The following is a 113,984-nucleotide window of genomic DNA, read 5'->3' as shown; positions in this document are numbered from 1 at the left end:
GGGTTGGAAATGTGAGACTTAGGGTTTTTGTTTTGTCCTGCTGGGGCAGAGAGACCCCAGCCAGGCTGTCCCGGTGGGAGCAGCACCCCTTGGGTGTGTTAGGAATCCCTTCTGTTGCAGCTGGGGGAGGGAGGACTTGCTTTGGTTCTCTCGTTCTCTTTTTGTTGTTTTTTTACTCCCCCCTCCCCTGTTTTATGTTCCTGAGGGCAGCTGTAGCTTGCTCTCCCTCCCAGACCCTGGGGGAGAGCTTTCCCTCTTGGAATGTGTCATGAGCCAGCAGCTCTCAGGTGCTCTGGGAGCAGTGATGTCCTCAGCTAGGCCTTACTTGCTTGTACCCCCTGTTGGCTGCTTGTTGGTTGGCTTGGAGGGTGCAGCAGGCTCTGTGGGTGCCAGGTGGCTTTGGGGGAAGAACTTTGCCAGAGGAGTCTTGGGTTAGGTTAGGTTAGGTTTGGTTTGGTTCTTTCTGGCACAGTGAGTGGCTAAGGGAAAGCAGTGGTGAAGCAGGGCAGCATCACTTTGGTGTGTGGTGTGTATGGGGCAGGTGATGTTTGGGTGAGGTTCCCCCCAGTGCTTCCACTGTCCCTCCTCCCCTCAGTGCAGTTTGGGAAGCAGCTTCTGCATCTGCTCATTCCCTTTGGGCTTGAAGCCTGCATGGAGGGTGGGCCTGAGTGTGTGCATCCCTGTGCTTGAGACCCAGCTTGGGGAAGGCCTGGAGCCCTCAGCTCCCCCAGTCCTGTTTACAGGCAGGAGGGGGCAGGGTGAAGGAGTGCAGCAGGAAGGTCTCAGCTGAACTACCATGGGGGGTGGATCTAGCCCAGGTTGCTCTGCCAGCTGCTGCTGAACTGTGCTCACCTCAGCAAGTGGTGGGTTGGGTGATCTCCTGCCCCCTGAAGCTTTGGTGCCCTGCCTAGAGCAGGGACAGGCCCAGAAGCCATCAGCTGGCCAGCTTCAGGAGGCCATGGTGCTGGCCCTGAGCTCCCTGGAGGCTCTGTGCCTGGTAGGAGACCTGGAGGAGTGCTGAGTGCAGGAGGTGCCACAAGGCCAAGCTGTTCCCTCAGGGATGCAGAATTCCAAGCAGGGGCCCTGTTCTCACCAAGCAGCTCCCAGTGCTGCTGTGAGTGAGCACTGCTTGGAGCTCTGCTCTTCTTCTGGTACCTTACCTGGCCCCAGAGCTCTGACAGCTCACAGAGACCCTGTTCTGGCAGCTGGGAGAGCTTCAGAGGGGACCTTTTCTCCAGGGCAGCTGGATCCCCTCAGGCTGCAGGGCAGGGATGTGTGCCAATGGTCACCTACTGCTGTAGCTGCTCTGCTAAGCAGGGAGAGCCCCACCCTGGCCAAGCTGTGCCCCACTGGTGCTCCTAGAAGGGAGGAGGTAGGGATCAGGTGCTTGGCTTTCGCTGCCTCTGCTTAGACAAGGGCCAAACGGTGTCCAAGGAGGAGGGAAGAGACTTCCCTGCTTGAAAATGGAGTGGTTCCTCCTGCCTGCAAGTGTGGGGTGATGGGGAAGGCACAGAGCTGCCCCAGGCCTCTTCCTGGACCAAACCGCCTGCACCTTGGCCTATCTACCTCAGCAGGACGGAGGGGGCTGGAGCCCTGGCTCCCCCCCTGAGCTTCTCCCCCGCCCTGAGGGGCCTGGACCTGCAGCTGCTGGCTTAGGCTGAGTGGTTTTAGAGGAGGCAGTGCTGTGCCAGGGGCCTTCCAACCCTCCTCCTCCTCCCCTTGTAAGGGCACAGCCATGGCAGCTACTCCTCAGGGAAGCCAGGGCTCAGGTGGAGCTGTGGTGGCTCCGGTTCCCCCTCAGCCACGCTGGGGCCGGTTAAGCCACAAAACAGGAGGCTTCCCTCTGCCCTCTTCTTGGGTTTTTCTTTCAGCCTCATCCTCTATTGAGCCAGGCAGAGGAGTTGACAAGGTGGAGAGCCATGGCCTGGTGGTTGCTGCAGCACAGCTCTGGCTTTAGCCCCCTTCCCCTTTTGCACTCCCCTTGCTCGCCACATGCAATAAGAGACCTCAGCTGGCTCCACTGCTGCTTTCCTTGTGCCAGGCTGCAGCTTTGCCTCCAGCAGCAGGGTAGAAATAATCGAGGCTTCTTCACAGGCTCCTTCTCCCCCTCCCCACAGGCTGCCCCGAAGGGCACTGAACCAGCTCAGGTTGGTTTGGGGTGTTTTGGTGTGGGTGTGTGCAGGGATGGCAACAGACTCAGCTCTGTCCCCACGGCCAGGTGGCTCCAGCAAGCCCTGAGGCCCCATGCAGCAATAGGCTCCCCCTCCCTCCCCTTCCCTCCCCCTCTAACCCAGACAAGGTATTGCACAGCAGGAGGGTGCAAGCCCTCCCCTGAGGAGAAGGAGTGCCAGGCCTCAGGGAACTGCAGTGTTTCTGGCCCAGCAGGCAGCTTTGGGCTGTGCTTGGCACAGCTAAACTTCACTCTCTGGAGCGCTTTAGGCACTCGGCTGTGCTTTCCCTCAGCTACAAAGGTTTTTCCTTCAGGAGGTGCTGGCCTCACCCCCATGAACCACCTCTCACCTGCAGCTGGGAGCTCCTCTGGAGCTCTGGGAGACCCACAAGGAGGTCAGGGTGGGGTTTTATCCTCTCCCCTCCCCCCGCCCCCCATCCCTCAGCAACTGGAACACCGTGGGGGTGGTTTGGGTTTTGTTTTCAGCTGTGTTTGAGCCTAGTTTCTGCCCTTCACCACCAGCACAGGAACTGCCTGTGAGTGCTGCTCTGGTCACCGAGAGGTGAAGCTCACTGCACTATGTCACTGCTTGATGACTCCATTTGTGACCTGATGTTTGTAACGATTCCTGCCGCTGCTGGGGAGGGTGGGGGTGGGGTGGGGAAGAGGGGGCATGCCCTGAAATAAAGTGCAACTCTTCACAGTCTTCTCCTGGCCCTCCAGCTGTTTATTTGGTCCTGCTCTCCTTGCTGCAGCTGGAAGAGGCCCCGGGAGAGACTCGGGGTGGGGGCAGGGGGGCAGCACTCGCCCTCCAAAGCCTCCTGGCTGCTTCTTTTCCCAGTGAAAGTTTGTCTCCATCTTCCCCTCCAGCAAAGAAAGGCAGAGGTGGGAGGCAAAAGAACCCTAGAGCTGCCTACAAGGAAAGTATCAAACAATAAGAAACACTTTTATTTTAACTTTACAACATATAAATAGACAAATCTGTGCTTTCCAAGGGAGCTTTTCTTGGCTTTTTGTTTCTCCTTCCCTTTTCCACCCCCTCCTCCCCAGCCCCTCTGCCCTCTCCAGCAGGGGCAGAGGCTGGAGCCTGTGTCGCCCCCCGGCTATGTACACGCCCTCCCCGGCCGGCCCCCCCGCGCCCTCCCCGGCCGTCATCTGCTGAGGTCCCTGCTGGCTCCTCGCCCGCACAGCAGCCGCTCCTCGGCAGACAGCCCCGCGAAGAAGGGGTGCAGCAGGGCTTCAGAGAAGGTGATCCTGCGGCAGGGGTCGAACTCCAGCATCCTCCTCATCAGGTCAAAGAGCTGGGCGTGCTCCAGCGAGTCGTGCAGCATGTAGGTCTGAAAGGGAAGGAGGCCGGGGGGGGAGGGGGCGCTGCGGCAGGCTGCCACACTGCCTGCAAGGGCCGGGAGCAGCCTGGGCCCTCCGCTCCCAGCTGGGCAGGGAGGGGCTGCAGGCAGAGAAGGGCAAAAAAGCTGGGGAAGGGGCTGGAGAGTTGGGGAGGAGCAGCTGAGGGAACTGGGGGTGTTTAGCCTGGGGGAAAGGAGGGTGAGGGAAGACCTCCTTGCTCTCTACAGCATAGGGAATAGGTTGCCTGAGGAGCAGCTGAGGGGCTGGGGAGGAGGACACTGAGGGGAGACCTGCTGGCTCTCCACAGCTCCCCGAGGAGGCTGGAGCCAGGTGGGGGTGGGTCTCTTCTCCCAAGGAACAAGGGACAGGATGAGAGGAATTGGCCTCAAGTGGCACCAGGGGTGGCTTAAGTTGCACTTTAGAAGAAACTTCTCCCTGAAAGGGTTCTCAAGCTCTGGCACAGGCTGCCCAGGCTGCTCCACCCCTGGAGATCTTTCAGAGCCACAGAGATGTGGTGCTGAGGGCCATGGTTTAGCAGCAGCCTTGGTAGAGTTAGAGACTGGTTGGACTCTATGACCTTAAAGGTCTTCTCCAGCTGCAAGGAATCTATGACAGGGACCCAAGCCCCAGCAAGGCACTGGCTGTCTCCCAGCCTGGGCACAGAGTCCCTCCAACTCCCCAGTGCCTGTTCTGCTTCAGTTCAACCTCTGTTACTGCAGGTGAGAGTTGGGGGGTGGTAAAAGCAGAACTCCCTGCCCCAAGCCCCATACCACAGGTCTGGAGAAGGGGACAGCACCGTGGTTCAGCCTCCCCAGGCAGCCAAGGCCTCCAGCAGCCACCCAGCAGCACCTACCCGCAGGGGCTTGCAGTTCTCTTGGACGTATCTCCCATCAGAGGTGTTCTCATCCCACACCAGATTCCCATTGTGGAAGTACTTCTGCTTCCTGCAAAGGAGAGGGGGTGCTGAGGGGAGCTGCTCAGGGGACGTACCTCCAGCACATCTGCCACTGAGGTGAGAGCCAGTGTGAGGACACAGCCTCGCTGGCCCGAGGTGAGCAGGCTGAGCTGAGGAGGAGGCTCTCACCGAGTTTTGTGGATCATGTGAGATGGAATGGGCCCAAGGATCTTCTCCATCATCACAAGGTGCTCCCGATTCTCATGGGTCTGCAAAGCAGAAGGGGGAGGGTGCAGGAAGTCAGGGCTGGGGAGAGCTGGCAGCCAGAGCTCTGTCCCTGCGTGGCACAGGAGAAGCAGAGCCAAGCTGACGCAGCTCCTGGCCACCTCTGCTTCCCCTCTTCACGTTTCTACTCTTCACAGGCAGGGGGAAGAAACCAGAAGTGATCTGAGTTTTGTCAGGAGAGCAAGGCACAAATCCTCAAACCATGAGTTCTCCTGGGCTTGTTTTCAGAGAAATACAGAATCCCAGAATTCCAACCCAGAATTGTCAGGGCTGGAAGGGACCCCAAGGCTCAGCCAGCTCCAAGCCCCTGCCATGGGCAGGGACAGCTCACACCACAGCCACATCCAGCCTGGCTGCAAACACTTCCAGGGATGAGGCTTCCATCACCTCCCTGGGCAACCTCAGTGCCCCAGTTTCAAACTTGCCAGTGCCTGCTCTGCATTTCCCTTCCCCTGGGTGCTGTGGGGCAGGCAGGGAGGGTTGGGGAGGAGCCCCTGGGGGGCTGTACCTGGAAGAGGGTGAAGCCGCGGTAGTACTCGAAGAGGATGCAGCCAGTGCTCCACACGTCGCAGGGCTGCGCCCAGCCCAGCTCTGCAAAGACAAACAGCTTCACCTGGAGCTCTCCACACACCACAACAGCTTCTTCAATCCTTGGCAGCAGCAAGAGACACTGAGGAGATGCCTGTGCACGCTGCCAAGGACTTGGCAAGTCTCCCTCCAGTGATTTGGGTTGGAAGGGACCTCCAAAGGGCATCCAGGCCAAGCCCCCCTGCACTCAGCAGGGGCAGCCTCAACTAGATCAGGCTACCCCACAGCCCTCTCCAGCCTCACCTTGAATATCTCCAGGGATGGAGCCTCAACCACCTCCCTGCACAACCTGCTGCAGTGTTCCACCACTCTCCTGCTGCAGAACTTATTCCTCACATCCAATCTCAATCTGCTCTGCTCTAGTTTGAAGCCATTGCCCCTGGTCCTGTCCCTGCAGGCCACTGCAAAGAGTCTCTCTCCAGCCTTCTTGTAGCCCCCTTCAAGTACTGGCAGGTTGTTATTAGGTCTCCCTGGAGCCTCCTCTCCTCCAGGCTGAACACCCCCAACTCCCCCAGCCTGTCCTCGTAGCTGAGGTGCTCCAACCCCTTGACCACTTCAATGGCCTCCTCTGGACCTGCTACACCATTTGGAACAGACTGGCTTCTGTTTCAGCTTATGCTGACTCCTTGTTCCCCTGGAGCTAACCTGAGCACCTCCCAAGTCTCACAGCCTTTCCCCAGCTCCATGTCAAACCTCTGCACCACCCCTGGGCACCTTCCATCCAGTCAGGACCTTCAGGCCACTGAGGCAGGGATGCAGCAATGCACCCAACAGCTCGTCCCCAGGAACTGGGAGCCCTCTTGAGCTGCTTTTCTTCCAGCCAGCACCATCCTACAGCCTCCCTGGGCCTCCTCCAGCTATGGCAGGCCCCCAGGGGCCAGCAGCACTCACCCAGGATGACTTCTGGGGGCCGGTAGTGCCGGGTGGCCACGATGGTGGTGTGGTGCTCGTGGTCGAAGGTGGCGCTGCCGAAGTCCGCCACGCGGATGCTCGTGTTCCGGATGGACTTCTCCTCGCAGCTCTGCAAGCAAACAAGGAGCCCTTGGGGCTTCCAGCAGCTGCTCTGGGATTAAGCTGGGCTTTGAGAGGAGCCCTCTGACCACCCCCACCCAGAGCTGCCAGGTCCACGCTGCTAAGAGGAGGAACGATGAGGGCAAAGCTCTGAGCTCTCTGCGTCTCAGAGCAGCGCTAAGGGAAGGCACCCCACACTCCACTGGAGGCAGTCATGGGATGAAGAAGAGGCTGAGCTTCCAGGTTCTTCCCACCAACCAGACTTGCTCTCTACAACTACCTGAAAGGAGGCTGTGGAGAGGCTGGTGCTGGTCTCTTCTCCCAGGTCATTAGTGACAGAGCAAGAGGGAATGGCCTCAAGCTACGACTGGGGAGGTTCAGGCTGAAAGAATCTTTAGGTTTGGTATTAGGAAGAAGTTTTTCCCAGCAGGAGTGGTCAGGGTGCTGCCCAGGGAGGTGGTGGAGTCACCAAGCCTGGAGGTGTTTGAAGGGCATTTGGATGTGGTGCTTGGGGCTATGGTTTAGGGGTGAGCCTTGTACAGAAGGGTTCTGGGCTGGCCTTGGGTTTGAGTTGGAAGAGACATCCAGAGGTCATCCAGTGCAAGCCCCTCTGCAGCCATCAGGGGCAGCCTCAACTAGGTCAGGATGCCCAGAGCCCTGTCTGTTCCAAGCTGGATGTTTCTGTGACTGGCAAGGCCCTGTGAGGGGCAGGTGGCATTTGTGCAGGCAGGGGAAAGGCTGTGGGGCACTGACTCACCTTCTTCTCGTTGTAGAGAGTGTCAAAGTCTGAGTTCACAAAGAGGATGTTCTCTGGCTTCAGGTCGGTGTGGGTCAGTTGGTTGTCGTGGAGAACTGCATGGAGAGGGGCAAGGAGAGTCACAGAACTGCCAGGCTTGGAAGGGACCCCAAGGCTCAGCCAGCTCCAACCCCCCTGCCATGGGCAGGGACACCTCACACCACAGCAGGCTGCTCACAGCCACATCCAGCCTGGCTGCAAACACCTCCAGGGACGAGGCTTCCACCACCTCCCTGGGCAACCAAGTTGGAGAAAGGGGTGTGGGGGGTGTGGTGTGTGGTAGTTTCAGGCTATGCCTTTAAAATGTCTCAGATCTTGAGCAGAAAAGCAGCAGAAATGTGAATCAATCACTACTGGGGGTAAAAACAAAGGGAAATAAAGAGACTCCTAAACAATCCCCCTGGAGGGATAAGGAACTTAAAAGTGGTTGTACCAAACCAATTCTCTCTTCTCTTCTGGCTTCTCAGCTCTGGAGGGAGACTAACTGGCTTTTGGCTTGACCTTGGCTGCATTGGTTTGGTATTGGTGTAGAATTGGATTAACCAGGTTGGAGATGACCTTTGAGATCATCAAGTCCAACCTCTCACCCAACACCATCTGAGCAACTAAACCATGGCAGCAAGTGCCTCACCCAGGCTCCTCCTAAACACCTCCAGGGATGGTGACTCCACCACCTCCCTCAGCTCCTTCTCTCCCTTCTTTTGGGCAGGGGGGCAGGCAGAAAAGGAGGGGCTAGTAGCTCCAGGGGGTCCTTGTTAGTTGTAAATACCTCTCAGTATTGGAACTCCTGTGTATTTTGTACACATTCATTGCATTCCACTCTAGCAAATACAGCTTCCATTTCCTTCCAGCTGGGCTGGGCTGGCAAAAGTTAATGCTGGGGGGGGCAAACTTGCAGCCCCCTAATGCTTGGGGGGGAAGAGGGGAAACACCTAAGGACCACAGAGTGAAGCACCCAGACAGCTCTGCCCATGCAAGCAGCAAGCTCCCTCCCCAGCAGGCAGGCAGGCAGGCAGGCAGCAGGGCTGACTTACACCTCAAGGCATGGCAGAGCTGGTAGGCCATGTGCCTGATCTGGGGCAGAGGGTAGGGCTGGAAGTTGTTCTCCTTCAGGAACTCAAAGGTGTTCTTGCCCAGGAGCTCGAAGGCGATGCACATGTGGCCGTGGAAGTTGAACCAGTCTGACATCAGGACACACAAGCTGGGCAGAGAGGAAGACACCAGGATGAACCTGCATGCAGTCACTCTGCCTGGGCCTGGCTACCTCAGAAGGGGTTGGTGAGCCAAAGCTCCCCAGCAGGGGACTCAGAGGCAGAAGAATCCCTCGGTGTACACCACGGACACAGCTCCTCCCCAGCTCTGTCCAACCCCTTTGGGGCACAGCTCCAGTTCAAGTGGGACAGGGCAGCAAGAGGCTGTTAGAGAACTTCTGGCTGACCTTGCCTTGCTGTGACCTGGCAGGGCAGTTGATCTGTTCATATCACCACTGGAATCCTTTGGGCTGGAGCAGACCTTTAAGGTCCTGGAGTCCAACCATTCTCTAACTGCCAAGGCTGCTGCTGAAGCTCAGCACCACAGCTCTGCCCCCTGGAAACACCTCCAGGGCTGGGGCTTCAACCACCTCCCTGGGCAGCCTGTGCCAGTGCTTGAGAACCCTTCCAGGGAAAAGGTTTCTTCTCATGTCCAACCTAACCCTCCCCTGGTGCAACTTGAGGCTGTTTCCTCTTGTCCTGTCACTTGCTCCTAGGGCGAAGAGACCAACCCCTACCTGGCCCCAACCTTTCAGGGAGCTGTGGAGAGCAATGAGGTCTCCTCTCAGCCTCTTTTCCTCCAGACTGCACACCCCCAGTTCCCTCAGCTGCTCCTCCCCAGCCCTGTTTTCCAGCCCCTTCCCCAGCTTTGTTACCCTTCTCTGGACCCACCCCAGCACCTTAATGTCCTCCCTGGAGCGAGAGGCCCAAAGCAGAGCTACTTCTCTGCCTCTCTTCCAAAAACCAGAGGAAGGAGACAGCAAGGAGCAGGTATTCCAGTACCCAGCCCCACATTTCTCTGGCTGTCACCCAAGCCCAGACCACTGTCTGCCCACCCTGGAGTCACTTACAATTTGTTGTCCTTGTCCTTCTCTTTGATTTTTTTCAGGACATTGATTTCCAGCCTGGCTGCTTCTCTGTACTTCCCAACATTCTTTATGATTTTCAGAGCCACCTGAGATTTGCCCCTGGGAGGGAGGAGAGCAGAAAAGGCTGGGGTCACAAGCAGCCCCCTCCCAGCCATCCTCAGCCCACAGGGAGAGGGCACATCCCAGTCACTCCAGTCACATTTTCATCTCTACAAAGGCTTTGTCCTTCCCTGGCTTCCCTTCTGCCAGAGATTTCTGATGCTTGACCAGTAGCTAACTGGGAGGGGAAGGCTCCTGCCAGTTCAGACTGCAGACAGCAGCAGGCAGCTCTGCCAGCACTGCAGTCTCCCAGGGCTCTGTGCCTCCAGCAGCCACCTCCAGAGGTTTCTGAGGAGGCAGGAGACACCAGCCACTCCTCAAGCAAGCTGACCTCAGGGCTCAGAGCCAGACAAAAGGTCAGAAAGAGGCAGGGGTCAAATGTAATCCCTGGAGAGGTTAAACAGAGAACTGAGAAGGACCCAGGCAGATCATGAGGTCACTTCCCCAGCTGGAGCTTGCTGCAGGAGCCCTCAGCCATGGGACTCCAAACCCTTCCCGCTTCCCCTAACAGGACAGCCTGAGAAGGCTGAGGTGTGAAGCAGGCCCCTTCCCACCTGCTGTGCAAGTGGAACTTCTCCACAGCTTTTACAGAATGGTTTGGGTTGGAAGGGACCTTAAAGTTCAGCCAGTTCCAACCCCTCTGCCACGGGCAGGGACACCTCCCAGCAGCCCAGGTTGCTCAAGGCCTCATCCGGCCTGGCTCTGAACACCTCCAAGAAGAGGACAGGCACAGCCTCCCTGGGCAGCCTGTGCCAGTGTCTCATCACCCTCCCTGGAAAGAAATTCTTCCTCATCTCCAGTCTCAACCTGCCCTCCTCAGTGACAAGTGGAAGGTGCTGATGGTTTGCTCCAGGCAAGACTGGTACCATTAGTCCTGTGCACTTGTGAGGGCCTGGGCTGGCTGCAGCAGGGGAGGGCAGCGCGCAGGGGCGCGAGCTGGAGAGCTGCCAAACAGAGAGGGAGCTGGGGGTGCTGACTGACAGCCCCCTGAACATGAGCCAGCAGTGTGCCCAGGGGGCCAAGGAGGCCAAGGGCATCCTGGCCTGCATCAGGAAGAGTGTGGCCAGCAGGAGCAGGGAAGTCATTGTGCCCTGTGCTCAGCACTGCTGAGGCCACACCTTGAGCCCTGTGTCCAGTTCTGGGCCCCTCAGTTCAGGAAGGACATTGAGACACTTGAAGGTGTCCAGAGAAGGGCAACAAGGCTGGGGAGAGGCCTTGAGCACAGCCCTGTGAGGAGAGGCTGGGGGAGCTGGGGTTGCTTAGCCTGGAGAAGAGGAGGCTCAGGGGAGATCTCATTGCTCTCTACAACTCCCTGCAGGGAGGTTGTAGCCAGGAGGGGGTTGGTCTCTTCTGTCTAGCAACCACCACCAGAACAAGAGGACACAGTCTCAGGCTGTGCCAGGGGAAGTTTAGGCTGGAGGTGAGGAGAAAGTTCTTCACTGAGAGAGCTGTTAGCCATTGGGATGTGCTGCCCAGGGAGGTGGTGGAGTCCCCATCCCTGGAGGTGTTCAAGAGGGGACTGGATGTGGCACTTGGTGCCATGGTTTAGTCATGAGGTCTGCGGTGACAGGTTGGACTCGGTGATCTTTGAGGTCTCTTCCAACCTTAGTGATACTGCACTGCAGGGCAGTGTGCAGGGGAGGGCAGAGCAGAGAGCTGGAAGGAGCAGGCAGGGGCTGTGGGCAGGGGCAGCTACTCACCTGGCATGGTCCACGCACTCCACCACTTTGCCAAACGTGCCTTCTCCGAGGCTGCCGACGATCTCGTCTAGGAGAGAAAACAGGAGCAGGCTGTGAGGTCCAGGGGCTCAGGCAGAGCTGAGCAGGGGCCTGCAACTTCACAGCAAGAAAACCATCAAAGCCAAAAAAAACAACCAAACCCCAACAAAACAAACCAAAAACCAACCAACAAACAAAAAAAAAACCAAACACCCCCAAAAGCAAAGCCCCAAAATGAAACCAAACAAACACTGAGTCGCCTCTGCCTGCTACTCTCGTTACAGCTCAAAGCATCTACCGTCTGCCTCAGGCAGTTCTACTGCTCAGTCCCTTTCTTGTTAAGCAGTAAAACACCAGCAGAGACCTCTCCAGGGCAAGAGGAGAGAGCTCTGGGCTAGGAGAGAGTGGGGAAACAGAAAGGAGAGAAGGAGGAAGAGATGGAGAGAAGAGGAGAGCAGGAGAGAGAGGAGAGAGGAAAAGGTTTACGAAAGGTGGCTGTACATCGCTCTTGGAGCCAATCGCCGATCCTGCACACCAGGTGACCTTCTTTGTCATCTTCCACGCTCCTGCTGCGCTTACTGCTCTGCTGGCTCCGCTGCACGGCGCCCCCCCCGGGCCACAGACACCACCCAGGCCACCGGCAACGCAGCGCCGGGCGGCCAGCCGCGGCGGGAGGTGCGCGGGTCGATGGGCGGGTGGGAGTCGGTTGGTTGGTGGTAGGTTGTTGGTTCATTGGTGGTTGGTGGTTAGTTGGTAGGTTGGTAGTTGATTGGTTGTTGATGGGAGGTTGGTAGTTGATTGGTTGTTGGTTCATTGGTGGTGGTAGGTTGGTAGTTGATTGGTTGTTGATGGGAGGTTGGTAGTTGATTGGTTGTTGGTTCATTGGTAGTAGGTTGGTAGTTGATTGGTTGGTGGTTCATTGGTGGTTGGTTGGTAGTTGATAGGTAGTTGGTAGTTGATTGGTTGGTAGTTGATGGTTCATTGGTGGTTGGTTGGTAGTTGATAGGTAGTTGGTAGTGGATTGGTTGGTGGTTCATTGGTGGTTGGTAGTTGATAGGTGGTTGGTAGTTGATTGGTTGGTAGTTGATGGTTGGTGGTCCATTGGTGGTTGGTTGGTAGTTGATAGGTCGTTGGTGGTCCATTGGTGGTTGGTTGGTGGTTGATAGGTCGTTGGTGGTCCATTGGTGGTTGGTTGGTGGTTGATAGGTCGTTGGTGGTCCATTGGTGGTTGGTTGGTGGTTGGTAGGTAGTTGATTGGTTGGTGGTTGATTGGGTTTTCCAGATCCCAGCATTTCATAAGGCACACAGCATATATAACGATAGGGATATTGCAAGGGACACGTCAAAGACACAAACTAACTTCAAAACAGAAAAGTAATCAACAGCTACAGGTGTGTAAAGGAAAAAAAAAACAACCAAACAAACCAAGCAAAAAAACCCCAACAAAAGCCAAAACAAAAGAAAACAGAACCCAAACAAACAACCTCCTTGGCTGATGCCTCTCAGCTAGGAAGGTGTCCCCTGCCTTCTCCAGGGGGGAAGCTCGAGGGCTCGGGGGGGCTTTGGCACCGCCGCTCCCCACAGAGGAGCGGCACCGGGGGACAGGGTCACAGAATGCTTTCAGGTGTGGAAGGGACCTCTAAAGGTCATCAAGTCCGAGCCCCTCACAGCCAGCAGGGAGATCTGCAGCTGGAGCAGGCTGCACAGAGCCCCAGACAACCTGACCTGCAATGCTTAAAGGGCTGGAGCATCTACCACCTCCCTGGGCAGCCTGGGCCAGGGGCTCACCACCCTCAGTGTAAAAAAGTCTTCCTTAATGTAGGCTGAATCTCCCTCCTTTAGTTCAAAGCATCAGCCCTTGTCCTCTCACAGCAGGCCCTGAGAAAAAGTCTATCCCCATCCTCTTTCAGGCCCCCTTCAAGTTCTGAAAGGCCACCAGAAGGTCCTCCCACAGCCTTCTGCCAGAGGAGGGCTTTGCCAGAACTTTTCTCCACTGGCCAAGCTGATGAAGGCTACACAAAGCTGGCAGTTAGGACATGCTCTCCAGCAGGAGCCAGAGGAGCACCTGGGCTCCTGGTCATGCCTCAGCTAACAGACCTCCAGCTACCCAGAGCCATGTCCTGCCCTGGCTGCCAACCAGCCCATCCCTTCCTGACAGCCCCACTGACCACCCTGGCCCCTAGATCCATCCACACAGACCTGGTGTTGCACATTGGCCTCAGGATGCAGTTTTCAGCCCGGGAGAACTTTAGGACAGTTCAGTTAATTCCCCCCAGGGGCCATTTCACTCCACTGAAGGTGTGAGGCCACATTCACCTCCCCTTCTGCTAGCTTCCACTGGAAAACCAGCCCAGCATTCCTGACAGGACCCCAGGGTCCACCAAACAAGCTCAACAGCCAAAGAAAATCATGCAAAGCTTCTACCTCTCCATGCCTGAGCTTCTAACAAGCTTCACCCCCACTCCCAGCTAGTCCAAAATCATCAGCTACAACTAAAACCCCAAAAGGCCAGTGGAGGAGGAGGCAGAGAGAGCTAGGAGAGCTGTGAGGCTTCCAAAAGGAGTTGAGGTGACACCAGCCCAAAGCTGCAGGTTGCTGCCATCACTCACACACACAAACCCCACCACAACCCCTGGCTCTGGCTAGAAGTCACACTCCAGCTGGAAAGCAATTGAAGGAGGAAAGCAGCAGCCCCTCAGAAACTCCTGGGCCATGCAGGTGTCTGCTCCAGCTGCAGAGAGCAGAGCCTGCTCACTTAGCTGTAGTGGCATTGAAAAACAACAAAGGTGTGAAGGATGGAAAGGTTCCTGCCAGGAGAGGAGCAGGGAGGCACAGGGCTGATACCTCACCATGCTCCCAGGGTATTCCCAAGTCTCAGGCCCAGCCTCCTCACCCAGTGCTCAATACTCCCTGGAAGGAATGCTGTGTGCTTCAGGGGGGGAAGAACACCAGGGGGATGTCTTCAGAGAAGCTGAAGTCTAGGGATGCTTGTGTGGAAGGAGGCAGAGAGCACAAGTGCACATCCCCAGGAGGTGAAAGCCTCTAACTAGGGTGGGGCAGGGGTTTACAAGCCCAGTGGAGAGCCAGGCTGGGAACAGAACCCACTGGAGGTGCCTCTGCAGGAGCACTGCACACCAAGCCCTGCCAAGAAGCAGCTCTCTGCAGAAGCCAAGCCCTGGCCACGTTCAAACCCCACCAGGACACAATCCCCAGCAGCCAGGCTGGCCTGTGGCCAAAGCTGGCTCTCCTCAGCCTGTCACATGGGTGCCATTTGAAGCTCTCCCTGATCCCCAGCTTAGTTCCCTCACGTATTAAAGCTAGAAGGGGTTGAACCAGGCAAAACCCAGTAACTCCAAACACTTTCCACTTCACAAGAGACAAGCTTTTGAGACCATTCATGGAATCACAGAACTGGTAGCCTTGGAAGGGACCTCAGGGATCAGCCACTTCCAACCCCCCTGCCATGGGCAGGGACACCTCACACTACAGCAGGTTGCTTACAGCCACATCCAGCCTGGCCTTAAGACCTCCAGGGATGAGGCTTCCACCACCTCCTTCTAGAGTATAGCTGCACCTCCAGCAACAATGAGGGCTGCAAGTGTGTGAGGGGAGTGGCTTTCAAAATCTCTGCCTTTGAATGTCTCCAGAGAGGGAGACTCCACAAGCTCTCTGGGCAGCCTGCTCAAAGTCTCTGGCTTTCAAAACCGCCAGGGGTGAGGCTTGCACCACCTCCCTGAGCAACCTGTGCCAGTCTCTCACCACCCTCCTGGGGAACAACTTCTTCCTAACATCCAATCTGAACCTCCCCACTTCTAGTTTTGTTCCATTGCCCCTACTCCTATCACTCCCTGACAGCCCTTCCCCAGCTTTTCCTGTAGCCCCCTCCAGATCCTGGAAGGCAGTGGAGACACAAACACACACACACCGGCTCGAAGGCAGAACGAAAGCAAACCAACGACACGAGAAGGGATCAGAGGTTACTCACCCAGCGCCCTCAGAGCTGGAAGGAAGGCAAGAAGAGTTAGTAACCTGAACCCTCCTGAGCTCGTGCTGGCTGCTACTCACCGAGGAGGCACTGCTACAAGACCTGCTCCTGCGTTTCCTGCAGTAGTGCTGGTGCTTCCTGGGCCGGTGCTGCTCCCTGCCCCGGGAGCGGCGCCAGTGGCGCGGGCGGCTGGGGTAAAAGTCCTCGGCGAAGGAGGGGCTGTGCTCCTCGCAGCGGTAGGCCTCGCTGTCCCGCCGGTACCTCCGGTGGTAAGGCATCCTCTCGTGGCTGCAGCACAAACGACAGCGCCCTTCAGCAGGCCTGGCAGCCAGGGGGAAGCTTGGGAACAGGCCTGGAAGGTGGAGGAGCCCAAGCGTCCGAGCCGAGCGCCGCCGGAGCGCGGCTCTGCCCGGGACGGGCGCTCACAGAGCCATGCGGAAACAGGCAGGTGGGAAAAGACCCTCAGGGGCACCCAAGGCCAGCCCAGAAGCCTACTCTGCAAGGTTAGAATAGAACAGAATAGAATTAACCAGGTTGGAAGAGACCTCTGAGATCATCCAGTCCAACCTAGCACCCAACACCAGCTAATCAACTCAGCCATGGCACCAAGCACCCCAGCCAGGCTCTTCCCAAACACCTCCAGGGATGGAGACTCCACCACCTCCCTGGGCAGCACAGCCCAATGGGCAATCTCTCTCTCTGTGAAGAATCTCCTCCTAAGATCCAGCCTGAACCTCCCCTGGCACAGCTTGAGACTGTGTCCTCTTGTTCTGGTGCTGGTTGCCTGGGAGAAGAGCCCAACCCCCACCTGGCTACAGCCCCCCAAGCACCACAGCCACACCACCTTCAAACACACCCAAGGCTGGTGACTCTGCCACCTCCCAGGGCAGCACGTGCCAAAGCCTGACCACTCTGGCAGCAGAGTCATAGAATCATAGAAGAGGACTTGGCAAGTCTCCCCCCTCAGAGATGTCATAGAACCACAGAATGGGTTGGGGTGGGTTGGAAGGGACCTCCAAAGGGCATCCAGTCCAACCCCCCTGCAGTCAGCCTCAACTAGATCAGGCTGCCCACAGCCCTGTCCAGCCTCACCTTGAATATCTCCAGGGATGGGGCCTCAGCCAGCTCCCTGGGCAACCTGTGCCAGTGTTCCACCACCCTCCTGGTGCACAACTTGTTCCTCCCATCCCATCTCAATCTGCTCTGGTTTGAAGCCATTGCTCCGGGTTCTGTCCCTGCAGGCTTTGCTAGCAGTCTCTCTCCATCCTTCTTGTAGCCCCCTTCAGGTACTGGCAGTCTGTTATTAGGTCTCCCTGGAGCTTCCTCTTCTCCAGGCTGAACACCCCCAGCTCCCTCAGCCTGTCTTCATAGCAGAAGTGCTCCAACCCCTTGATCATTTTCATGACCCTCCTCTGAGAAAGCAGGGAGCTGCTCAAAGAGTCCAGTGCAGAGCCACAAAGGTGATGAAGGGAGTGGAACATCTCCCTGTTGAAGAAAGGCTGAGGCAGGTGGGTCTCTAGCTGAGCCTGGAGAAGAGAAGACTGAGGGAAGATCCTATTGCTCCCCACAGCCACTTGAAAGGAGGCTGGAGTGAGGCTGGTGCTGGTCTCTTCTCCCAGGTAACTAACCAATAGGACAAGAGGAAATGGCCTCAAGCTGCACCAGGGCAGGTTTAGGTTGGAGATTAGGAAAAATGTCTTGGCTGCAAGAGTGGTCAGGGATTGGAACAGGCTGCTCAGGGAGGTGGTGGAGTCCCCATCCCTGGAGGTGTTCAAGAAGTGTGTGGCCATGGCACTTCAGGATATAGCTTAGTAGTCCTGGCAGGTTGGTTAGGGTTGGGCTTGATCATAAAGGTCTTTTCCAGCCTTAACTGCTCTGTGGTTCCTTAGCCTGGAGCAGAGGAGCCTGAGGGGTGCCCTCAATGCTATTGATAAAGATGTGCAGGCCAGTGCTGGGAGGATGGAGCCAGGCTCTGCCCAGAGATGTCCAACAACAGGACAAGGGGCAGTGGGTGCCAGCTGGAGCAGAGGAGGTGCCATGGGAACAGAAGGGAAAGCTCTGTCAGTGTGAGGCTGACAGAGGCCTGGAGCAGGCTGCCCAGAGAGCTTGTGGAGTCTCCCTCTCTGGAGACATTCAAACCCCACTTGGATGTGCTCCTGTGTGACCTGCCCTAGGTGACCTTGCTCTGGCAGGGGGGTTGGACTGAATGATCCCTCAAGGTCACTTCCAACCCCTAATGTTCTGTGAGTCTGTAAGGGAATTTTTCCTAGCATCCAACCTAGACCTCCCCTGGCACTACTTGAGATCATTTCTTCTCACCCTGTCACTTGTTACTTCAGAGAGGAGACCAGCCCCCAGCCTAGCTCCTTTCAGGGAGCTGTAGAGAGCAGTAAGATCTCCCCTCAGCCTCCTCTTCTCCAGGCTAAACCACCCCAGCTCCCTCAGCTGCTTCTCCTATGACACCCTCCAAACTCCTCACCAGCCCCACTGCCCTCCTCTGGGTGCACTCCAGCACCTCAATGTCTTTTTTTGGGCAGCTTGGAAAAGCACAGAAGGGCAAGAGTCCTGCTGAAACCAAGTGCTCCTGCTCTCTGGCAGCAGGGCAACACCCTAGCTTCCAACCACCCCTCTGCTGTGGCTCAAACACTGACCACCTCTCACAGAAGGTTTGCAAGAGAGAACAGTGTGGCCCTCCCACCTTTCCTGATGCCAGCAGGAAACAACCCACTTGGAGCTCCACCTGGGATGCCCACCTCACCTGAGCCACCTCCACCACCACACAGAATCACAGGGGCTGAAAGGGACCTCTGAAGATCACTGAGTCCAACCCCCCCTGCCAGAGCAGGATCACCTAGGGCAGGTCACACAGGAACAGACCCAGGCAGGCCTTGGAAGCCTCCTGCCATGGAGGCTCCACACCAGTGTTTGTCTGCCACCCTTCCTCCTCCCCCTGGAATCACTGCATCATTTAGGTTGGAAAAGACCTTCAAGATCACCCAGTCCAACCATTCTCTACCAAACCTGGTGCTAAGCCATGTCCCTCAGCACCACATCTCTGCCTCTGTGAAACACTTCCAGGGATGGGGACTGAATCCTCTCCCTGTGGAGCCTGTTTCAGTGTTTGTAACCTTTCCAGTGAAGATGTTTCTTCTAATATCCAACCTAGAGCACCTGGGGAGATGGCTCATTAGGTCTTCAGCAAATGAGACTTGAAGCCAGCAGCAGACATCATCCCAGGGGAGAACTGGGGGCCCCTGGAGGCCAGGCCTTTGGTGCACACCTGCCCAGCAGATCATTAGCTGAAGCCAGAAGCAAAAGGTGGCCTCCACAGTGTAGAATCATAGAATTGTCAGGGTTGGAAGGGACCTCAGGGATCAGCCAGTTCCAACCCCCCTGCCAGGGGCAGGCACACCTCACACTACAGCAGGTTGCTCACAGCCACATCCAGCCTGGTCTTAAGACCTCCAGGCAGGAGGCTTCCACCACCTCCTTCTCCAGTACAGCTGCACCTCCAGCAGCAATGAGGGCTGCAAGTGTGTGAGGGAAGTGTTCAAGCAAGCTCATCTCTGGCCTCAAACATCTCCAGGGATGAGGCTTCCACCACCTCCCTGGGCAACCTGTGCCAGTGTCTCACCACCCTCATGGAGAAGAGCTTCTTCCTAACATCCAATCTGATGCCAGGCTGCTGTGTGACCACTTCCACCTTCCCTTTCACACACAGAATGCTCTGGGTTGGAAGGGACCTCCAAAAGTCATCCAGTCCAAACCCCCTGCAGCCAGCAGGGACATCCTCCACTAGATCAGGCTGCCCAGAGCCCTGTCCAGCCTCACCTTGAGTATCTCCAGGGTCCCAATCACATCTCTGGGCAACCTGTTCCACCACCCTCATGGTAAAGAGCTTGTTCTTAACATCCTCAGAGCTTGTTCCTCACACAGAATCATAGAACTGTTAGGATTGGAAGGGACCTCAAGGCTCAGCCAGTTCCAACCCCCCTGCCAGGGGCAGGCACACCTCACACTACAGCAGGTTGCTCACAGCCACAGACAGCCTGGCTGCAAACACCTCCAGGCAGGAGGCTTCCACCACCTCCCTTGAGAGTACAGCTGCAGCTCCAGCAGCAATGAGGGCTGCAAGTGTGTGAGGGAAATGCTCAAGCAAGCTCATCTCTGCACTGGGAAGGGCCATAAGGCCTCACACAAAGCTCCTGGCTGTATTTACTGCACACAAGAGTTTCAGGCACCCTGACCTGCTCTGCAGGTCCCTGTGCTTCCCTAGCACCACTGCTGTGGTGCCTCTCTTACAGAAGACAGCAAAAATGGTGCCACTGAGCAGTGCCCTGATTCTGCCCCCAAAGCACCACTGCCATTGCCAGCCCAGCTGTGGTGCAGCTGCTCTGATTAAGCATCTTCCACTGCCTTGCTTCACAGGTCAGCAAGTGAGAAGCTGTGGTTTAGGTAGAAGATCCAAGCACTCAGCAGGGAGATTTGCTGCTGGCTTTCCAGATATCTTTGATCTCATTTTAGACCAAGAAGGCAATTTCAAGCTGCCTGCCAAGAAAGCAGCAGCTCCAGGTCGCTGCTGAACTAGCCAAAGCACACAAAAAACCCAACCCACAGTCCTGTTCTGACACCCAGCCTCAGCTCCAGCCACACCTCTGGGGCACCTCTGCCTACCTGTAAGGTGTGGAGGATTCAGAAATGAACATCTAAAACACAGAGGAGGCCAGCAGACCTCTGAGAGGCCCAGAGGCTGAGAACCAAGGGGCAAGAAGACTTCCACCTGGGAAATCACAGAATGGTTTGGGTTGGAAGGGACCTTAAAGATCACCCAGCTCCAACCCCCCTGCCAGGGGCAGGGGCAGCTTGCACTAGACCAGACTGATCAAGGCCTCATCCAGCCTGGCCCTGAACTCTTCCTTGGAGGGCGCATCCATAACCTCCCTGGGCAGCCTGTTCCAGTGTCTCCCCACCCTCACAGCAAAGGGCTTCTTCCTAATCTCTCTTCTTCCAGCTTCAATCTAGTCCCTCTCATCCTGATGGAGAGGGTCCAGAGGAGAGCCATGAAAATGATCAGGGGGTTGGAGCACCTCTGCTAGGAAGACAGGCTGAGGGAGCTGGAGATGCTCAGCCTGGAGAAGAGGAGGCTCCAGGGAGACCTAATAGCAGCCTGCCAGTACCTGGGGGCTACAGGAAGGATGGTGAGAGACTGTTTGCAAAGGCCTCCAGGGACAGGACTCGGAGCAATGGCTTCAAACTAGAGCAGAGCAGATTTAGATTGGATGTGAGGAACAAGCTCTGCACCAGGAGGCTGCTGGAACACTGGAACAGGTTGCCCAGGGAGGTGGTTGAGGCATCATCCCTGGAGATATTCAAGGTGAGGCTGGAGAGGGCTCTGAGCAGCCTGATCGAGTTGGGGATGTCCCTGCTGACTGCAGGGGGGGTTGGACTGGATGCCCTTTGGAGGTCCCTTCCAACCCAACCCATTCTGTGATTCTGTGGTCCTATCACTACAAGCCCTTGTAAAAAGTCCCTCCCCAGCCTTCTTGTAGGCTCCCCTTCAGCCAGCTCCATCCTAGGTGCTCCACCAGGCGAAGGAAGGGGAAGGCCTACTGCGTGCGTCAGCTGTTATTTCACAATGCTCCAAGTAAACAACAGCCAGGCTGGGAAGAGAAATTCATCTGCAGAACACTTCAGGAATGATGACCTCAGCTCCCTTCTGGCTGCACCTGCCCTGCTCAACCTGCTCAACTGCACCAGCCTTGGTCCTGGGGAGCAGCAAGGACCAAAGCAGTCTATTTCGGCCGCACACACGGCGGCGATGTGTCAGCAGGTGCCCACTGCCTCTGTTCCAGAACCCTCACTGCCACTCCTCTCACCAAAGGGCCTCATCCACCCTGCTTCCAGCACCTCATTGTCCCTGTGGGAACGCTGAACAAAGAGAGGATCAAAGGTAAAATCCAGTGCTGAAGCAGGAAAGATCAGCGAGCGCCGCTGGGACCCTCGCTGGCGGCGCAGGTGAGGGCAAAGCGCCGCTCGCTCAAAATCTGCTCTGGGATACTCTCAGAGAGGCTCACAGAACAGAACCACTGAGGCTGGAAAAGACCTCTAAGGTCACCCAGTCCAACCATCAGCCCAACATCACCATGGCCATTACACCACGTCCCAAAGTGCCACGGCCACAAGCCTGAACACCTCCGGGGACGGCGACTCCGCCGCCCTCTCGGGCAGCCTGTTCCAGTCCCTGGCCGCTCTTGCAGTGAAGGAATTGTTCCTCATCTCCAACCTAAACCTCCCCTCAAGCACCTTGAGGCTGCTGCCTCTTGTCCTGCTGTCAGGAAGGGAAAGGCTTGGAAGCCCTTCACAGCATCAGAACTGGGAAAGATGATTCCAGGGCAGGCTGTTACCCCTCTCTGATAGCCAAGACATGGCTTTGGGGAGAACATGTGGCCAGATGCAGCAACATGTAAGGGAAAGCACACACACCCCCCCCCCCCCCCCGAGCCCTTTCCTTCCATCCCTGGGATTTACAGGTTTACAGCTGATCCTCAGCCAGCACATGAAAGCTGCCACCGTGCAGCGCTGGCTCTGGAAGGTGCCCAGCAGAGAGGAGGAGGAGGAGGAGGGTCTGTGAGCTGCCTGTCCCCTCTGCCCCTGCCCAACCCCTGCCCAAAACCTGCTCTCACCTTCTGGATCGTGACCTCCTGGCCAGATCCCTGCGGGGCGGGTATCGCAGCCTCCCCTCATAGTAGTCTCTGCTTCGAGACCTCTTCCTCTTCCACCTGTGCCCCAGGTAGTTCTCCTGCTCCGGGGACCGGTACCTCTTACAGTGATGCATCTGGGGGGACAGGAGGCTTGCAGCCAGCTCTAACCACGCCTGGCTCTTCACACACTCACCCCTTGGCCTGGCACCAGCCCACCGAGGGCACCGGGGCCCGACCTGGTGTCCCCGAGGCTGCGGGCTCGGGGCGGAGCGCAGGCCGGGAGGCGCCGTGCGGAGCCCCGGGGCTTTGCCGGGACCTTACCGCTCACGTCCCCGCTGCCCCCTGCTACCCACCCGGCCGCAAGCCAACCGGCACAGGGCCCGCGGCGCCCCGTTTGGCTGGGGGGCACCCGGGCTGCGGAGCGCTGCAGGCCGCGGGCACCGCACCGAGGGCGCCGCCAACAGCCCCGGGGCGCCGCGGGCCCGGGCCCGGCCTGACCCCCGCCCCCGCCCCGCGAACCCCTCCGCAGGCCCCGCAGGGCCGCGCTGCGCGGCCGCGCTGCCTACTCACCTCCCCTCCGCTCCCCTCCGGCCGCGCTCGGCGGCTGCGGCCCGGCCCGGCCCCACCGGCCCAGCAGCGCCGCCGCAACGGCTCCGGCTGCCCTTCCGCTTCCGGCCCCGCCCGCCCCGGCCCGCCGCGCCGCCCGGGCCCGCCGCTGCCCCCTGCAGGCCGCTCTTACCTCCCGCCGCCCGGGCCCGCCGCTGCCCCCTGCGGGCCGCTCTTACCTCCCGCCGCGCCGGGGCCGCCGCTGCCCCCTGCAGGCCGCTCTTACCTCCCGCCGCCCGGGCCCGCCGCTGCCCCCTGCAGGCCGCTCTTACCTCCCGCCGCGCCGGGGCCGCCGCTGCCCCCTGCAGGCCGCTCTTACCTCCCGCCGCCCGGACCCGCCGCCCGGACCCGCCGCTGCCCCCTGCAGGCCGCTCTTACCTCCCGCCGCGCCGCCCGGGCCCGCCGCTGCCCCCTGCGGGCCGCTCTTACCTCCCGCCGCCCGGGCCCGCCGCTGCCCCCTGCAGGCCGCTCTTACCTCCCGCCGCGCCGGGGCCGCCGCCACAGCCACAGCCACAGCCACAGCCACAGCCACAGTCACAGCCACAGCCCGCATCGGGGCGCCGCGGGGCGGGCACGGCGGCTGCGGCACGGCCTCGCAGCCCCGGGGCGGCCTCCCCCCCCCGCGGCCTTTCTCACTCACCCTCACCATCCTCACCCTCGCCATGCCCTTCTGCTCCCTGACCTTCATTGCTGTAGCCACCCTCATCCTCACTGTGACCTTCCTCACTCACCTTCACCATCCTCACCCTTGCCATGCCCTTCTGCTCCTTGACCTTCATCACCATGGCCACCCTCATCCTCACCCTGACCTTCCTCACTCACCAGGGCCATCCTCACCCTCGCCATGCCCTTCTGCTCCTTGACCTTCATCACCATGGCCACCCTCATCCTCACCCTGACCTTCCTCACTCACCAGGGCCATCCTCACCCTTGCCTTGCCCTTCTTGACCTTCCTCACTGTGTCCATCCTCACCCTCAGCTCCACCTTCCTCACTGTGGCCATCTTCTCATCCTCAGCATGATCTTCCTCCCTATAGCCTGCCTCCCTGTGGCCTTCCTCACCATGACCCTACCTCACTCTTCTCCTTCACCCTCACCCTGGCTCCCCTCACCCTGTTCTGCCTCACTCTTCTCCTTCACCCTCACCCTGGCTCCCCTCACCCTGTTCTGCCTCACTCTGCTCCTTCACCCTCACCCTGGCTCCCCTCACCCTGTTCTGCCTCACTCTGCTCCTTCACCCTCACCCTGGCTCTCCTCACCATGGCCTTTGTCTCCATGGTCTTCCCCACCACAGCTTACCCCACCGCTGCCATCCTCACCCTCATCATGGCCTTCCTCCCCATGTCTGCCTTGCAATGACCTTCCTCAGCAAGGTCACCCTTGCCACAGCCATCCTCACCTTTGCTTTCCTCCCTGCTGGACCACCCTCAGCCCAGCCTGCTTCACCCTGATGCCCCTCACCATGACGCCCCTCACAATGGTCTGCATCGCTGTGGCCCTGTGCACCTTCTCTCCCCGTGGCTTCTGCAGGCACTGTCCTGACACCAAACGGGGCTGAGAGCTGCTCTTGTCCCCACCTGGGACCCGGCCTTGGGACTGGAGATAGGTCTGGGACAGCAGGGTGAGGAGCTGGTGGAAGAGGCTCAGTGATGAGTTAATCTCCATGGAGAGAGGACCTCGTTGCCATTGATTTGGCGTCCCTCAGGGGTCTCTACTGGGACCTGTGCTGTTTCCTATTGTTATCAGTGCTGTAGACAGTGAGATTGAGGCACCATAAATAAGGGTGCAGATGACACCAAGGCTGCTGTCTATACACCAGAGGGACAGGATGGCACCCAGAGGGACCTGGACAAGCTGGAGAGAGAGGTGGTGCCCAGGGGAACCTCATGAGGTTCAACAAGAGCAAGTGCAGGGTCCTGCTCCTGGGCTGGAACAATCCTCACTGTCAGTACAGACCTGGGGAGGAGGTGATGGAATGCAGCCTTGAGGAAAAGGACTTGGGGGTGCTGGTGGGGGAGAAGCTGGATGGGAGCAGGCAGTGTGAGCTTGCAGCACAGAAGGCAAAGCACAGCCTGGGCTGCATCCAAAGCAGCATTGCCAGCAGAGCCAGAGAGGTGATTCTGCCTGCCTGGGAGAAGAGACCAACCCCTCCTGGCTGCAACCTCCCTGCAGGGAGTTGGAGAGAGCAAGAAGGTCTCCCCTGAGCCTCCTCTTCTCCAGGCTAAGCAACCCCAGCTCCCTCAGCCTCTCCTCACAGGACTGTGCTCCAGACCCCTCCCCAGCCTTATTGCCCTTCTCTGGACACCTTCAAGTGTTTCGATGTCCTTCCTAAACTGAGGGGCCCAGAACTGGACACAGGACTCAAGGTGTGGCCTAACCAGTGCAGTGTACAGGGGCACAATGACTTCCCTGATCCTGCTGGCCACACTCTTCCTGATACAGGCCAGGATGCCCTTGGCCTTCTTGGCCCCCTGGGCACACTGCTGGCTCATGTTCAGCCAGCTGTCAATCAGAACCTGCAGGACCTTTCTGCCTGGCTGCTCTCCATTTACTCTGATCCCAGCCTGTAGCACTGCATGGGGTTGCTGTGGCCAAAGTACAGCACCTGGCACTTGGATGTGTTCAATCTCATGCCCTCAGACTCTGCCCATCTCTCCAGCATGGAAAGGTCCCTCTGCAGAGCTCTGCGACCCTCTAACAGATCAACTCCTGCCCCCAGCTTGGTGTCATCTGCACATTTGCTGATGATGGACTCAGTCCCTTCATCCAGATCATCAATGAAGATATTAAAGAGGATGGGGCCCAGCACTGATCCCTGGGGCACACCACTAGTGCCTGGCTACCAGCTGGCTGTGGCACCATTCACCACCACTCTCTGGGCTCAGCCTCCAGCCAGTTCCTAACCCAGCTCAGAGTGCTGCTGTCCAAGCCAGGGGCTGACAGCTTGGCCAGGAGTTTGCTGTGGGGGACGGTGTCAAAGGCCTTGCTGCAGTCCAGGCAGACTACATCCACAGCCTGCTCCACATCCACCAGGCAGTCAGCTGGGCATAGAAGGAGATCAGGTTGGAGAGGCAGGATCTGCCCTTCCTAAATCCATGCTGGCTGTCACTCCAGTGAGGGCTGGAACACAGCTCCTCTCCCAGTGCCAAACTGGTTCAGCAACTGGAAAAAGCAGCGTCAGGTGCTGCGTCAACAGCAAACCTCTGGAAAGCATCAAATGTCCTCTGTGTGCAGAGGAGGTGGCAACACAGGAGAGATCTGGGAGAGGAGCTCCTGCCCCAGCCTGGCCTGCACAGAGCTGGGGCTGAGTGAGGGACATGGGGCAGATACAGCCCCTCCAGTAACACCTGGGGAAGGAAATCCAGCAAACTCCATCCTATAAACCCACATTCATGGGACCTGAGACCCAGTCCCAACGCCATCAACCCAAACACCATCATGGCCATCAAACCGTGGCCCCAGGTTTCTCAAACCCCTCCAGGGATGGGGACTCCACCATCTCCTTGGGTAGCCTGGGCCAACCCCTGACCACTCTTGCAGCAGACATTTTCCCTCATCTCTATCCTAAACCTCCCCTGCCACAATTTTAGGCCATTTCCTCTTGTTCTATCACCTGATACTAGGGAGAAGAGGCCAATCCCCACCTCACTCCAACCTCCTTTCAAGGAGCTGAGGTCTCCCCTCAGTCTCCTTTTCTCCCCACTAAGCAACCAGCAACCACAGTGCCCTCAGCTGCTCCTCACCAGCTCATCTCTGGACCTCCTCCGGCACCTCAATGTCTTTCTTGGAGTGAGGGCCTCAAAACTGAACCTAGTACTTCACCAGTGCCAAGTACAGAGGCACTGTACTGCCCATTGAGGACAAAACCACATCCTACCAGATCAGGTCTGCAACCCAGTTCTCCCACAAAGGCCTGCAAGGACACAGACCTCATCCAGGATGAGCCAGCATCCAGGAACAGTGTGACCAGCAGGACAGGGGAGGTGATTCTCCTCCTCTGCTCTGCTGAGACCTCACCTGCAGCACTGCATCCAGTTCTGGTGCCCCCAACATAGGAAGGGCATGGAACTGTTGGGGTGGGCCAGAGAAGACCACAAAGGTGATCAAAGGACTGGAGAACCTCCCCTGTGGAGACAGGCTGGGAGAGCTGGGGCTGTCCAGCCTGGAGAAGAGAAGGCTCCAGGCAGACCTCAGAGCAGCCTTCCAGTACCTGAAGGGTGCAATAGGAGAGCTGGGGAGGGACTTTTGAAAAGGGCTGGGAGTGACAGAATGAGAGGGAAGGGGTTGAGGGTAGAAGAGGGGAGTTTGAGACTGGAGATGAGGAAGAAACTCTTCCCAGTGAGGGTGGGGAGACACTGGAACAGGTTGCCCAGGGAGGAGCAGGGAAGCCATTGTGCCCTGTACTCTGCTTTGGTTAGGCTGCACCTTGAGTACTGTGTCCAGTTCTGGGCCCCTCAGTTTAAGAAGGACATCGAAACACTTGAAGGTGTCCAGAGAAGGGCAACAAGGCTGGGGAGAGGCCTTGAGCACAGCCCTGTGAGGAGAGGCTGAGGGAGCTGGGGTTGTTTAGCCAGGAGGAGGCTCAGGGGTGACCTCATTGCCCTCTACAACTCCCTGAAAGGTGGTTGCAGCTGGGAAGGGGTTGGTCTCTTCTCCCAGGCAAGCAGCACCAGAACAAGAGGACACAGTCTCAAGCTGTGCCAGGGGAGGTTTAGACTCGAGGTGAGGAGGAAGTTCTTCACCGAGCGAGTCGTTCGTCATTGGGATGTGCTGCCCAGGGAGGTGGTGGAGTCCCCATGCCTGGAGGTGTTCAAGAGGGGATTGGATGTGGCACTTGGTGCCATGGTCTAGTCATGAGGTCTGTGTTGATAGGTTGGACTCGATGATCCTCGAGGTCATTTCCAACCTTAGTTATACTGTGATACTGTGATGTGGATGTCCCCTCCCTGGAGGTGTTGAAGGCCAGGTTGGACGAGGCCTTGAGCAACCTGGGCTGGTGGAAGGTGTCCCTGCCCATGGCAGGGGATTTGAGACCAGCTGCTCTTTAAGGTCCCTCCCAACCCACCCCCATTCTCCAACTCTCTGCTCGCAGTATCCCAGGATGAAGATAGGGGCTGGGGGAATCTTGGAAGCCAAGGTTCCTGGGGGGCAAGAAAGGAGGCTTTGGGGTGTGAAGAGGTAGAAGTTTATTGGAATATAAACATTCAGATAACATGTAAGATAGAAAAAAACCCAACAACAACATATACAGACACTTGTTGGAAGGAGACCTTGAGGTATTTATCCACCGCCTAGGCTAGCACATTTCTTTTTTTAATTATTTTTTTTTCCCTAGTCTTTTGTTTGTTTATTTTTTTTTAACTTTTATTTTTTTTTTAACTCTTTAAATAGGTAAGAAAACAAATAAGCAAGGCTGCTGCAGCTGGGTGGTGACCACATCACCTGAGCCGAATGGGGTGTGACGCCTTCGACAGTCAGCTGTGGGAGCCCAGCAGGCAGGCAGCAGCCTTCCCCCGCCCCCTCACCCCTTCCCCAGCTCACAAGCTCTGTGCCTTCCCAGCATCAACTGGGAGCTGCTGGGGAAAAATAAAAAGAGGATGAGAGCAGGTTTGGGTTTATTTTTATGGATTTTAAAATGACTTCTTGCTTTGTTTTTCCCCCCAGCTGGCAAATCTTCCCCCCCCCCCCACCCCGGGATGAGGAGCCTCGAGGGCTGCACAGAAGCAAGCTGGGGGGAGGGCTTGGAAAAGTTTTTTTATTTCTTGCTGCTCAACTGTAAATAGAAAAAAAAAAGGAAAAAAAGGGGGGGGGGGGGGGGAAGGAAAAAAGAAAAAAAGAATAAAGAAAAAATATGAAAAGGAGAAAAAAGAAGATAAAAAAATGAAAAAGAAAAAAGGAAAAATTTGAAAAAATAAAAGGAAAAATAAGAAAAAATAAAAAAGAAGAAAAATTTAAAAAAGGAAAAAAAGAAGAAAAAAAGAAGAAAAAAAGAAGAAAAAAAGAAGAAAAAAAGAAGAAAAAAAGAAGAAAAAAAGAAGAAAAAAAGAAGAAAAAAAGAAGAAAAAAAGAAGAAAAAAAGAAGAAAAAAAGAAGAAAAAAAGAAGAAAAAAAGAAGAAAAAAAGAAGAAAAAAAGAAGAAAAAAAGAAGAAAAAAAGAAGAAAAAATAACAAAAATAAAAAAGGAAGAAAAAATAAAAGAAGAAAGAAAAAGAACAAAAAATAAAAGAAAAAAGGAAAAATAGAAGAAAAAAGAATAAAGGAAAAAATAAAAAGAAGAAAAAAGAAAAAAGAAATAAAAAGAAAAAAGAAAAAATAAAAGAAAAAAGAAGAAAAAAAAAGAAAAAATAAAAGAAAAGAAAAAAGAAAAAATAGAGAAAAAAATAAAAAAGAGAAAAGAAGAAAAATAAAAGAAAAAAGAAGAAAAAATAAAATAAAAAGAGAAAAAAGAAAAAGAAAAAAGAAAAAAAGAAAAAATAAAAGCAAAAGGAAAAAAGAAAAAAATAAAAGCAAAAAGAAAAAGAAGAAAAAATAAAAGCAAAAAGAAAAAGAAGAAAAAATAAAAGAAAGAAGAAAAAAAAAAGAACAAAAAGTTAAAAAAAAATGAAGAAAAAATAAAAAAGGAGAAAAAAAAGAAAAAAAAAATAAAAGACCCCCCCCCACCACAATAAAACCAAACCAAAACCACCAACAAGGGTAAAACCAAAACACCAAACAACCACCTTGGCTGGTCTGGAGTTGAAGGAGAATTTAAGCCACACTGCAAAGCAGAGCACTTCACACCGGGAACAGTCCTACCCGCAGTATCAAAACCCCTGAGTACTATACAATCGAACACGGTCGAGTGAAATGAAGCAGAGCTGGGGAGAGGCCAGAGGAGGAGCCGCCACCCCCCCCTCAAGTCCCTCCCTCCCCTCCTCCTCAGCCCTCTCCCCCAGCTCCTCTTGCCCTGCGCCTCTGCTGCTGGTTTCCCTAACACCCTGTTCCCCAAAGCCTGGCAGCTCAGTAGGAGATCTGGAGCTCAGCAGCAAAACAAAACCCCAAACCAACCCCAAACCCCCCCGCCCACGAAACGACAAAACGACCTGCGTGAAGCCGACTTGCCACAGTCTCAAAGGCAGGCTTCAAGGCCAGGGTTTAACTCTTCACAGTCTGAAGGGCTGGGCCTCCTCAGCAGGCTGCTGAGCAAGGCTCAGGTTTATTGTTGCAGCTTATTTTCATCTCTTTTTTTTCTTTTTTTTTTCTCTTTTTTTTTTTCTTTTATATTTTTCTTAACTGAGGTATCTGTTAAGCATCCCAAACTTGAGTCTTTTTCCCTGAATTGGATACAATCTGTTAGTCCCTGTCTAGTTCCAGTCTAGCTGTGTCAAAGCTTATCAACGTTAATACTCTAGAAGTAGTGTCAGAGCTGTTCTCATGTTTTGTTTTTTTGAAGCAGCTCAGTGATCTGAGTGCCTCTTTCTGTGCAAGAAAACACCAAATGTTAGCCATGGGAGACAGAAGCAAAGAAACAAAACACAACCACCACCCACCCCCTTACTAACCTCTGCTCCCCAGGACCAGAGAAGAAAAGCAGAAGGGAAAGCCAACAACGACAACAAAGCAACCCCCAGTGCCCCAGTCCCACTCGTTAGGAAACAGCATCACCCCAAGCACCCACGCCCATCCCAGGTTAAAAACCAAACCAAACCAAAGAAAACAGTAAAAGAGGGGAAGAAACCCTCAAAAAACCCAGTCTGGATGAGGCTTTGAGTCCGGGAAATCCTCTTGGAGCCTGCAAGGGTGAAATGCCATGGAGGCCTGCAGGACCTGGCATTTCAGCCTTGCAGGGGTTGGGCCTGCAGCCCAAGAGCAGCTCCAGGGCATCTCACCCCTGCAGCCCTAAAGCAGCTCCATGGAATTTCACCTTTGCAGGGGTCTGGCCTGCAGCCCAAGAGCAGTTCCCTGGCATTTCACCCCTGCAGCCCAAGAGCAGTTCCCTGGCATTTCACCCCTGCAGCCCAAGAGCAGCTCCCTGGAATTTTGCCCCTGCAGGAGTTTGCCCTGCAGCCCAAGAGCAGCTCAGCATCCCCAGGCCCAGCAGTGGAAGCAGCCAGAGCTGGGACATGTTGGAGCAGCATCCATCTCAGGACATGTGCATCCTCACCTCCTTCTCCTTTTCCTTCCACATGGTTGGGCAGAGGTCAAGCTACAGTGCAGGAACTAACACATGGAGAGCACAGAGCTTCTGGCAAGCAGAAGGTCCTGCCTGGGGGTCACACAAGCTCTCAGGCACACAGCAGCAGCCCAGCTGAGCAGTGCTGGGAGGTTATAAAGGACAACCTGAGCATCTGAGGAAGGCTGCTGGTGGGGCCTCTCCCCATGTATATTTTTAAAGCCACACTTTTCAGCAGTAGAAAACCATCAGCTTCTGGGAGTAGGACATCCAGGGAGCACAGAGCCCATGCTGTGGCTAAGCAGGGGTATCAGAGGGCATCTCCCCCGGATCTGTGAAGGCTCTCAGAGCACCAGGCCAGGCTCAAGCTGCAGGTGACTGTGCAGGAAAGGCTTGCAGGCTGAACTTGGGCTCAGTGGTGAAGGCAGACAGGCACCAGTGCCTGGAGCCTCCTGCAGGGCTGAACACTCCCACAGCTCTGCTCATTTCTGGACCAGGGAGAAGGTGACCATCTCATATTCCTGTGACAGACTGCAACTCACCCTCCATGCTCCAAGGAAGCTAAACCTCTGGAGTTAGAACATGGCTTTTACTTACACCATAACACATCTAATAGCTCAGGTGGTCATTACACAGAGGTGAAAAAACAGAGTAACTTCTACTTTTGGCCTCTCTCAGGGGCTACTCAACATGCCTTGGACTCACAGTGTAGACAGGATTAGCTGTGGCAGGGATACCAAATTCCCAGCACAGCTGAGGAGGTGGTTGGGTGCAGCACCACAAGCCCAAGCTGTGCATTCAGGCCACCAGAGACCACCTTGCTGGCCAGAGGCTTGGCCAAGCTGTAGTGTAAGGAGTGCTGGCCTCTGCCAGAAGCACCCTCAAGCAGCTTTGCTGAAGGGAAGCTGGGAGAAAAAAGGAATGGGGCCTTTGGAGTCACCCCGGGTGTCCAACATGAAGGACAGGTCTTCTAAGCAAGCAGTCACTCTTGCTCCTCTTTTCCCACCTCTACCTGTGCCATGCACATGTCCTGGGACAGTGCTGCTCCACTTTAGCTCCTGCTTGGCCCAAGGGCTGGGTGGAAGCCACTGCTCCTTTGGCTTCAGCCTTTTCTTTTTGCTTGCTGTCTTTGGTGATAGGATTAAAATCACAGAAAAAGAACCCAACCAAAACCCCCAACCCTGACCCCCAAACACAAGGCCTGCAGAAACCACATATAAAAAGAAAACCCCAAACAAGTAACAAACCAAACCAAACAACCCCAACCCCCAAGCAATAAAGATATGCCAAGGCTTCCTGAAGAGGTTGAAACCCAACCAACCAACCCCACCCCAACAAGAAGAATATATCTGAGGTATTTCATCTGCTCAAAACAACAAACCAACCAACCTGACTGGGGCCTGGAGGATGGCAAGGACGTCACCAGGGCAGGGGGGATGATAGATGGGGCTTGCACCCTGTTCTCCAGGGCTGGGCAAAAGGCCAGAAGAAGAAAGGGGGATGAAAAAAATAAATGAGGGCCATCCTGAGCAGCTGCTGAGGTTATGGAGTCACTAAGTCAGCTTGGTTGGCTTCAGACACAGGAGAGCTAGGGCCAGCTTCTGCTTGCTGGAGGGCTGAGGAAGAAGGGCAAGGAAGGGCTTGGTCTCCATTTCTCTGCTTCCAAAAGGCCTCACTCAACTGAGAGTCACTTTCCTTCTGCTTGTGGACAATTTAAGGGGTCTGGGCTTCTGCAGGCTTGTCCAGATACCAGCCTGTGTAACATTGACCACAATGCCAACAAACCCACTACAACTCTGTTGAGAGTTCCACTATCACCACCACCTGCTTCCTCAGCTCACAGATGTGGGAAGCTTAAGACACCTCATGAGGAGGAATGGGCTCCAGAAAGCCCAAATCCACCTAACTGCCAGTGTCCTGGGGGGCAGGGACAGAAACACCAAGCCAGCAACAAGTTCAGGCTGTCAGGGTAAATGTCAGTGGGATGAGTTCCTCAAGGGGAGAGAAAGAGAGAGAGATGAGGTCAAGGGCAGTTAAAACATGGCTGAAAGCCTGAAGGCAACAGAAGGAAGAGGCAAGCACCAGCCAGGAGAAGAAAGCAGCTGATGGAGAGGTTTGCCATGGGTCTGTGGGTTGAAGGTAGTGGTGAGGAAGCCCTTCAAGCCCTCTTGCCAAGACCTCAGAGAGGAGGAAGGAGGCTCCCAAGCCACGAGCATGTGTTCTACAGCAGGACAGAGCAAGGGTGGCCCCCAGCAGAGCCTGGAGACGAGGGAGGCAGCTCACCAGCCACGGGAGGCCGGGGACAAGGGCACCCCCGCTGCTGCCTCTTCGGATTGTCAACACATGGAGTTGCTTTGGGGGAAGGGTCCTTGTGGCCACTGGTTCAGATGAGAACCAAGTTTCCCTGCCCCAACTCCAGCTCTTTCCACCTGCCTTGGTGACGTCTCGGCCATCTCTCAACCTGCGGCTCCAAGAGATGATCCCTGATTGAAAAACGCCAGGGGTGTCCCCCCCGCCCCCACCTCCCCCCCTCCCCTCCATGTCCCACCCCCTAACAGGAACACAGCAAACCCTGGGAGGAGGAGGAGGAACACCACCAGAAACAAATGAAAGCAAAAGGGAGGAAGAAAGGGGAGAACAAAAATCAAAGGCTGGGCAAACAGACGATGAAGACAAACTCGCTGGCATGGAAAGGTTTCTGCATCATCAGCATCAGCATCATCATCATCTTGCTGTTGGCCAAGCCCAAAAGCAGGTTCCTTGAGATGAGGTAATCTGTGCGACTCCTTCCTGCCCAGAGCAGAGAGGATGAGCTGCTGGAGGCCAGTGTGGGAGACAGAAGGGCTGGGCCCATCCATCAGAGAGACCAGCTGGTGGAGGGCTCCGCGCTGGGGGTTCCCCGCGATGAGGTAGGGCTGGGAGAGCAGTGGGAGCTGCTGCTGCTGCTGCAGGAGCTTTGGGTGCTGGAGCCTGCAATGAGGTGGACCACTGGCTTCTGGGCAAAGAGAACTCCTGCAAGGCAGAGGCAAGTGGTGAAGAGGAGACTTACTGGCTGAAGGGCAGAGCAAAGGGCAGTCTATCCAACCCCAAGGATCTCAGCCCAACAGAAAGAGGCTCTGAGAGACAAGGAGGCTTGGAGCCAGATCACAGAATCACCAAGGGTGGAAGAGACCTCAAAGATCATCAAGTCCAACCTGTCCACAGACCTCATGACTAAACCACAGCACCAAGTGCCATGTCCAGTCTCCTCTTGAACACCTCCAGGGATGGGGACTCCACCACCTCCCTGGGCATCACATCCCAATGGCTAACAACTCTCTCAGGGAAGAACTTTCTCCTCACCTCCAGCCTAAACTTCCCCTGGCACAGCTTGAGACTGTGTCCTCTTGTTCTGCTGCTGGTTGCCTGGGAGAAGAGACCAACCCTCTCCTGGCTACAACCTCCCTTCAGGTAGTTGTAGAGGGCAATGAGGTCACCCCTGAGCCTCCTCTTCTCCAGGCTAAGCAACCCCAGCTCCCTCAGCCTCTCCTCACAGGGCTGTGCTCAAGGCCTCTCCCCAGCCTTGTTGCCCTTCTCTGGACACCTTCAAGTCTCTCAATGTCCTTCTTAAACTGAGGGGCTCAGAACTGGACACAGGACTCAAGGTGTGGCCTAACCAGTGCTGAGGCCAGGGCACAATGACCTCCCTGCTCCTGCTGGCCACACTGTTCCTGATGCAGGTCAGGATGCCATTGGCCTCCTTGGCCCCCTGGGCATACTGCTGGCTCATGTTCATCTGCTGTCCACCACTACCCCAGGTCCCTTTCTGCCTGGCTGCTCTCCAGCCACTCTGACCCCAGCCTGTAGCACTGCATGGGGTTGTTGTGGCCAAACCTGACACTTGGACTTGTTCAATCTCATGGCCTTGGACTCTGCCCATCTGTCCAGCCTGGCAAGGTCCCTCTGCAGAGCTCTGTGACCCTCTAACAGATCAACCCCTGCTCCCAGCTTGCTGTCATCTGCAAATCTGCAATCCCCATCAGATCCTGGCCATCAGTGGTGACAAGGATCTGAGAAGGGATCCCACAAGCCTTGTTCTGGCAGGGGGACAATGTGCTGACAGAAGGCAAATACCCCAAATGGCTTCAGCACTGCTGGAGGAGAAGCCAGCTGGCACTGCACTGGGTGGGTGCCCTGCAGGAGTGAGATGGCCTGGGCAGGGTGCAGGGGAGGACAGTTCCTGCTTCCTGGAGATGTGTTGAGGAATGGCAGAGCAAAGCCACTTCTCAGCTGGAGAAGAGGGATAATGCTCCTTCTTGCTGGCCCTTCCCTTAGGCTTCACCACCAGCAGAAGGCAAGGCTGTTCATCTTGGAATCTCTGAATTGTTTGGCTTGGAAAAGACCTTTAAGGTCACAGAGGCCAACCACTCTCTAACTCTGCCAAGCCTGGTGCTAAACCATGGCCCTCAGCACCATATCTCTGCCTCTTGGAAACACCTCCAGGCATGGGGATTCAACCACCTCCCTGGGGAACCTGTTCCAGTGCTTGAGAACCCTTTTGGGGAAGCAGTTTCTTCTAATCTCCAACCTAAGCCTCTCCTGATGTAACTTGAGGCCATTTCCTCTCATCCTATCACTTTTTACTAGGGAGAAGAGACCAACCCCCACCTGTCTTCAGCCTCCTTTCAGGGGCTGCAGAGAACAATGATGTCTTTCCTTAGCCTCCTTTTCTCCAGAGTAAACACCCCCCAGTTTCCTCAGCTGCTCCTCTCCAGCCCTGTTCTCCAGCCCCTTCCCCAGCTTCATTGCCCTTCTTTGGACACACTCCAGCCCCTCAATGCCCTTGTTGGAGTGAGGGGCCCAAAACTGAACCCAGTGCTCAAGTTATGGCCTCACCAGTGCCCAGCCCAGTACAGGGACACAATCACTTCCCTGCTCCTGCTGGCCATGCCGCTCCTGATCCAGGTCAGGGTGCTGGTGGCCTTCTTGGCCACCTGAGCACACAGGTGGCTCATCTTCATCTGGCTGTGACCAGCACCCCAGGTCCTATTCTGCTGGGCAGTTTCCAGACAATCTGCCCCAAGCCTGGAGCTTTCGTGGGGTTGTTGTGACTCAAGTGCAGGGCCCAGCACTTGCCCTTGTTGAACCTCACCCCACTGGCTTCTTCCCATCCAGCCAGCCTGTTCAGGTCCCTCTGTAGAGCCTCCCTACCCTCCAGCAGACCAGCACTCCCTCCCAGCTTGCTGTCATCATCTGCAAACTCACTGAGGGTACCTCCAATCCCCTTGTCCAGATCATTGACAAAGAGATTAAAGAGAACTGGTCCCAGCACTGAGCTCTGCTGACCACCAACCAGAAGAGAAACAGAAACCAGCTGGTACCCAGCTCACACACTGGGCAGGTTATGTCTGTTGTGCATTGGCAAAGCCCTGGGAGGAGTGCCTCACCCTCTCCCCACCCTCTCCCCACCAGCCCCATTCTCTGGGGGCAGTTTTCTCACCAGCATAAATGGTGCCATTGATCTCCACCGACATGTTGATGCTCCCGATGCCGTTGGGGGAGACGTTCAGCGCCGCTGCCGCCGCCGACTCTGCTTTGTCTTCTTCCAGGAAAGAAGAGATGCAGAGTTAGAGAGGAGCTCCCCTGTTCTCTTGCCTGGGCTGCCCAGAGGTGACCCAAGATGTACAACAGCACTCTTTGCCCAGCAAATCCCCACACCATGGCCCCTTCCAGTCTCACTATAACCTAGCGCTGGCCCCAGGCTGCACAGCTGCTCCCAGCCTCGGCCCCAGGCTGCACAGCTGCCCCCAGCCCCGGCCCCAGGCTGCACAGCTGCCCCCAGCCCCGACCCCAGGCTGCACAGCTGCCCCTAGCCCCAGGCTGCACAGCTGCTCCCAGCCTCGGCCCCAGGCTGCACAGCTGCCCCCAGCCCCGGCCCCAGGCTGCACAGCTGCCCCCAGCCCCGACCCCAGGCTGCACAGCTGCCCCTAGCCCCAGGCTGCACAGCTGCTCCCAGCCTCGGCCCCAGGCTGCACAGCTGCCCCCAGCCCCGGCCCCAGGCTGCACAGCTGCCCCCCAGCCCCGACCCCAGGCTGCACAGCTGCTCCCAGCCTCGGCCCCAGGCTGCACAGCTGCTCCCAGCCCCGACCCCAGGCTGCACAGCTGCTCCCAGCCCCGACCCCAGGCTGCACAGCTGCCCCCAGCCCCGACCCCAGGCTGCACAGCTGCCCCCAGCCCCAGGCTGCACAGCTGCCCCAGCCCCAGGCTGCACAGATGCCCCCAGGCTGCACAGATGCCCCAGCCCCAGGCTGCACAGCTGCCCCTAGCCCCAGGCTGCACAGATGCCCCCAGCCCCAGGCTGCACAGCTGCCCCTAGCCCCAGGCTGCACAGATGCCCCCAGCCCCAGGCTGCACAGCTGCCCCTAGCCCCAGGCTGCACAGATGCCCCAGCCCCAGGCTGCACAGCTGCCCCCAGCCCCAGGCTGCACAGATGCCCCCAGCCCCAGGCTGCACAGATGCCCCCAGCCCCGGTCCCGGGCTGCACAGCTGCCCCCAGCCCCGGCCCCAGGCTGCACAGCTGCCCCCGGCCCCGGTCCCAGGCTGCACAGATGCCCCCAGCCCCGGTCCCAGGCTGCGCAGCTGCCCCCAGCCCCGGCCCCGGGCTGCACAGCTGCCCCCAGCCCCGGCCCCAGGCTGCACAGCTGCCCCCGGCCCCGGTCCCGGGCTGCACAGCTGCCCCCAGCCCCGGCCCCAGGCTGCACAGCTGCCCCCAGCCCCGGTCCCAGGCTGCACAGCTGCCCCTAGCCCCAGGCTGCACAGATGCCCCCAGCCCCAGGCTGCACAGATGCCCCCAGCCCCGGTCCCGGGCTGCACAGCTGCCCCCAGCCCCGGCCCCAGGCTGCACAGCTGCCCCCGGCCCCGGTCCCAGACTGCACAGCTGCCCCTGGCCCCAGCCCCAGGCTGCGCAGCTGCCCCCAGCCCCGGTCCCAGGCTGCACAGCTGCCCCCAGCCCCGGTCCCAGGCTGCACAGCTGCCCCTGGCCCCAGACCCAGGCTGCACAGCTGCCCCCAGCCCCCGGTCCCAGGCTGCACAGCTGCCCCCCGGCCCCGGCCCCAGACTGCACAGCTGCCCCTGGCCCCAGCTCCAGGCTGCACAGCTGCCCCCCAGCCTCAGGCTGCACAGCTGCCCCCAGCCGCGGCCCCAGACTGCACAGCTGCCCCTGGCCCCAGTCCCAGGCTGCACAGCTGCCCCCAGCCCCAGGCTGCACAGCTGCCCCCAGCCCCAGGCTGCACAGCTGCCCCCGGCCCCAGGCTGCACAGCTGCCCCCGGCCCCAGTCCCAGGCTGCAGAGATGCCCCCAGCTCCTGAGGTGTTTCAGTGCCTCAGTGTGGAGATGCCAGGCTAGGAGCCTCCTAGCTTTGCAGTTCCCTGCCCAGCTCACAGACTGGGGCCAGGTGAAGTCCCCTCCAAAGGAAACACTGCCAGCACCCAAGCTGTGCTTGCAGCAGCCAGTGACCACCCCCAGCCCTCAGCTGAGGCGTCGCAGGTTCTCCAGGAGCAAGGCTCAGCCTGCAGCAGCTCTAGTGGCCACTGGAGGGAGGGGACCAACCACAGAGCTGAGGATCCAACCCAACAGCACTCTGCTTGTGTGCTATCTGCTGTTTGTGCTGTGCCCTCAGCTACCAGAGACTTCTCTAAGCCATGATGGGCAGCTCTGGTGGCTTCAGGGCTCAGCAGGGCTTCAGTTCTCCTGGCTAATTGAAATCTCCAACCTGAGCAACCCCTAAAAAATTCTTGCCATTGAGGGTGGTGAAACACTGGGACAGGTTGCCCAGGGGGGCTGTGGATGCCCCCTGCTTGGAGGTGTTCAAGGCCAGGTTGGATGAGGCCTTGAGCAACATGGGCTAGTGGGAGGTGTCCCTGCCCACGGCAGGGGGGTTGGAACTGGATGATCTTTAAGGTCCCTTCCAACCCAAACCATTCTATGAGTGGAAGTGAGAACCTGGGCTGCAGAACAACCTCACTTTCCTCAGCTGCTCCTCCCCAGCCCTGTTCTCCAGACCCTTCACCAGCTTGCATGCCCTCCTCTGGACATGGTCCAGCACTTCAATGTCCTTGGAGTGAGTGGCCCAAAACTGAACCCAGTTCTCAAGATGTGGCCTCACCAGTGCTGAGTACAGGGGCAATCTCTGCCCTGGTTCTGTTTGACACACTTGCTGGTGGCCTTCTTGGCCACCTGGGCCACCCCGCTGGCTCATCTTCAGCCAGCTGTCAAGCAGCACCCCCAGGTCCTTCTACTGAGCAGCTTTCCTGCCTCTTCTTTTCAAGGCTGTGCATGAAGGTGTTTGAAATCCTAGAGGGGGAGCAGTCCCCTCCCTGCTGCACCTGCAAAGGCCTCCTGTGCAGCTCGAGGTGCTGCTGCTTACCCTTGCCATTGATTTTGATCTTCATGGGGATCTGCCGCGCCATGCTGAAGAGGTTGCGCTGCAGAGCCTGCTGGACCAGCCGCTGCTCCTCCTCCGTCATCCGGGAGACCTTCTTCTCTGGAGGCTCTCCAGACTCCAGTCTCTCCCTCAGCTGCTCCAGGGTGGCTGTTCTTGCTGCCACAGATGCCTGCTGGCTAGCCAAGGTCACTGGCACGGCAATACGGTTTGGCATAGACACGGTCAAGGGCACACCGTCACCTGGGACAGGGAAGAGCCTCTCAGTACCTCCCACAGAACCTCCCAAGCCCAGTCCCACTCCTCCCTGCTCCACCCCACCAAGGTGGCCAAACAAGGACAAGAACCACAGAATCACAGAGTCAAGCAGGCTGGAAAAGACCTCAGAGATCATCAAGTCCAACCTGTCACCTAATACCTAACACCTCCTGACAACTAAACCATGGCACCAAGTGCCACATCCAATCCCCTCTTGAACACCTCCAGGGATGGGGACTCCACCACCTCCCTGGGCAGCACATCCCAATGGTCAACAACTCTCTCTGGGAAGAACTTTCTCCTCACCTCCAGCCTAAACCTCCCCTGGCACAGCTTGAGACTGTGTCCTCTTGTTCTGGTGCTGATTACCTGGGAGAAGAGCCCAACCCCCACCTGGCTACAACCTCCCTTCAGGTAGTTGTAGACAGCAATGAGGTCTCCCCTGAGCCTCCTCTTCTCCAGGCTAAGCAACCCCAGCTCCCTCAGCCTCTCCTCACAGGGCTGTGCTCCAGACCTCTCCCCAGCCTTGGTGCCCTTCTGCAGGCTGGGGAGAGGTGTGGAGCACAAGCCCCATGTTTGAGTGCCTGCAGCCTCTCATAGAATCAGAGAATTGGTTTGGCTGGAAGAGACCTCCGAGGCCAGTGTTGGTCTCTTCTGCCTAGCATCAGGTGATGGAATGAGAGGAAATGGCCTGAAATTGTGCCAGGGGAGGTTTAGCTTGGATGTTAGGAAAAAGTTTCTTTGCTGTAATAGTGATCAGGGATTGGAACAGGCTGCCCAGGGAGGTGGTGGAGTCACCATCCATGCCTGGAGATGTTCATGAAACCTGTGGCCATGGCACTTTGGGCCATGGTTTGATGGCCATGATGGTGTTAGGTCAAGTGTTTGGACTTGATGATCATAGAGGTCTTTTTCAAACAAAACAGTTCCCTGCTTCTACTGTGTCGAGTTCTGGGCCCCACAGGTTAGGAAGGATGTTGAGATGCTGGAAGGTGTCCAGAGAAGGGCAACAAAGCTGGGGAGGGGTCTGGAGCACAGCCCTGTGAGGAGAGGCTGAGGGAGCTGGGGTTGCTTAGCCTGGAGAAGAGGAGGCTCCGGGGAAACCTTCTTGCTCTCTACAACTACCTGAAGGGAGGTTGTAGCCAGGTGGGGGTTGGGCTCTTCTCCCAGGCAAGCAGCCCCAGAACAAGAAGACACAGTCTCAAGCTGTGCCAGGGGAGGTTTAGGCTGGATGTTAGGAAGAAATTCTTCATAGAGAGAGTGATTGCTCATTGGAATGTGCTGCCTGGGGAGGTGGTGGAGTCACCATCACTGGAGGTGTTTAGGAAGAGACTGGATGGGGTGCTTGGTGCCATGGGTTAGTTGATTAGATGGTGTGGGGACTCGATGATCTCAAAGGTCTCTTCCAACCTGGTCTATCCTATCCTATCCTATCCTATCCTATCCTATCCTATCCTATCCTATCCTATCCTATCCTATCCCATGCCATTCTATCCCATCCTACTCTATTCTATTCTATCCTATCCCATCCTACCCCATCCTATCCTACCAGATCAGAGCCCAACCATCAACCCAACACCGCCAGGACCACTAAACCCTGACCTGCAGCACCACGGCCACAAGCTTCTTGCACACCTCCAGGGAGGGATGGTGACTCCACCACCTCCCTGGGCCAGCCCTGGTGAGGCTCTTCCCCCAGCCAAGGCGTTCTGCTGCCCGGTGCAGCGGCTGCTGACCTTTCCTGACGGCCGCTGCCGCTGGAGACACCCGAGGGTTGCTGGTGCCGCTGCCTGGCGCCACGCCGATGATGGGGAAGCGGATCTTTGGGGGGGAGAGGAGGGAAGGAGGCCCCGTGGCGGTGGTGGGGGAGTAGCTGAAGAGAGAGGAGCTGTAGCTGGGCCTCCTGCCTTCCCGCCGGTTGCCGTCGATCGCAGCCTGCAGCTCGGCTGGGGAGCTGAGGGACTTCTTCTCGCACTCGTAGGCGTACAAGTACTTCATGTACCTGGAGGGGGAGCACAGCACAGGGCGGCTCGAGCAGCTTCCACACACCCACAGAAGGGAGGTTCCCTCCCAGCCTCTAACAGATACCATCCAGTCCAACCCATCCCCGCCCCCAAGCGGGATTGCCCCAGGGTAGTCTGCACAGGAACGCATCCAGGTGGGTTTGGAAAGTCTGCAGAGGAGGAGACTCCACAACCTCTCTGGGCAGCCTGCTCCAGGCCCACTTCTTATCTGCACCCCATTGAAAGCCCATCAGTTTCTGCTTCCCTCCTCAAGGAGCTGGGCTGACAGCAGCCCCTTATCAGATTTCGGCTGCTGAACCGGAGGCGGCCGACCTGGCACCCGGTGCCCTGCTCCCATCCAGCCACACTGACCTCCCCCACCCCCAGAGCATCAAGGCTTTCCCTCTTGCACCCAGTTCAGCCACAGCCCACCTCTTCTGTTGGGCCCAGTGGCTTACAAAGGTCTATCCCGAGGTGCTCGAGCTGCCCTGCAGCTGGCGGTGGCTTCCCATACACAGAACCACAGAGTCACAGAACACTCGAGGATGGAAGGGACCTCCACAGATCATTCAGTCCAACCCCCCTGCCACAGCAGCATCAGCTAGGGTGGTCCACACAGGAATGCTTCCAGGTGGGGTTTGGAGGTCTCCAGAGAAGGAGACTCCACAACCTCTCTGGGCAGCCTGCTCCAGGGCTCTGTCACCCTCCCTGTAAAGATGTTTCTCCTCCTGTTGAGGTGAAACCTTCTATGTTCAAGTTCCTCAACAGAGCATGAAATTAGAGGCTACAGCAGCAAGCACTGCACTCAGGAAGACTTTCAGGCTGAGGTCCTCTGCAGATCTGGAAGAGTTTCAAGGCTGAGGACCTCTGCAAGATGATCAATTAACATCAGTGCATTCCAGGAACATCTTAGATTGGTGGTGCCCTGCTGTGTTGTCCTTCCAACAGGTATCAGGGTGGTTGAAACCTCCCTTGAGGACCAGGGTTTGTGAATGTGAAGCTGCTCCTAGAGGGCCTCATCCACCTGGTCTTCCTGGTCAGGTGGTCTGTAACAGACTCCCACTGTCATCATAGAATGGGTTAGGTTGGAAGAGACCTTAAAGATCATGCAGTTCCAAGCCCCTTACCATGGGCGGAGACACCTTCCACCAGCCCAGGTTGCTCAAGGCCTCATCCAACCTGGCCCTGAACACCTCCAGGCAGGGGGTATCCCCAGCCTCCCTGGGCAACCTATGCCAGTGTCTCACCACCCTCACTAGAAAGAATTTCTTCCTAATCTCCAGTTTCAGTCTCCCCTCCTCAAGCTTCAATCCACTGCCCCTCATCCTGTCACTCCAAACCCTTCTCCGAAGTCCCTCCCCAGCTCTCCTGTAGCCCCATTCAGGTACTGGAAAGCTGCTCTAAGGTCTCCCTGAAGCCTTCCCTTCTCCAGGCTGAACAGCCCCAACTCTGGCAGCTTGTCCCCATAGAGAATAGAATAGAATAGAATAGAATAGAATAGACCAGACCTTGGAGATCATCCAGTCCAACCTATCACCCAACACCAGCTAATCAACTAACCCATGGCACCAAGCACCCCATCAAGTCACTTCCTAAACACTTCCAGGGATGGTGACTCCACCACCTCCCTGGGCAGCACATTCCAATGGCCAATCTCTCTTTCTATGAAGAACTTCTTCCTAACATCCAGCCTGAACCTCCCCTGGCACATCTTGAGACTGTGTCCTCTTGTTCTGGTGCTGCTTGCCTGCCTCAGAGAAGAGACCAACCCCCACCTGGCTACAGCCTTCCTTCAGGGAGTTGCAGAGAGCAAGAAGGTCTCCCCTGAGCCTCCTCTTCTCCAGGCTAAGCAACCCCAGCTCCCTCAGCCTCTCCTCACAGGGCTGTGCTCCAGACCCCTCCCCAGCTTTGTTGCCCTTCTCTGGCCATCTTCCAGCAGCTCAACATCTTTCCTAAACTGATGAGGTGCTCCAGCCCCTCTGATCATCTTGATGACACTCTCTGGACCCCATTCTAGCAGTTTGATGTCTCTCTTACACTGGAGGCACCAGAATGATGTCCCCTTGACTTTGCCTTCCCTTTAATCCTCACCCATAGGCTCTTTGTCACCTCTTCATCTATCCCCATGTGCAGCTCCACGGACTCCTTGAAGTAGGGGGCAACACCACTTCCCCTTCTCCCCTGCCTGTCATTCCTGTATCCATCCAATCCTCACCCATCCCACCACATCTCAGTGATGCCAATGACATCACAGCACCTCAGATCTGGAGTCTTTGTGTATCCTGACAGCTGCTGGGCTGGGTTTGATAAGCATTGAGCAGTCTGAGTGTGAAGCAGCTCCCAGAGAAACTCTGAGGTTACTCCACGTGTCTAGGGAAGCACACAGTCACACACTGCTACACCCAACAAGGGCAGGAAAGAACCATCCAGAATTCCTTTACAACTGAGATACCATCAAAAATGGTAAGAATGAAGGTCTTGGGACACTGAATGCCAGGAAGGAAGTTGGAGGAATTCCCCTTGTCCAGGGCAGCTTCAGCGCTTCAGCTGAGCTGTGGCACACAGCTTTCCAGGAAACAGCCTGTTTGCACCAACAGCTGTAGGAACAGGGAGGAACTTCCCTCCCTGGGACTCCACAGCTTCAGTAACTTCCAAGAAAGCAAGGACTGCAGGAGAGCTGGCTTCCAGAGCCCAGCTTTCCATGCTGCTGTCCCTCAAACACAGCTCTTTATAGGAGGTTATACTTTCACTGTTCTTTCTCCTCTGCTTATTCTGCCTTTTCTTTCTGGTTGCTTTTTCACAAGGTACTGCTGGTAAGCCAAACAATCCTCACAGTAAGGAGGTCCTACATGTCACAGAATCACAGAACATTAGGGGTTTCAAGGGACCTTGAAAAATAGAATCATAGAAGGGTCCAGGCTGGAAGGGACCTCCAAAGGTCATCCAGTCCGACTTGCCTGCAGTCTGCAGGGACATCCTCAACTAGAGCAGGTTGCCCAGAGCCCTATCAACCCTCACCTTAAAGATCTCCAGGGAAGAGGCCTCAACCACCTCCCTGGGCAACCTGTTCCAGTGTTCCAACCCCCCTGCCAAGGCAGGATCACCTAGAGGTGACTTTCTGCACCTTAGGAGTGATCACAGGCAGTCAATGATCAAATTCATACTTGATGCCTACACATCAGGAAGCCTCACTCCCTCCTCACTCTGCCAAGAGAGGCAGAGCAAGATCCTCCTTGGCACAAGGAGTTGAAGCTCTGCAGAAAGGTGCAGAGCAGAGTGAGAGCTGCAGTGGTGGTGCTGGGATTGTTCCCCCCCCAGCTGGGCTTACTGGGTTCGAAGGGTGAAGGCGGCACTGGTGATGGAGGTGGGCAGGTTAAGGCCTTTGGTGATCTCTCGCCAGATCTTCTTGTTGATGATTTCCACCAGCCCTCCTTTCTCTGTCACCAGCTTGTAGAGCATGTAGAGGTCCAGGATCTGCTTTGCCATGATGGGGATCCGATTGATGGGAGTTCCTGCAGGGAAACAGCAGGGAAGGAAACTTGGGAGTCAGGGAGAAAAGGAGGCCGAGAAAACCAGCAGGTGGAGGCCAACCATCTCCTTCCTAAGAGGAAACTCAGGCAACTCTGTTTGTAGGCTGTCTGCCTGGAGGCCTCTCAACAGGCAAGTAAGTGAGCCAGAGGAGTGGAGCTACTTGGCATCCCTTCCCCAGGAGAAATCCTTTCCTGTAGGCAAAAGCAATTAGCAGACCTCGAGTACTGCCTCCAGGTCTGGAGCCCCTATTCCAAGAGGGATATGCAGGTGCTGGAAGGTGTCCAGAGAAGGGCCAGGAGGATGAGCAGAGGGCTGGAGCTGCTCTGCTGTGAGGACAGACTGAAGGAGTTGGGGCTGTTCAGTCTGGAGAAGAGAAGGCTCCCAGGTGACCTCATTGTGGCCTTCCAGTATCTGAAGGGGGCTACAGGAAGGCTGGGGAGGGACTGCTCAGGATCTCAGGTAGTGATAGGACTAGGGGGAATGGAATGAAGCTGGAGGTGGGGAGATTCAGGCTGGATGTGAGAAGGAAGTTCTTCCCCATGAGAGTGGTGAAGCCCTGGAATGGGTTGTCCAGGGAGGTGGTTGAGGCCCCAGCCCTGGAGGTGTTTAAGGCCAGGCTGGCTGAGGCTCTGGCCAGGCTGATCTAGTGTGGGGTGTCCCTGCCCATGGCAGGGGGGTTGGAACTAGATGATCCTTGTGGTCCCTTCCAACCCTGACTGATACTATGATACAAACAGGAGCCTGCAGCAAAGAGCAGCTGCTGAAATAAGGAGTAGTTGGGACTGAGGAACTCAGCAGCACTGAGGAATCATTATTTTATGAGTTCTCAGGGTAGTCTCAGATGAAAATCTGCCCTGCCTGTGCTGAGGAAGGGCTGAGCAGCCAGGCATCTCCAGCTATGGCTGTGTGGGGATTTGACTCCCTCACTCCTCAAGGCTTGCTTGGGAACTTTGCTGTCCCCATACTGCAGCAGAAAAGGTAGGTGACATCTGCAGGCATCTCCCTCCCCCAACCTCCAACCTCCCTCACAAGCACATCTGTGAAGCTCTGCTCTCACAAAGTGCTTTCATCCTCCCACTCCTTAGCTTTCAACATGCTCCCCAAACACCAAGGGCGAGGCCACACCTGTGGGGACCTTGGTGGCAACCACAACCCAGGTGCCAGAGCAAGTAACATGCTGGGAGAGCAACATGGAGCCCAAACCCCTTGGAGCCCCAGCCAAGAATCACAGCATGGTTTGGGTTGGAAGGGACCTACAAAGCTCATCCAGGCCAACCCCCCTGGCAGTCAGCAGGGACATCCCCAACCAGATCAGGTTGCTCAGAGCCCTGTCCAGCCTCACCTCGAATATCTCCAGGGATAGGGCCTGAAGCACCACCCTGGGCAACCTGTTCCAGCACCCTCATGGTGCAGAACTTGTTCCTAAAGGTCCTGCTCTGTCCTCACAAGGACAGAGGGAGAATCCATCCTTCCTCTTTTGTCATTCTGTGACTTAAGAGAGGAGAAAGTTCTTCACTGAGAGAGTCGTTGGCCATTGGGATGTGCTGCCCAGGGAGGTGGTGGAGTCCCCATCCCTGGAGGTGTTCAAGAGGGGATTGGATGTGGCACTTGGTGCCATGGTTTAGTCATGAGGTCTGTGGTGACAGGTTGGACTGGATGATCTTTAAGGTCTCTTCCAAGCTTGGTGATTCTGTGAGACTGTAAGAAACAAAATCTGATTTTTAACCTGCCTGTGCCCTTTTAGCAGCACCTCGAAGTGACAAAGCAGGGAAGGGTTGAAAAAGGTCAAACTAATGAGGTTTAGGCAAGGAGAAGAAGAGGGGCAGGAGAATGCTGATGTGGCCAACCTATGATTCTGCAGGGGAAACACTGTCCTGGATCAAAGAGCCATCCACCCGAGGTCAGTATCCTGCCTCCCGCAACGGTCAGCTCCAGCCTTTCCAGGAAAGCCTTCCAAGTGCTGTAATGGACAATTATGGAATTCCCAACCCACAGGGGAGGCTTCTGCCACTGCTCATCAGCCAACCACTCAGCTAATCCCCCGAAGCAGAGCAGTTTATGGCCCTTATAAATGGGGTTCATTCTGCTGACTGAAAAGGAGTTGGGCTTGGCTCCGCAGATGTCCTCATTATACATCTAAGTGCAATTTTCCCTCCCCAGGTCTCTTCTCTCTGTTTTTTGTAGCCTGTTATGCATTAGCTCGTGGTAGCAATCCCCTCCAAGATTCATGAGATGCTGGATAGGGGAAAAAAAAGTCAAACTTTTTGACCAAGCTCCCAACTCTTAAACTGGTAGAAAACAAAAGCGCAACCTGAGCAGGCTCGGGCTGCCTGCTTCAGCATTTAACATCTACCATATCCTTTTCTCTCCTTGTCTAAACAACCCCTTCCCTGCCCACAACAGCAAAGTCCACAAAGTAATCATTTCCCAAACTGCAGCAGATCCTCTTCCTGCATTTCACAGACAACAGCTCCCTCAGGGAGCAGGGAGAGAGAAAGAGACCTGCCCAAAACGTTTCAGCGTGGCACACGGCTCCGGCCATCCCCAGCCAGCCACCCCGAGCCTGGAGGTGGTGATCCCTCCCCTGTGCAAAAAGGGCAATGCTCACTTTGCTCCTTAGCTTCTCCTCAGCCACCATTTTGTCTGGCTGTGTGGTTGCACAGATGAAGAGGAGCACACCAAGGGCGTCATTGCAGGCAGGCAGAGGGCTGGTGGCGATCATGTTACCGGCCTGAAGTTATCATTCATCAGCTGAGCCACAGCAACCAGAGTCCCACCCTGCCCACTCCAACTGAAAGCAGACAAATAGTTCTCTCTGAGCTTTCTAGGAAGAGCCAGGGATAGGCTTTTCTTCCCCCCTCCCCAGCCCAAAATGCCCCTTCAGGAACAGTCAGAATTTCAGCAGCTAAGCAAGCTGAGGTCCCCCCAGCAGCGCCACGTCACCAACAAAGCCTTTGCTCCCCTGGGGCAGGATCAAGATCCCCTCTCCCCTCCCCCTCCCCCCCAACTCCTCCAGCACCCTCTTTACCCCAATCCAATTTAGGGGAATAGTATTAACTTGTCCAGAAGAGACTTTCATCCAGCACTCCTTGGGCACTGACCAGATGGGAGAGTGAAAGGGAAGGGTGATGGGTAAGGCTCCTTCAGGCTGCTAAGGACAGGAGGGCAAGGAAATACCTATTTTTTAAGCACTATTTATTTATCCCAATCATGGTTTTAATCTTCCTTAGGACCCTCCCATCTCAGAGTTTGTAGAAGGTGAAGTCTATTCACCCAAGCCCTCCTTTGGAAAGGGCACCAGTGGGAAATAAAGGCTTAAACGTATTTCCAGAGTGCCTGCTCCGAGCTGGAGCAGAAACAGCCATCAGCTCTGACCTCCCCTCCTCATGTTACCACCCCTTTGACACCTTCCCTTCCTCCAGTTTGCTTTTAAACAAGACCCACAGACCAGAGTGCCCTGAAATTTAATTAGCAGCTTTATAAACCAAGCTAAAGAAAAGGAAAAAAGGCTGAAGGGAGTTTGTGTTTTGTGGTTTGGGTTTTTTTCCCCCCCTCCCATAAACTGTCTTTATGCAGGTTGAGAAACTTTATAGCAGGGCCAAAAGACTTCCATCCTTCTCTCCCAGCTGAGCATGGAGATGCCCAGTTTTCCTCTCCATGCCTTCTCAGAGCACCACTCCAGAGCCATAAAAACCAAACCATGATTCGGAGTTTGGGGGCTGGTAAATCAACTGGACAATGGAAGTACAGTAAGGCAGGGCTCTGTTTGGTAGGATCTGAGCTGGGAAGCAGGGGGAAAGGCAGCTCAGGAGCCCTCTCCTCCCCCCCCAGCCCCTGGCTTGGAGAAAGAAGAAGGTGATAAAGCCTTTATTGGACCCCCCCCCACTCCAGCCCTGCAACAGGAAAGGCTGCAAAACGAGTACCATGGGACGGGTGGCTGCCGAAGCCCAGCAGATCCTTTCACAGGCTGCTGCGAGGCTTGTCAGGGGCCATGATGGATTACTGTCATCTGGCAGCATCAGGATTAATGATCTGGAGGTCAGAGGGGAGAATTCCAGAGGGAAAGGTCAGCAGCCAGGGGCACAGCAGAAGACTTGTTGCCTTTTGATGGCAAACTCGTTTTACTGTACTCTCCAGCCTCTCTCAGCAACGCTGCAAGGACCGTGGCGTGCGAAGAGCCGGAAGCCTTGCCCAACTTGAGAGCCCAGCTCCTTTCCTCTCCTCCTCCTCCTCCTGGCTCTACAGCTCTTCCTCCTTTTAGCACAACCCCAGCTATCTACCTATGGGCTGCTCCTGCGAGGACCCAGCCAAAGAGGAGGACACCAAGAGCCTGCTGCCACTGCCCACAGGTGATGAGCGCGGGAGACCTCAGCAAGGCAAACTCGAGGGCAGGCCAAAGAGGAACCATCCCACAGCTTGTTTTTCTGAAGGCAAAGACAGCTGTAGCTACAATTCAGATTGCTGGAATAAAGAGTTTCCCTGGAGGAAGCCTGACTGTAGCTATAAACATCTCTGTCCTTCAAGGGAAACAAGCAGCAGCCCCCCAGCCCCTCCTCTGCCAAGCTGCTGCACCCCCTTCAAAAGCCTCTTGTGTTTCAGGCAGACGTAACAGAAGCCCAAAGGGCTTACATGGGCTTGAATGTCCCCTATGTGCCCTGTGCAGAAGGAGCAACTGTTTCATTTTTCCTCCTTCAAGAGCTATTTAAGAAGGGGTTGAGGAAGCTGTGAACCCAGCTCATTTCTGAAGGGCTTTTTCACATCTGCTGGCAAGGAATCAGTACCTGGGGAAGGGGCACTTGGCTAAGCCACCACCACTCACTGAGGGCTGGGACTCAGCCTTGCCATTCTGAAGAGAGAAACTAAGCTTTGGATCAACACCTTCCTCATCCCTCCAAGGAGGATCTGCTTCCTGCTCATCAGAGTCAGAGCTCAACCTGAGGATGCAGACTGATGTTTGACAAAGAAACCAAATGGCTCTGTGGGCTCTCCACGGTGGAGATTCCCCTCCCAAAGGCCACTCTCCTCTCCCCCTGCTGAGCCATGCCCACTGCAGGGAGTTCCCCAGCAGCAAGCAGCCTAAGCCATGACTTGCCCTGCGTGCAGGAGGCAGAGCAGTTAATTATCCCCAGCCTGGAGCACTGCTTTTTGCAGTCCCCTCCCATTTTTCTCCCTACCCAATTTACTTTCAGCAGTGTCCATATTGCTTTCTTCAGTACGAAACAAAGGAGGTGAAAATCCCAAACGTTTCTTCTGCAGAGCAACATTCAAAGTGCAATCAAAACATGCTCTGGAGGGAAAAATAGGTGTAGAGGGGGCATTTTCAAGCCACCACCTGTACAGGGAAGCAAAGAGCTGCTCTTTCCACCTTCCACTCTCCCTTCAGAAAGGAAGCAGCTATGACAGGAGCAGGTCTTCGGCAGGAGACTGAGGAAAGCCACAGGGATTTGAAATCAGTTTGAAGCAAATCTTGCTGAGATCTTCATGTTTTGTTGAAAGGAGAGGGAGTGATTGGCACACAAAAAAAGTATCTCCCCACCCTCCCAAGCTAAACAGAGGGAAAAATTCAGTTTGACAGCAAACCAGCAGCAGAGAATGGGAGCAAATCAACTCCAATCCTGTACTGCCCCAGTCCCCAGTTGGCTTTAATTCCTCTCCAAGTACAAACCCTGGCTGGCTTCATGTGAAACTGCCTGTTCAGCTCCCTTCACCTGAGTCTGATTTGTTGATTTGAGCCTGTCCTGAGCACTCATTTAGTGTTAAAAACAAAAGCAAGAGGCAGACAGAAGGGAAACCACCCCTCCTCCCTTTCCTCCCTGCCACCCCTGATCTAATCTCTCCCTCTGCCTGGCATTTCCACAGCGGGCATCCTCACCTCCCAACAGGGCTGTCACCACCTGATCCTCAGGCCTGCAGCCCATTAGACCCTGCTAGCAAAGCAGGAGCCAGGAGAGAGGCTCATTAATCATGCTCCATTTGACAGGAGGCCCACTTCTTATCTGCACCCCTTTGAAAGCCCATCAGTTTCTGCTTCCCTCCTCAAGGAGCTGGGCTGACAGCAGCCCCTTATCAGATTTCGGCTGCTGAACCGGAGGCGGCCGACCTGGCACCCGGTGCCCTGCTCCCATCCAGCCACACTGACCTTCCCCACCCCCAGAGCATCAAGGCTTTCCCTCTTGCACCCAGTTCAGTCACAGCCCACCTCTTCTGTTGGGCCCAGTGGCTTACAAAGGTCTATCCCGAGGTGCTCGAGCTGCCCTGCAGCTGGCGGTGGCTTCTCATACACAGAACCACAGAGTCACAGAACACTCGAGGATGGAAGGGACCTCCACAGGTCATTCAGTCCACCCCCCTGTCACAGCAGCATCAGCTAGGGTGGTCCACACAGGAATGCTTCCAGGTGGGGTTTGGAGGTCTCCAGAGAAAGAGACTCCACAACCTCTCTGGGCAGCCTGCTCCAGGGCTTTGCCACCCTCCCTGTAAAGATGTTTCTCCTCCTGTTGAGGTGGAACCTTCTGTGTTCCAGTTTGCATTCATTGTTCCTTCTCTTATTACTGCACATCACCAAGCAGAGCTTGGCCCCCTCCACTTGACACCCACCCCTCAGCTATTGATAGACATTGATCAGATCCCCTCTCAGCCTTCTCTTCTCCAGACTAAACAGCCCCAGGGCTCTCAGTCTCTCTTCATGGGGGAGATGCTCAAGTCCCCTAAGCACCCTCCTGGCTCTCCCTTGGACTCTCTCCAGCAGGTCTGTCTCTGTCTCTCAAACTGGGGAGCCCCAAACTGGACACAGCATTCCAGGTGTGGTCTCCCTAGGGGAGAGTGGAGGTTCCTCAGAACCTTCTCCACTAGGCAAAGAAGCAGGAATACAGGAGACAGTGCAGGGGACGGAGGGGAGCTGGGGGAAAGAAAGTTGGTCAGAGAGGACGACACATCCCCAACTCACCACAGGGAGTATCTCCATGCCAAACAGTTCCCTCCTCCTTCCATCCACCTCCAATGCTGTCTCTCACTGAAAGCCAAGAGCATCCTGGCCTGAATCAGCAATAGTGTGACCAGCAGGGCTGGGCACCCCCTGTTCTCAGCACCAGTGAGGCCACACCTTGAGTACTGGGTTCAGTTTTAGGCCCCTCACTCCAAGAAGGACATTGAGATGCTGGAGCAAGTCCAGAAGGGCAGCAAAGCTGGTGGAGGGTGTGGAGAACAGGGCTGGGGAGAAGCAGCTGAGAGAACTGGGGTTGTTGAGCCTGGAGGAGGCTAAGGGGAGACCTCATTGCCCTCTAGAGCTCCCTGAAAGGAGGTTGGAGTGAAGCAGGGGTTGGTCTCTTCTCCCTAGCAACAAGAGGAAACAGCTTCAAGTTGCTCTAAGGGAGGTTTAGGTTGGACATGAGAAGAAACTTCTTCCCTGAAAGGGTTCTCAAACCCTGGAACAGGCTGCCCAGGGTAGTGACAAAGTCACCATCCCTGGAGGTGTTTACAAGACACAGAGATGTGGTACTGAGGGATGTGGTTAAAAGCAGTGGACTTGGGAGTGTTGGGTTGATGATTGGACCTGAAGATTTTAAAGGTCTTTTCCAGCCTAAACAATTTTCCATTTCAGTGCTGAGCCTCAAGCAGCAGCTCATTACTCATGGGAAAAATTATGAGGAGGTAGAAGAAAAGGAAGGCCAAGAGCACTCCTAGCAGAGGAAGCACCTACAGAAGAGCTTGAGGAGATCAGGCTTTGTATGCAAGATACTGAAGGAACATCTGACAGCATCTCAATCTTCAGGGGAAATCCCCTTGGAGGCCATCACCAAGAAGCAGCCTCTGGGGTTCCAAGCTGGGATTCAGCTGGCAACCAGCTGAGCAGGCTGGGGTGAGATGAATCAGCTCCAGCAAGGCTGGTGCAAAGCAGCTGCTGCCAATCAATCCCCAATCAGTCTGTTTCCACCTTCTCCAGTACCAGCTCAGTTCATAACAAGACATTTCAGCTCCTCAAACGTCCTTCATGCTGCCTGAATCTCCAACAAATCTCCTCTGAGCCATAGCCAAGTAAACTCCCAATACTATTTTCCCTGCAGCTTCCAATAGAATAGAATAAACCAGGTTGGAAGAGACCTTGGAGATCATTGCATCCAACCTATCACCCAACACCACCTAATCAACTAAACCATGCAACCAAGCACCCTATCCAGTCTCCTCCTGAACACCTCCAGTGATGGTGACTCCACCACCTCCCTGGGCAGCACATTCCAATGGCCAATCTCTTTTTCTATGAAGAGCTTCTACCTAACATCCAGACTAAACTTCCCCTGGCACAGCTTGAGACTGTGCCCTCTTATTCTGGGGCTGCTTGCCTGCCTCAGAGAAGAGACCAATCCCCTCCTGGCTACAACCTCCCTTCAGGGAGTGGAGAGAGCTGGCAGCCAGGCACCAGTGGTGTGCCCCAGGGATCAGTGCTGGGCCCCATCCTGTTCAATATCTTCATTGATGATCTGGATGAGGGGATTGAGTCCATCATCAGTAAATTTGCAGCTGACACCAAGCTGGGGGCAGGAGTTGATCTGTTAGAGGGTAGAGAGGCTCTGCAGAGGGACCTTGACAGACTGGAGAGATGGGCAGAGTCCAAGGGCAGGAGATTGAACACATACAAGTGCCAGGTTCTGCACATTGGCCACAACAACCCCAGGCAGAGCTACAGGCTGGGGTCAGAGTGGCTGAGAGCAGCCAGGCAGAGAGGGACCTGGGGGCAGCAGTTGACAGCTGGCTGAACATGAGCCAGCAGTATGACCAGGCAGCCAAGAAGGCCAAGGGCATCCTGGCCTGCATCAGGAACAGTGTGGCCAGCAGGAGCAGGGAGGTCATTCTGCCCCTGTACACTGCACTGGTTAGGCCACACCTTGAGTCCTGTGTCCAGTTCTGGGCCCCTCAGTTTAGGAAGGACATTGAGAGACTTGAAGGTGTCCAGAGAAGGGCAACAAAGCTGGGGAGGGGTCTGGAGCACAGCCCTGGGAGGAGACGCTGAGAGAGCTGGGGTTGCTTAGCCTGGAGAAGAGGAGGCTCAGGGGAGACTTTCTTGCTCTCTGCAACTACCTGAAGGGAGGTTGTAGCCAGGCAGAGGTTGGTCTCTTCTCCCAGGCAACCAGCAGCAGAACAAGAGGACACAGTCTCAAGCTGTGCCAGGGGAGGTTTAGGCTGGAGGTGAGGAGAAAGCTCTTCACAGAAAGAGAGATTTGCCATTGGGCTGTGCTGCCCAGGGAGGTGGTGGAGTCCCCATGCCTGGAGGTGTTTAGGAAGAGCCTGGATGGGGTGCTTGGTGCCATGGTTGATTAGATGGTGTTGGGTGCTAGGTTGGACTCGATCTCCAAGGTCTCTTCCAACCTGGTTAATTCTATTCTATTCCAAATCCCCTCCCCACTCCTCTCCCAAATTTCCTGTCTCTCTATCTGCAGTGACTGTTTTGATGCCTACAAGATGTTTCATAGGAAGCACTTGCTGGTAACTCCTCCCAGCTCCCAGCTCTTCACTAGCTTTGCAGGCTGGCCCAGGCAAGCACCCCCCAACACATCAACTTCTGTCTCTGCTGGAAGCTTTCACTCACCTGGCACCTAAGGTTGATGAGCAAGATGTCTCTTCAAGACTCTTCTGGATGTTACAGAGAAGCCTACCTTAGGTCCAGGACTCTGCATTCCCAGAGGAGCTGGATTCAAGCTGTTCAGTGCTCCCAAGCACTTGGTTTCAGCCAAGCATCACTTAACAAGAGTTTAAGGAGATGGAGCAGCTCTGAAAGGCTCAAACCTCTTCACAAATACAGGAGAGGTGAGATGCTGACCTGCTGGGAAGCAGCTCCATGGGGAAGGACCTAGAAGTGCTGGTGGACAACAAGGTCACCATGAGCCAGCAATGTGCCCTTGTGGCCAAGAAGGCAAAGGGTCTCCTGAGGTGTGTGACGAAGAGTGTGACCAGCAGGTTGAGGGAAGTTCTCCTGCCCCTCTGCTCAGCCCTGGTGAGGCCACATGTGGAGTCCTGCACCCAGTTTTGAGCTCCCCAGTTCAAGAGAGACAGGGAACTAGTAGAGAGTTCAGAGGAGGCTACAAAGATGCTGAGGGGGCCAGGAGCACCTCTGTGAGGAGGAAAGGCTGAGAGCCCTGGGGCCAGACTCTTCTCAGAGGTGCCTGGTGAGTGGACAAGGAGCAATGGGCACAAACTGGAATCCTGGAGGTTCCATCTGAATAGGAGGAGAAATTTGTTTGGTGTGAGGGTGCTGGAAGCCTGGAGCAGGCTGCCCAGAGGCTGTGGAGTCTCCTTCCTTGGAGAGCTTCTAATCCCACCTGGCCATTGTGATCCTGGGCAAGCTGCTGTGGGTGACCCTGCTTTAGCAGAGGGGTTGGGCTGGATAATCTCCAGAGGTCCCCTTCCAACCCCTACCATGCTGGGATTCTGTGATACAGAAGGCTGTCAAGCAGAATGCCAGGTCCCCCCACAACTCCAGAGTCATCCTTTCCACTCTTACTATTTCCATTTAGTAACAACCTAAACCACTGCGCCCCATCTCCTCCCCACTGCTCCCCACCTCCTCCCCACTGCTCCCCACCTGCAGAAGACACATCTTTCCTGAGTCTAAGACCAGCTGACCAAAGAAGAGGCTCCTCAAAGGAGAGAGGGAAGTCAGAGATGAAGCTGTGTACAAACCCAAAGGCCTAGCAGGGCAGAGAAGGCTTTGCCTGCTTGATTTGGACCCTCCAGAACCGACCTCAAAGGAGATTTTTCCAGTGCAGACCACCACCTGCTCCTCAGGGAGTCTTTAAGCAGGTAGCAGGAGCCAAGGATGCTGAGGACTGATGGCTCCTGATGCCCCATTTAAAGCACTGCCTTGCTTAATGCTGATTCCAAAGGGTCTCCAAGAGGACCTTTTGATCCTCTCTGCTGTGAGGCCAGGCTGAGAGAGTTGGGGTTGCTCAGCCTAGAGAAGAGAAGGCTCCAGGGAGACCTTCTGGTGGCCTTTCAGTGCTTCAAGGGGCCCAGAAGAAAGCTGGGGACAGACTTTTAACGGGGCCTGTTGTGAGAGGGCAAGGGATGATGGAGCCTGCACCCCTGAATCAAAGAATGAAGCTTGTTTCCTGAGCAAACATCTCAGCAGCACCACTTGGCCTGCAGATGAAAGGTTCCATCAGCAAATGCTTTTTGCCAGTGCCCTGGATGTGCTGCATTTCCACCTCTCAGAGGTGCAAGGCAGGGCAGACAACAGCAGGAAAACATTAAAGCCCCAGAGTTCAGGGCTCACAAAGGCCCTTCTATGGATACATACATTAGAAAGAAAGAAAGAAAGGGAGGAAAAAAAAAAACCCACCAGCCCCAAACCCCCAAACAGAATGGGCAAACCATCTGGGAAAAGCAAGGTCAGGCAGGAAAAAAGGCACCCCCATAAAAACCACCTTGGAACAAAATTAGAGCTGGACAATTGGAGGCATTTTATGAGGCCCTTCACAAAGGGCAGCGCTTCAAATGAACAAAACAGCTTCCCTTTGCAAGGCAGCCTCTCCTAAGGCACCACAGCTCGCAGCAGACCTTTCCTCCAAGGCTGCTGAGCCTGCCAGGCAGGTCCCAACTGCTCCAACTTCCCTCCTAACACCACCAGCACCAGTGGAATCCAAGCAGCTCAACTCCTGGTGGCTGCTTTAGCCACAGGGGAAAAAAGAAACCCAGGCATGGCACTAAAAGCCTTTCATTATCTGGGGACAAAAAAGCAGCTTGGCTGTGCCACAGGCCTAAGAGTTTCGCTGCTCCGGATCTACCTCTGCCCCACACACAAAGGCTGGGGAGGAAATGTAGCTGCAGGGGATGCTCAGCACGGTGTGAAAGACCTAGAAAGTGGCAGATCAGAGAATGGGGACATATAAAGGGTCACCTAGTCCAATCCCCCTGCAGCAATCAAGCAGATCAAGTTGCTCAGAGGCCCAAACAACCTGCTTCCAGGGATGGGGCATCTCCCACTGCTTTGGGCAGCCTGGGCCAGGCTCTCACAACCTTTGGTTCCTTTATCTTGTCTGAATCTCCCTCTTTCAGTTCAAGCCATCATCACTTGCCCTCTCACAACAGGCCCTGTTAAAAGTCTGTCCCCAGCTTTCTTCTGGGCCCCTTGAAGCACTGAAAGGCCACCAGGAGGTCTCCCTGGAGCCTTCTCTTCACCAGGCTGAGCGACCCCAACTCCCTCAGCCTGGCCTCACAGCAGAGAGCTTCCAGCCCTCCCATCACTGCTGTGACCTTCTCTGCACACACTCCAAGAGGTTCATATCCTGAAATGTTTCCAGGGATGGGGCATGTGCCAGCTTCTCTGGGCAACCTAAGCCACTGTCTCACCACCCTCAGGGCAAAAAAGAATCCTTCCTTGCATCTGGTCTGAACCTCCCTTCTTAAAGCCATCAGCCCACCATCATCTCCAGCACCCCCACCGTCATCTCCAGCACCCCCACCGTCATCACCAGCACCCCCACCATCATCACCAGCACCCCCACCATCATCTCCAGCACTGAAGCTTGCCCACCTGCCTGCATGTTCCTGGATGAAAATCCTTTTCAGCAACATTAGATGCAAGATGTCCCCAAATCCTTGGCACAGATGCAGCTCTAGCCTGGGCACTCAGCAAACTTCTCCTGCCTGCAGCACCCTCAGTGGCAGGCAGAGCAAATCCAACCTCCCTGCATCCACCGGGGCCCCACTCCACCGTGCACCAGCAGAGGAGCCTCAGCCTGTGCCCCCAAAAATGCCCTGAGCCACAGCTGGGCCCACAGGGCAGCTCCTCCTGCAGCAAGAGGTTAAGGATGCACCTGTGGACAAACCAGAGCTCAGCACCTCAAGGCTCAACCTGTCACAAGACAGTCACCAAGTCAGCAGTGGAGATATAGGGAAGCCACTGCTGAAGCTGCTTGTCCCTGCTCAGCCCATGGGAAGTCAACCTTCAGCTTGAGACTGAAGAGTTGCTGAGGATGTGAAGAAAGAGCCCTGGAGGGGCTAGGGACAAGCCCTGGGGAGGCTAGGGACAAGCCCAGTGGGTGTGGAGAAGAGAAGCCTCCAAAGAGACCTTCTTGTGGCCTTCCAGGATCTGCAGGGGGCTCCAAGAAAGCTGGGGAGGGACTTTAGAGGGTGTCAGGGAGGGATAGGACTGGGGGGGATGGAGCAAAACTAGAAATGAGTAGATTCAGACTGGATGTGAGGAAGAAGTTGTTCCCCAGGAGGGTGGTGAGAGCCTGGCACAGGTTGCCCAGGGAGGTGGTGGAAGCCTCCTGCCTGGAGGTGTTTGCAGCCAGGCTGGAGGTGGCTGTGAGCAACCTGCTGTGGTGTGATGTGTCCCTGCCCATGGCAGGGGTTTGGAGCTGGCTGAGCCTTGAGTTTCCTTCCAACCCTGACAATTCTGTGATTCTGTGTGAGGAACAAGCTCTATGGATGCTAGGAACAAGCTCTTTACCATGAGGGTGGTGGAACACTGCAATAGGTTGCCCAGGGAGATGGTTGGGACCCTGAAGCTATTCAAAGTGAGGCTTAACCTGCTCTGGGCAACCTGCTGTGGTATGAGGTGTCCCTGCCCATGGCAGGGGGGTTGGAACTGGCTGAGCCTTGAGGTCCCTTCCAGCCCTGACAATTCTGTGATTCTGTGTGAGGAACAAGCTCTGAGGATGCTAAGAACAAGCTCTTTACCATGAGGGTGGTGGAACAGGTTGCCCAGAGAAGTGGCTAGGACCCTGGAGATACTCAAGGTGAGGCTGGACAGGGCTTTGGGCAGCCTGATCTAGTGGAGGCTGTCCCTGCTGGCTGCAGGGGGTTTGGACTGGATGACCTTTGGAGGTCCCTTCCAACCCAGAGCACTGTGTATGTGAAAGGGAAGGTGGATGCTGGCACACAGCACACTGGCATCAGGCAAGTCCTCTTGCAGGCCTGCTTGCAAGCCAGCCCTGCCCTCCTGGCTCGGTCTCTCCTCCTCTCCCCATCTGCCCCTTCAATCAGAGCCCTGGTGGGACTCATTCACCTCAGCAGAGGCAAGGAATAAAACATCCAACAAAGGAAGAGTTACAGCTTCCCTCTCATCTCCCCCTCCCAGCATTATTGCCACTGAAGGGCCATTTTATCACTTGCAGCTGTGGTCATTGAGGGACAACCTGCTGTGCTCAGAGGCAGATGAGACCTGCACATTTGATCTGCATTAAGCCTTTTTTCATGGCTTCACATTGCTAGGTGCATTCCTACCAGCAGCACCACCAAGCAAAGCTTTTCATCCCCCTCCAACGACTCAGCAGCTCCTGGGAAAAGCTCTCATTGATCTTCCACATCAGAGCTGCTGATTTCAGGGGTTGGGGTTGGTTTTGTTTTGAGCTTCAGCAGCTCTCTGTGCCCCAAACCCATCAGCCCACAGAGCTTCTCCAGCTCCTCCTGGACACCAGCAAGATCTCCTCTCCTCCCCTCCCCCTTTAATCCAGCAATGGTTTCTCAGCAGAGCTGCCTCCCAGCCCCTTCAGACAGGAGGTGCAAATGAAGCAGCTCTTCACACATAGCAGCTAAGAACCAGCACTTTGCTCTCAGGTGCCACCAGGGTGCTTGGAGCCACCTCTGGGGGACTCTTTCCTGTCCAGCCCTGTTTGGTTTCAGGTGCTTGGCTGGCACAGAGAGCAAGAAGAAAGGAAAGCCTGAGTGGTTTCCTAGCAGAGCTTTGCTGGAGAAGCTCCCTGATCTCTGAAGGTCCTGAAACAGGACACAGTGGGAGAAAGGCCATCTGCTGGACCAGAAAACCAGAGAGAAGCTGCTGGGGATAGCAGGGAGGAGGAAGGGGACAGGACAGCTGCTGGAAAACCCTGTCCAGGCACAAGATCCTCTGCAGTGAGAGACAGCAGCTGGCAGAAAGGAGCTCAACCACTTCTGCTTTCCACCACCTTCCAACCACCCTGCCCCTCTCCCCTCACCAGAAAGAAAGGGGTCCCCCTGCCCCTCTCCTTCCCCCCCACCAGAAAGGGGTCCCCCAGCCCCTCTCCTTCCCCCCCACCAGAAAGGGGTCCCCCTGCCCCTTTCCTTCCCCTTCACCAGAAAGGGGTCCCCCAGCCCCTCTCCTTCCCCCCCACCAGAAAGGGGTACCCCTGCCCCTTTCCTTCCCCTTCACCAGAAAGGGGTCACCCTGCCCCTCTCCTTCCCCTTCACCAGAAAGGGGTCACCCTGCCCCTCTCCCTCCCTCCACCAGAAAGGGGTCCCCCTGCCCCTCTCCTTCCCCTTCACCAGAAAGGGGCCCCCCTGCCCCTCTCCTTCCCCTCCACCAGAAAGGGGTCCCCCTGCCCCTCTCCTTCCCCTCCACCAGAAAGGGGTCCCCCTGCCCCTCTCCTTCCCCTTCACCAGAAAGGGGCCCCCCTGCCCCTCTCCTTCCCCTTCACCAGAAAGGGGTCTCCCTGCCCCTCTCCTTCCCCTTCACCAGAAAGGGGTCCCCCTGCCTCTCTCCCTCCCTCCACCAGAAAGGGGTTCCCCTGCCCCTACCCCCCGTCCAGAAAGGGGTCCCCCCCAGGCACTTCTATACATTCTGGCACCCCCAAAAAGCAGGCCCCCAACTGCCTTGCCCCCTGCAGCCTGTGGCCAGTCGCCCAGAGCAGGGCTCCAACGTTTTCAGCCTCAGCCTGGATGCCAGCTCAGGGCACCTCTCCCTCAAGGGGTGCTGCTGGGCTCTTAGATTTCATTCCCAGCCTTCCAGCCAGGAAGACAAGAAGGGAGTCTCCAGTAAACAAATAGACTTGGAAATAGCCAGCTGATTAAAAGCTAAACTCCTCCAGCCAGCAGCTGGTGACCAGCTCAGCCCCTGCCCTGGGAGCATGTCAATTATGAATAATTAAAAGGTAATAGGAAAGAGCCACTGAAGTATTAAGCAGATTTCTCTCTGGGTAGCTGGAGGTTTCTATTGCTGCCAATCACTCTTCCCCCCAGCACCTCTCCCTCCCCCTTCAGATTATTGTCTTGTCTGTCAGCAGGCCAACCCTTGCATGAACACTGTGAGCTCAGGTTAACATTGGCCAGTGAACCAATGAAAGCTTGGTTATGCCTCTGCACAATGGAAGCCAAAAACACCAGCACAAAAAACCCACCAAAGCAGATCTCACTTGGAGCTGGGCTTGGAAGAATAAACCTCCAACTGCTGCAGAGGGAAGGAGTCACACAGGGCAGCTCGCAGCTCCAGCCACAGCAGGGAAAAGGTGGACATGGGAGATGAAGAGCAACTGAAAGGGCACTTTGGGGAGCTGACTTCCCCAGGAGGGTGGTGAGAGACTGGCACAGGCTGCCCAGGGAGGTAGTGGAAGCCTCATCCCTGGAGGTTTTGAAGGCCAGGCTGGATGTGGCTGTGGGCAACCTGCTGTAGTGTGAGGTGTCCCTGCCCATGGCAGGGGGTTGGGACTGGAGGATCCCTGAGGTCACAGAATCACCAAGGGTGGAAAAGACCTCAAAGATCATCAAGGCCAACCTGTCACCACAGACCCCATGACTAGACCATGGCACCAAGTGCCACATCCAATCCCCTCCTAAACACCTCCAGGGACGGGGACTCCACCACCTCCCTGGGCAGCACATCCCAATGGCTAACAACTCTCTCTGGGAAGAACTTTCTCCTCACCTCCAGCCTAAACCTCCCCTGGCACAGCTTGAGACTGTGTCCTCTTGTTGTGGGGCTGCTTGCCTGCCTCAGAGAAGAGACCAACCCCCTCCTGGCTACAACCTCCCTTCAGGTAGTTGTAGAGAGCAATGAGGTCTCCCCTGAGCCTCCTCTTCTCCAGGCTAAGCAACCCCAGCTCCCTCAGCCTCTCCTCACAGGGCTGTGCTCAAGGCCTCTCCCCAGCCTCCTTGCCCTTCTCTGGACACCTTCAAGTCTCTCAGTGTCCTTCTTAAACTGAGGGGCCCAGAACTGGACACAGGACTCAAGCTGTGGCCTAACCAGTGTTGAGCACAGGTCCTTTCCAACCCCAACAATTCTGATTCTGAGGATGTAAGCTTCAAAAGACAACTGGAAACGAGACCCTAGCTCCAACTCAGAGGACTTCCAAACAGGTGAGACTGAGATGCTGCATCTTCATGCTTAGAGCTCCCAATATGTGCAGGAGAGCTGGAGAGGGACTTTGTACAAAGGCATGGAGGGCTGATGACTTCAGTGTGCAAGATGCCCAGTTTAGATCAGACACTGGGTGGTGAAGCACTGGACCAGGTTGCTCAGAGCAGCTGTGGAGGCTCCAAGCCTGGAAGCGTTCTGAGCCAAGCTGGATGGGGCCTTGAGCAAACTGCTCTAGGAGGAGGTGTCCCTGCCCATGGCAGGATGATCTTTAGGGTCCCTTCCACCCCAAACCATGATTCATGATTTTATGACTCTCCAGGCACAACTTTGCCAGCCACAGCCCTTCCAGCCTGGCTTGTTTGGTCCTGCCCCCTCAGAGAGCACCGTGCTAGGTGGGAGGGAAGGGTCCTTTTCAGGTCTGCTCTTCACACCTACCTTCAGCAGACATTTTGGAACCAATGAAAAGGTCTAGAGCACAATTTGACACTTTGTCAGAGGTATCTTAGCTGGAAGAGTCCACCTGGCATACTTGGAGGGGTAAAGGAAGAGAGCACCACAAAGGATTTACAGATCACAGACACTGTGCTTCATACACCAACCACATTCTCATCATCAACAGCTTGCAATGAGGGAACTGAACTTTGCTAATTAGGGGACAGTAAGACCTGTGTGGACATCCCCTCACTCAAGCACCAGCTCAGGAGAGATGCAAGTTGCTGACAGCAGAGAGAGGAATGTGAGAAACTCTGTGATTTGGCACACAGCTGTGCATAAAACCACTGAAAAGAGAGAGCTGCCAGGCTGTGGATCTCCAGGGAAATGTGGCTTGGGGCTCTCTTCTCCCAGTGCCCAGACTGCAGGCCACTGCTCTGAAGTCACTGACACTCAGCTTCCACATGCCATCAAAGCCAAACACCAGACAGAGATGGATGAGGGGCAATGGCTTTGGGCTGGAAAAGGGAGACTGAGATTGGAGGTTAGGAAGAAATTCTTCCCAGTGAGCCACTGGCACAGGTTGCCCAGGGAGGCTGTGGATGCCTCATCCCTGGTGGTGTTCAAGGCCAGGGTGGATGAGGCCTTGAGCAACCTGGGCTGGTGGAAGGTGTCCCTGCTCATGGCAGGGAGATTGTAACCAGATGATCTTTAAGGTCCCTTCCAGCTCAAACCATTCTATGAAGCTGTGAAGAGGAAAGCCAGAGAAGTCCCAGTGGTACTCAGCTTTGGTTCAAGTATTTTTAGGGCAATCAGGTTCCTTGGGCACTTCAGTGCATGGACAAGGAGTATCAGGTAGGAAAAGTAAACAAAGAGTGTGTGTGATATGAAGTTAGAGGGCAGAGTCCTTTCCTGCTGCCCTCCTTATCTCCCAAGGCAAACATCTCCAGCCTTACCGCTGCTCTTCCAGCTGATCTGCAAGTTCAAGGGCTGGAGCTGTTCTTTCAACCTCCAAAAGGATGAATTCAAGTGGCAGCAGCATCCCTCCAGCCCATGTTGCCCCTGTTGAGGTCAAAGCCATGCTCACTCACCCCTCTTCTGCATGAAGATGAAGAGGTCGTCCAGGAACTCCTTCCGCTCAGGGTCGCTGTCCAGTTCGTAGAGCTGGGGGAGGGAAGGAAAAGCACAGCCCACAGTGAGACAGAAAAGCAACGCACAACATCTGCCAGGGGCTGCAGGGATGAAAGGCAGCCACAGGCCTAGAGGCAAAGCAGGGAAGGATCCTTGAGGGCTTTGATGGACAAGGCTGCAGGGGGAGTTTGAGGATCTTGGCGCTGGTTTGCCTTGCTCACCCCCACCCAGCAGCTCCTCCAGGCACAGCAGAGACCTGGCAGCCTGAAGAGGATTCAGCTCAGTTGCTACAGAGCTACACAGCAGGCTTTGAAAGCAAAGGGGAGAGGAACTACTGAGCTGGATAGAAAGAGGAGACAACCAAAGGGAAGGTGCCAGCAGTCCAGCAGCCTTGAGGCAGCAGGGAAGGGAAATTCTCTGCAGCTTCACTCAGTCTCACGATTCCCTCCTTCGGCACAGAAGCGACAAACTCCAAGTGCCTTGAAGGAAGAGGTGAAAGGGCTCAGCTTTCTTGGAGCTACTAATGCCTGGCAGGTAGGAGCACCTTTCAAAGAAGCCAAAAAAGCCTTCCAAAATCACCCCAACCAAGCAAAAAATCAAAATCCAGGCTGGAACCAATTTGCTGCACAAATCGCTTTACCAAAACCCCCAAGGACTGAAACTGAAGTCCCACTGGCAGCTGACTGCAGAGCAGAGGCACTGTGTGCCAGCTTCACCCACTGCTTTTTCCAGTGAGTGTCTTACAACTGCCCCTGGAAGAGGGGAAAAAAAAACAACCCCCAAACCAAACTCATTGTCACCTACCAAGAGGCCACAGAGTGAGAGGTGAAAAGGGCTGAAGTCAGTCTCTCACTGGGGACACAGCACAAGGCAGAAGACAAGAGGGAGAATTCAAAGAATCAAGAAGGTTGGAAAAGACCTCAAAGATCATCAAGTCCAACCTGTCACCCAACACCTCCTGACTACTAAACCATGGCTCCAAGTGCCACATCCAATCCCCTCTTGAACACCTCCAGGGATGGGGACTCCACCACCTCCCTGGGCAGCACATCCCAGTGGTCAATTCCTCTCTCTGGGAAGAACTTTCCCCTCCCCTCCAGCCTAAACCTCCCCTGGCACAGCTTGAGACTGTGTCCTCTTGTTCTGGTGCTGCTTGCCTGCCTCAGAGAAGAGACCAACCCCCACCTAGCTATAACCTCCCTTCAGGGAGTTGGAGAGAGCAAGAAGGTCTCCCCTGAGCCTCCTCTTCTCCAGGCTAAGCAACCCCAGCTCCCTCAGTCTCTCCTCACAGGGCTGTGCTCAAGGCCTCTCCCCAGCCTTGTTGCCCTTCTCTGGACACCTTCAAGTCTCTCAATGTCCTTCCTAAACTGAGGGGCCCAGAACTGGACACAGGACTCAAGGTGTGGCCTAACCAGTGCTGAGCACAGGGCACAATGACTTCCCTGCTCCTGCTGGCCACACTCTTCCTGATGCAGGCCAGGATGCCCTTGGCCTTCTTGGCCCCCTGGGCACACTGTTGGCTCATGTTCATCTGCTGTCCACCACTACCCCCAGGTCCCTCTCTGCCTGGCTGCTCTCAGCCACTCTGACCCCAGCCTGTAGCTCTGCCTGGGGTTGTGGCCAAAGTGCAGCCCCTGGCACTTGGACTTGTTCAGTGCCATCCTGTTGGACTCCACCCATGTGTCCAGCCTGGCAAGGTCCCTCTGCAGAGCTCCTTCTCTCTGGAACTCAGGAAGAATCTCTGCAGGGAGTTTTGTGTTGGTTGGAGCTGCTCTTGTGGGGCAGCTGGGCAAAAGAAAAAAGCAAAGCTCCATTAGGAAATAGGTGCTGCTAAGGAGTCCGAAAGAAGAGGGGCTTTGGGGGGCTCCTTGCCTGAGAAGCTCTGTACTTTCTCACCCCCACCCCCCCAAGCTCTGGGAAGAAAGGGCAGCAGTGTCTCTGAAGAGCAACCAGCTGCCCCCTCGCCCAAAGAGGCAGCTTGGGTTAAAAATGAATCCCTCTGCCTGCCGGTGAGAGGCAGCTGCCACATTCAAACCCAGGAGCAGAGCTCTTCTAATCAGGATCAAGATATGAAATACTCTTCCCTCAGCTGCAGAAGGTATTGACTGAGGCTCTCAATGTCAGAAGTCTGCTTATTGAGGCTTAGCTCCAACTATTTTGAGTGAACAAAAGCAATAACCCATCAAAGCAGCAGGTCTGGAGGCAGAGGGCTGCAGGATAAAGCAGTTTCCTTACTGAGTCACTGTGAGGACACCACAGGCACCTGCTGGCAATGAGCAGGGGGAAGAATTCCCTCCCCCCCAAGTTGCCCCTTCCCCCAAAATCAACCCTCACCAACCTTGGCAAAGTCTCTTGAGATCTCTCTTCCTCTGCATCCATCCCCTTCGTCGCTCCAGGTCACGCTGCCGTTCTAGGGAAGAGAAGCACAAGGCTGAGAGGCTAGGCCAAGAATGTGGGAAATGATTCCAGAAAGCTTGGAAATGGGCATTTTGGGGGGGCAAAACCCAAAGAGCAGCTACTGCCTTGGACCAAGAGGACAGAAGCATTTGTGCATTTGCTCCAGCACACTCGCCTGGGACCGTGGAATGGATTCACAGCACACCGAGGCTGGAAGGGACCTCAAGGGGCTCTGATGCTCAGCCCATCAAAAAGAAGAGAGCTGGGATTTCACCTCCCAGCTGACCACTAAGGGTAGGGGGAAGTTTTCCAGAGCTAAGATTTTTGCTTGCAGATGTGGATCTCCAAAAAGCTACCTGCTGCCAGGGAGAGCCACTCCAGTGGGAAGTCCTCCAACACCTCCACCAGCTGCCTTCCCTCACCTGCTCATGGCTCCCCCCCTGCAGCAGGGGCTTTGATGCAATCACAGAATTGTTTAGGCTGGAAAACACCTTTAAGATCAGAGTCCAACCATGGCCCCAACACTGCCAAGGCCACCACTAAACCATGTCCCTCAGCACCACGTCCACATGGCTTTTAAACGCCCCCAGGGATGGAGACTCCACCACTTCCCTAGGCAGCCTGTGGCAGGCCTTGACAGCCCTTTAGAGGGTGTTCAACCTAAACCTCCTCTGGTACAACTTGAGGCCATTTCCTCCTGTCCTGTAACCTGTCAGGGAGAAGAGACCAATCCCCACCTCACTCCAACATCCTTTCAGGGAGCTCTAGAGAGCAGCGAGGTCTCCCCTCAGCCTCCCCTTTTCCACACTAAACACCCCCAGTTCCCTCAGCTGCTCCTCCCCAGCCCTGTTCTCCAGACCCTTCCCCAGCTTCACTGCCCTTTTCTGGACCATCTCCAGCCCCTCAATGTCCTTCTTGGAGTGAAGGCCCCAAAACTGATCCCAGGATTTGAGATGTGGCCTCATCAGTGCTGAGCAGAGGGGGACAATCCCTGCCCTGCTCCTGCTGGCCACACCATTGCTGATCCAGACCAGGATGCTGTTGGCCTTCTGGGCCACCTAGGCACACACTGGCTCATTTTCAGCTTTATCTAATGATGAGCAACCAGAAGTGCTGCTTTTGCTCTGCACATCATCCCAGAATCCCTAGTGAAAGGTGCTGGTGGTACCCAAGCAACTACCTTTCTGTTTGCTAGATGACACCAACCACACCTGGAAATACAAACCCAGAGCCTGCTGAAGAAAGAGGGAAATGATCCCACTGGAATGCTTCTGGCCAAGCCAGGACCCTTCCTCCTGGAAGCTCCTGGCTGTGGATTTTCTCCACAGAAATGGAAAGCTCAGCTTTGCTAGATTAAGCTTCATTCTTCTTAAGCACTAAAAGGATTACACCAGTCAGGCCCATTGTGAAGTGATCACTGGGGCTAGAAACCAGCTTCTGGCTGTACAGCTGGACCAAGGCCATAAGGGATGCTCCTGAAACCTGCCTGAGCACCTTTAAACTTCACAAAGCTCCAGAACCACTCAAGAGAGCAACCAAACCCCAAGGTAGTTTGGACTGAGAGACCTGGGGCTGGTCAGTCTTAAGAGAAGGCTGGGGGGGGGCAGAAATCTTATCAATGCCTTTCAATGAGGAGTGGATGTCAAGGTGAAGGTGCCAGGCTCTTCTTGGTGGTGCCCAGTGGTAGGACAAGGAACAAGTGGGACAGGCTGGAACCCAGGAGGTTCCACCTCAACAGGAGGAGAAATTTCTTTGCTGGGAGGGTGAAAGAGCCCTGGAGCAGGCTGCCCAGAGAGGCTGGGGAGTCTGCTTCTCTGCAGACTTTCCAAACCCACCCTGGATGCATTCCTGTGTGACCTACCCTAGGTGATCCTGCTCTGGCAGAGGGGTTGGACTGGAGGTTCCCTTCCAACCCCTACCAGCCTGCCCTGACAAACACAGCACCCTAAGCAGATAGAGAAACACTGAAGGCAGCAAGAGCTTTCAGCACAGACCCTCCTCCCCCTACCAAAAAAGGGGGAGGTGAATTAGAGAGGTGAGTCCAATATCTGAAGCCTCAGAGGCATCTGGTTGTGACACACACATTGAATTAGAAAGATGAATAGCTCCTGTCAAGGCCAGGCAAAGCTACAGTTCCCCCCTTCCAAAGCCACAGCCCTGAGCTGCTCTAATGCCTGCTGATTTAGTTTGAGCCAGTAATTCCTGCTGGAAAGTCAATTATCCAGTGAGTGCCATCAGCTGAAAGATATTTAATGGGGGATTATTGCCACTTCTGTTATGTCAGCTGTTTATTACAGCAGATCAATTCCCAGCCCTGGCTAGGGAGAGAGCTGAAGAGTGGGGTCTGGTCATGGGAGGGTTCCTGGGGGTGTCCTTTGCTAGCAGAGATTCAAACCAAGTTGGGGGCTGTGCCTCTTGCTAATTACAGTGCCAAGCAGCTGCTCCTAAAACCTCTACACTATCAACAGACCTGTGTGGACACTCAGGATCCTTCAGAAGTCTCTTCAGAAGCAGAAATTCATAGAATCTAGGATGGTTTGGGTTGGAAGGGACCTCCCAAAGCTCACCCAGTCCAACCCCCCACTGCAGGCAGCAGGGACATTCTCCATGACATCAGGTTGCCCAGAGCCCTGTGAAGCCTGACCTTGAATATCTCCAAGGATGGGGCCTCAGCTACCTCCCTGAGCACCCTGTTCCACGGTCCCATTACATGCCCACCATTTCCCATCCCACAGAATCACCAAGGTTGGAAGAGACCTCAAAGATCACCAAGTCCAACCTGTCACCAAGTGCCACGTCCAGTCCCCTCTGGAACACCTCCAGGGATGGGGATTCCACCACCTCCCTGGGCAGCACATCTCAATGGCTAACAACTCTCTCTGGGAAGAACTTACTCCTCACCTCCAGCCTAAACGTCCCCTAGGGCAGCTTGAGACTGCGTCCTCTTGCTCTGGTAGTGGTTGCCTGGCTACAACCTCCCTTCAGGGAGTTGTAGACAGCAATGAGGTCTCCCCTGAGCCTCCTCTTCTCCAGGCCTAAACAATCCCAGCACCCTCAGCCCACTATTTCCCATCCTCAGCTCCACACACTCCAAGGCAAAATGATTTCACAGCATGGTAGGGGTTTGAAGGAACCTCGGGAGATCAGAGTCCAACACCAAAGCAGGTTCACCCTGAGAAGGTCACAGAGAAACCTGCCCAGGTGGGTTTTGAATGCCTCCAGAGATGGATGCTCTACCACTTCCCTGGGCAGCCTGCTCCAGTGCTCCATCACCCTTGAAGAAGTTGCTCCTCATGTTTGGATGGAGCCCATTAGCCCTTGTCCTCTTGCTGGACATCACTGAAAAAGCAACCAGGTCCCATCCCCCTGACACCCACCCTTGAAGTATTTACAGGCATTTATCAGATTCCCCCCCTCAGTCTTCTCTTTTCCAGACTGAAGAACCCCAATGTCCTCAGTCTGGAATGGTCCAGCCCCCTCCTCGCCTCTGCTGCCCCTCCCGGCCCCCTCCTCACCTCCACCGTCCCTCCCGGCCCCCTCCTCACCTCCGCCGCCCTTCCCAGCCAGCCCCCTCCTCACCTCCGCCGCCCTTCCCAGCCAGCCCCCTCCTCACCTCCGCCGCCCCTCCCGGCCAGCCCCCTCCTCACCTCCGCCACCCTTCCTGGCCCCTCCTCACCTCCGCCGCCCCTCCCGGCCAGCCCCCTCCTCACCTCTGCTGCCCCTCCCGGCCAGCCCCCTCCTCACCTCCGCTGCCCTTCCCGGCCCCCTCCTCACCTCCGCTGCCCTTCCCGGCCCCCTCCTCACCTCCGCTGCCCTTCCCGGCCCCCTCCTCACCTCCGCTGCCCCTCCCGGCCCCCTCCTCACCTCCGCTGCCCCTCCCGGCCCCCTCCTCACCTCCGCTGCCCCTCCCGGCCCCCTCCTCACCTCCGCTGCCCCTCCCGGCCCCCTCCTCACCTCCGCTGCCCTTCCCAGCCAGCCCCCTCCTCACCTCCGCCGCCCCTTCCCGGCCCGCCCCCTCCTCACCTCCGCCGCCCCTCCTGGCCCCCTCCTCACCTCCGCTGCCCCTCCCGGCCCCCTCCCCACCTCTGCAGCCCAGCCGTAGAGGGCTGAGCTGCCCCCTCCCCAAGTCTGTGCTTGGGTTACAGCTCCAGAGGGCACAACTGTTTGTGGGGCTAACCTGGGTGGCTCCAAGCAGCAAACCACCTCCCTCACAGGCAGCTTTGGGTCATGCTGAGAGCTTATTCCGGTACATTTGCAAACAGGAAAGAGAAGAGGGCTTAAGGGAGACAAATCTCTGCTGCCAGTGGGTTTGAACTTGGTAACGTTTCCAAGAACAAAACCTTGCATGGGCTTAAAGCCTCTTCAGGAGGTTTGACTTCTTCTGTTGGAAGCAGAAAGGGTAATTAGAAAGGAAGGAAGGTAGGAGAGAGAACAAGCAGAATGCCGGCAGCCTACTTCCTGGCCCTCCACCCCCAAACACTCGAGGGCAGAGCAGTAATGCTCCCCCACCCTACAAGATGTTAGTGAAAAGGAGCTTACAGCTCCATTGAAGCCATCAGGGGCTGGCCATATGTCCAGAAAATTGGCAGAGATGGACATCACCTGGCGTGACACGGAGTGAGCCGAGGTGAGAGACAGGGGGCCCAGCCTTAACATTTCCTCCTGCAGAGGTTGGAAAGGTTTTGAGCCACTTACCACTCCCCACGAGAAGCAGCTCTCAGAAGAGATAAGGAGAAGGCTGCTCCTCCAGCCCCTTGTAAATCAGCTGAGGGGGGCCACTGGAACGTGGGCTGCGGGGACACCAGGCCAGGGCACAGGTTTGTTTTGGGTAGCAAAGTCTCTGGCCAGCACGAAATGTCAGCTCAGCAGCCAGGGGAATCAGGCTTTATTTATTCAGAGAACAGACTCCAAGCACCACAAGGCACTTTTCCCAGGCCTCAGCTTTGATCTTGAGGCACTGCGCTGCTCTGCTCCCAGAGGGGCTGCGCTGCTCTGCACCCAGAGGGGCTGCCCTGCTCTGCTCCCAGAGGGGCTGCCCTGCTCTGCTCCCAGAGGGGCTGCCCTGCTCTGCTCCCAGAGGGGCTGCCCTGCTCTGCTCCCAGAGGGGCTGCCCTGCTCTGCTCCCAGAGGGGCTGCCCTGCTCTGCTCCCAGAGGGGCTGCCCTGCTCTGCTCCCAGAGGGGCTGCCCTGCTCTGCTCCCAGAGGGGCTGCCCTGCTCTGATCTTTGGACCCAAAGGTCCACGCCGGGGCTGCAACCAGAGGCATGAGCAGCAGTCGGAGCACAGCTGGAACAGGTACCTCAGCAAAGAGCCCCACGTGAAGCTGCTGAGCCAAAAGGTGCTCCAGATGTAAAATAAACTACATTTTGCACAGCAAGAGAGCTCAGCAGGAGCTTTGGTCTCCAGCTTCCTTGCTGCTGCTGCTCAGAAAACAAAGTCCCCCTCTGCTGAGAAGCCTTCCTCCGTATAAACAGCAGGAACCTGAGAAATCAATATAGCCTCACAAGTCATTAAAAGACCTTTGTAGAAGTCAGGCAATAGCAGCAGGAAGGAAAAGAGGGGGGGAAAGAAAAAACCAAACCACAACAAAACAACACTGTTGAGAGAGGCAGGGGACTTCTGCCTCTCCCTCCACCAATTTGTATCGAGGGAATTTGCTGAGGCTTGACAAACAGCCCCTGAGCTACCCCCCGCAAGAGCTCATCTGCTTTCTGCTAGTTACAGGTGGTAGGAGGGGGACAGGCTGTGCTTGAGCCTCTGGTACAACCCCAAGAGGTACTGGGAAGGGCTGGCCACCTTCAGGGGCTGCTGGCAGAGCCAGGGAGCCTTCCCCATGCTGCAAACACCTTGGAAGCCATCAGAGCCCCCCCACCCCCTGGGACCACCCTCCTCCCCGAGAGGCTGCAGGCCTGGCTTCAGAAGCAATTATATCTGGAGCTATTTTAGGATTACTCCCTAACCACCTGGAATATCTTATTAGAGGGAAGGCTCAGATGTCCAGAGCAATTTTGGTTTCCAATCCCACATTCAAAAGCCAGAGTTTAACCCTGAGTTGCCAAGCAAGGCAGAAAAGGGGAGCTGACAAACTGCTTTCCTGCTCTGCCCAGCCCCATCCTCCTCAGGGCAAAACCCTCACAAACAAGCAGCCTAAAATCCCTCCCTGCAGGACACCTACCCCTCAGATGTCACCTCCCAGACACTGAAGAATCAACACCCTCTCCCCCCAACCCCGTGTTCAACTGAAAAGGTGAAGTATTAAGGCAAACACAACAGCAAGCAGCTCCTCCTCCAGTTGTCTACACAAATTGCTGTGCAAACAGGAACAGGGAGGAAGAATGCAAAATGCTCCTTTCCCAGATCCTTTCTCCCTCACACCCCAGTTCCATGGAGGTGTTTGAGAGGAGCTCCCAGGGAGGTGTTTGAGGGGGGCTCAGCTAAAACCCCCAACTGCAAAGCTGCATTCAACTGGCAAACTCTGGAGAGAATCCACTAAAGCTTTAGTATGGAGAAAAGAAGGGGGGGGGGGGGGGGTGGGGGGGGGGGTAAAAAACACCCTCCTGGCATGAAACTCAAAATGATTCTGCAGCTCCCCACTGCAGGCAGTGGTTCTGCCAGAGGTTTTTAGGCCAGAAATCTCCTGGAATAGCCACTTAGAGGCTAAGCTAAACCTTGCAGTAGCAAAGCAAGCCCCTCCCCTCCCCCCATGGGTTAACTGAAAGCCCCCGAGTCAATGAAAAGGTACAGGGGCAGCAATTTCAGGATTATCAGAGAATCCCCAGAAATTCCTTTTGTGGGCAGAGTTAAGCCTTAGGAAGTGAAACAGATGCTATTAGAAAGAAAACTGTTGTACTACAAACCCACTGATAACAATCAGGGCTACTGCCTTGAGCTGCAAGTTCTCAAGCATGGAAGAACCAAGTTATAATTACCGCTGCGACTGGGATCAGCCCTTCCCCTGGCTTCCTAATAACAGAGCTCAATCACTGGCAGCTTCAAAGATGGGCTTTGAAAGCATGTTAGTGATGCCAGGAATGGCAGGGAGGATGGGGAAGGGAAAGGGAAAAGAATGGCCTGAAGTTAACAGCTTCACGACTTGTTGTTTTTTTCCCCCCCACCCCCTCCTTGATGAAGTTTTCTCTGCCCCCCCTCTTCTGTGCTCCCATGACCCAGCCTTGCAAAACAGGAATCTGCTTTCCTGATCCCTCAAGGAAAAGTTGGGCTCTTTGTGAGCCACAAAATGCTCAGAGGAACTGACTGAGAAGCAGAGTGACAAGAGCTGGGTGGCTCTGGTGGGAAGAAGAGAGCTCCACCCTGCCACGCCGGCCCCAGATTTAGCCCGGAGGGAGAGAACCCCAAGCGCACGAACACGACACGGTGGAGATCTTTCCACCTACAGCTCTCCACTCTTAGCTACAACTTCTATAAATGGGCACTGGAGGAGACAAGCTGCAACTATTCCTGCAGATAAATTTAGCCCCTGAACAAATCCACAAAGGAGCTGTTTCTCTCCCCAGGATATAAAGGAGCTCCTCAGCTCTGCCTCTGGCTCCTCACACCCACTGCAATCCAACCCTGCCCTGATGCAGCCCCATGGAACTGCCTCAGAGAGCCCTGCAATGGTTTGCCTTGGAAGGGACCTTAAAGGTCATCCAGTTCCAACCCCCTTCACCATGGGCAGGGACACCTCCCACCAGCCCAGGTTGCTCAAGGCCTCATCCAGCCTGGCCTTGAACGCCTCCAGGGAAGGGACATCTACAACCACCCTTGGGCAACCTGCTCCAGGGTCTCCCCACCCTAACTGGAAAGAATTTCTTCCTAATCTCCAGCCTCAATCTCCCCTCTTCCAGCTCAAAGCCATTGCCCATCATCCTATCACTCCAAGCCCTTGTCAAATGTCCCTCCCCCAGCTCTCCTGCAGATCCCTTCAGGTACTGGAAGACTGCTCTTAGGTCTCCCTGGAGCCTTCCTTCTCTTCTCCAGGCTGAACAGCCCCACTGTGAAGATCTGGGGGGAACCTCTGATGCCTAACACCAGTTGTTTGCAGGCTGCTGCTTACACTCACTATCAGCAGTGGTTTCTTGGGCCTCCTCTCTCATACACTCCTTGGTATATTAAACAAAGAGGTGATGCTGTTAGCTCCCACCAGTGATGCTGCAGCTGAAGTTCCAAGTGAGGTGCTACAGCAGGAGAAGAATGAGATGAAGGCTTCATCAAAGCAACTCTTCTAGAATCCCAGAACCATTCAAGTTGGAAAAGAGCTCAAAGATCATCAAGCTTGGAGTGGATGACCTCTAAGGTCCCTTCCAACCTAAGCCATACTATGACAAGCCCAACCTTCTACCCAACTCAACCATGTTCTGAAGAGCCACTCCTACTCATGTTGGGATCATTTCTTAACCAGGAACTAAGAGAAGCAGCTGTGGTGGGTTCAAATCCCCTCCTCCCCCAACATTTCATTTGCTTCCAACTGAGCTGGTCTGGCAAAGTTTATGTTGGGGGGTGGGGGTGTGTGAATTTCAACCCACCACAGCAGCAAATGGCAGTTGAAGGATAAAAATTTGTTCTTAAGGGGAAAAAAAAAACCCAACAAACCAAAGCTTTCAGGGAAAGAGAAACCAAGCATCTAACATCAGCTCTTCAGGAAGAACTGAGCAGGAGCAGGGAGGTCATTCTGCCCCTGGACTGGTTGGGCCACACCTTGAGTCCTGGTTCCAGTTCTGGGCCCCTCAGTTTAGGAAAGATGTTGAGCTGCTGGAAGGTGTCCAGAGAAGGGCAACAAAGCTGGGGAGGGGTCTGGAGCACAGCCCTGTGAGGAGAGGCTGAGGGAGCTGGGGTTGCTTAGCCTGCAGAAGAGGAGGCTCAGAGGAGACCTTCTTGCTCTCTCCAACTCCCTGAAGGGAGGCTGTAGCCAGGTGGGGGTTGGTCTCTTCTCTGAGGCAGGCAAGCAGCACCAGAACAAGAGGACACAGTCTCAAGCTGCACCAAGGGAGGTTTAAGCTGGATGTGAGGAAGAAGTTCTTCATAGAGTGATTTGCCATTAGATGTGCTGCCCAGGGAGGTGGTGGAGTCCCCATCCCTGAAGGTGTTTAGGAAGAGCCTGGCTGGGGTGCTTGGTGCCATGGCTGAGTTGATTAGATGCTGTTGGGTGCTAGGTTGGACTGGATGATCTCAAAGGTCTTTTCCAACCTGGTCAGTTCTATTCTATTCTCTCCCTGCAGCATAGAGAAAACCCCAACCCCAAAACACCCAGTGCCTCACATGAGGAATTACACATCCAGCCCTTGAAGGAGGCTTTGGATATCTGAACTGAGCAGGAGGCAAAACAAAAAAAATGCACCCTGTGAAACACAGATTTGGTTTTTTTGGACTGCTGGGACCTTCAGCCCCCTCTGGATTCAGGAGTATCTCCTGAGCAATCCCTCCACCCACACCCCCCACTTGAGGCACGTACTTCAAGTTGTGGAATCTCAGCCACTCAGTCCTGGACCCTAGAGCAAAAAAGAACAGGGGGAAAAAAAATCCCACAAGGGCAGACAAGCAATTCTTTGAAGCTGCCTTCTCTCCAGAAACACCATGACCTCTTGTCAAGGTTTTTAGGGTCAGGATTTTCAGGAGGGACTGGTGATTCCTCCATGTGAGAGAGCCCCTCGCAAAAACCAGGCCACAAACCCTTCTCTGGAAGTCAAGACAGGACAGCTGCTTCCTGGGAGGCTTTGGAGTCGAAGGAGGCATTAAAATACCAGCTGATGGCCTCAAAAACTGCAGCCTGCTCTCCACATTCCACCAAGGAATGCACTGGGCTGTGCTAACAGCCTGACAAACTCGCTCATGCTGCTGCTGCGCTCCAGCCTTGAGCGCAAAAGGAGCAAGACCCTGCCTGTGGTCCTGCCCTTCCCCACCAGCCTCTTCCTAGGAACCAAAGCCACGACCCACCAGGACCCCCAGACAACCACCTGGAGCACTGCCTCCAGTCCTGGTGCCCTCCCCCAGCCGAAGAAAGACACTGGAGTGCTGCTGCAGGGCCAGAGGAGGCCAGGAAGATGGTCAGAGGGCTGGAGAACCTCCCCTGTAGGGACAGGCTGGGAGAGTTGGGGCTGTGCAGCCTGGGGATTGAGAAGGCTCCAAGGAGACCTTAGAGTAGTCTCCCCGTACCTGAAGAAGGCTGCAGGAGAGCTGGGGAGGGACTTTTGACAAGGGCTTGGAGTGGCAGGAGGAGGGACAATGGCTTTGAGATGGCAGAGGGGAGATTGAGACTGGAGAGGAGGAAGAAATTCTTGACAGGGTGGGGAGAGACTGGCACAGGTTGCTCAGGGAGGCTGTGGATGCCCCCTCCCTGGAGGTGTTCAAGGCCTTGAGCAACCTGGCCTAATGGGAAGTGTCCCTGCCCATGGCAGGGAGGTTGGAACTAGGTGATCTTTAAGGTCCCTTCCAACCCAACCCATTCCAGGCTCCTCCGAAACCTTCTCTCACAGCAGCATTTGCACCCACAGGACGAAGCCCTCATTCTCATCCCCACAAGATCCTTTCTCAGAAGGCTCAGGGGAGCAGTGACAGATTTGCAGGGGGGTTGAGGAAGTCTGAGGAGCAAATGAGCAGAGCTCCCACATCCCCCCCCACTCCCCCTCTGCCTCCACCTCTCCAGCTCTTCTTTTGGGACTGCAACTCCCCGACCAGCAGCTCCACTCCCTTGTTGTTTTGTGCTGACAGGATTCCCACCGCCCCTGTCACGAGCTGAGCCAGCTCTTTTGTCTGCCAGCTTGTTCTACAATTATTTACTTGGCTGTCCAGGGCCCAACTGAATGGGGGGTGGGAGGGGGGGTAAGAGAAGGCTTCATCTTTGCTGCTACTTTCCCTCTTTCTGCCATCTCCTCACTGCAAACCTCCCAGACCCTCTCAGCCTTAAGGCTATCAAGAAACGTTTTTCCTCCGAGGGCAGCTCTTCCACACTTGAAAGGAGAAACAGAAGTGACTTTTTTCCACCCCCACACCCCCAGCCTCCTCCTCTTCCTCAAGCCAACAGCCATTATGCATACCACAAATGCTCCCAGAGCAGTGTGTACCCACTGCTTCTTAGCCCCCACCTTGAGAGAAGCGAAAGCAAAGCCCAGGGGAAGAAAACAAAACAGTTACTTCTCTATTTGATCCTGGACTGGGCTCTTTGGGTGGGTTATTTTTCTGCCTAAGACAACCATTTTAGGCATAAGAATAATCCCAGTCTCTTTCAAGCATGCCTTTGAAATGAAAAAACCCTCAAGCAAGGCTGGCAGGAATGGCACAGACAGCTTACAGTGCCACAAGCATCTCTGCCCTTTGCTGTCCTGCTGATGGCTGCTGTCTGCCACCCACCACCCCCCCCCTAGTTTATTCCCACCTCCATCAGCTTCTCCCCCACTGCTCCCCAGCCCTGCACTGGTGCAGCACAGTTAAATTTTTACTCCCTGGTATGCAGACTCCAGTGGTGAATGCAAACAAGTTGATCTGCAATATTTACCTGACCCAAGGTGATTATACCACACCACCATCACTGCTGCTGGGCCCTCTGGAGCACGCCACAGCACCTCCTAACATCATTCTCCAGCAGGACTGTGAAGAAAAGCCAGGGGCTTGCTGGGCAGAGCATCTGCCTCAGCACCTCTGACTTCACTGACAGCAGCAGGAAGCTGTTTGGGGACAGCTGAACCTGCCCACCACCTTCTGTGATACTCTTCCACCACCTTCTGTGATACTTTCCCACCTTGCCTGAGACTCCCCTATAGGCCACTCCTCAACTCGATGCCCAATGCATCTCCCCCAACCCTTCACTGAGAGGTCTTGGGTGATAGGTTGGACTTGATGATCCTTCAGGTCTTTTCCAACCTTGTTGATTCTATGATTCACTGCCTTCCCAGCAGTGCAACAGATTAACCACAGCAGCAAGGGACTTGTGCTTCCCAGTGCAGCTCGGTGCACTTTGGCTTCCAGACTAAGCTGGACTGAAATGATAGAGTCACAGAATTGGGTTTGGGTGGAAAAGACCTTTAAGGTCCTGGAGTCCAACCAGTCTCTTAACTCTGCCAAGGCTGGTGCTAACCCATGGCCCTCAGCACCACATCTCTGTGGATTTTCAACACCTCCAGGGCTGGGGATTCAACCACCTCCCTGGGCAGCCTGTGCCAGAGCTTGAGAACCCTTTCTGGGAAGAAGTTTCTTCTCATGTCCAACCTTAAACTTCCCCCTGGTGTAACTTGAGGCCATTTCCTCTCATCCTATCACTTTTTGCCAGGGAGAACAGACCAAGCCCCACCACACTCCAACCTCCTTTCAGGTAGCTGTAAAAAGAATGAGATCTCCCAACAAGCTCCCCCAGGAAAATCAAACAAACAAACCAACCAGAGGAAGCTGCAACCTGCTCCCAAACACTTGATCACTGCTAAAATGGACCACAGGAACTGGCTCAGTATCAGAATCACAGAATCACCAAGGTTGGAAGAGACCTCAAGGATCATCGAGTCCAACCTGTCACCACAGACCTCATGACTAGACCATGGCACCAAGTGCCACATCCAATCCCCTCTTGAACACCTCCAGGCATGGGGACTCCACCACCTCCCTGGGCAGCACATCCCAATGGCTAACAACTCTCTATGGGAAGAACTTTCTCCTCACCTCCAGCCTAAACTTCCCCTGGCACAGCTTGAGACTGTGTCCCCTTGTTCTGGTGCTGGTTGGCTGGGAGAAGAGACCAACCCCTTCCTGGCTACAACTTCCCTTCAGGGAGTTGTAGACAGCAGTAAGGTCTCCCCTGAGCCTCCTTTTCTCCAGGTGCCCAGCATGCTGATTTTAAAACAGCATTTGGGGTTTGTTTGTTTGCTCTTCCACACCAACTAAGAGCAGTTCTGGCACCCTCATGGTCTATTTGCCTTCCCCAAAAGAAGGAAAAACAGCCTAAGAGTCAAACCAGCCTAAGATTCCAGAGTGTAGCCTACTGCTCTCCACCCCAAACCCCTGAAAGAAGAGGAAGCTTGCACCACTCACTCCAGCTCTGGAAATTCTGAAGCAGTTTCTCTAGAGACTATCCCCTGACCCCCACTTCATTTCCCTACTACAGCTTGAGGAACTCATTCTTTTCAGTCTAAACCCTCTTGAAGGGCAAGCACAGATCAAACACAGCAGCAACTGGTTGCCTGCAGCATCTCATGCGCCCAGGCTGCTCCACCATCATGCTTTGGAGCACCAACAGCACAAATGCCACTCATGTAGCAGCCTTGAGGAGTTCCAGCCACAAGCACTGGTGTAGGAACACCAATCAGGCAGAGGTCTGCAGGAGCAGCTGGGCAAGGAGCCCACAGTACATGGAGTGGGAGAAGAAATTAAGGGAGCTGAGCTTAGCAGCTCACAGAATTCCAGCAAGGTGGAGGTTGGAAGAGACCTCTGGAGACCATCCAGTCCAGGGTCACCCACAGCAGCTTGCCCAGCATCCCAATGGCCAGGTGGGTTTGGAACCTCTCCAGAGAAGGAGACTCCACAACCTCTCTGGGCAGCCTGCTCCAGGCCTCCAGCACCCTCACACCAAAGAATTTTCTCCTCCTCTTCAGATGGAACCTCCTAGGTTCCAGTCTGTGCCCCTTACCCCTTGTCCTGTCACTGGGCACCACTGAAACCACAGTTTCTCTTCAAACTGCTGCCTGTGACTGCATGAACCAAATCATCTCATGGAAGTGACCACCTGCTATGGGAAGAGCATGCCCTGAACACTCACAGCAAACCTTCCAACCCCTATGGCTCACCACAACACCTCTAGCTTTTTTACTTGGGAAAGAAAATACCAGCTCTGCTTGCTTCCATACAGGGCTTTTGAGCAACATCTGAAGCATCTGGGCTGCCCAGGGATGTGGTGGGGTCACCCTCCCTGGAGGTGTTCAAAAAAGGATTGGATGTGGCACTTGAAGGTTGGACTTGATGATCTCTGAGGTCTTTTCCAACCTGCTTGATTCTATGATTCAAAACCTGAGCCTCCTGACAAACATCTGTGGAAAAGGACAACAAAGCCCATTTCTTGGCTTGGTTCTTCTCCTTCTTTGAATCATGCTGTCCTTTGCCTTGGAATCCAACAGACCTAAACAGTGTCACAGCCCCTCAAGGTTTGCTCCAATCAGCTCTGCAACAGCACACTAGTGCTGCATTAACTGAACACCCACTTCCAACCCAAGAGGAGAACTCTCCACCCTCTGGCATTCATCTACAAGGGCAGTCAACCTTCAAACAGAGTTAACCTCCCACCAAAGCCAGGCAGCAGCACAGCAGCTCCTTCCACCCCACAGGTGGAACACAAAGTGGCTCTGCTGGCTCACAGGATCAGTGGCAGGACAGAAACCCTGCCCACAGACCCAGCTTCATCCCAGAGGTCCTACACAAAGGGGTTTTAGATGCTGTACATCAAATAACTCCAGCGTGACCTTAGCAGGAGAGTGTCTGCACCAGAAACAAATATAACACCAGCTTGTCCCATTCTGAATGGCTGAGCAGCAGCCAGAGAGATGAGAAACAAGCCAAAGCTCAAACCTCTTCTCCCACCAACCAAAGGTTCTGACAGCCCTAAGCTGGAGCTCTGCAGCTGTAAAGCAAACCAAGCTCTCCTGCAAGCTCCTTCTAAGAGCCCAGCCCCAGAGGAGCACAGCAGGCCAGCATCACCCTGCACATGCCTGCTCCTAAGCCCTGGCAAACAGTCAGGAGGCCTTGTGAGAGGACACAGGGCCACAGAAACCCTCAGTCTGACTGAATATGGTCATTCTGAGGCAGAAGGAAGAAGTGCTGGTGACACTGACCTGTTTGAGCTGCTCGTCCAAGCGCCAGCTCTGGCGTCCAGAGGGGGAGCCCCCGGCGTAGGGCTGCTTAGTAGTGTCTTTACCCTGCTCTTCCTTGCCCTGCTGGCCCCGTGGGTGCCCCGGAGCCGGCAGAGGGTTCGAGGTAGAGGCCACTCTTTGGTTGTGATGAGCAACTTTGGGAGCATGAAAATACTTCAGAGCGGAGCAGCTCTCTTTGCCAGCGCCGTCGGTGCCCTCCTCAAGATCGCCACCTTCCAACCCCCCTTCTTCTTCTTCCTCTTCCTCCTCCTCCTCTTCTTCTTCCTCCTCCTCTTCATCCTCCTCCTCCTCTTCTGGCTCTGAATTCATGCTGCTCTGATCAAAAGCCCTGGTAGCTCCTGCCGCAGGTGGGCCTCTGGCCAAAGGCCTGACGGGGGAGCCCCCCGACGGCCTGCCAGATGTGGCGGCCAGGACGGCCTGCTGCACGGCCAGCTGCTGCGTGTAGAGCAGCTGAGCCTCCCGCATCTGCCTCTGCTGCCTCTCCCTGGAATCCATCTGCAGAGGCGGCTGCTGCTTCTGCTGCTGCTTCTGCAGCTGCTCAACCACAGCTTCCAGCTTCATCCTGCAGTTTGCATGGCTGGGAGGGGGGGGGGCCCAAAAAGAAAACCAACGCAAAGAGAAGAGGAGGAGGTGGTGGTGGTGGTGGGGGGGTGGGGGCTGGGGGTTTGGTCTCGACTTTATCTGGCAGGGTTCAAGCCCCGACCTTGGGAGACTGGGGCGGGGGGGAAATCTGAAAGAGAGACAAATATTTGTCTGTATGAATATAAAATGCTTTCATCTTTTCCTCCCCCCCCCCCCCCCCCCCAACTCCCCCAACCCCCTCTCCCCAGGAAGAGGATAAATAGAGTGCAAAGCCAATACTCTTTCCTGTGCAGGAGACCGTGAAACAATCAGCTTCATGTTTAACAGCCTCAGGCTCAAACTTGCATTCAATTTTCAGACTGTTTAATTGTATTTTTCAAGCTGAACACATTTGCCTATAACCTCAAGTTTCAGAGGCACCCCCCCTCTCCCCCCCCCCCCCCCCAAAAAAAAAGACAGCATCTACAAAAAGCCTTTTTCCACAGGCCCAGCAATTTGGGGCTTTGGGTCAGGATCCTTCCACCCTCCCTAAATAATTCCTTTTGCCCTTTCTGGTTTTTTTTTTCCCCCCTCCTTTGCAAGGGTTGGTTTGCTGCTTCTGAAAATACTTCCTTAAAAGGAGGCAGCTGGGATGAGCAGCTGGATCACTTTGGCCATTAAAAAAGCTGGGCAGGAATTTATCACACAGCAGTTATCTCCAAATTCTTTCATGTTTTCATTGCATGGCTACATTCTTTACACTTTACACATCTGCCTTGGGAAAAAAAAAAAAGCCCCAACAACTATATTTAGCTATTTTTGCCCCCCTCCAGGAGAGCAAGAGGAGAGCAAAGCAAAGACCACAGCAGCCTGCAGACAGACTGCTGAGCACCCAGCAACTCCTACACCTCTGCTTCCCCACCCTCTCTCTTCAATTCTCCCCCACCTGAAGGACCCAAGAGCTTTCCCACTTCTCCATTTTGACCTGCAGCAAACTTGTGCTGAGCCAGCCCCAACCTCCTGGGCAAAGCCCAGATCAGAGACACAGCACTGATCTGCAGTGAATCCTAGAAAGATGACTACACCCTTTCATCCCAAATCATGGGGGGGGGGGAAATAATCAAGTTTGGACTTTGTGTCACCAGCTGGACCTGCTGACAAAGATAGGCCTCCTCCAGCTTGGTAAAAAGATGCTTGAACAGATCCCACTGCCTGCCCTTCAAGGTCCCTGGAGGTGTTTAAGCCCAGGCTGGATGAGGCTCTGGCCAGGCTGATCTAGTGTGGGGTGTCCCTGCCCATGGCAGGGGGGTTGGAACTAGATGATCCTTGTGGTCCCTTCCAACCCTGACTGATACTATGATAGCCAAATACCCTCACAGCTTGGAGAAACAAAGGAAAAGGCCAACTACAAACAAGCTCCAGGGTCTCCTGGCCACCTCCCACCACCCTGTTTACAACCAGCACCGCTGGATTCAAGCCACAGAGTTGAAAACCAACCAAAAAGAGCCTCTTTTGCTACCACACAAACACACACACACACTTCCAAGCAGGCACAGCTCTGTCCTAAACCAACAAATAACCTACCAGACACCGGTTCTGAAAGTGAAAGACAACTTCCAGCACTCCTAGCACCACTCCAAGTCTTCCTCTAAGGTGGGTCAGAGCATGGATCTCCTACCAGCTCTGAAGCCAACCTCATTCTTCCCCCCCTCTTCCCCTCTGTGAGCTCTTCCCTGTGCTAAGTAAGAGTACATCACCCAAATGAAAAGCCTGGCTGATGCCTTTTGGGTTCTCATCTAGCAGGAGGCTGTGAGCTTGCAAATGAAACGATATAAAGTGGATTAGTGGTTTGGATGTCAGGAGCAATAATGCATTACCTGCCAGCTGAAAAGAGCCTTAGATTCCTTCTGAAGGCACAATGCACCATCTGGCCTAGCTCCACACACACACACACAGAGGGAGAAAGCAACAACGAATCGGTGCAGGGTGTTGCAAGAGGGTAAAGAGAACCTCCAGCCCACACCTCGCCCGGTGTATTGTTGCACCTGAGGCGGGGTGAGGTGTCACCTCTGCTGCCTGGGGGACCTTCAGGAGGGGTGTGAGGCAAGCACACACGCACACACCTCGGGTAGGATAATAAATGACTTGATACCGGGCTAAGACGCCGAGCAAACACACCTCAGGTGCAGCAACACCCTGGTATGCAGGGCCCCGGTGTACTTCCCGGAGGAGGTCAGGTACAATGGCGTGTGACAGGTTCCAGCACAACCGCCGAGGGCCTTCGAAGCCCTCCCTCCCTGCCCCCTCCCCCCAAAGACATTTGGGATCCCTCCTCGCTAGGAAGCGATGCCATCGTGGAGGGGCAAACCAACTTCACCGCCACTTGGAAGGCCCAACAAGGTGATGCCTCGCAGCAAACCCCTCCCTCGCAGGGCCAGGCCAGAGCTTAAGACACCAACCACAACCAGACTGATAAGACGAAACCACTCCAAGTTTTCACACCCATTTTAACACCCCCCGACACACACACACACACACACTCCCCGTGCGGATAGTTGCTTCCTTTTCTGCCTCTCCCTCCCAGTCAGGGCAGCGAAAGGATCTGCTTTAACCTTCAGCTTCCTCACACACCAGCCTTTGTGTGGCTTTTTAGTCCCCGGGAGAGCAGTTTCATTAATTAAGAAGCCCCCTGATTTGCATTTTTAACTAGCTCTGCCGGCAGCCTCAGGGGGTGAACGCCTGCTTCTGGGCTCGGGATAAAAAAAAAAAGGTTTTCCAAGGCGAAACCACCTGAAAGAGTTAAAGAGTGAGACAAGCAGCCGCAGCTCCCAGCCCAAGTTGGGGTGAGGTCTCCCGGGGCGGTAAACAATTACAACTCCCACCCCGCTCCGGTTTTACCGGAGGCTTCCCTCCACGCCTCACAGCCACCACTCAACCACCGACCGCCCCCCGCAAAGGGACCTACCCGGGGAAGGGCGGCTGCACTTGGCGGCCAGCGCCGCTCCCCCGGCCCCACCCGTCCGAGCAACCGGCGAGTTCCAGCCCACCTCCTCCCGCTTCGGTACCGGCCCTCGGTGCAGGCCTGGCCGCAGGACCGGCACTCCCCACCCATTTCCTCGGTAGCGCCCCCTTCCTCCTCATCTCCCCCCTCCCCCCCCAACCGCCCGGTACCACCCCACCCGTCCCGTGGCCGCCCCAAACTCCCCACCCCACCGAGGCGAAGGGGGCCGTTACCTCCCGTGGGGCCCGGGAACGGGTCACCGCCGGCCCGTGCGCGGCCGCCGCAGCTTCGCCAGCTCTTTCCCTCTTACCCCCCCCCCACCCCTCACCCCGCACCGCCCCTCCTCAGCCCGGCCGGAAACGGGGCGGCGAAGGCGGCGCCCAGTAACGGAAGCGCCGGCCCCACTTCCGGGTGCAGCCCCGGCAACGGAAGGCGAGCGCGGCCACCCGGCACCCGGAAGCGGCTGCGGTGGGGGGGAGGAGGCGAGGCTGCGGGCTGGCCTGCAGCCAATCACAGAGCGAGGCGAGGGGCGGCTTCCGGTTCCGGGCGCAATAAAAGGCGGGGCGCGGTGCCAGGCCCTGCACTCGTTGAAAAGGCAGCGCCGCAGGGTGGAAGCAGCCGCGCAGGTGAGGGTCGATATGGTGCCCGGTCCCGGGCTGAGGCCTCGGCGTGGGGTTGGTGGTTCCCCGTTGGCTTTTCAGCCCCGAGAAGGGAGCCTGCTTTGGTCGGGGCTGGGCTTTGTTCTCTCAGGGTTGCGGCGAAGGTGTGCGTGGGGAGCAGCCCTGCGGGGTCTCTCCCCGGGGAGGGAGCGGGAAGGGTCTGTGCTTGTTTTTACCTATTTTTCTCTTTCATTCTTTGAGGCCTGCACGTACACGTGTATCTTTTGAAAATAAATAGTTCTTGTGCCTCCCTGGCGTCTCCTCTCCACTGAGGAGCCTTCCTAAGGCCCCTCTCTAGTGTCTCTAGTCAGGCGCTGAGGGTTCTATGGAACAAACGTTCAAACCTTCTCAATTCCCCCCGCATTTATCTCCACTCCTTCAGCACTTTGTTGAGGCTTTCTAGTATCCAAAATGTTTTCAGACCTAGAGTGCATGGGGATAGGTGTTCAGGCTTTTTGATGTTTCTGCACTGATCCCTCTGGGGAGGGACTCTAACATCTGCATGTTCCCCATCTCAGGCCCAGTCAACATGGCAGATGAGGAGATCGCTGCTCTGGTGGTGGACAATGGCTCTGGCATGTGTAAGGCAGGCTTTGCAGGGGACGATGCTCCCCGTGCTGTGTTCCCTTCCATCGTGGGGCGTCCACGGCACCAAGGGGTGATGGTGGGCATGGGGCAGAAGGACAGTTATGTGGGGGATGAAGCCCAGAGCAAGAGGGGCATCCTCACCCTGAAGTACCCCATTGAGCACGGCATCGTCACCAACTGGGATGACATGGAGAAGATTTGGCACCACACCTTCTACAACGAGCTGCGTGTTGCCCCAGAGGAGCACCCCGTCCTGCTCACAGAGGCCCCCTTGAACCCCAAGGCCAACCGGGAGAAGATGACCCAGATCATGTTTGAGACCTTCAACACCCCAGCTATGTACGTGGCCATCCAGGCCGTGCTGTCCCTCTACGCCTCCGGCCGCACCACTGGCATCGTCATGGACTCTGGGGACGGTGTCACCCACACCGTGCCCATCTACGAAGGCTACGCTCTGCCCCACGCCATCCTGCGCCTGGACCTGGCTGGCCGTGACCTGACCGACTACCTCATGAAGATCCTGACGGAGCGGGGCTACAGCTTCACCACCACGGCCGAGAGGGAGATCGTGCGCGACATCAAGGAGAAGCTCTGCTACGTCGCTCTGGACTTCGAGCAGGAGATGGCCACAGCGGCCTCCTCTTCCTCCCTGGAGAAGAGCTACGAGCTGCCCGATGGGCAGGTGATCACCATTGGGAACGAGCGCTTCCGGTGCCCTGAGTCCATCTTCCAGCCTTCCTTCCTGGGCATGGAGTCCTGCGGCATCCACGAGACCACCTTCAACTCCATCATGAAGTGCGACGTTGACATCAGGAAGGACCTGTACGCCAACACCGTGCTCTCCGGGGGTACCACCATGTACCCTGGCATCGCCGACAGGATGCAGAAGGAGATCACCGCCCTGGCGCCCAGCACCATGAAGATCAAGATCATCGCCCCGCCGGAGCGCAAGTACTCTGTCTGGATCGGTGGCTCCATCCTGGCCTCCCTCTCCACCTTCCAGCAGATGTGGATCAGCAAGCAGGAGTACGATGAGTCCGGCCCTTCCATCGTCCATCGCAAGTGTTTCTAAGAGGGGCTGCTGGCAGTCACCTGAGGGCCATCCTCACCTGGACACGCATGGGGAGCATGGACTTGCTCCTTCCCCACCATCCCAGCATCACTCGACTGTTACTGATTTGGTGTTTGAGCTCCTGATGTTTTAACTGGATTTCAGAAGTTCTCTGGTTAAGCAGCAGGTGAAGGCCCTGTCCTCGAGGGGAGGCTTAGGAAGAAGGGATCTGTGAGGTTGCATTCTTCATGCCCTGTTGGGATGTAGCTCTCCTCCGGGTGCTCCTCCTGGCTCTGTGGGGCTGGGGAGCAGACAGGCTTGTTCCACTTCTAGGTAGCACTTGATAGGATGACACTTGAAGTTTAGACTTGTCACCTTTTAGGCTTGTCACAAGGTAATCCTTTGTAAGACAACAAATAAACTTCTTCATGCTTCACAGCTGTGAGGTGGCTTTGCTTTTCTTTTCTTTCAGGGTGGGCTCTTCATTCCCTGCCTGGCAAGTCTGGTGGTGCAGTAGATGGTTTGGGACTCAAACTTGCCCTGGGTTGAAACAGGGAAGGAAAATTTGGGGTGAATGCTTCACAAATGATGTGAAGAGACCTTTTAAAAGCTGCTTTCTGCTGTACAGGCCATTTTAAGAACTCTTGGGGAGGAAAGCTTGGCTGGTATGTGGCTCCTGCAGCCTTGCTGTACTTTGATGGTAACTCGGCTTTTTTTAGAATGTAAACAACTCTCTTCTCAGAGATTGAAGCCTTGGCATGGCTTCTGATGGCTGGAGGAGCAGCGGATTCCTTTTTTGGGAGAGATGAGATGAGGCAGCAGATAGGAATGAGAGAGGAGGGTCCCTCCTGTTCTGAGAGGGTGTCTGCAGGAGCCCCTGAGCTGCGAGGAGGGCTGACGGAAGGGTGGCAGCCCCTTAATGAAATACCGCTAATTAACAAACACCTCAGGCGCTCCCCTCCCGTGCTCCCCGCGGCGGGGAGTCGCCCCTTTCCCCGCCCAGCCGCCTATTGGCTCATCCCGCTTGGTGACGGCCGGGCTAGCCAATTGGGAGCCGCTCCTGCGCGGGGCGGGGAGCGGGCAGCCCCTCCTCCTGTGGCTGCCTCGGTTTCCCAGGGTGCACTGCGCAGCGGGAGGAGCGTTTCCGCTTCCGGCGCTCCCCGGGGCTGCGGCCGAGCGGAGCTGAGGCGCTTGGACGGGGATCTCCCGGTCGGGGGCTGCGCGGCGGGAGTGGGGCTGGCGCTGCTGGGACCCCTCGCTCCGCATCCTTCTCTGCCCTCCAGCGTCTCGGGGCCGGGGCTTTGGTGGGGAGAGGCGGGATAGGCCCGGCTGGTGGCTTTTCCTCGGCTGAGCGTGGAGCCTGCCCGGGGTGTTTCTGCCTCTCCTCTGCCGCGTTTCTGCCTTTCCTTTGGCTCCAGCTATGGCTTCGTACTGAGGTAGGAGCCTCAAAAGCCTGGCGCTACTTTGGTCAGGCCTCCCGAGAGGCTTGTGGGTTTGCAAAGTGTCTGGTTATAGAGAGAGTGTCTCGTTTGGGTTTGTTTTCCTCCCTTCCCAGAGCTCTGCGGCGCTTAGGCTGGCTCGGCTCCCTGGGGTGAAAGGGCTGCCATGGCCCTGCCGGAGTGGCACATCGCGGTGAAGCTGGCAGACCAGCCCCTGGCTCCCAAATCCATCTTGCGTTTGCCGGAGACGGAGCTGGGAGAATGCCCCCTGGGAGGGTGCAGCATCTCCTACCTCAAGCAGCTCATCACTGGCAGTCTGCAGGAGTCTGTCCCAGACCCTGAGCTCATTGGTAGGTGCCCGTGGGGGGTCGTGTTGAGGTTTTTCTACCCTCTTCCTCTCCTTGGTGCCTTTCTCTTGGTGGTCCTTGGGCTGGTGGGAAGGCTTGGCACAGCCAGCTGGCATGCTGTGCAGGCTCAGCCTAGACTCTCAGAAGTGTTTGGGTTAGAAAAGCCCTTTAAAATGGTCCAATCATTCCCTAGCTCTACTGAGGCTGCTACTAAACCATGACCTACATCACTGCACCTCTGCCTCTTTGAGACACCTGGGATGGGGATTCAGCCATCTCCCTGGGGAGCCTGTTCCAGGGCTTGAGAACCCTTTCAGTGAAGAAGTTTCTTCTCACTTCCAACTTAAACCTCACCTTGTGCAACTTCAGGCCATTTGCTCTTGTCCATTGTTCCTAGGGAGAAGAAATCCCAACACCCTGCTAGCTCCAGCCTCCTTTCAGGGAGTTGTGGAGAGCAAGGAGGTCTCTCCCCTCAAGCCTCCTTTTTCCCAGGCTGAATGACCACAGTTCCCTTGGATGCTCCTCCCCAGCCCTGTTCTCCAGACCCTTCCCCAGCTTGGTTGCCCTTCTCTGGACCTGCTCCAGTCCCTCAATGTTCTTGGAGTGAGGGGCCCAAAACTGCCCCCACTATCTGAAGTGTGACCTCATCAGTGCTGAGAACAGGGGCACAGTCACTTCCCTGCTCCTGCTGGCCACACTGTTGCTGATCCAGGCCAGGATGCTGTTGGCTTTCATGGCCACCTGAGCACACTGCTGGCTCACTTTCAGCCAGCTGTTGACTATCACTTCCAGGTCTGTCTTTTCTGGACAGCTTCCAGCCACTCTGCCCCAAGCCCAGAGCATTCATGGGGTGGTTGTGACCCAGGAGCATGGCCCAGCCCTTGGCCTTGTTGAACCTCAGCCCATTGGCCTTGGCCCAGCTCTGTCTGCAGAGCCTCCCTGACTCTCCAGCAGAAGAGATGTTTATCTTGAGGGGGTTCTCTCTCCTAGATCTGATCTACTGTGGCCGGAAGCTGAGGGATGACCAAACCCTGGACTTCTATGGCATCCAGTCCGGCTCCACTGTCCATGTCCTGCGCAAGTCCTGGCCTGAGCCTGATCAGAAACCAGGTGAGGAGGCAGTGCAGGTCCTTGCTTAGAACTCCTTGAGGTGTGGTTGCTGAGGAAGAGCTGCTCTTGTGTCCTGATGTGAGGTTTGGGGGAGGAATGGACTGATGGCTCTGTGTGCTCTCCACCTCTAACATCAGCCACTGAGTGTTGTGTGTCCCTGCTGATGGAACTGGCTGAGGGCTCTGTGTGCTGTGCACCTCTAACATCAGCCACTGAGTGTTGTGTGTCCTTGCTGATGGAACTGGCTGAGGGCTCTGTGTGCTGTGCACCTCTAACATCAGCCACTGAGTGTTTTGTGTCCCTGCTGATGGAACTGGCTGAGGGCTCTGTGTGCTGTGCACTTCCAACATCAGCCACTGAGTGTTGTGTGTCCCTGCTGATGGAACTGGCTGAGGGCTCTGTGTGCTCTCCACCTCTAACATCAGCCACTGAGTGTTGTGTGTCCCTGCTGATGGAACTGACTGATGGCTCTGTGTGCTGTGCACCTCTAACATCAGCCACTGAGTGTTGTGTGTCCCTGCTGATGGAACTGGCTGAGGGCTCTGTGTGCTGTGCACCTCTAACATCAGCCACTGAGTGTTGTGTGTCCCTGCTGATGGAACTGGCTGAGGGCTCTGTGTGCTGTGCACCTCTAACATCAGCCACTGAGTGTTGTGTGTCCCTGCTGATGGAACTGGCTGAGGGCTCTGTGTGCTGTGCACCTCTAACATCAGCCACTGAGTGTTGTGTGTCCCTGCTGATGGAAGAACTAAGGAATGAGCTCTGTCATGCAGAAGGCAAATTAGTGCCTGTGACCTATTTTAGGGTGTTGCCAGAGAACTGGGAGCAAAGAAGGTGGTTAGTCAGCTGCAGGGGTGTGTCCCTGGTCTGCTTGGGTGTAAAGCTGGCTTAGTTTAGAGCTGTGGCATTGACACAACTCCCTTGTCTACGCCTAGGAGGATGTAGCTCTGTATTTTCCTGTCTGGGAGCTGACAGTGCAGCTCCTTCAGACACTGGCAGGGGTTAGTCCTGTCCTCTTTGAATGAGCTGTGGGTGAGGGTGGGTGTGAGGGGATCCCCATGATGGGCAGAGCAGCTAGTGAAGCTGGCAGAGGGACAGCCACCTTTTGTTCTGTTGTTGCTCCTCCCTCAGAGCCTGTGGACAAGGTGGCAGCTGTACGAGAGTTCCGAGTCCTCCACACTGCCCTGCACAGCAGCCCTGCCTACAGAGATGCAGTGAGTAAGGGCCTTGGTGCTTGTGCTCTCAGCAGGTCTGCTGTCTGGCCCATCTGGGGCAAGAGGGTCCCACAGTGGAGCCTTGTTGTGTGACACTTCTGATCTCTTCTGGTTTCTCTGGCAGGTTTTCAAGATGCTGGGGAACAAAGAGTCTCTGGATCAGATCATTGTAGCGACTCCTGGCCTCAGCAGTGACCCTGTTGCTTTGGGTGAGTCACAGCATTGTCAGGGTTGGGAGAGACCTCGAGGCTCAGCCAGCTCCAACCCTCCTGCCATGGACAGGCACACCTCACACTACAGCAGGTTGCTCACAGCCACCTCCAGCCTGGCCTTAAAATCCTCCAGGGATGAGGCTTCCACCACCTCCCTGGGCAACCTGTGCCAGTCTCTCACCACCCTCCTGGGCAAGAACTTCTTCCTAACATCCAATCTGAATCTCTCCACTTCTAGTTTTGCTCCATTCCCCCCAGTCCTATCACTCCCTGACACCCTCAAAAGTCCCTCCCCAGCTTTCTTGGAGCCTCCTTCAGATACTGGAAGGCCACAATAAGGTTTCCTGGGAGCCTTCTCTTCTCCAAGATGAACATTCCTAACTCAGTCTGTCCTCATAGCAGAGGAACTCCAGCCCTCTGCTCATCCTCTGGACACATTCCAGCACCTCCAGATCTATCCTATACTAGCTCCAGCTGTGGTCTCAGCAGAGTGGAGCAGAGGAGGAGAATCCCCTCCCTGGCCCTGCTGGCCACACTTCTCTTGCTGCAGCCCAGGCTCTGGTTGGCTCTCTGGGCTGCAAGTGCTCACTGCTGGCTCATGTTGAGCTTCTCATTCACCAGCACCCCCAAGTCCTTTTCTTCAGGGCTGCTCTCAAGCCAGTCCCTGCCCAGCCTATACTGGTGCCTGGGATTGCCCCAGGCCTGGTCCCAGTAGTGATCCTTGAGGGACTCCACTTGTCACTGGCCTCCACTTGGAGGTGCACCCATTGACAGCCACTCTTGGGGTGTCTAGGTGGGATCCAAAGGATGCAAGGAAAAGCAAATAATGATACTTTGGTTTTCATTCCTGGCACAGGGAAGGGGGACAAAGTGGCTTTTGGGTCCCTTTGTGGAGTGTGAGATTCGATGCCAGGCATCAGAGCTGTGCTCCTGTGGGAGTGTTGGGGATAGATGCTGGCTCCATAGAATCATGGAATGCTTTAGGCTGAAAGGGACCTTTGAAGGTCCTCTAGTCCAGCCCCACTGCAGTCAGCAGAGACATCTGCAACCAGAAATGGTTGCTCAAAGGCCCAAACAACCTGACCTGGAATGGTTCCAGGGATGGGGAATCTACCACCTCTCTGGGGTCTCACTACTCTGTGTGAAAAATCTCCTCTCCAGTCTGAATCTCCTTTCAGTTCAAACCATCACCCTTTGTCCTGTCACAACAGGCTCTCCTCAAAAGTCTGTCCCCAGCTTTCTGATTGGCCCCTTTGACCACTGAAAGGCCACCAGAAGGTCTACCAGGATGGAACCTTGTCATCTCCACTCTGAACAAGCCCAGCTCTCTCAGCCTGGCCTCACAGCAGAGGGCTTCCAGCCCTTTCATCATTGCTGTGACCTCCTCTGGCCCTGCTCCAACAGGTCTGTGCTGTGCTGGCCCCTGCACTGCAGGGGGGTGGTCTCAGCAGAGGGGCAGAATCCCCTCCCTGCCCACACTGCTGGGGATCAGCCCAGGACAGGCTGGGTCTGGGCTGGCAGCACTGGGAGGCAGCTCACGTTCAGCTTTTCACTTGCCAGCACCCCTAAGTCCTTCTCCTCAGAGCTGTTCTCCAGCGCTCCATCCACAGCCTGGATTGTTACTGGGGACTACCCTGACCCAGTTGCAGCACTTTGTGCTTGGTCTTGTTGAACCTCCTGGGGTTCACACAGACCGACTTCTGGAGAGGAGTTCAGGACCGTGGAGCCCAGAGCAGCTCAGCAGACGTGGCTGCGTTCCTCCTGCTACAGGGGCTCAGGGCAAGGCTCATTAAATTCAGCTTGCTGCTTCTGGCCCAGGGCTTTGCAGCCCGTCTGACACACTGCTTTGAGGCAGGGGGAATGATGGGATGGAGCCAGCTGGGTGCTGGATTTGATGCTGACCATCAGGTGGAGCTGTCAGCGCTGGATGTGCTGCGACCGAGGCCGTGGCTGCCATCTAAAGTCTCCCCAGGAAGGTGTAAAAAGCTTCAGCGAGAACAATGATGAAGTATTTATGGTGCTGGGTAGTGACTCAGTTCCTGAAAAACGATTCATTCTTTGGCTTATTTTTCCCATGGCTCAGGTCTGACTGGCTCCTGTTCCTCACATCCTCTCTCACACTCCTCATGTTTCCTCTTCCCTCTCAGGAGTCCTGCAGGATAAGGATCTCTTCTCAGTGTTTGCAGACCCCACCATGCTGGACACGTGAGTTGATGTCAGCTGCTGCAGTGACTCAGCAATGCCTTTGCTGTGGGCACTGTTCCTTAGGGTGAGGTGGAGAGAGTTCTGCTCCTGTCTGCCAGGAAGGCTACACCAGGCCAGAGATTTGGGTGGGACACTCCCCTCAGCAGGAGGAAAGAGGGAGTTGACACTTTGACACCCATCTAACCCCCCTGTTGGGTTAAACTAGAGGATATACAGCAGGACACAAGGCCATCATCACCTCCAGGTCATGGAATTGTTAGGGTTGGAAGGGAGCTCCAGGCTCAGCCAGCTGCAACCCCCTGCCATGGGCAGGGACACCTCACACTGCAGCAGGTTGCTCACAGCCACATCCAGCCTGGCCTTAAAACTTCCAGGGATGAGGCTTCCACCACCTCCCTGGGCAACCTGTGCCAGTCTCTCACCACCCTCATGGTGAAGAACTTCTTCCTAACATCCATTCTGAATCTCACCCCCTAGTCCTATCACTACCTGACACCCTCAAAAGTCCCTCAGATGGTGTGTTCACATCTGGAGCTAGCTGCTCACAGGAGAGAGTTGCTCCTGTGAGAGCTTGAAGGATGGTTTGTGTCACAGGAGGATCAAGGAGATGCATGGAAAAACATGGAGAGATCATAGACTCTTAGAATGGTCTGGAGTGAAAGCACCTCCAAAGCTCATCCAGTCCAACCTCCCTGCAGTCAGCAGGGGCATCCCCAACTAGATCAGGTTGCCCAGAGCCCTCTCCAGCCTCACCTTGAATATCTCCAGGGGTGGGGCCTCAATCACCTCCCTGGGCAACCTGTCCCAGTGTTCCACCGCCCTCCTGGTGCAGAACTTAGATGTCTGTGGCTGGAGAGCCAAAGGCAGAGGTGGGGCTGGCTGTGCCCCAGCTTATACAGAGAGAGTGATTGCCCCTTGGAATGGGCTGCCTGGGGAGGTGGTGGAGTCTCCATCACTGGAGGTGTTCAGGAGGAGACTTGATGGGGTGCTTGGTGCCATGGGTTAGTTATTTAGGTGGTGTTGGATTGGTTGATGGGTTGGACGCGATGATCTTGAAGGTCTCTTGCAACCTGGTCTGCTCTGGTCTGGTCTACTCTATTCTGGTCGGGGGCGAGGCGGGTCGGGTCGACGCGACGCAGGTCGGGGTCGAGGTGGGTCGGGGTCGAGGCGGGTCGGGTCGAGGCGGGTCGGGTCGAGGCGGGTCGGGTTGACGCGACGCGGGTCGGGGTCGAGGCGGGTCGGGTCGAGGCGGGTCGGGTTGACGCGACGCGGGTCGGGGTCGAGGCGGGTCGGGTCGAGGCGGGTCGGGTTGACGCGACGCGGGTCGGGGTCGAGGCGGGTCGGGTCGACGCGACGCGGGTCGGGGTCGAGGCGGGTCGGGTCGGGGTTGAGGCCCGTCGACGCGGGTCGGGGTGAGGCGGGTCGGGTCGGGGTCGACGCGGGTCGGGGTGAGGCGGGGCGGGTCGGGGTCGACGCGGGTCGGGGTGAGGCGGGGCGGGTCGGGGTCGACGCGGGTCGGGGTGAGGCGGGGCGGGTCGGGTCGGGGTCGACGCGGGTCGAGGCGGGTCGGGTTGATGCAGGTCGGGTCGACGCGACGCGGGTCGAGGCGGGTCGGGTTGATGCAGGTCGGGTCGACGCGACGCGGGTCGAGGCGGGTCGGGTCGGGGTTGAGGCCCGTCGACGCGGGTCGGGGTCGAGGCGGGTCGGGTCGACGCGACTCTGCTCGACTCTTTGTCACAGTTGAGCTGCTGCTTTCCCAGTTGCCCTGTGCATATCATTCATTCTTCTGCTCTCTCCCTGCAGGCTAATCCCAGCCCACCCTGCCCTGGTCAATGCCATTGTCCTGGTGCTTCACTCAGTGGCTGGCAGCACTCCCTTGCCAGCCCCTGAGACCTCCACCCGAGGCATGGCCTCTGGCTCCTACCGTGACATGCCAGGTATGGGCAGCCACAGCCTCACCCCTGGGCAGGGAGGCTTTCCCTGGCAGGGAAGGAGATTTGGGTTCCTCAGCTAGGGCTTCCTCAGAGAATCAGAAAGGTAGAAAAAGACCTCCAAGATTGAGTCCAACCATGAACCCAAGCCCACCAGTAAACTATGTTGGGGTTGGAGTGGCTGGAGAGCAGCCAGGCAGAAAGGGACCTGGGGGTGCTGATTGACGGGTGCCTAAACATGAGCCAGCAGTGTGCCCAGTTGGCCAAGAAGGCCAAGGGCATCCTGGCCTGCATCAGGAAGAGTGTGGCCAGCAGGAGCAGGGAAGTCATTGTGCCCCTGTACACTGCACTGGTTAGGCCACACCTTGAGTCCTGTGTCCAGTTCTGGGCCCCTCAGCTTAGGAAGGACATTGAGAGACTTGAAGGTGTCCAGAGAAGGGCAACAAGGCTGGGGAGGGGTCTGGAGCACAGCCCTGTGAGGAGAGGCTGAGGGAGCTGGGGTTGCTTAGCCTGGAGAAGAGGAGGTCTCCGGGGTGACCTTATTGCTGTCTACAACTACCTGAAGGGAGGTTGTAGCCAGGAGGGAGTTGGTCTCTTCTCCCAGGCAACCAGCACCAGAACAAGAGGACACAGTCTCAAGCTATGCCAGGGGAGGTTTAGGCTGGAGGTGAGGAGAAAGTTCTTCCCAGCAAGAGGAATTGGCCCTTGGGATGTGCTGCCCAGGGAGGTGGTGGAGTCCCCATGCCTGGAGGTGTTCAAGAGGGGACTGGATGTGGCACTTGGAGCCATGGTGTAGTAGTCAGGAGGTGTTGGGTGACAGGTTGGACTTGATGATCTCTGAGGTCTTTTCCAACCTGCTTGATTCTGATTCTGTGTCTCTCAGCATCACCTCTCTATGGCTTGCTAATAACTTCCAGGGGTGGGGACTCCAACACCTCCCTGGGTAGCCTGTTCCAGGGCTTCACCTTTCTTTCAGGGAAGAAAATTTCCCTGATGTGCAGCCTAAACTTTCCCTGGGGCAACTTGAGGCCCTTTCCTCTTGCTCCTTGGGAGAAGAGACCAACCCCCACCTCACTCCAACATCCTTGCAGGGATTTGTAGAGAGCAATGAGGTCTCCCCTCAGCCTCCTTGTCTCCAGGCTGAACACCCCCAGCTCCCTCAGCTGCTCCTCCCCAGCCTTGTTCTCCAGACCCTTTCCCAGCTTGGTTGCCCTTCTCTGGACCTGCTCCAGCCCCTCAGTGTCCTTCATGGAGTCAGTAGTCCAAAACTGAGCCCAATACTCAAGGTGTGGCCTCACCAGTGCTGAGTGCAGGAGGACAATCCCTGCCCTGCTCCTGCAGGCCACACTGTTGCTGATCCAGGCCAGGATGCTGTTAGCCTTGACCTCCTGGGCACACACTGGCTCACCTTCAGCCCCTGTTTACCAACCTCCCCCAGGTCCTTCTGCACTGGGCACTTTCCAGCCACAAAGCTCCTGCACTGTGAAGTTCTTCTGGGGCACTTTGGCCTTGGGGCCATTCCCAGCCAGATGTGTACAATGTCTGTGTTGTGCAGGTGTTGCTGAGCCTGTCCTGATCTGCTGCACAGGAACTTGTGGGTGCTGAGGCCTCTGTCCTGACCTGCATGGCAGCTGAGGACTCCATGTGCTTCTCACCAGTTTTTCTGCCTCTGTTTCCTCTCCTTTCCTTTGCAGGTGGCTTTCTGTTTGAAGGTCTGTCTGATGATGAAGATGACTTCCACCAGGTAAGCAGCCAGTTTTGGTGGAACTCCTGCCTGGGGTGTGAAGTGAGCTTCAATCTTCCTGGCTGATGAGCAGCACGAGCTGCTCTGCTTCCTTAGGGCTGTTGTGAAGCCAAACATATTGAGTGTGGCATGCTTGGATGCTGTCCATGCTAGGGAACATGGAAGTGTTGGTCCCTGCCCTTCTTCTGCAATGGAAGGAGCTTTTCCTCTCCAACTTTCAGCAGAGAAATTGCTTATTTAGGCCAAAAAAAGGCCTGTCAGCAGCCAGTTGTTCTGTTACAGCCTTTGGCTACTGCCAGCTTCCATGGCTTTGGAAGAGAAGAGGCTGGGGGGGGAAATAAAGCACATCCTGTCCTATTTATTTCCACACTTGTGAGCTGGGAGAGTTGCAGGGAAAAGGATCCCTGGGAAGAAGTAGGTGAGCCAGACTGGACTGGCATGTGGACACCAACAGCACCGCGTAGCAGGACAGGTGAGGGCTTGGCCTGCTGGAAAGCAGCTCCATGGGGAAGCACCTCGGAGTGCTGGTGGACACCAAGGTCAGCAGGAACCACCAGTGTGACCTTGTGGCCAAGAAGGCCAGTGGTGTCTTGAGGTGCACTAAGAAGAGTGTGACCAGCAGGTCGAGGGAGGTTCTCCTCCCCCTCTACTCTGCCCCAGTGAAGCCAGCTCTGGAGCTCTGTGTTCTGGGCTCCCCAGTTTAAGGACTTCTGGAGAGAGTGCAGGGGAGGCTGCAGAGATGCTGAGGGGCCTGGAATACCTGTGAGGAGGAAAGGCTGAGAGCCCTGGGGCTGTTGAGCCTGGAGAAGGGCAGCCCCAGAGGGGATCTGAGTGAGAGCTAAAGGGCTGGGGGCAAGAGGCTGGGGCCAGACTCTCCTTGTAGGTGCCCAGAAAATGGACAAGGGGCACAAACTAGAACCCAGGATGTTCCATCTGAGCAGAAGGAGAAACTTGTGAGGGTGCTGGAGGCCTGGAGCAGGCTGCCCAGAGAGGTTGTGGAGTCTCCTTGTCTGGAGAGCTTCCAACCCCCCCTGGCCGTTGTGCTGCTGGGCAAGCTGCTATGGGTGCCCTGCTTGAGCGGTGGGGTTGGACTGGGTGATCTCCAGAGGTCTGTTCCAAGCCCAGCAGGCTGGGGCTCCATGCTCAGAGGTGTTTGTTCCTTTCCTCCACGCAGAGCACAAGATCCACACCGTCCAGCAGTGCCTCTGGCTCCCGCCCGGCCTCCCTGGGCTACGCAGGGGCTGCCGGCCCCCGGCCCATCACCCAGAGCGAGCTGGCCACCGCCCTGGCCCTGGCCAGCACCCCGGAGAGCAGCTCCCACACACCCACCCCTGGCACCCAGGTACACAGCACCAGCTGGGGAGGGCCTCCTGGGCTGTAACAGCAGCTCTGGGAGCCCTCACTGTGCTTTGCTTCCTTCTGCCTGAAGGCTCTTCCGTACAAGCCGGAGGGGATGGGAGGGTGAGGGGCAGCAGGCCTGGCTCTGGCTCCTGTGCCAAGTGTGCTGATGCATCTACAACTTCTTTCCTCCTAGGGTCATTCCTCTGGGACCTCCCCAATGTCATCCAGTGTGCAGTCAGGAACACCCATCACCAATGACCTCTTCAGCCAGGCCTTACAGCACGCCCTGCAGGCCTCAGGGCAGCCCAGCCTGCAGGTCAGTGCCACAGCTTTCAGCCCCACGATTCACTGAGTGGTGCAGAGGGCAGGTGGTTCTTCCAGCTGCCTCCTGAGGCAGAGCATGAGGCTGGAGGCATCACTGGAGAAGGGCTTCTTGGGGGACTTGATAGATCTTGAAGAGGTGCTGGATGGAAATGGATGGAAATGGGCTCGTGGGAGCTGGCAGCAAGCCTGTGAGCTTCGAGGTCTGTGCCTGTGAGCTGGAGCGGGGTGGCAGAAGGCAACGTGGGAGAGCAGGCTGTGGAGAGGGCTGGTTGGTTGCTGCTTGGACCTCTAGCACCTCCTCTTAGCTGCTTCTAACTTGTTTCCTGCAGAGCCAGTGGCAGCCCCAGCTCCAGCAGCTGCGAGACATGGGCATCCACGACGATGAGCTGAGCCTCCGAGCCCTGCAGGCCACTGGAGGGGACATCCAGGCTGCTCTGGAGCTTATCTTTGCTGGTGGGGCTCCCTAGCTTTGTGGGCAGGAGAGGCTGGACTGGTGAGCTGCTCCAGGGCAGCTGTCCCATTCCTTGGTCTGGGACTTGGCCCTGACCCTTTGTCTGCACTGGGGGTCAGCATGGAGCTGTTGGGGTGGTTGCTCCTTTCCCTTGTAGGTGGGCAGTGTGCTCCTGTTTGACAGCCACTGACCATGCTGAGGGCAGCTGCTCAAGGAATCTCTCTCCAGCCTCCTGGCAACCAGAAACAAGACCTCAGACCATTATCCAGCATGGTTCCTTTGTCTTAGATCTGCCAGCACCCTCTCCTGTCTGCTGTTTCACTCCTGCCTACGTGATGTGTCTCTTGTTCTGCTGTTGTGGTCCCTCAGACTCTATTAAATGGACTACATTCATTCACTTGCCTCTTGGTTGGGTTGTGATCTGTCCTGGGTTGTCTTCATGCTCACTGCATGAAGGAAAGCAGTGAAAAGGTTTTGTCTGTGGCAGGACTGCAGAGGGCTCCAACATAGCAAAGCTGTCTTTGGGCTGGAGCTGACCTCCACAGCCATCCTGCCAGGAGGTGGGGCCAGTAGGAGGGACCTGTTCGTGTTAGAGGTCTTCATCTGGAGTACTGTGTCCAGTTCTGGGCTCAAGGAGGACAGGGAAGTGCTGGAGGGAGTACAGCAAAGGGCTGCAAAGATGGTTAGGAGACCAGAGCACCTGGCTGAGACACTTAAGGCTTTTTAGGCTGGAGAAGAGAAGGCTGGGAGGGGATCTTCTCAATACTGAAAGGGTGGGTGGCAGGAGGATGGGGCCAGGCTCTTTTCAGTGACAGGGCAAGAAGCAGCTGGCACAAACTGGAACACAGGAAATTGCATCTAAACATGAGGAGGAACTCCTTGACTTTGAGGGTGGTGGAGCACTGGAACAGGCTGTCCACAGAGGTGGTGGAATCTCCTTCTCTGGAGGCATTCCATACCTGAGCAGCTTGCCCTAGTGATCCTGCTCTGGGGGTGGACTCCATGATCTCCAGAGAGCCCTTCCAAGCCCTGCCCTTCTGTGATTCTGCAGTGAAGCTTCATGGCTCCTCCTTAGCAGAAACCTGTCCTTAGATGTGCTGGGTGAGGCTGGCAGAGTCCTGTGAGCTGATGAGAGCAGCAGGGGGAGAGGTTCCTGGCCACCACAGGGTGAGAGCACACAGAAAGGACAAGCCACAAGGGTTGAGGCAATCAGCAGGTGGCTCAGGAGGAGGAATGCCTGTCTGGCACAGGTTGCTCTCTTGGTCAACACAGGTTAGTCTGTTGGCCAGTGTCCTCCGAAGTGTCTTCTAATCATAGAATCACAGAAGGGCTTAGGTTGGAAGGAGTCTTGAAGATCATCCAGTCCAACCCCACTGCCAGGGGAAGCAGTTGCAGGGGTTGTCAGCAGTGCTGCTGGCACTCTGCTTTCTCTCATCTTGTTTGTTCAGCTGCTTGACCATCAGTGGTGGCTGTGCTGTGGATGCCTGCAGGGCTTGGTTGGCATCTGGGCTCTTTGCTTCTACTTCCTCAATAGCTTCTTCATAGAAGGGGTTGGGTTGGAAGGGACCTTAAAGATCATCTAGTTCAAACCCCTCTGCCATGGGCAGGGACTCCTTTGAGTAGAACAGGTTGTCAAAGCCTCATCCAGCCTGGTCTTCAGCACGTCCAGGCATGAGGTGTCCACAGCTTCTCTGGGCAACCTGTTCCAGTGTCTCACCAACCTCACTCTAAAGAATTTCTTCCTAATCTCCAGTCTCAGCCTCCCCTCTTCCAGCTTCAATCCCTTCCCTCTCATCCTGTCACTATAAATCCTTACAAAAAGTCCCTCCCCAGCTCTCCCATAGCCCCCTTCAGATACTGGAAAGCTGCTCTAAAGTCTCTCTGGAGCCTTCTCCTCTCCAGGCTGAACAACCCCAACTCTCTCAGCCTGTCCCCATAGGGGAGATGCTCCAACTGCTGATCATCTCTGTGGCCTCCTCTGGATCCTCTCCAACAGATCCACTCCTCCTGCCTTGTCTCTGTGCTTAAGACTGCCCTGAGCTGCCTGTCTCTGTGTGGAGCACAGCAATGTTTTTCCAGCTGAAGGGTGGAGACAGAGCACAATCTCCCAAGCTTCACATCACTGATGGCTTTTGCAGCAGCTCAGCCTGGATGGCTTCCCACCTCCATCCTTCCTCTGCTTTCACAATGATGCTGGAAGTAACCAGAAGGAGCAAGATCCAGGAGCAGACTTTGGTGCCTGGTGTGGGTTGTGTTTGGGTGAAGTGTTTCAGACCATAAACTTCCCCCAGCTTCAAGCTCTTCAGCCTTGCTTTCTGACTTGGGAATGCCTCCTCATCCTCCCACACCTCTCCAGGATTTCAGGATCAGTGTTTAGCTTCCTTGCTCCTCCAACCAAAGAGAGGCTCTGAGTGTCCCCTGCTTGCAGGACCGTGGGCACACTGAGCAGCAGGGCACCTGAGCCCAGGCAGTGTTGCTGGTTTGCTCTGCCCCATCCCAGACAAATGTGCAGGAGCTGGAGGACAAACCATCAGCACAGCCCTGGGCATCGTGGCAGTGAGCTGGGGGAGCATGGTTCTCTTCTCCCCAGCACAGTGTGGGGCTCCACACCTTGCCTCCCACCCCAGCTTGAGGACCTTGCTGAAAAGGGCTCCAGAGTGCAGCTGCTCAGGGTTTGCTGGGGCTGGAGGAGTAAGTTTGGGCAGCTGGCAGGGCTGCTGGGTGTTGGAAGGGACCTCTGGAGCCCATCCAGTCCAACCCCACTGCCAGAGCAGGGCTCCAGGTCTCCAGCAACCTCACAACAAACAAGTTTCTCCTCCTGCTCAGATGGAGCCTCCTGGGTTCCAGCTTGTGCCCATTGCTCCTTGTCCTGTCCCTGGGCACTACTGGCAAGAGTCTGGCCCCAGGCTCTTGCTCCTTACCCTTTAGCTCTTGCTGAGCATTGCTCAGCTCCCCTCTGGGGCTGCTCTTCTCCAGGCTCAACAGACCCAGGGCTCTCAGCCTTTGCTCCTCACAGAGATGCTCCAGGCCCCTCAGCAGCTTTGGAGCCTCCCCTGGACTCTCTCCAGCAGTTCCCTGTCCCTCTTGAACTGGGGAGCCCAGATCTGCACATGACACTCTAGAGAAGGCCTCAGACGACTGCATGCTGGAAAATCTGTCAGAGCTGGACCTTTCTCTGCTCACCCTGCTCTTCAGCCTTTCTGCAGCACCTGTTACTTGGCCACTGCAGAAGACAGGGGACTCAGGCTGTGATCCTGCAGAACCCATCTGATGTCCTTATCACCCCTGGAGGGGCACTCTACAGCCCTCCAGCTTCTCCCTCAAACTCAGCACCTCAATTAAAGCAGCCTACTGAAACAAGGAGACCTTGCTCTTAAAGCAGAAAGGCCTCCAAGTGCTCCTGGGACAACCATTCTGCAACACCCAGCAGTCCCCTGCAGAGGCTGTGTGGTCAGAAACGCTCCCCCAAATCCCTGCCTTCACCTTAACAGCTTGGGAGTTTGTGTTTGGTTTTGAAGGTTGCAAGGCTCAGTTCAAGAGGACTGGAGTCAGGAAGCTCCTTGGTGCTCAAAGCCAGCATTGTTTTGACTTCAAAGGACATGTCAGGGGATGTTTAGCTTCTTCCCTCTGAACTTTACTGCTGTTTACCATACCCAGGCTCCAGCACCCTTATAAGGCAGAACTACAACTGCACACACTGCTATCAATCCCTGAGTCCCAGCGTGGTGGGGGCTGGAAGGGACCTCTGGAGCCCATCCAACCCCACTGCTAAAGCAGGGCACCCACAGCAGCTTGCTCTGCATCACAATGGCCAGGTGGGGCTGGAATCTCTCCACAGAAGGAGACTCCACAACCTCTCTGGGCAGCCTGCTCCAGGCCTCCAGCACCCTCACACCAAACAAGTTTCTACTCATGCTCAGGTGGAGCCTCCTGGATTCCAGCTTGTGCCCATTGCTCCTTGTCCTGTCCCTGGGCACCTCTGAGAAGAGTCTGGCCCCAGGCTCTTGCCCCCCACCCTTTAGCTCTTGCTGAGCATTGCTCAGATCCCCTCTGGGGCTGCTCTCCTTCAGGCTCAACAGCCCCAGGGCTCTCAGGCTTTCCTCCTCAGAGATATTCCAGGCCCCTTAACAGGGGGTTCTGTGACTTGTGGAGCCAGCTGTGGGGTGTTAACAGACCCCACACAACTTCTTTCTTTAAACACAGATCAATTGCAGGCTCTCTGCATCCTGCAGCAGGAGCCCTGTGCTTTAGGCACAGGTTCAAAGCCTACCCACAAGCAGCTGGCTGGAGGATGTGAGCTGTGGGGCTGTGGCACGGGTAACTGCTGGCTTGCTGCACTCCCCAGGGGTGGTGACAGTCCCAGCAAGCTCTGAGGTTCTACTTTTGGGGTGCCTGGGACTGCTGGGAGCACTGGAGCAGCATGAGGTGAGAGGAATGTTGTGTCATCTCCACCAGACTCCTTTCTGAGGTGAAGCTCCCTAGCACGAGTGCTCTGATGCCACAGGAATCCTCAGCTGTGTGTAATTTCATCACCCTGTGGATCCTGCCAGCTGCTAGCTGGTCAGGCAAGTTTACCTCCACTTATTTCCCTTCTGCCTCATTCTTTCCCTCCCCATAAAGCCTGTAACCTGCTTGCTCCTGGCTTCCTGCAATCCCTTTCCCAAATGAGGTGGTCTGGGACACAGGACAACCAGGAAGCAGCTGACAGGCACCCAGCCTGCACCAGGAAGGGCAGATAGGAGGCAGGATGAGAGAGGAGCTCTTCCCTGCCCAGGTCAGTGTCCCTGTTGAGAGTTTTGACAGGTCACACAGGAAAAGAAAGTCAGATGGGTCCAGCACACACTGAGATCCTGAGCTGCTGCCACTGTCCTGCTGGGAGAGCTGGCTGGCTTCCCACGGCTGGGGGGGAGAGAAACCAATGCATGAGTGGTGCTGAGCCTCCCTGGCACCAGGCAAGGCTCTCAAGGCCCAGCCAAGGACCCTGCTATCGATTATCCTCTTACCCTTCTGGTAAACTTCCTCTGCTGTCTCACCCCATACAATGATGTCATCGATGAACTGCAGATGCTCAGGGGCTCCACCTTTCTCTAAGGCAGTCTGGATCACCTCATGGTAGATGGTTGAGCTGTGGACCCAGCCCTGAGGCAACCGATTCCATTGATACTGTACTCCCCTCCAGGTGAAAGCAAACTGTGGCTGGCATTCTTCTGCAATGGGAATGGAGAAAAAGGCATTAGCAATGTCAGTTGTGGCATACCACTTGGCCACCTTCGATTCCAGCTTGTACTGGAGCTCCAGCATGTCTGGCACGGCAGCGCTGATCAGAGGGGTCACTTCATTCAGGCCACAGTAGTCCACGGTCAGTCTCCATTCCCCATTTGCCTTCTGCACTGGCCATATTGGGCTGTTGAAGGGGGAGTGAGCCTTGCTGATCACGCTCTGGCTCTCCAGTCGTCGAATCAGTTGGTGTATGGGGTGCAGAGAGTCTCTGTTGGTCCTGTATTGCCTGCGATGTACTATGCGAGAGGCAATAGGTAACTTCAAATCCTGCACCTTATGGCTGCCCACTACGGAGGGGTCATCCGACAGCTTGGGCATGGTGGACAGCTGTTCTTTGCCTGCAGTCTCCACAGCTGCCACCCCAAACACCCACTTGTGCCCCCTAGGGTCCTTGAAGCATCCCTCCTGCAGAAAGTCAATGCCAAGAATGCAAGGTGCATCTGGACCAGTCACTATGTCGTGCTTTCCCCATTCATTCCCGGTCAGGCTTATCTCAGCTTGCAGTACAGTCAAGTCTTGTGAGCCTCCTGTGACTCCCTGAATGCTTATGGGCTCAGCCCCTTTGTACCTTGATGGTATCAGGATGCATTGGGCCCCTGTGTCCACCAGAGCTCGGTACTTCAGGGCTTCTGAAGTGCCAGGCCATTTCACATACACATCCCAGTATACTCTGTTGTCCCTGGCCTCCACCTGGCTGGAGGTAGGGCACCTCTAACGCTGGCGGCAATGTCCACACTTGTCACAGGGTCCTGTGTTACTAGGGGAAGGGTCTCTTGAGCGAGAGGGACCCCTCTGGGAAACTAGGGCAGCCTTTCTCCTGGATGAGTTATCCCCGTGGTGCCCACCTTGCAGTTCCTGCACCCTGTTCCAGAGGGCAGAGGTGGGTTGGCCATGCCAGGTGTCCATGTCCTCTCCATGGTCACAGAGGAACCTCCACAGAGACCCCCTTGACATTCCCCGATTGGCTTGGGGTGATCTCCTAGGGGAAGGTCGCCTGTTCCTGATTGCTGAAACCTGGAACCATTCTGAAGGAGAAGGGGAAAAGGAAGCATCTCTCCCCTTTTTCAGTTCAGACATGGAGGTCTTGATCTCTTTGACAATGACTTTAGCCATAGTTTCTAGGGCTGAGATCAGGGGTTTCTGATTTATGCTGTCCCTTAAATCATTGGCAAACTCACAGACAGTTTTAGGACTTCCATCCTGTCCAGTCAGGAGTATGCCTCCTAATGTGTGAGCATATTTCTGAGGAGCACCCTGGGTGAGTTTCTTTACGAAGGGCTGTCTCACGGGCACCTCATCTGGGTCCAAAGGGAGCTGGCCAATCCATAGTTTGGCTAACTCTTTGTCCAGACCAGCATCATGAGTCAGGGAGCCTAAAAGCTTTGCCTCCCTCTTATCCAGGTCCACTATGTCCACCCCCTCATCCCAGCATCTCAGGGCCCAGCTTAGTATTGGCTCACCCTCTTTTCCTTGCATAATCCAGACGAGTTTGCCTTAGTTCCTTTCTGGGTAGCGATGTAACAGTTATTTCCTGGTCTGACTCATCTTCATCCACCGCTGGGTTCTGTGAGGTGCTGGGGCCTGCTGAGGTTCCTTCCTCACCTCTCTGCTCCTGCTGGCCACACTCTTCCTGATGCAGGCCAGGATGCCATAGGCCCTCCTGGCTGCCTGGGCACACTGCAGGCTCATGTTCAGCTTACCATTGACCAGCACTCCCAGGTCCCTCTCTGCCTGGCTGCTCTCCAGCCACTCTGACCCCAGCCTGTAGCTCTGCATGGGGTTGCTGTGGCCAATGTGCAGAACCTGGCACTTGGATGTTGTCCTACCACTGTGCACTTTGAGAAGAGCCTGACTTCATCTTTTCCACATCCTCAGAGCACACAGACACTCACAAGGTCTCCCTTGAGCTGTGTTCTTGAACTCTTGAGCTTCCCTTGAGCTCTCTCACTGCATCATGTCCTCAAGTCCCCTCAATACCTTGGGGGCTTCTTCTGAACTCACTCTCACCTTTCCTAAACACCCAGGAGCCTGAAACACAACACAGGACCCCAGGCATGGTCCCATGTGGCCAAACAGAAGAGCAGGCTCCATGCTGTCTCTGCTGCTGACACCTTTGTTGAGACATCTGAGGGTGCAGCTGTTCTGCCAAGGGCACACTGCTGACTCACCTTCAGCCAGTGCCCAGCAGGCACCCCAGGCCATCCCAGCTCTGACTCCACCACAATCCACAGTCAAGGGGCTGAAAGGTGCCTGGTCCCAGAGGAACTGGTTGCTGCTGTCAGACAAATTCTGTTCTGTTGTGTCCAGCTTGGATGGTCCCTTCCAGTGGGAACTACAGCTCAAATCCCTTGTGCATAAAATCTATGAAGCCAGAAAGGAATTGCAGCTGTGCCTGGCTCCATGTCCACCTCTCCAGCACCTCAGCAACTTTCTCACTGGGCTCATTCTTCTCCTCACTTGTCACCAGCGGCCAAAGGCTGCTCCATCTGTCTGACCAGGCTGCTGTTGCAGGCTGAAGGCTCAGGCAGTTCCAAGCTGCAAGGCAAGAAAGGGATTTCCCCTCCTTGGGATGATATGCCCTAAAAAGGGATAGAAAATGGAGTGGAACCATTGCTGGTGATGCCAGGAACTGGTAGCAGTGGAGCATGAGCTCTGCAGGGACCACAAAAGGAGAGGTCAGTAGAGAGGAGGTGCATTTCTGCATCTCTATCTCGGACAGATCACCAGCAGGATGTTGCCATCACCACGCAGCTGCAGCTGGGCTCATTCTGAACTTAGGAAATTGCTTTCTCCTCTGTGCAAATAAAACTGCAGACACAAAGAGACGTACGGCACAGGTAGGAGCAACATTTCATAGGGTCACATGTAAGTATCACAAGACACAGGTGGGGAGCCCAAAACTATTGACCATCAGAGTGACATGAGGACGGAAGCAAAGACACAGAAGCCCAGGGTGTCTAGCTCAGGATTGAGTGACCCAGGCTGACATCAGTGCTCTGATCTGGACTTCTCCAGCAACTGAGATCAGTCTTCTGCCTACAATCCTGCATTTCTACCCTGGAAGTACTGGATCCTCTCCACCCAGTGCTCAGAAGAAGCTGTCACTGGGGCATGGGCCTGGCACAGACCTGGAGAATAAAAGGCAAAAATTGATCACTGGTGTGAGCTGAGGAGGCAGTGAAAGACAAGGACATGACAGGACCTCATGCTCAGGACACCATGGAGTCCACCTGAAGACTGCTGGAGTTTCTACCTGAAAACAGCACTTCAAATAGCCCCAACAGAGCGACCCAGGCTGACATCGTTTGTCTGATCTGGACCCTCCACAGAGCAGCACCATGAGCCATGGACTCTGCTGAAGACCCTTGAGACTGGACAGTGTTACACAGGATGGGGTCAGATCTGAGCAGGACAAGGCACAGACAAAGAAGTGAGCTGAGGACACACCACAGCACTTCAAACAGTCCCAACAGAGAGACCCAGGCTGACATCACCGCTCTGATCCGGACCCCTCCAGCACCTGAGATCAGTCTTCTGCCTGCACTCCTGCATTCCTGCCCTGGAAATCCTGCATCCTTTCCACCCAGAGCTCAGAAGAAGCCTTCACTGGGGCATGGGCCTGGCACAGACCTGGAGATGAAAAGGCAGCAGTGCAGGAGATGAAAGCACAGCCATGTCCTTAGCTGTGAGGCTTTGCATTCAAGATGAGCTTGTGCAAAAATTGTTACCTCTGCCAAGGTGCCTCTGGTCCTGCAGCAATGAGGGGCAGGTATAAAAGGCAGCCCAGGTCCTGCTCTCTCATCCACTTCTCCTGGCTCCTTCTCCTTGGCAACCAGGTGAGTCTGCAGCTCTTTCTGCTCCTCTTCCAAAAGGAGCTCTCCCCTCGGAGCAGCTCTCAGCTGCTACTGCCTCTGTTCTCTCCTGATGGTTGAGTCTTCTTGTGAGGAGAGAGGGAAGCAGGAGAAGGTCTGCTTAGGGAGAGGCTGGGAGGTGGCTGAGGCAGCTTTTGGTGTCTGAACTCCTAGAGAGCCTCCCTGGCCAGGCTGCCCTTAACAGGGTGATGAAGGCCCTGTGGCTGCTGCACAGCTTCCAGCTCCCCACTGAGTCTTGGCCTTGGCTCCTTTGTGATAATGTCACCAGGCTGCTCCTCACCCAGCTGCCTTCTCTGCTTGCTCCCTGCCCTCTCTCCCAGGTGCACCTCCAGCCTCCAGCCATGTCCTGCTCCAGCCAGTGCCTGCCCTGCCGGCCCTGCGGCCCAACCCCGCTGGCCAACAGCTGCAATGAGCCCTGTGTCAGGCAGTGCCAGAGCTCCACCGTGGCCATTGAGCCTCCTGCTGTGGTGGTGACCCTGCCCGGCCCCATCCTCAGCTCCTTCCCGCAGAACACCGTTGTGGGCTCCTCCACCTCCGCTGCTGTTGGCAGCATCCTCAGCTGTGAGGGAGTGCCCATCAACTCTGGCTGCTGTGACCTCTCTGGCATCTCCAGCCGCTCCTATGGCAGAAGGTACCTGCGCTGACAGAGCTGCTGGGGAAGCCCCAGGGACGCACCTCCGGGAGCTCAGAAGATGCTGCTGGCCCAAGGAGGGACACCCTGCATGTCTTTGCAGCACAGCTGCTGGGCTTTCCCTTTCCCTTTCCTTCTTTGCTTTGCTGTCCCTTGGCAGCAAGGTCCCCAGCCTTGAGGGGACCATCTGTCTCCTCTACCTCTCTGAGGCAGGTGAACAGACATCATGCAGGACCTTCTCCATGGCTATGGACCACAGAACCTTGAGGGATTTAAGGCATTCCTGCACTGCTCTTCTCCATTTGCAGTGACTTTGTTTTTCTCTTTTGACTGATTAAAGCTCTGCTGCATTCAAGCCTGGCCTCTGTGTGGTCCTTTCCTGTCTGGACACTCCCCAGGCTGTCAAAGGAGAAAGGTTTCGCTGTGGGGTAAAAGGCAATGAGGGCACAAGTAGACTCTTGTTCTCAGAGCAATAAGTGGTTGGGGCACTCGGCAGTGGTTCCTCTGTGTGCCCAGTGCCTGGTAGCTGAAGAAGGGACTATCAGATCTTGTCAAGGAGGTCCAGAGGTCTCAGCAGCAGCATGAGCTGTTCCTCTTGCTGTGGCAGGAGCTGTGCTGGGCTGACAGGGCTGGCTCTGGGGCTCCACTGGATGATTTGCTCTGCAGAATGGCCAGAATGGTAAAGCAGGGAACAGCCCTTGGCATGGCCCATAGCTGCAGCTCCAGATTCCTGTGCCCTCCAAGACCCAACCTGGGGCTATGGCCAGCAGCCATGGGCAGGAGAGCACAGAGAAGATGTTTCAAGGAGCAGCTGCTGAATGACTTGAAGCTGCTTGCTGGAGCTAAGTCTGTGGGAGCTGAGGGCAGTCAGCAGCCAGATGGGCAGAGTGAATCAGTGCATTTCTGAGGGAGATCAAATTGCTCTGACCCAGAGCATGCAGGAGAAGCTGAAGATCAGCCAGGACCAGGCAACTGGCTCCACTTGCCCAGAGAGCTGCAGATAGGCTCAGAGGTCTTGACAGTGTCATGGATGCCTCCAAAGACTTTGTGCTCAGGAGCTGGCTGTGGGCAGTTATATCCCATTCTGTGCACAAAACCATAGATCTCTTGACAAAGGTGTAGAAGCAGAAGGATGGAAGGGGCCACAGCCATGCCCTCCACTGAGGGGGAATTATAGCTAATGAGTGTATATCTGAATGACTGAGGTCCAACAAAATAGGCCTCTCTTCTCCAGTGACTTCCTTCCAAAGGAATGGAATGGAATGGAATGGAATGGAATGGAATGGAATGGAATGGAATGGAATGGAATAGAATAGAATAGAATAGTCCAGGTTGGAAGAGACCTTCAAGATCATCACGTCCAACCTATCAACTAATCCAACACCACCTAATCAACTAAACCATGGCACCAAGCACCCTGTCGAGTCTCCTCCTGAACACCTCCAATGATGTTGACTCCACCACCTCCCTGGGCAGCCCATTCCAATGGGCAATCACTCTCTCTGTGTAGAACTTCTTCCTAACATCCAACCTAAACCTCCCCTGGCACAGCCTGAAACTGTGTCCTCTTGTTCTGGTGCTGGTTGCCTGGGAGAAGAGACCAACCCCCACCTGGCTGCAACCTCCCTTAAGGTAGTTGTAGAGAGCAATAAGGTCTCCCCTGAGTGTCCTCCTCTCCAGGCTAAACAACCTCAGCTCCCTCAGCCTCTCCTCACAGGGCTTGTATTCCAAACCCCCCACCAAGTTCGTTGCCCTTCTCTGGACATATTCCAGCAAGTCAACCTCTTTCCTAAACTGAGGGGCCAGGAACTGCACACAGGACTCAAGGTGTGGCCTAACCTGTGCAGCATACAGGGCCAGAATGACCTCCCTGCTCCTCTGGCCATACTGTTCCTGATACAGGCCAGGATGCCATTGGACTTCTTGGCCTCCTGGGCACACAGCTGGCTCATGTTCAGCCTATCATCAACCAGCACCTCAAGGTCCCTCTCTGCCTGGCTGCTCTCAGCCACTCTGACCCCAGCCTGTAGCACTGCCTGGGGTTGTTGTGGCCAATGTGTAGAACCTGGCACTTGGATGTGTTCAATCTCCTGCCCTTGGACTCTGCCCATCTGTCCAGCCTGTCGAGGTCCCTCTGCAGAGCCTCTCCACCCTCCAGCAGATCAACTCCTGCCCCCAGCTTGGTGTCAGCTGCACATTTACTGATGATGGACTCAATGCCCTCATGCAGATCATCAATAAAGACGTTAAAGAGCACAGGGCCCAGCACTGATCCCTGGGGCACACCACTAGTGACTGGCTGCCAGCTGGATGTGGCACCATTCACCATCACTCTCTGGGCTCAGCCTCCAGTCGGTTCCTAACTCAATGCAGTGTGCTCCCATCCAAGCCATGGGCTGACAGCTTGGCCAGGAGTTTGCTGTGGGGGATGGTGTCAAAGGCCTTACTGAAGTCCAGGTAGACCATATCCACAGCCTGCCTCACATCCACCAGGCAGTCACCTGATCATAGAAGGAGATCAGGTTGGTCAGGCAGGACCTGCCCTTCCTAAATCCATGCTGGCTGGGCCTGATCCCTTGGCCATCCTGGAAGTGCTGTGTGATTGCACTCAGGATGACCTGTTCCATGATCTTGCCTGGCACTGAGGTCAGGCTGACAGGCCTATAATTCCCTGGCTCATCCAACCGGCCCTTCCTGTGGATGGGCACCACGCTGGCCAGCTTCCAGTCTTCTGGGACTTCTCCAGTGAGCCAGGACTGCTGAAAAACTATGGAGAGTGGCTTGGCCAGCACATCTGCCAGCTCCCTCAGCACCCTAGGATGGATCCCATCTGGTCCCATGGACTTCTGGGGATCCAAGCGGCTGAGGAGAGCTCCAACTACCTGCTCATGGAACACAGGAAAACTGTGCAGCTCCCTGGCTCCTTCTGCCAGCTCTGCAGGCCAGCTGTCTGGAAGACATTCTGTCCTGCTAGTAAAAATTAAGGCAAAGAAGGTGTTAAGTACCTCTGCCTTTTCCTTATGCTTTGTCACAGCGTTCCTCTCCATGTCCACCAAGGAGTGGAGGTTGTCCTTGCCCTTTCTCTTGATATTAATGTATTTATAGAAGGACTTTTTGTTGTCCTTGACAGCAGAGCCCAGTCTAAGCTCCAAATGTGCTTTTGCCTCCCTAATTTTCTTCCTACATGACCTAGCAACATCCTTAAACATTCCATGGGTTGCCTCACCTTTCTTCCAGAGATGATACACCCTCTTTTTTTCCCTTAGCTCTTTTAGAAGTTCATTGCCCATCCAGGCTGGACGTCTGCCCAGGCGGCTCATCTTCTGGCACATTGGCACAGCCTGTCCCTGTGCCTTCAAGAGTTCTTCCTTGAAGCAGGTCCAGCTCTCCTGGACCCCTTTGTTTTTTAGGGCTGTTTCCCAAGGAAACTTCTGAGTTAGTTCCTTGAGTAACCTGAAGTCTGCCCTCTGGAAGTCCAGAGTGGAGGTCTTCTTGCTGCCCCTCTTAGCTTGACTGAATACTGAAAATTCAATTATCTCATGGTCACTGGCCTCTAAACACCCTCTGGCCACCACATCGCCCACCAGCCCTTCCCTGTTGCTGAAGAGGAGGTCAAGCATAGCCTCGCCCTGGTAGGCTCACGCAGCAGCTGGGATAAGAAGCTGTCCTCCATGAACTCTAAGAACCTCCTAGACTTTCTCCTCTCTGCTATGTTGAGATCCCAGCAGATGTCAGGCAGGTTGAAGTCACCCATGACAACAAGGTCAGGGGATCTTGAGACAGCCTTAAGCTGTCTATAGAATGCTTCATCAACATCTTCCTCCTGGTTGGGTGGTCTATAACAGACTCCAACCAGGATGTCTGCCCTGCTGGGCTTCCCTCTAATTCTCACCCACAAGCACTAAACCTGATCATCCCTAATCTCCAGCTCAATGGCATCTAGTGCCTCCCTGATGTACAGGGCCACCCCTCCACCCCTTCTTCCTTGCCTATCTCTCCTGAAGAGCCTGTAGCACTCAGCTGCAATGCTCCAGTCATGTGAGTCGTCCCACCATGTCTCTGTGACGGCAACTACATCATAATTTTCCTGCAGTGACAAGGCTTCCAGCTCCTCTTGTTTGTTGCCCATACTTCGTGCATCAGCCCCTTCTCCCTTTGAATCTAGTACTGGAGGGCTTCTTCAGGACATGGGGACATATCTCAGAATCACAGAACCACCAAGATTGGAGGAGACCTCAAAGATCATCAAGTCCAACCTGTCACCACAGACCTCATGACTAAACCATGGCACCAAGTGCCACGTCCAATCCCCTCTTGAACACCTCAGGGATGGGGACTTGTGGTGGGTTAACACCTTTTTCTGAAAACAAAAGAAGAAAGCAGGGTGGAGGGCTTGCGGGTACTTTACACTCCCTGAAGGGCATCTCCCCCTAGGAAAGCTGAGTCTGTTCCACTTCCCCCTCCCTGCCCAGCAAGGGTATAAAAAACAGGACCTCACAGCTGTTGAAGCTCCTTTTTGGCTCCTGCCTCTGCTGGATGAGAGCTACTGCAGCTGCTCTCCTGATCCTCAGCCACGTGGCCAGACCTGATCCTTCTCCCTGCTGCCTCTGCGCCTTCTCAGAGACAGACTGGTTTTGTATTATTCTTTTTCTATCCCCTTCCTATCCATTTTTGTTCCTTGCCCTTGTGAACCTTTTTTCCCTATTATTGCTATATATATATATATTTTGAAGGAAAAAAAAAATTACTTGCCTCTCTACTTCCAAGCTGACTCCAGATTGTTGCTTAGTGGGACTGTACTGCAAGCTGAGATAAGCCTGACCGGGAATGAATGGGGAAAGCATGACATAGTGACTGGTCCAGATGCACCTTGCATTCTTGGCATTGACTTTCTGTGGGAGGGATGCTTCAAGGACCTTAGGGGGCACAAGTGGGTGTTTGGGGTGGCAGCTGTGGAGACTGCAGGCAAAGAACAGCTGTCCACCATGCCCGAGCTTTCAGATGACCCCTCCGTAGTGGGCAGCCATAAGGTGAAGGATTTGAAGTTACCTATTGCCTCTCGCATAGTACATCACAGGCAATACAGGACCAACAGAGACTCTCTGCACCCCATACACCAACTGATTCGACGACTGGAGAGCCAGAGCGTGATCAGCAAGGCTCACTCCCCCTTCAACAGCCCGATATGGCCAGTGTGGAATGCAAATGGGGAATGGAGACTGACTGTGGACTACTGTGGCCTGAATGAAGTGACCCCTCCGATCAGTGCTGCCGTGCCAGACATGCTGGAGCTCCAATACGAGCTGGAATCGAAGGCGGCCAAGTGGTATGCCACAATTGGCATTGCTAATGCCTTTTTCTCCATTCCCATTGCAGAAGAATGCCGGCCACAGTTTGCTTTCACCTGGAGGGGAGTACAGTATCAATGGAATCGGTTACCTCAGGGCTGGGTCCATAGCTCAACCATCTGCCATGAGGTGATCCAGACTGC

At 55.5% G+C, this 113,984-nt stretch overlaps 5 protein-coding genes across 7 annotated transcripts; 3 read left to right on the top strand and 2 right to left on the bottom strand.

The window, feature by feature from the left end:
- Positions 1–3,095: 3,095 nt before the first annotated feature.
- On the bottom strand, positions 3,096–22,375 carry CLK3 (CDC like kinase 3). Its single transcript, XM_068144224.1, has 13 exons — positions 22,285–22,375; positions 21,697–21,848; positions 15,094–15,301; positions 11,530–11,623; positions 11,011–11,077; positions 9,194–9,310; positions 8,127–8,293; positions 7,054–7,148; positions 6,177–6,306; positions 5,206–5,288; positions 4,602–4,681; positions 4,371–4,461; positions 3,096–3,507 (listed from the first exon to the last, which is right to left on the bottom strand). The coding sequence occupies exons 2-13, from the start codon at positions 21,846–21,848 to the stop codon at positions 3,322–3,324; spliced, it is 1,470 nt and encodes a 489-aa protein (XP_068000325.1). The 5' UTR covers positions 22,285–22,375; the 3' UTR covers positions 3,096–3,321.
- A 10,638-nt stretch (positions 22,376–33,013) lies between these two features.
- On the bottom strand, positions 33,014–84,455 carry ARID3B (AT-rich interaction domain 3B). 2 transcript variants are annotated; one of them, XM_068144220.1, is made up of 9 exons: positions 84,328–84,455; positions 80,494–81,262; positions 65,632–65,703; positions 63,254–63,326; positions 44,481–44,664; positions 40,886–41,151; positions 38,877–39,134; positions 35,952–36,053; positions 33,014–33,484 (listed from the first exon to the last, which is right to left on the bottom strand). In XM_068144220.1, the coding sequence occupies exons 2-9, from the start codon at positions 81,091–81,093 to the stop codon at positions 33,330–33,332; spliced, it is 1,710 nt and encodes a 569-aa protein (XP_068000321.1). In that variant the 5' UTR covers positions 81,094–81,262; positions 84,328–84,455; the 3' UTR covers positions 33,014–33,329. The 2 variants fall into 2 exon arrangements, with proteins under 2 accessions (XP_068000321.1, XP_068000322.1); XM_068144221.1 differs by having other exon boundaries at positions 35,952–36,050.
- Positions 84,456–84,613: 158 nt separating this feature from the next.
- LOC137443967 (actin, cytoplasmic type 5) lies at positions 84,614–86,830 on the top strand. Its single transcript, XM_068144222.1, has 2 exons — positions 84,614–84,720; positions 85,272–86,830. Exon 2 carries the CDS (start codon positions 85,283–85,285, stop codon positions 86,411–86,413), a length of 1,131 nt encoding a protein of 376 aa, XP_068000323.1. The 5' UTR covers positions 84,614–84,720; positions 85,272–85,282; the 3' UTR covers positions 86,414–86,830.
- A 718-nt stretch (positions 86,831–87,548) lies between these two features.
- Positions 87,549–99,107, top strand: UBL7 (ubiquitin like 7). 2 transcript variants are annotated; one of them, XM_068144218.1, is made up of 12 exons: positions 87,549–87,828; positions 87,948–88,181; positions 89,169–89,288; positions 90,420–90,502; positions 90,627–90,711; positions 92,862–92,919; positions 93,978–94,070; positions 94,723–94,856; positions 96,545–96,594; positions 97,769–97,936; positions 98,129–98,251; positions 98,589–99,107. In XM_068144218.1, exons 2-12 carry the CDS (start codon positions 87,998–88,000, stop codon positions 98,724–98,726), a joined length of 1,236 nt encoding a protein of 411 aa, XP_068000319.1. In that variant the 5' UTR covers positions 87,549–87,828; positions 87,948–87,997; the 3' UTR covers positions 98,727–99,107. The 2 variants fall into 2 exon arrangements, with proteins under 2 accessions (XP_068000319.1, XP_068000320.1); XM_068144219.1 differs by lacking the exon at positions 93,978–94,070 and having other exon boundaries at positions 87,550–87,828.
- An 8,559-nt stretch (positions 99,108–107,666) lies between these two features.
- Positions 107,667–108,848, top strand: LOC137444073 (feather keratin Cos2-3-like). Its single transcript, XM_068144382.1, has 2 exons — positions 107,667–107,826; positions 108,183–108,848. Exons 1-2 carry the CDS (start codon positions 107,695–107,697, stop codon positions 108,504–108,506), a joined length of 456 nt encoding a protein of 151 aa, XP_068000483.1. The 5' UTR covers positions 107,667–107,694; the 3' UTR covers positions 108,507–108,848.
- The last annotated feature ends 5,136 nt before the right edge of the window (positions 108,849–113,984 follow it).

The sequence above is a fragment of the Melanerpes formicivorus genome, unplaced genomic scaffold, assembly GCF_026170545.1.
Source record: "Melanerpes formicivorus ecotype bairdi unplaced genomic scaffold, bMelFor1.0.p_v2 SCAF_10, whole genome shotgun sequence".
Lineage (NCBI taxonomy): Eukaryota > Metazoa > Chordata > Aves > Piciformes > Picidae > Melanerpes > Melanerpes formicivorus.
This window is presented reverse-complemented; position numbering and strand designations above follow the sequence as displayed.

Coding starts and splice junctions, on each gene's coding strand:
- LOC137443967 (XM_068144222.1), top strand. CDS start 85,283: ATGGCAGATGAGGAGATCGCTGCTCTGGTGGTGGACAATGGCTCTGGC.
- UBL7 (XM_068144218.1), top strand. CDS start 87,998: ATGGCCCTGCCGGAGTGGCACATCGCGGTGAAGCTGGCAGACCAGCCC. Junction 92,920..93,977: donor GACCCCACCATGCTGGACAC/GTGAGTTGATGT, acceptor ATGATCTTGAAG/GTCTCTTGCAACCTGGTCTG. Junction 98,252..98,588: donor CAGGGCAGCCCAGCCTGCAG/GTCAGTGCCACA, acceptor TGTTTCCTGCAG/AGCCAGTGGCAGCCCCAGCT.
- LOC137444073 (XM_068144382.1), top strand. CDS start 107,695: ATGAGCTTGTGCAAAAATTGTTACCTCTGCCAAGGTGCCTCTGGTCCT. Junction 107,827..108,182: donor TCCTTCTCCTTGGCAACCAG/GTGAGTCTGCAG, acceptor CCTCTCTCCCAG/GTGCACCTCCAGCCTCCAGC.
- ARID3B (XM_068144220.1), bottom strand. CDS start 81,093: ATGAAGCTGGAAGCTGTGGTTGAGCAGCTGCAGAAGCAGCAGCAGAAG. Junction 65,704..80,493: donor TGGACGAGCAGCTCAAACAG/GTCAGTGTCACC, acceptor TCTCTTCCCTAG/AACGGCAGCGTGACCTGGAG. Junction 63,327..65,631: donor TCTCAAGAGACTTTGCCAAG/GTTGGTGAGGGT, acceptor TCCCTCCCCCAG/CTCTACGAACTGGACAGCGA.
- CLK3 (XM_068144224.1), bottom strand. CDS start 21,848: ATGCATCACTGTAAGAGGTACCGGTCCCCGGAGCAGGAGAACTACCTG. Junction 11,078..11,529: donor CGATTGGCTCCAAGAGCGAT/GTACAGCCACCT, acceptor TTTCTCTCCTAG/ACGAGATCGTCGGCAGCCTC. Junction 5,289..6,176: donor GCCCCCAGAAGTCATCCTGG/GTGAGTGCTGCT, acceptor TTGTCTTTGCAG/AGCTGGGCTGGGCGCAGCCC.